At 43.2% G+C, this 112,327-nt stretch overlaps 24 protein-coding genes across 24 annotated transcripts; 12 read left to right on the top strand and 12 right to left on the bottom strand.

Annotated features, from left to right (window-relative positions):
• Positions 1 to 14: 14 nt before the first annotated feature.
• On the top strand, positions 15 to 1,597 carry CORC01_12006 (uncharacterized protein; the record flags this gene model as incomplete). The annotated part of the gene is made up of 3 exons (XM_022623628.1): positions 15 to 162; positions 382 to 1,130; positions 1,361 to 1,597. Coding segments are annotated over 3 exons (1,134 nt in total), but the record flags the coding sequence as incomplete, so codon positions are not given.
• Positions 1,598 to 4,333: 2,736 nt separating this feature from the next.
• Positions 4,334 to 5,167, top strand: CORC01_12007 (uncharacterized protein; the record flags this gene model as incomplete). The annotated part of the gene is made up of 3 exons (XM_022623629.1): positions 4,334 to 4,434; positions 4,606 to 4,827; positions 4,981 to 5,167. The coding sequence occupies 3 exons, from the start codon at positions 4,334 to 4,336 to the stop codon at positions 5,165 to 5,167; spliced, it is 510 nt and encodes a 169-aa protein (XP_022469841.1).
• Positions 5,168 to 6,937: 1,770 nt separating this feature from the next.
• Positions 6,938 to 8,573, bottom strand: CORC01_12008 (fluconazole resistance protein 1; the record flags this gene model as incomplete). Its single annotated transcript, XM_022623630.1, has 4 exons — positions 6,938 to 8,144; positions 8,199 to 8,272; positions 8,329 to 8,350; positions 8,401 to 8,573. The coding sequence occupies 4 exons, from the start codon at positions 8,571 to 8,573 to the stop codon at positions 6,938 to 6,940; spliced, it is 1,476 nt and encodes a 491-aa protein (XP_022469842.1).
• A 3,505-nt stretch (positions 8,574 to 12,078) lies between these two features.
• Positions 12,079 to 13,083, top strand: CORC01_12009 (uncharacterized protein; the record flags this gene model as incomplete). Its single annotated transcript, XM_022623631.1, has 2 exons — positions 12,079 to 12,175; positions 12,269 to 13,083. The coding sequence occupies 2 exons, from the start codon at positions 12,079 to 12,081 to the stop codon at positions 13,081 to 13,083; spliced, it is 912 nt and encodes a 303-aa protein (XP_022469843.1).
• A 477-nt stretch (positions 13,084 to 13,560) lies between these two features.
• CORC01_12010 (uncharacterized protein) lies at positions 13,561 to 15,316 on the bottom strand (the record flags this gene model as incomplete). Its single annotated transcript, XM_022623632.1, has 3 exons — positions 13,561 to 14,174; positions 14,465 to 14,846; positions 15,308 to 15,316. 3 exons carry the CDS (start codon positions 15,314 to 15,316, stop codon positions 13,561 to 13,563), a joined length of 1,005 nt encoding a protein of 334 aa, XP_022469844.1.
• Positions 15,317 to 17,383: 2,067 nt separating this feature from the next.
• CORC01_12011 (uncharacterized protein) lies at positions 17,384 to 35,511 on the top strand (the record flags this gene model as incomplete). The annotated part of the gene is made up of 3 exons (XM_022623633.1): positions 17,384 to 18,381; positions 26,555 to 26,569; positions 35,496 to 35,511. The coding sequence occupies 3 exons, from the start codon at positions 17,384 to 17,386 to the stop codon at positions 35,509 to 35,511; spliced, it is 1,029 nt and encodes a 342-aa protein (XP_022469845.1).
• A 4,369-nt stretch (positions 35,512 to 39,880) lies between these two features.
• CORC01_12012 (uncharacterized protein) lies at positions 39,881 to 40,000 on the bottom strand (the record flags this gene model as incomplete). The annotated part of the gene is made up of 1 exon (XM_022623634.1): positions 39,881 to 40,000. A coding segment is annotated over one exon (120 nt), but the record flags the coding sequence as incomplete, so codon positions are not given.
• Positions 40,001 to 45,462: 5,462 nt separating this feature from the next.
• On the top strand, positions 45,463 to 46,296 carry CORC01_12013 (uncharacterized protein; the record flags this gene model as incomplete). The annotated part of the gene is made up of 1 exon (XM_022623635.1): positions 45,463 to 46,296. The coding sequence occupies one exon, from the start codon at positions 45,463 to 45,465 to the stop codon at positions 46,294 to 46,296; it is 834 nt and encodes a 277-aa protein (XP_022469847.1).
• A 1,614-nt stretch (positions 46,297 to 47,910) lies between these two features.
• Positions 47,911 to 48,828, bottom strand: CORC01_12014 (uncharacterized protein; the record flags this gene model as incomplete). The annotated part of the gene is made up of 1 exon (XM_022623636.1): positions 47,911 to 48,828. The coding sequence occupies one exon, from the start codon at positions 48,826 to 48,828 to the stop codon at positions 47,911 to 47,913; it is 918 nt and encodes a 305-aa protein (XP_022469848.1).
• A 5,482-nt stretch (positions 48,829 to 54,310) lies between these two features.
• CORC01_12015 (NADH:flavin oxidoreductase/NADH oxidase) lies at positions 54,311 to 55,492 on the top strand (the record flags this gene model as incomplete). Its single annotated transcript, XM_022623637.1, has 1 exon — positions 54,311 to 55,492. The coding sequence occupies one exon, from the start codon at positions 54,311 to 54,313 to the stop codon at positions 55,490 to 55,492; it is 1,182 nt and encodes a 393-aa protein (XP_022469849.1).
• A 1,811-nt stretch (positions 55,493 to 57,303) lies between these two features.
• CORC01_12016 (ABC-2 type transporter) lies at positions 57,304 to 62,100 on the top strand (the record flags this gene model as incomplete). Its single annotated transcript, XM_022623638.1, has 2 exons — positions 57,304 to 60,223; positions 60,287 to 62,100. The coding sequence occupies 2 exons, from the start codon at positions 57,304 to 57,306 to the stop codon at positions 62,098 to 62,100; spliced, it is 4,734 nt and encodes a 1,577-aa protein (XP_022469850.1).
• A 330-nt stretch (positions 62,101 to 62,430) lies between these two features.
• CORC01_12017 (class II Aldolase and Adducin domain-containing protein) lies at positions 62,431 to 63,351 on the bottom strand (the record flags this gene model as incomplete). Its single annotated transcript, XM_022623639.1, has 1 exon — positions 62,431 to 63,351. One exon carries the CDS (start codon positions 63,349 to 63,351, stop codon positions 62,431 to 62,433), a length of 921 nt encoding a protein of 306 aa, XP_022469851.1.
• Positions 63,352 to 64,248: 897 nt separating this feature from the next.
• CORC01_12018 (cytidylyltransferase) lies at positions 64,249 to 65,921 on the bottom strand (the record flags this gene model as incomplete). The annotated part of the gene is made up of 5 exons (XM_022623640.1): positions 64,249 to 64,290; positions 64,345 to 64,809; positions 64,868 to 65,214; positions 65,277 to 65,658; positions 65,775 to 65,921. The coding sequence occupies 5 exons, from the start codon at positions 65,919 to 65,921 to the stop codon at positions 64,249 to 64,251; spliced, it is 1,383 nt and encodes a 460-aa protein (XP_022469852.1).
• A 2,043-nt stretch (positions 65,922 to 67,964) lies between these two features.
• Positions 67,965 to 70,473, top strand: CORC01_12019 (DNA repair protein Rad26; the record flags this gene model as incomplete). Its single annotated transcript, XM_022623641.1, has 2 exons — positions 67,965 to 69,131; positions 69,184 to 70,473. 2 exons carry the CDS (start codon positions 67,965 to 67,967, stop codon positions 70,471 to 70,473), a joined length of 2,457 nt encoding a protein of 818 aa, XP_022469853.1.
• A 1,249-nt stretch (positions 70,474 to 71,722) lies between these two features.
• Positions 71,723 to 73,939, top strand: CORC01_12020 (formyl transferase; the record flags this gene model as incomplete). The annotated part of the gene is made up of 1 exon (XM_022623642.1): positions 71,723 to 73,939. The coding sequence occupies one exon, from the start codon at positions 71,723 to 71,725 to the stop codon at positions 73,937 to 73,939; it is 2,217 nt and encodes a 738-aa protein (XP_022469854.1).
• A 6,245-nt stretch (positions 73,940 to 80,184) lies between these two features.
• On the top strand, positions 80,185 to 81,329 carry CORC01_12021 (uncharacterized protein; the record flags this gene model as incomplete). The annotated part of the gene is made up of 2 exons (XM_022623643.1): positions 80,185 to 80,833; positions 80,890 to 81,329. The coding sequence occupies 2 exons, from the start codon at positions 80,185 to 80,187 to the stop codon at positions 81,327 to 81,329; spliced, it is 1,089 nt and encodes a 362-aa protein (XP_022469855.1).
• A 255-nt stretch (positions 81,330 to 81,584) lies between these two features.
• Positions 81,585 to 82,181, bottom strand: CORC01_12022 (uncharacterized protein; the record flags this gene model as incomplete). Its single annotated transcript, XM_022623644.1, has 1 exon — positions 81,585 to 82,181. The coding sequence occupies one exon, from the start codon at positions 82,179 to 82,181 to the stop codon at positions 81,585 to 81,587; it is 597 nt and encodes a 198-aa protein (XP_022469856.1).
• A 1,289-nt stretch (positions 82,182 to 83,470) lies between these two features.
• Positions 83,471 to 85,787, bottom strand: CORC01_12023 (uncharacterized protein; the record flags this gene model as incomplete). Its single annotated transcript, XM_022623645.1, has 4 exons — positions 83,471 to 83,961; positions 84,746 to 84,823; positions 84,937 to 85,396; positions 85,713 to 85,787. 4 exons carry the CDS (start codon positions 85,785 to 85,787, stop codon positions 83,471 to 83,473), a joined length of 1,104 nt encoding a protein of 367 aa, XP_022469857.1.
• A 132-nt stretch (positions 85,788 to 85,919) lies between these two features.
• Positions 85,920 to 88,342, top strand: CORC01_12024 (sulfate permease; the record flags this gene model as incomplete). Its single annotated transcript, XM_022623646.1, has 3 exons — positions 85,920 to 86,374; positions 86,439 to 87,582; positions 87,629 to 88,342. The coding sequence occupies 3 exons, from the start codon at positions 85,920 to 85,922 to the stop codon at positions 88,340 to 88,342; spliced, it is 2,313 nt and encodes a 770-aa protein (XP_022469858.1).
• A 468-nt stretch (positions 88,343 to 88,810) lies between these two features.
• Positions 88,811 to 90,304, bottom strand: CORC01_12025 (acetyl-CoA acetyltransferase; the record flags this gene model as incomplete). Its single annotated transcript, XM_022623647.1, has 4 exons — positions 88,811 to 89,238; positions 89,302 to 89,878; positions 89,954 to 90,134; positions 90,240 to 90,304. 4 exons carry the CDS (start codon positions 90,302 to 90,304, stop codon positions 88,811 to 88,813), a joined length of 1,251 nt encoding a protein of 416 aa, XP_022469859.1.
• Positions 90,305 to 91,316: 1,012 nt separating this feature from the next.
• On the bottom strand, positions 91,317 to 92,325 carry CORC01_12026 (uncharacterized protein; the record flags this gene model as incomplete). The annotated part of the gene is made up of 2 exons (XM_022623648.1): positions 91,317 to 91,656; positions 91,715 to 92,325. 2 exons carry the CDS (start codon positions 92,323 to 92,325, stop codon positions 91,317 to 91,319), a joined length of 951 nt encoding a protein of 316 aa, XP_022469860.1.
• A 2,432-nt stretch (positions 92,326 to 94,757) lies between these two features.
• CORC01_12027 (uncharacterized protein) lies at positions 94,758 to 97,928 on the top strand (the record flags this gene model as incomplete). Its single annotated transcript, XM_022623649.1, has 1 exon — positions 94,758 to 97,928. One exon carries the CDS (start codon positions 94,758 to 94,760, stop codon positions 97,926 to 97,928), a length of 3,171 nt encoding a protein of 1,056 aa, XP_022469861.1.
• Positions 97,929 to 98,272: 344 nt separating this feature from the next.
• Positions 98,273 to 98,593, bottom strand: CORC01_12028 (uncharacterized protein; the record flags this gene model as incomplete). The annotated part of the gene is made up of 1 exon (XM_022623650.1): positions 98,273 to 98,593. One exon carries the CDS (start codon positions 98,591 to 98,593, stop codon positions 98,273 to 98,275), a length of 321 nt encoding a protein of 106 aa, XP_022469862.1.
• A 2,978-nt stretch (positions 98,594 to 101,571) lies between these two features.
• Positions 101,572 to 104,008, bottom strand: CORC01_12029 (uncharacterized protein; the record flags this gene model as incomplete). The annotated part of the gene is made up of 3 exons (XM_022623651.1): positions 101,572 to 103,529; positions 103,647 to 103,830; positions 103,964 to 104,008. The coding sequence occupies 3 exons, from the start codon at positions 104,006 to 104,008 to the stop codon at positions 101,572 to 101,574; spliced, it is 2,187 nt and encodes a 728-aa protein (XP_022469863.1).
• Positions 104,009 to 112,327: the final 8,319 nt, after the last annotated feature.

Consider the following 112,327-nt stretch of genomic DNA (forward strand, 5'->3'; position numbering starts at 1 on the left):
CTAACCCTAACCCTAACCCTAACCCTAACCCTAACCCTAACCCTAACCCTAACCCTAACCCTAACCCTAACCCTAACCCTAACCCTAACCCTAACCCTAACCCTAACCCTAAGTCGTATAAGCACATGCTGGATGTGAATAGGCTGTACAATGGCGCTGGCGGTAGGGTACCCATACCCCGTCATCCTCCTCATCATGTCTTTTTTCCGCCCACAACGGAACGTTGCAGCTCCCCACCCCCCCCCCCTAAGCCGTAGAAGGACATGCTGGATGTGAATAGGCTGTACAATGGCGCTGGCGGTAGGGTACACATACCCCGTCATCATCATCATCATGTCTTTTTTCCGCCCACAACGGAACGTTGCAGCTCCCCCGCTCCAGCCACGCCTGCGTCGTGCGGTAGTACCCTTCCCTTTGAGACAGTTCCGCGTCTTCAGCAAGAGTTACCGCCGCCATATGACGAAAGTCTGAGTGAGGGACAGTCGCCAAGGATTAGACCAGATGCCAAAAGTTCCGGCGGCGACCTTCCCCCGCCGGGGTACGGGGATACCGAACGGCGGCACAATGTCCTAGATCTCTCCCTGGGCGCCCTCCCCTGTGGAAAACAAGACACATATAGGCATCCAACTTCCAAAAGAAAACGTTCATTTGCCGCTATCTGCTCGCCAAGGACTGGAAAAGGCGCCTCTCGCCCGGGAAAAATACCGCCATCTCCATTCTTGGACCCAGACGACGAGAACAAGACAGCGCATTTCCTGCATTTGCTTGAACTGCAACGCCAACAAATTGAACTGCAACGCGAGCAGATAGAGCTGCAACGCGAACATATTGAACATTTACAAAAGAACATTGGGGAATTGCAGAGACGACATGGTGAGCTAGAGGCCGACTGTTTAAAGCTGGAAACCCGTCAAGACCAAGCTGATGACGCCATCGACAATCTATCTATTGATGTGAGCGAGCTGGAGGACAAGTACGCCGAGGTTGTACATCAAATACCAGACGCTTGTGACGAGTTCAAGGACTTGAAGGAAAACATTGGCGACACGTTTAAAGAAGACATGTGCAAGTTGATTGAGGATAGCATGGCGAAACAAATAGAGGAGTGTGTCGAGGCTCAAGCAGATGAGGTAAAGAGGAGGATTCGCCAAGCTCTGCAATAGGTATGAGCCAACGATAAATCAAATCAATGCGAAGCAAAGCTACTAGGAAATACCTACTTTTACTCCTCATTTCAACAGATACATAACGAGACGTCAGTTATTGCTATGTTCCCCCCCCCCCCAATAACCGTCCAGACCGTCATTTTGATCAATGCCGCGATGTCTTCTAGCGATTCTGATGCTTCTAATGCTTCCAGTGGCTCCAGTACGTCGTACGTAGCTGTATAGTGGTTGCGACCCACCCGGGAGACCTGGCTTCCGCCTATACTCCCGACCGTACGCCGGAGCGAAGCGACAAGAGTACCGTACGGCCCCGCGAACCTACGGCTGAGCCCGTACGTCTAGGCTCCTTTACCCCTGTGCCGAACCGGGCCCGGGAAATACGGCGGTTATCGGAAACCCCTTTGGACCTCTTCTTCCGATTCGTCCCCTAGGATCTTGTTAATTAAAAGTAACAGCTAAGGCTGGCGCATACAACTATTTACATTTAGCTGCCAAAGGCGTTGCCGAGTTATGCATTGAATATAGAACATGTCGTAATTGTCTTGTATGTAAGAGTTGTCTTGCATTGATCTCCTGCGTCAATCCAGAAACATGCTGTCGTACTATCCTCGTCAACGCAGATAATCCGACGATAACCCGAGATGTTTTGTATAAACAGATCGCCAGTGTTAGAGCCTTTGCTGGGGGTTGTGTACTGGAAGTCGTTGTTGTGATAATACGTATTTTGGCCGAACTCGGGCTGAGTTCTAACTAAATTGACTGCAGTAGGAGGGAGAACCAAATTTTGGGCACACGGTTTTATAGCAAAGACTTCGGATGCAGCCGCTAAAAGAATATTAATAAGAGAGATCTGCATGTTCGTTCGTGACGTGAGATCTAGTAGACAATTGAAGACCAACGAATACAATTTATGGCGGAAGGAGGCTGGCAAATAAAGATTTTACAGAGAGCGGGATCGAGCTTTCTTAATAGCCGTATGAAAAGCAATAAAATAAACCAGTACACGGACACCTTAACTAAATCTACGATTATAAATAGCCTAAAATAAGTTTTGAGCGGTTTTTTATTTTAATTAGCATAATACGTAAATAAATATAAGGTTTAAGAGCTGTTCCTTTTAATTTGACACGATATGTAGCTTAATATATGAAGGTTTGAAGGATTCTTCTATCAAACTTATTTTAAGAAGTAGCATATCCGTATAATTATTTGATAAACTTTACCCGCGCTGTTATATATGGGTTCTGTACCAATTTATTCATATTAAAATTTCTTCTCTATCAAATCATTAGCCCATCCAAAGCTAGTGAAAGTAATTAGGCATTGATGATGTACCCCAAGCTGACAAGGGTGTCCTTGAGAAGCTTGGAGTGATGGGCTCTACATTACGCTCTCGTCGTGGACCTTGTGGGATGGGTGTTGCACTGATAACAGCTGCCTGGAGCAAGAGGAGGGATAGCAAGAAGCGGAGTCCCTTAGGGCTAAGGAAAGGAACGGTGTTAGCCATAATAATTCGACCTCGTTAACTGCGAGGAAAGTAGTAACCAGGAGAAGATAGTATGTGCTTATAGATGAACATAGCGGGTTAGGACTTCATGTAGGCGAAGGAATTGAAGATGGATTCAGCTCCGTTGGTGGAGGTGAGTGACAGAAAACTCTGAAAGGAATGTGGAATTAAAAGTTATGGTTAAAGACGCTTTTTTCTGCTCCAGTCCAACGATGAAGGCATCGGGTTTTTCTGGCAAACTGATTATGGCTTCATTCATCGTTCCCTAGCGACGCCGCGGGAACCGCCTAAAGACAGAGGTGTCTAATGTCTAGTGTCAAGGTACTCAGTGTTAAGCTTAATTTTAGTAGCTTTATCTTTATTTATCAAGTAGGAGATATACACAGCTCCTCATTCAAAAAGTAATAAAACTGTCAGGCTGCGCCGTATCAAGTGAAGGGGTCAACCGTGCAGGTAGGGCACACTAGTGTTTGTCATTCGAATCTGCCCTTCTTAAGTTCACGGCGCCTAGTATCCACTTACAATTCTCTTAATGTGGGGATAATATCAATCAACCACCGTAGGGCACTCCGGCACCACGCCGGTGGCTGTGCACCTGACAAAAAGCCGATCTAATGACTCGTCGCGCACATGATGCAATGGAGCAGTCTTTGCTCTCCCGGACAATCGAATGCAGACGCCGTTGAAATTACAGCAGGCAGACAGCCAAGTAAACAGCCAAAGGTTCATAAAGGTCTTGTCTTATTTTCGTATAATGTGCGCTGCGACTAAAAATTCCGGTGTGGCCATCGCACTATCCCAGCGATGTCCTCTAAGTAAACTTGAAGAAATGAAAAAGAACAACACTCTAATGACGAACTGAGCGAATTTCTTGTAGTCCGCCGGTGTATCCTGGCTAAAGGCATGCATGCTGATTATTTGAAAAAAAAAAATACTTACCTGGAGACACCTTACTAACCTTGCAGCCTCGGTTCCTGCCTTACTTCGCTTTCTCGTCCATAATCATCATGTTTATGAGGACTCAGTATATTCTCACGGTGTGTCTCTTCTTTGGCTGTGGTGTCAGCTATCCTGTCTTGTGGCAGTGATAATTGTACCGGCCATCCGCAGGTCAACCATGACCTAGTAGCAATATTCAAATAAGACTCGTCCCCAGAAACAGACAGACGCCTCGAACTCAGATTCAATCCCCTTATTATCGTCACAGGAGGTAATGGCCCGTACCCTGCAGTCGACACCAACAGATGTATTATGTAAGCAATCTTAAATCACCGCACTATCAGAGGGTAGTGACTGACGATATCTTGTGAAAGAGGTCTAAGACCGACAGGCGGCGGAAGGTTAGGCTACGGTAATGGCGGTACTGTTTAGGTATATACCCGCCGCGGCAGTAGTCATAGCCACGATGCTATTATAAACAGCTACTACCTCCTAAACGTTCGATAGGGAAGGGCAACAACGAGGGACATCGTCATTAATGGGCCAGTATCATCGTTTAGGTTAATCGATGGAGCTGTAATGCCGAGAAGCCCTCGTCGTACAAACGGGTTAGAATCTCCTACATAGCCGACCACGTAACATAGGGTTCTCGCCTCACAGCGAACTGACGTTTAGGGCGTCCTCAATAGGTCCGATTATCCAGATCCACAACGACGCTATAATGCCGTTCAAGGACGCCGATGTTGCCGCGGCTTCTAAGCGTACCCTGATCTCTTGGATGTCATTATCCTTGCAGGCGCTTCAGGCTTCTACTGACGTCAAGTACGAAAAGACCCAAGTGCCATTCACGAATGGCAATTTCTAGGCCGCTCTAGATGCCGCTTATCGAGAGAGCTTTTACAACAGGTTAAAGGATGGACAGGACTGCGATAAGATCATCCCGGATCCTAATGCTGCTGACTTGGATCTGGTCAATTAACCTAGCTAGCGCAGGTTCTTCGCCTCGGCGTACCATAACACGCCTGTCGAGATGAAACGCCCAGATCCTACCCAGCTATTTGACAACTATCGATCACAACTTCAGCAGCTGCGCAAGGGAAACTTGAGCGCTTTCACTCAACACTTGACGAAATCATCCCCCAACTCCTGGACCTCTTTACCGAGGACTGGCCGCTCGTGCCCTACCACACCGACCTCCTCGAGGATAATGTCCACGTGAGTAAAGCCACAGGCAGGATTGTAGGCATCTGCGACTGGGGAGGTGCCGAGGTTGGTCCGTTCGGGATGTCGCTAGGGGGGCTCAAGACTATGCTTGGGACCTCAATCACGACTGGAGACTTTTGGCTTTGCCAGGTGAATCACCGAGAGCTCCGAGATCATTTTGGGACCCGATTCTACTACTATTTGGGAGGGCGCATCTGACGCGCAGAAGCGACGCATGGAGGCTGCAAGACTGATTGGCCTCTTCTTGGCCAATGGCTTCCAGCATGGCATGCCGTCTACGGAGGAAAGTGAGGACTTGCGCTTTCTCGGTGCAGTCATTTTCAAACACTGATAGCACGTGTTTACCATACATACCTAGATATTAAGTTCGTAGTTCCTTTTGTTCCGACATATCGTAGTTGATGACTGTATCCTTGTGTGTATGTGGAACATGAGAGTGTTAGGTTTGATGTAAGAGTTTTTTGGGTTTGTAGGCTGCTAACATTAATGGGTGATCCCCGTGACTCACAGCGTTCATCTGCTCATCCCTTTACCTTTTATCCCTACATTTTTGGAAATCCCGGCCAGCTAAGTATGCCTTAACCTAGGATTAGGAGATATTAGACGGCGTTCTTGTTCATATTTCCTGCTGGAAAGATGATAATTTTCATCTCCAATTATCCGTGGTTTCCCTTGAGACGGAAATGATCTCAAGAAGACTCTTAGTTATCGCTTGGACAGTCGATCCTACCAAGAGCGCCACGGAAACAATCCCAGAACCTTCCTAGACTTGACCAGACTGATGAGAGAGCCTATAGCAAGGAGGAGGAATCTGTGATGAATTGGAACTTAAGAAAGTAAAGAAGTTCTCGTCGTAGGATCAAATGGGAAGAGGAAGGCTGTCTTCCGGAAGTGTTACCGCTGTAGTGCGCCCGGCCACTTGAAAAGAGAGGGCCCACAAGAGGAGGAAAACGCAAGAGAGGAATTTCAAACGTTAGAGAAGAAGGATCATGAGCTCTTTTATGTCAACATAGGGGTCAACGGTTTGCATTGTACCTAAACACTGATAAACAAATGCAGCACCAGCTGCGCTATGATTAGTAATTCTCACGCTTAGAAACTCCATTCGCCGCGTATTACGATTATCCCCCAGGATAAAACACAGGCGAATAGTATGGTTATCAACCTTATTACTGCCGTCACCTAAGGTAGGCAGACGTGGCAATTGACGGTTACAAGAGGAAGCGTTTTGTTCTTTTACATCGTCCCTGATGAGAATGAAAACATTATGATGGGAATAGTTTGGATAACTCACGACCGTGTTGTATCGCACCTGGAGGAACGCGCCATGCATATTCGCCGTACAGTCTCTAGAGCTCCCTGCCCCAGATTCTCAGCAGAGGGTGAGCGAGCGCTACAGAACATAGTTTTCGATGGCCATGTCTTAAGATGTTTTGACCAATCGGAATGAATTGCCATTTGGAAGACCCTTTGTTCCTCTAATTTTATGAATCCACCACTATCAACATTTTGCAATAATGCTAAGTATCTCGGGCTGTGTACTGCAGGGCATAGACTGCAGAGTTGATGGTGGACCGTTTACATTAGCCCAGGTGGAAGGAATTTAAAAAGAGTTTAGGCGGGGGTGAAGCCTGTCTGGGCACATTTTGGCTAAGAGGCGGTATCGCAACATTACCATGTTGGTTGGGGGAGTGGGGGAGTGGAAGGTAAGGTACGGTACCTTATCAATGGTTTCCAGTATCCGCCTGCCCCCTTAATCCACACGATGCTCATATGTGTTATACGGATACCAACAGCTTATTTAAATAAGAGTAAATTGTTCATATAGAACGTTCTATAGAAAAGGGGAAGACTGTCGCCGGTAAATAACGTTGCAATTACCCTGCAGCAGGTATCTAAGACCTTGATAATCGAACTACACGATGCAGGTTAGAGGAAAAGGTATTTAGGGGTTGACGCTTCGTACAGCAGTCTCTTTTCTCTATATCGATGAGACATGGTCACTAAAATCACGTGGTCTCTTAATAAAACTTCATCTCCTAAAACAATAAACTTTTGATTTTCCTCTTGCTAAGTAGGCGATAAGTTCCGTTACACTATGTCACTTGTTTACAAACTTACTTTTTTCCCTCAACCATGCGCCATGACGTACCAACATCGGTGGTACGATGCAAAGACCCGTGGCCAACGCGGCGAATAAAGATGATGCTCTGTTGAAATCTAGTGCATCGAACAAGATCCGTCCAAAGAGCGGAAAGGTTGCGCAGAATAGCGAGCGAGTGAGCGCTAACGCTGCAAAGCTACTGGCTGTGTAAGTCTCGTAGCAGTCAGATAGGTATCCGGCCAAGACGTGATCAAGCTCGTTGACCGCATACCCAACCGGCACAAGGGCCAAGGTCGGAATCATCCAGTGGACTGAGACGCGCGGAGGGATCGTCCATGCGAACCACCAAAGACCTATAGCCAGTGCGGGGGCCCCGATGAGATACCCGGTAAACTTCGACTCTGGCGAGACTGGCTTGTCAGCGTTGGCCAGAACGCGGCGATCGTAGAACCTGGTAAGCACGCTGAGAAGCATTCCGATTACTAGAGCAAGGAATGGTGCGTTCTGCCAGCCGTCGGTGAAACCCAATGCTTGGTAGACCATCGGTAATACCTCCGTGAAAAGATAGATGAGCCCGAACGCAATCGCGCTTATGAAAGCTACCAAGAATACGATGGGCTCGGTGAATAGTAGGCGAAGTGGCCGGACAATATCAAACTTCTCGTAGCTCAGTGGAATATGCCACTTGCTGCCTTTGCCTTCAAGATCATCGAGAGCCTTGGCATGACCCAGTACAACAGACGGTCGCGACTCTTTGATGGTGAAGAATAGAATTGCAACGCAGGCCGTCACAATTGCTGCGGCATAGAACACCCATTCCCTAGTCGAAAAGATCAGCCTGGGCACCAGAAGCCCGGAGAGGTCAACGACATACCATGTGGCCTTCGCTGTTACCAATTCTCCAAAGACAGGTCCCGCTAGGATACCAAGGTTGGCTAACAACGCCCAGCAGAACATGCACCATACTCGCGCGTTTGTATCCCAGAGGTCCTCGATACTGCCAGTCGCAATAACGGTCGGGATTGCAGAAAGGAATCCGCTACCAAAACGGCCCACAACGATCCCAGCAATGGTAGGGACTTTCCCGATCAGGATGCAGAACAAGCTGTAGAAGGCGGTGCTGATGATGTAGAGCTTCTTACGGCCGAAAGACTCGGAGAAAGGAGGAAAGACGACTCCACCGATTGTTTGGCCAATTAAATATCTTTGCTTCTATGTTAGTGAAACTGCACTGGTTACTGCGAGAGTCGACACTTACATTGACACAAATATGCAAGTTGCTACAACAGGACTGACACCAAGGTCATGATGCAGATGCGCGGCGACAGGCGTCTTTTAAGCAGGTCAGCATACAATCTTCTACGCACTCCCGAATCACAAAAACCTACTCCTGCGGTACTAATCATTGTCCTAATGAAGTTAGCTTCAGCAAATTGAAAGAAGAGAAAAGGGTTCTTTACGTGAAGAATTCCAAAAACACAACCAGGCTTGTATCCCATATTTTTCGAGCAAGTCCCCACTGTCGAGGATGAATACCTTTGAGTGCAAGCGTCTCTTCCGAGCTAGAGTGCGCCCCATGGCCCAGCTCGACACCATACTGATGTTCGTGAATTGTCGAAGATGAACACAACATGTTGACAATGGTCGACCTGCAGATCAGATCCGACGCGACTAGTCATACGTAGACGAAGCTGATTTGGATTGTTGCTATGGTGGCCCTGGTCTGCGAGGACTGAGAAGTTTTATACAAACAAACACATTGATACTTCAAACTCGCGGGGAACTGCTGAAAGTCCGTTTCCATACAACGCTCTCAATGGCACCATCGAGAACCTTAGTTTGCATCAGTCTTGGCGCGCAAAGGTGTTAAAGTCAATCCTGATTAAATGCAAAAGTCTACTCTGCACCGGGGAATCCGCACAAGGGTTAGTAACCATTCATTAGCTAAGGTTGTGATCGCAATCAAAAAGCTTGAGAAATTGTATTTATTTAGATGTATTCGTGTTGCCTGGTGTGTTTGGCCTCCGTGGAAGGATGGACAATGCGCATAGAATGTCACGGCGCGCGGGGTGTGGTGAATTGAGTCAGGCTATCGGCAATAACGAGCTGTCATGATCCTTGTCCGGTGCTATAAAGCTGTGCTTCGCTTCGAACAATTGTGCAAGCTGTAGTTGAAGCTGAAGCATGATTTTAACCACCTGCCGACTGACGCTGCCGACTGACGCTGCTCAAAGATATGAATGACATCTGCTAATGAGAAAGAAGTATATACCGGCAGCTGCTCTACCACATGCCTTGTAGAAGTCGAGGTTTCGTCACTCAGGATAGAAAAGTGCCGTGAGACACCAAGTTGCCTGTTTCAAAGCAGTGCTGAAAGTGCTGATCGCTAACGTGATGTACATCATCCCAAAACAGGGTCAGTCTTAGACACAAAATTGCGGTGCGCTGATTGGCTAAAATAGGACCCGTAATTTCCACAGTCGCTATGGAAGGAAAATTTGAAGTTCACTCCCGATCCGGGGATCCCGCGCGGGGTTCGGCGACGCCGGGCCCCACCCCCCGGAGGGGCGTCACAACTATAATAAAGTCTGCGAGCTTCTCGCCGTAATAGTCGCAGGAAATATTGAAATAGAATCGGGTGCCCAACCACCGCTTTTCAAAATGTTAAAAGCGCAGGACTAACCGCATGGTTCTGATATAGCAACCTCTTGCGGCCCAGTGGGGGAACTCCCACTCCACGGCTTCGGGATGGATCTCTCCGTGAAGTGATTTAACCCAATCGTCACACTCAATCAGACACGCACTTCTGACTTCTCGACAACCGTGTACTCCAGGATAGCTGTATCTTCTATACAACATCGATTATCTGTGTTGCGGCATTTCTGCGGCCATAGTATGGTAATTCTAATTTATAATTTCTGTATGCTAGGGTGAATTTCTGTTGCGTCTGAGAATATGCAAGTCGCCCTTTTCCATCAGGCACCCGTATCAGTCCTATTGTGAAGGCAACATCGTCGTAGCAATCCTACGTCACATGCTTTCAGATGAAGTGGGGAAAGGAGTCTCAAGGCCTGAGGCAGTCTATCCAAGATTCCGTCATCCACTGAGCAGGAAATAATTCAATTACATCAAGCTCTAAAATACCTCGTCCATCTTTGAAAACCAATCCCGCCAAGCCTCTCCCTATACCATCGCTAATTTTACGCCCCTTCCACAGCATATCCTATGTCGAACTCTATGTCGAACTAGCATCATTCCTCTCCGCCTCCACATTACCACGGAAGATCCCAAAGAGTGAATCAATATGAGCTTCCCCAAACAAATCCAGCCAGGTCGCCCCTCGTTCAAGAAACAAATTCTACCTTGAGCCTATGTCGCACCAAGAATGGACCAATCATTTGACAACATATCTATTGACGTCTTCTTCCTCAAATCCGCTCGTGATTGACGCAGAACACATACGGCAGGTCTCGACCTCGAAAGGATGTGGACATATTCATCTCCTCCAACGGCACAGTGTTCAGAATTCCAGACGCCACTACCTGGATCCAGCGGAAGTCCCGTCGGCGGCGAGTATCACATCGAATAGGTAAACGTCGCTCTCCTCCTCCTCTCAGCGGCCAGCGCGAGTCCTTCGTCGACGGCCCGGCCCTTGACATCGTTAAAACCTGCACATCCATTAGTGTGTATATCAAAGGGCTCCGTAGCTCAAGGGATGAGACATATATAACGAGGGTGGTATTTTCCCAGGTCGTTGAAGCCGCTGCACCTGGTAACTTCGTCGGAGAGCTGCATTTGAATAGGACAAACCACGATCAACGTTGATAAATAGCATAAGGGGTCATTGGCTAAGAAACGTAGCCTTCCTTGATCTACGGAGACTCTTTATAGCTTAGGAAGGTCATCTATATAAATGACTTTGGCCTGCGTCTAAAATTTAACAACTCTAATATTTCGCTAAGTGTACTTTTACTAATCAAGTATTTTAAATAAAAAAAAACCTTTAAACTATTTATTTTATTATTAACTTTCTTAATTAATATTTTGTTTTTTTAAAAAAATATTATTAAATAATAACTAAAATATTATTAGAATTACTAAATAGTAAAATAATAAGTATATAATAAGTAAATAATATTAAACTCTTATTATATATACAGTTTCTAAAAAAAATAAAAATTAAATAGTGTTAAAGTAAATTGATATTTAAATAAAGAATTGAATAAAGACTTGTTTTTAAAAAAAAGTATTAGAGTATGAATATATACTTAGCAGTATTCGAATTTAGTAAGTGCCCTAAAGTGGCTCTAAAGGGAGGTTTTATATCCCTTATATAATTAATAGGGGCCCACCATTGGACTCTTCTCAAGCACCTGATAAGGATCGACCCTGGGAAGCACAGCGTATCTCGAAAGAACTTTTGTGACGATTGACGAGAAAATCAGCATCTTTTCTACACTGCTGATAGCTACCACCTTATCGTTCAAATCCTGGCCATAGCGGGTTTTTTAAATGCTTATAATGTGGTGAGGAGAACGCGGGCAAATTTTGAAAATGTGCTCACTCTACCTGTCGTACACCGCCACAGGAGGCAAACAACGCCGCCGGCATCTGTTGGTCAATGAGGCTGCTTATTAATCTGGGCATCCTACGGTGTGGCAGAACGTTGTTTTAACAGAGTCTTAACAAGCGCTTAGCGATCTACCTGTGTGATGGTGCGAGGGCACTGAGGGTTGCCTCCTGTACTGCCTAGCTGTGTACAATGTCGCGCCGCTAGCGTCGTTATCGATGTCTATATTAATATGATTTCCTATTTATCTCATATTGGCCATGTTACACACTATGTGAGAAACTTATCTCGTTGGTGAGCGTGTGAGGTGTCTAAAACCTTTCATTGTCTTTGTAGAAGGTACTTGTTATGGAAGATCCTTGCTTACATGACGTTCAAGGATGGAGCGGCGATTTGCCTTAGATTACATAAGCTCCCTCCTTTTCCCAGCACATGCTAGAATCTGCAAGGGTGCTTGGCCCGCGCGTCACGTCGCGTTTGTTCGCGACCTACCTTAGAGTGCATCTCGCCTATTCAGTGACCATATTGGATCCGTCCTGCTCTACCTGGCATTCTCTACAACAGTACAATGGAGGCGTACGACTACTCTATATACCTCGAAGCTGGAGGTGATGGACAGATCAAGCCTCTCGATGCCAACAATTTTACACTAGCAATAATCCAAGGTGAAGCCAGCCCGCTAAAATATCGATGTGCTCTGTACCGTCCCCATTGAAGTCTCCGAGCCATACTGACCAGGGCTCACTGCCTTTGACTAGAACTGAAGACTAGCCGAATCCTCGATCACTTCAGGTCCCCCGACGACCTTCGCGTTATCCTCCTCTCCCAGCCCCGGGACAAGAACGAAGTCGGGGGGTTCTCTACCAAAGACGAAACAATCCGAGCCGTTCATGAGGAACACTGGCAAGAGATTGACGAGCCGAAGGTCCTTCAATATTGGGCGAGTGGTCTCCGTCTAGACGGCAAGAACAGGGAGGCGCAGCTTGATGGAATCGCCGAATTCTACATATTTCGCGTCCTCGACCACGACGCCAAGAAGCGAGAGCTGCTAGTTCAATGGGTCGGATATGGCAAAGATGAGGCCACTTGGATGCCTCTCTGGAGGGCTCTCGAATCTGCTAGGGCCATCGTTAAGGATTACCTCGAAGAGCATAACCTCACGCAGGACCTCAGGACCAAGAAGTCGTACAAGGGGCCAAAAACCCAACTGAAGCGGGCTGGCAACGGGCCTAGATCACCACAGAAGTCTCTAGACACGGCACAGAAGCCTAGTACTAAACGATCACGGCCCTCAGCCAGGACGAGTCAAGCCCGACAGGACATTGAGCAGCGAGTTGCGCTCGCCAAGTCGGTAGAGGATGCTGCTCTTGCGTCAATGGCTGCGATGCGCATGGCCACCGCGATGGACCAAAAGTTGCAACGCACCCGTGATGAGATATTCAGAACATTGAGGGAAGAAGCAGCTGAGCAGGAGACGCGGAATGAACACCGCTTTGAGCGACTTGAGCAGGATGTTGCTCGGCTACATAACATGATGTCCCAGCAGGTTCCCCTGAAAAGATTGAAGAGATAGCGCAGCTTGTTTTTCAGCACTTCCTATACGTTGTGAGGCCTGTTCGCCAAGTCCTATGCTTCTGAATGTGCCAGACTTCTACCGCTTCTTATGATGGAATAGTTTCGGCCACAAGCTGTCCCTCTAATCTGCGCCAACTTGCCGCGATACACGGCCGATTTATAGTATGTCAAATCCTCTTGGGTGATGGTAAGGAAATTACCGACGTAATGATGAAAGAATATTCCGTGACGTCACAGAGCCATGCACCGTACGAGCATAAGCGGTCGCATCTCCTGTATCATGACCTGTTTAGGCTTGAAATCTTATAACATCGAGGCATAAATGACGAGGCATAAATGAGAAAAAGACAGTACGAGTCCGCGGAGAACCAGTCTGTACACCAAGTTCTATTACATGCTTTAGATGCGCACGATAGGTAGTCCAAAAGATGTCCAACAGTCCGAGTGTTAGGTGTAGGGTTTTTAACTGATCCTACTATGTAGGCCACGGTTTGGAATGTCCGGGATTCGTGATATTGACACCAATGATCGGGCTCAGCCAGCTGTCATAATCGCTTGAGCTGTTCAAGTTGCCTCCCCGTGTGAGTGCTCGAAACAGAATACGGTAATCGGTATTTGGCAATTGGTAGATGGTCCCGTTGGCTAATTCAACAACGCCCCAAGTCCGTTCAGTACTGTAGACACCGTAGCCTCGGAAGTTGGTAGCAACATTTCCATGAGAAACGTCGCCGCCCCACAACAGACCAACCAGGCCATAAATCTTCAATCCCGCCACATTATCGAATGAGTTCAGATCCAGAGGCGGGGTAGTGACGGTGAAAAATGATGTTGTGTTTGGTTGGATGCATGGGATAGACCCGAAAATTGATGGTGCGAAGTTGTAAGCGGCGTTGGATGCGAAGTGGGCAGGGATGGCGACAAAGCCGACATATGTCGATGGCTGATCGATGAGAATCGTGAGAACCGGGTCATTATCTGGAGTTTTTGTCTGCTTCTCGGTGACCTGCTTGGCGGGGAATGTGAAAACTATTTTGTCGTTGTTGCGAACACCGGCAGCAGAAGAACTGATGAACGGCAGCGCAGGTACGCCTGAAGGAGTGTTTGGAGTCACATCGAGGTTCTTCGAGGTTCTTCAAGTCCCTCGTGTACTGTTGGAAAGTTTGCCGCGAGCATACGCAACTCCAGATTAGGGAATTGAAAGTTCTTTTACCCTTCGGTGACTCTGGTGAGACCACTAGGTTGGCAGCAGAGAAGGATCAACAAAGGGAGTATTAACAGTAAACTCCACGGTCGCCTTGCCACCAGCTGGGATAGTAATGGAGCTGGTTGGGGGGAAAACTTCAGCGTAGACATGATTGAAGTTCAGTGACCAGTAGAACATATCTTCATGTCACCGCTGTTGCCGTTGGGTAGTCCGTTGACATCCTCTGCGGGCCTGTGACCCAACTTGTAGGTCTTGGAAGCAGATGACAGGTTCTCATTGGTGAAAACATGTTCAATTGGGCCGGCTGAGTCGCGTAGGTTGAGCTCGGTAGCGGAGAAATCAGTTTCTGATGTGATTGCTCTCAGGACATTGAATAATCCAGAACCTTGTTGTGCTATAGTCGTGAGGATGCCAATTCCGTTGTATTGCTTCAAAAAAGTTGCGGACGATTGCAGATGTGTGGCGATGTCTCCCGGGCTCAGACTGGGAAGCTTTTGCTCAACGAGAACGTAGCAATCCGCAAGACTATTCAGTACTAGTTCAGAATCTTGCCCCTTCTGTTCCAGTTAGGGTTCAGTCCGTCCAACAAAGGGCTGCCGCGTAGATTGTCACCATCAATAGCACTAGGGATCTTCCTCCCAGTCTGAAAATGCCTGGTGCTGATTAAGCTTGTGCCCAAGGATTGCCTGGAAGAGGCTTCAAGATTGGATTCCTAGATACTGGTGTTGGCTGGCGTCGCCCAGCTCTGGGTAGGGGCTATGGTGAGGGCTTCATGGAGGTTGCGGGAGGCTATGACGACTTTGTGGGCTGGGATGAGTCAGCCCCGGGCAATGAACCATTGACTACATGTCACGAGGGCGGTCACGGCACACATGTTGCTAGTACGTCATGTTAAGCAAAGCTGCTCACCACAAACCTATGCTAACTTGTTATTAAATGAATCCTCGGTGCTAAGGACCCTTAGAGCGTCGGCTTTGGCATCTCTAATGTTGAACCTGATGCATCTTTATATGCCTACCGTGTTCATGGTTGCACTGGAGGCGTTACCGACGAGATTCTGATGCAAGGTTTCAAAAGAGCTGCCAGCAACGAAGTTGATCTCATCAGCATGTCAATCGGCGAGACGACTGTCTGGGAGGCTGGTTGACCCTACATCCCATTCCGATCCAAGATCCACTCTCAGGGCATTGGTATCGTCATTGCGGCGGGTAACCAGGGCGATACTGGTCTCTAAGTCTCCTTGAAACCAGCACAGGATCGGAATTAAATCTCACTTGGTTCTGTGAATGACTTCCACTTTGCCACGGTGTACGATGCCGCCGGGTCGGAAGGTTCGGCCATCGAGTACGGCCGCGTGGTTCCCCTCAATGCTTCGGCACATTTCAACGTATTCGTCGCGGATGACGAGACGTGAGAGTGTGTGGACCAAGCATGGAATGATGCAATTGCCATTTTTCTGGACAAGGAGAGTATTATTGCATTGATCACCGCGAACAGCGAATGTCACTGCGACATCCTTGACGAGCGGGGCAATTCTTCTGGCTTCACAAATGTCTGGGCTTGGTTTTCTGATTCAAGCGTCACGTCAACCAAACGAGCTAGGTGCAAATGGCGACATCGAAACCGTCAAGGTGAATAAATCTGAGGCAGACAACATCTTGGCAGAGATTGCTATGCAGGGCAAGAACTATATGTTGACTTTCGAGGACCAAACGGTTCACCAGATTGACCAGCCAACAGGACGCACTACATCTTCGTATTCATCTTTTGGGCCGACCGAAATGTCCCTCAAGCTTCAGGTATTTGCATCTGGAGGAACTATTCTACATACTTGGGTAACATCGAACGGATGGAGATAGGCAGTTATTTCTGGCACATCGATGGCGGCCCCTCTGTAAGTCGTGTTTCCAGAATTGTTGGCAACCTTTGATTCCCGGCCAGAGCTCACTGGTTCAGGACGGTCGTAGCATCTGTTGGCCCTGACTTTCTTGAGGAAGAGCAAGCAAGGTGTCGACGTCCGCATCATCCTGCGCCTTGACCGACAAGCCGTACAAAGTAGTCGAGTTTTTGCTCTCGGGACGGACAGAATAGTCCAAGACATGTTCGGCTCGGCGGTAGAAGGCAGAGTAGAGTGTGCATCTTCGCCGACACCACGACCATTGATGGATGCATCCGGCTCCAGTTTTGACAAACGGTTACGGGATTATCCAGTGCTGTGCGAACCAGCTGGTGCCACATGGGGTGCCACACTAGGTACCCTGCACGTGCCATCACTATTACTGAAATTCTAAACACCGCTGCCGCCTGCCTGCCTGCCTCCTTCTGTCAGCTTGCCATCCGACTCTTGGACTGACTGTCGTACCGGTAGCCTCGGTCCACTTGCATCGTCAACGCCGACTCCACATCCCATCATCTCAACTTGTTCAACCTACCTGAATCATAGAATACAGGCCTCGTTTCCTGCAAGGCCTATTTCATCATAGCTGTGACTTCTTGTCTGAGCGCACCTGTCAATCACCCTGGCCGACGCTGACGACTCATGGCTGATTCTGCCCCTCCTCCACACCCCCCAGAGACCCGGCCAAGGACCGGAATCAAGCCAAAAAGGAGGCAAGTCGGCAGGGCGTGTGACGCGTGCCGGTTGCGTCGCATCAAATGCGATGATGCCTCCCCATGTAGGAACTGCAGGGGCCGGGGCCAGCAGTGTAGCAATACTGATGCGACAAGAACATCCACCCTTTCCCAGGCTCACCAAGAGATAGATCGACTGAAGCTAAAGGTAAGGGACCTTGAACGAGAGCTTCAACGACAGCGAGACAACCATAGTAGTCCCGAAACTCTTTTTTCAATACATTCACAACCAATCGCAGACTCAGAGTCAACGCCATTCATAGATTTGGAAGGCGAGTTCGCCTCACCACAAAGTAAGCCGTGGGATGGGGCTCTGCTTCGACCTGCACGGTCACCTCATGTCGCGTGGTTCGGACCTTCGTCTCTCTACTTCTTTATCCACCGCCTTGGTGTATTTCTCAGCACCGATGTTGAGTACGCTCAGCCAGATCACCTGTTTCTCCGATCAACCGGCAGTGACAGCATGCTTGACCAGTCAAATGCTACGTCAAAAGACGCATCCCGTCTGCTTAGGCCACTCATTAATGGGAACAAGGAGGGTGTTTATCTAAATCCTATTCAAGAGGAATACTTCGTCAATTTGTTTTGGCAAACATACCACACTTCTGTATACGCCATTATCGATGAGGCCGACTTCAAAAGAGACTACCAAACACTCTATGTGGACGTGCCATCGGGTCATACTCGCAAATCATCAGCGCTGGTCGACATTGTTGTTGCCATGTGCATGCAATATGGGGCCTCGACTCTGCCCTGCAACCGTCAAGGAAACATTGTGGAAGAAAACGATGCCACAACTGCCGGCCGGTGGCATTACCGAAGAGCGCAGACTTTGCTAGCAGGGGAAATGGAAAGCCCTACTACTTCTACCCTGCAGTGCCATCTCCTGTCAGCCATTTATGTTTGTGGTGCATCGTTCCATAACATGGCAGATAGCATCTGCGGTCTGGCTGTACGCACAGCTTACATGCTGGGTCTTCACATTGATCCCCCTCTTGACATGGCAGAAAAAGAGCGCCAAGCAAGACGTCGTCTCTGGTGGGCCGTCTATGTTTTGGACAGCAAAGTCGGGATGAAGCTGGGTCGCCCGTTTTTACTGCATGGTTCATTTTCCATGCCGCTGCTTCCCGACGACCAGCTTGGAGCTTCAGTCTTATCAGGATCTAGATTCGCTCCGATCTCAGGGGATGCTACCTGGTTAAGTTTCAGCCTCCATCATCTCAAGCTGTTCAAAACGGTTAGAGATGCCCACACTACATTGTACGGCCACGACTTTGGACTGGGCCGAGACAAGACAATCTGGGATGACATCGCATGTTTAGAAAAGGTGGCCGAAAGCCTGAAACCCCATATTCGAGCGATTGAGAAATGGGTGCAGAATCTGCCGGGCGCGCTCAAAACTAGTCGGGAAAACGATGGCTGCCTTCTCTCGACTGATGGCTCCGCTCTCGTCATTGAGCAGTATGCCCCACTCTGGCTCCAAAGACAACGCCTTCTTCTGGAAATGGAATATCACCACATGTCTGTCAATCTCTACCGACCCTTCATTTCATTCAACAGAGTTCCGGCGGCTGGGAGTCTTGTTGAAACGCTCGCAGTGAAAAGTATCGATCACGCGATAGAGCTGTCAAAGATTACCCAGCAAACACTTTCGTCCACAGCTATTCTTGATGGATGGCATGAGGCATTTCAGTGGCAATGGAATGCGGTCATCACTTTGGCAGGGTTCATATTGGCCACTCCACGTCACGCTGCAGTAGAGGCGGCAAGAAATGCCATCGGACTCGGCTTGTCAGTTTTTTTAACATTTGGGCAAAGTTTTGGGATTGCTGCGAATGCTGCAACTGTTGTCCGAATGCTCTGTACAAAGATCGATGCCTTGATATCTGCATCCTCCCAGGACTTTCCTCACATCGGATCAACCGGATCGTCCAGATTGAGTGCCGAGCACGACGCGGCGATGACAAATGACTTTTCTTCGGAGCTGGTCAATTACCCAATATATCCTCAGCCCATGGGTCAGCCTCTGGGGTTTGACTTCATGGAAATGGCTGTTGGCGTGGATTCCTGGGCCGACATTGACATGTTGGGATTTGGTGATATCAGCACACTCGGCGAGGCCTCCGTATATTAGCGATAATTATAGGAGTGTAGGATTTCTATCCTTTTTCATATTACCGAAGTGCTTGCTAGTATATATTTATTATTATTTAAAAGTTTATTAGTATATTAATAAATCTAAAAGATATAATAAAGTATTTAAAAAGTCCTTTATGTATTTAAAATACAGTTTTCTATTTTTTTATTTTTTTATTTAAATCTAATTAAATACTTCCTTAAGGTTTATTATAATAAACTAATTAAGTCCGTATAATAAATCTCTACGCTCAATAATAAAAAATAAAAGGTAATAATTCTTTTTTATAATTTTATTAAGTTTTCTATAGTTAATAATAAGTCTTCTTTTTTTTACTCTTTTTTTAATATAAAAAATAAAAGTAATTTTATAAAAGAATTAGATAGTTAAACATATCTCTTTTTAAGTCTTTTATTAATATATTTATTAAAGTATTCTTATTTCTTCTAAATCTATTGAGTATATTAAATAAAACTTAAATTATATTTCTTATTTAAGTTCGATTTCTATATCTTAGATATTATATTTTAATAATCCTGTTTTTTTAGGTTTCATAAATAGTTTTATATATATTTAATACTTTTCGAGGATAATTTAAAGTCGTTATGATCCTCGATTGTTAATACTAAGTATAAATATCTTATTGTTTTTTATTATCTTAATAAAAACTATATACTATATTTATTTTTATTTTTTAAATATTATTATAAATCTGTTTAAACTCTTTTTTTTAAATCGTTTAATAATTAGATCTTCTTATTAAACTTAGCTAGTTATTTAATTTATTTATAAGTTATATTTTTATAATTATAAAATTCTTAGGATAACGTTAATATTTTTAATTTTTATAATATTGTATTATTGTTTTTCTTATTAATTATTAATATATATTAGAAAATGTACCGTCTCTTAATTAATATATCTATTATCATAATTAACTCTTTTTTTACTATTTATAATTAATATAATTTATCCTTTTATATCTATAATAAGTTAAGTTTATTTATTATTTTTAATAATATAAAGCTTTTTTATACACTGCTATTAATTATAGTATATAATCTTTATTTATATATATATAATCGGATTAATAAATATATATCGTTATATTATCTAATATTACGACCTAACACGCATTACTAAACCAAGGCCCTGCCCCATAAGACCTACGGCGGCTATTATATTATATATATAATAATAAAAACTTAAATAGCTCCTTTTAAAATAAAAGAATTATAAATAAATTATATAATTATAATTATAAAATAAAATAAAAAACGGACGTTTATAAATAAATAAGATAAATAATTATAAAAATATAAAACGGACGACTATTTAATAAATAATTAAATAATAATAAATAAAATATTATAAAAAATATATTTATAATTAAGATTTATATATAAAATACCCCGAGCTAGGTTTAAAAATAGATTTTTATAACTTTTTTAATAATTAATTTTTATATTAAATTTAATAATTATTTTTAATTATTTTTATTAAAAGTTTTATTAATAAAATTACGATTAATTATTAAAGCCTTTTTATTTAACGATTTATAAATAATAGGTTTTTTAAAACTATTTTAATAATAATTATTATTTATAAATATTATAGCCCCGACTTTTATTAATATAAACCTTATTACGACTAATTAATTACAATATTTTAATTATTTTTATTTAATAAATCGATTTTATAAAAACTTATTAAATAATACGAACGATATTTATTAAAAAATTTTTTAATAAAAGTAAAAAGCCCTAGGCTTTAAACGCCGAGCTAGCTTAAGCCGAAAGAAATATTAAAATATTTAATATTAAATATAATTTTAATAAAAACGCGGTTTTTAATAAAATAATATATATTTAAATACGCTACGTTATTAATTAAAATATTTAATATAATAAAAAATTAATAGACCTTTTTAATATTATTATTACCCGATTAATAAAAGCTTAAGTTAAAAATAACCGTAATATTATTAAAATATAAAGAATATTTAACGCTACGTTTAAAAGATTTAAAAACGAATACTAAAAAGTTTTAAACCTTATTAATTAAATAAATACGTTTTAAAAATACTATTAATATCGTTATTACCCTTTTTAATAAAAAATAATAAAAGTTTAAATTTAATATATTTATTATTTTTAATAAGACTTTTAGAATTTTAAAAAGATTTTTAATTTAAATTAAAAACTTTTAAAACTTTTATGAAAAAGATTTTAATAATAAAATTAAAAAGATTATATACGACGTTAGCTTTTTTAAAAAATAAGCTTTTAAATAAAGAAATTAATATAAAAGTATATAGAATTAATATAAAAATATATACCTTATAGCGGCATATATATTTACTATCCTAATTAATTTAAAATTTTACTATTAATATATTTAAATTCTACTAATCCACTCTTATATTTTCTCTTTATTTAAATTTCTTTTATTATTATAATTTTTATATTTAATATTAACGTATATTATTTTTAATAATTAAACCCTAGCGTAATTTACGCCGCTAAGTTATAAAATATAGCCTTAATAACGTAATATATTTTTTAAATATTAACATATAAATATATTATTGTCTCCTTTTTTAATTAATAGCTATTTTAATATTAGTTAATTTTATAAAATTAACGATTTTTAATTATATAATAACTTAATTAATAACTTATTAACGGAGCTATTATAAAAAACACGATTAGTATCTTATTATTAACCTTATTATTTTAAAATCGAATTAAAATTCTATTTTAAACGCCGTTTTTTTTAATAAAACCGACTCTTTTTAACTTATTATATTATTTTAATTTTTATTTATTTATAACGCCCCCTTTTTTAAAAAATTAATATACCGGCGTCATAAATTAATATACCGGCGTCGCTTTTATATCGGCGTCGCTATTTAACTTTTTAATTAATTAAAAAAAAATACCTTTTTATAAAAGTAGTAAAAGTAATTATATTAATATAGCTATTTTTACCTTTTTTTTTAATTTAAGTTTTTATTTAAGATTTTTAAAAATATATATTATAGCTTATTTTTATTAAAATCTTATAAATTTTAAATAAGGACTATATAATTTTTAAAAAAGCTTATTATCTAATTACTTTTTACGACGTATTTATAAAAATTTATTGTTATTATAAACTATTTTTTATTAATTCTATTTTCTTTTAAATATTAAGTTATATTAGCCATTTATTTATATAATTTTTTATTATCTTTCTTTTATTAAAAACGTTAAATTAATTTTTAATTTATCGTTAAGATAAATTTAATATTTAATTTTAACTTAGCTAACTTATTTTTTATATAAACTTAGCTAACATTAATTTATTTTTATTTTTAAATAAACGACCTCGTTATTTACTATTTACGTTTTAATTATTATAAATAGTACGGGCTTAATTAGCTAACTAACTTTTTTTAAATAAAGTTAATTATAATAAAATAAGTTATATTATATTTTTTAACTTATTATAGAAGGATATAATAATTTTAAAATTAAGGATCTGCCGGTATAAATTTAAAAAAAACGTTTTTTAAAAACGCTACCGAGGGTAAATTTTTTATTTATTAAAAATAATTAAATTTATTATTTTAAAATAGATTTTATAATAATATAGGATATTTAATTTAATTAAAATAATATAATTTAAATTATAGTTTTTAAAAAAGGTTAAAAATAGCCTTTTATTAAATAGTATTATTTTTTTTATTAACCGGTATTATTTTTTAATTAATATAAAATATTTTAAAAAAAATATTGTTAAAAGTTCGCTTAGGTATTTAAAACGAGTATTTATATACTCTCGGCTTATAAGTATTTTATTTTTAATATAAGCTTATTTAAAACGTATTTTTTAGTTATTAATTATATCCTATATAATATTAATAAATTAATATAAATAATTAAGACCGTTTAAAAAATAATTTTTAATATTATTATTACTTAACTTAATATTAAAAATAACGTAAATATTAAAGTTTTAATATTTTTAGATAAAGTAACGGGCTTATTATATTTTTAAAAATAAATATATTATATAAAAATATTAAAAAATTAAGCGTTAGTTATTAAACTTTTTATAAAGCTTAGTTTAAACTTTTTTAAAAACGTGCTTAGTTTTAATAAAAATAATAAGCTTTTATATTATAAAGACTTTATAATACGTATAAAAGGGGGGCTTATTAATAAGTATATTAATATAGGCCTTATTTTTATTATTTAATATAGCTATTATTTATATTAATAGTTAATATCCTTTATTATTAAATTTATTATTATTATTATTATAGCTACGTTTTTTAACTTATTTATTACGACTTAATACGCATTGCTAGACCAAGGCCCTGCCCTATAAAACCTACGACGGCTATTATACTATATATATAATAATAAGAACTTAAATAGCTCCCCTTAAGATAAAAGAACTATAAATAAGTTATATAATTATAATTTTATAATAAGATAAGGAACGGACGTTTATAAATAAATAAAATAAATAATTATAAAAATATAAAACGGACGATTATTTAATAAACCGTTAGATAATAATAAATAAGATATTATAAAAGATATATTTATAATTAAGATTTATATATAAGATAGCCTAAGCTAAGCTTAAGGATAGACTTTTATAACTTTTTTAATAATTAATTCTTATATTAAATCTAATGATTACTTTTGACTATTTTTATTAAGAATTTATTTAATAAAATTACGATTAATTACCAAAACTTTATTTATTTTACGATTTATAAATAATAGCTTTATTAAAATTATTTTTATAACGATTACTATTTATAAATATCGTAACCCCGACTTTTATTAATATAAATTTTATTATAACTAGCTAGCCGTAATATTTTAATTACTTTTATTTAATAAATCGACTTTATAAAAACTTATTAAATAATATAAACGATATTTATTTAATTTTTTTTTAATAAAAATAAGCAGCCTTAAATTTTAAATACTAAACTTTTTTAAACTAAAAAAGATTTAAAAATACCCGATATTAAATTCGATTTTAATAGAAACGTAATTCTTAACTAAATAATATATACTTAAATACGTAAAGCCGTTAAAAAAAGCGTTAAATATAATAAAAAACTAAATAAATTTTTTAATATTAATACCGCTTAATTAATAAAAGCTTAAATTAAAAACGACTACGATATTATTAAAATATAAAAAATATTTAATATTATGTTTAAAAAACTTAAAAATAAATATTAAAAAGTTTTAAACTTTACTAATTAAATAAATATATTTTAAAATACCGTTAATATCGTTATTATTTTTTTTAATAAAAGACGATAAAAACTTAAATTTAATATATTTATTACTTTTGACGAGACCTTTAGAATTTTAAAAAGACTTTTAATTTAAATTAAAAACTTTTAAAATTTTTATTAAAAAGATTTTAATAATGAAATTAAGAAAATTATATACGCCGTTAGCTTTTTTAAAAAACGAGCTTTTAAATAATTTAAACCTTTTTAGAAAAAAGTATTTTAAAAAAAAAACTTTTATTAAATATTTTATTAAAATATAAAATATTTATTATAATTTTAATAAGTTTAAAAAAGTTTTTAAATTACTTTTTTAAAATCTAAATAAAAAACGATAAACTAAGCGCAATATATTATAATTTCGATAAATTAAATTAATAAAAAACTATTTAGTTAAGTTTAGACGTTTTAATATTTAATTTAATTTTACTAACGATATTAAGATTTTTATATTTTATTAAAAACTAAAAAATAAAATTAAAAACGAACTTATTAAAATTAACGAATTAAACGATTTTTTTTAATATATTAAATTTATAATTAAAATCGATAACCGTTTTTATAAAAAAAAAAAAAAATAATAATAAAAACTTAACTTAAGACGTAACTATTAATAATAACCTTAACATAACTTTAATTAAAAATACCGTTATAACGAAAATAATAACCTTTAATAAACTATTATTTATAAATAATATAGCGGATTTATAAACTTTAATATAGCGAAATAAAACTAATCCCATTAAAAAAAAGAATTTAAATATTATAACTATAATAAACTAAAATATATAACTAAAGATTATAAATAGCTTAAATAAATTTAATAACGACCTATTTTTAAAAAATAGATTAATATTATTTTTAAAAAAGTATTTTATAAATTACTTTTTTAAATTATATATTACGATAATAACTATTTTATTTACCGAGATAATAAAAAATAATTAAGATAGTATTTTAAAAAACCCTTTAATAAAACCCTTATTATAATAAATAAATAAAAAATAGTTTAACGTTTTAAAATTATTAAAGATTATAATAAAGAGTATATTTAAATATTATTAATAATATACGAAGTAATTAAAATATAACCTATTAATTTTCTTAAATAAGCATAAACTTTTATGATAATAAGAAATAAATTAAAAAAACAAATAATAATTAAAAATAAAAACGACTTATTTTAATTAAAAAACGAGATCTTAATTTATAAAATATAGATTTTAAATAAATTTATTTATATAATATAATAAATACTTAATAAAATAATTTAATATTATAAATAATACTTTTTAATAATAAAAAATTATAATAAAAACTATATTTATATCTTAATTAATTATTATAAAACCGGCCGATTATTAAAAAAAAAGCGATTAAATATAAAAATAATACTCGTTTTATTTTAATAATAATTTTAAAAACAATTAAAAATTAAAATAAAAAAAGACCTCTTTTAATTAAAATACGAAATTAATAAAAAAATAAATATTATATATTTAATATACGGACTTTAGACGTTAAAAAAACATTATTATTAACGTATTAAAAAACTAAACAAGGCTTATTATATAATAAACGTTTATATTTTTTAATATTTAATTATAAAAATAGTCCTTATTATTTTATAATAGCGATTATATAAATAATTTAAAATAATAATAAAGGATAATATTTTATTTAAAATAAAACTTTCTTATATTTAAAAAAAATACTAAGTTAGAAAGCTTAAGTAAAGGAATTATTAATAATATATTTACGAAATCTAATATTAAAAAATTAAATTACGACCCTTTTTTAAATAATATTAATATAGTAAACTATGAATAGCTAATAAGCTAATAATTACCTTATAATTTAAATAAACTTTATAACGTCGCTTGACGACGTACTTAATTAAAAATTAATTATAAAATATTATTTAATATTAACGATTTTATTATTAAAAAAGAAGCCGATTTAAATAAATAATTAAAATAATAAAAATTTATAAATTTCTAAAGAGAACTAGATTAGCTTATTAAGGACTTAAAAAACTACCTATATAACCGATATATTTTAAATATATAATCTAATATTAAAATATTTAGAAATTATAAATTATTTCTTAAAAAAAGAAAACTTATTAATAAAAAAATAAACGATATTTACGATATTATTAACGTATTATATTTACTTATTAAAAATAGAAGCGCCCCGATTTAGTAATTAATTATAAATAACTCGTAAAAAAAGAATAAGCATTAGCTTTTAAAATATTAAAAAATTAAATATATTAATTATAAAAAAACGACAAAAAGCGGTTAAAATAAATAAGTTTTTATATTTTATAATATTTTTTAATATAAAATATTTACGATTTAAATTTTAAATAAACGGATACGATATAAACGTTATTATTAATAATAACGTTTAAAGAATTTTTATTTTATTAAAAACGGTAAATAAATATAAACTATTATAAGTATGAAAAACAAATTTATATATTTTATAAATAGTAAAAAAAAGAAAATTAGTTATAATAATAAATATATTAACTAAGAGACTATATACCTTACGATATATATTAATAATTAATTAAAATAATTAAAATACGATATTATAAAAATCGGAAATATTAATATTATTTTAAAAATTTTATAGTTATAAAAATATAATTTATAAATAAATTAAAAAACCGGTTAATTTTATTAAATAAACTTAGTTATTAAATGATTTAAAAAAAAAGGTTTAAATAAATTTTATATAATACTTAACAAACGAAAATAAATTAAATATATCGTTTTTATTAAAATAATAAAACTTATTAAGATATTTAAATTTAATACGGACGATCAAAAATTAAACCTATTTTAAACTATATTTAAAAAATACCGGATTTATATAAAATTATTCGTTTTAAAAAAGAAAATAAAACTATTAAAATATAATAGCTAAAATATAAAAATCGAATTAAAAAAGAAATATAATTTAAGTTTTATTTATTATATTTTATAAATTAATTCGAACGTAACGAACTTAATATGTATATTAATAATAAATTTAAAAAGGGTTATATTAAATTATTATCCTTTTTAATAAGAATATTAATTTTATTTATATTTAAAAAAAATAAAAAAAAGCTTAAATTTATAATTAATTATAAAAGACTTAACGAAATTATTAAAAAAAATTATTATTTATTATTTTTTATTATAGAACTTAAGGAAATATTATATAGAGTTTAATGGTTTATTATAATAGATTTTAAAAAAGTATTTAATTAAATTAGAATTAAAAAAAAAGATAAATAAAAGATAATATTCCGAATTTATAAAAGACTTTATAAATATTTAATTATACCTTTCGGACTTATTAACATACCTATTATATTTTAAATAATAGTTAATTATATATTTAAAAAATATATTAATATTTTTATAATTATTTGTTTTAACGATATTTTTTTTTTTTTTAATTTTAAAATATATAAAAAATACGTTTATATAATATTTTAGAAATTTTAAAATATAAAGCTTTTTATAAAGCTTAATAAATACGAATTTTATATATAAAAAATAAATTTCCTTAACTATACGATTATATTAAAATAAATTTATATATAAGTATTTAAAATAATAGTAATTAAGGATTAGCTTATATTTATTAATATTAAAAACGTATAATTATTTTTAAAATTCGTTAACTTTTACTAACGATTCCTTAAGAACTATATTAATATTATTAAACCTTTTAATAACTTAATAAAAAAAAATATAACCTTTATTTAAAATAAAAAATATAAAAAGACTTTTAATAAAATTAAAGACTTAGTCATTTTAAAACTAATAATTATAATTCTAGATTTAAAAAAACTATTTAAAATTAAAATTAATACTTCGGACTTTATTATAAAAGTTATTTTAAAATAACGAGATTAATAAAAAGTATTTTATTTTTATATATTCTATTTTAAAACGTTTTATAAAATAAAACTAAATTAATAAATTTATAATAAAAAATTAATAATTATAATCAAAGCTTTTAAAAAATAAAAACTTTAATTCTTAAAAACTAAATACGAAGTTATTATTTATATAAATTATAAAAACCTAACGAACTTTATAATAAATAAGAATTTAAATAAATAATAAATTAAATAAAACAAATTCTTATTAAAATTTAATTTCCGAATTATTTATTAAAAAAATTTAAAAAACGATAGAATAAACGTTTTTAATAAACAATTTAATTACAAAGTTACGATCCTTAAAAAAATATAAATAATCCTTAAATATAATAATAATAGTAATCTTATATTTATTATAAAACTTTTTATAATAATTAAAAAAGCTAATATTAGCCTATTTAAAAAAATAACTCTTAAACTTATTATAAAAGTTTATAATATTTAAGTATACGGTTACTAAAATATTATAAAAATATAAAAATAAATTCATTAATATTATAATAAAACCGTTATAAAAATAGAAATTGTTAAAGCTATTAAAAATTATAATATTTATAAGAAAAGTAAAAATAGCCTTTATAAGCTTTATAAAGAGCTATAACCTTTATCGATACTACTAAAAATATAGTATTTAATTTCTTAAGATTTTATTATTAACTTATTAAAGTCTAAAAAACTACTTATAAATATATAATACGATAGTATTTTAATTATTATCGACCGACTTATTAAATTTACTTATTTTATATTATATAGAAAAAGTAAATAATACTAAAGAATTAATATATACCTTTTTTAAAATAGTTATTATTAACTATAGTTTATTTAAAAAAATAATTTCCAATAAAAATAAGTTATTTACCGTTAAGTTTTAAAGATTTTTAATCTTATAACTTAATATAAATTATAAATTATCGACCTCTTTCTATTCGTAAACCGATAGATAAATAAAAAGAATTAATTAAAATTTTAAAATATACCTCCGTTATTATATAAATTACGATTAAAATAATTAAGTAATATTATTATTAATAGCCTAGTTTATATATAATAACATAGTTAACGAAAGTATAAAAAAATCCCTTTTTTATTTTAATTATAGATTTTAATTAACTATATATAAAGAAGTACGTAAAAGATTATAAATTATAAAAGCTATAATAAACGTAAATAAATTTAAAAAAATTTAAAAAGAAGCCTTTTTAAATTTTAAATTTATATAATAGCGAATAAAGAAATACGTTAATAAATTAAAAATTAATAAATTAATTTAAAAAAAAAGAAATAATAAATATTTCCTTTACCGCAATATTAAAATAAAACAATTAAATAATAAATTAAATTATAAAAAACTTAAACCTTTTAAAATTATTAAAAAAGTTTTATTAGTTAATTTTAAATTAAAACTTTTAAAAACGATACGATATTACTTAATTTTTTATATCTCACTTTTAAAACCAGTATTTAAAAGTTTATATACTAAAAATCGTATTATTATTAAACTTAATAAATTAAAATACGAGGTCGAACGAGTTATCGACTACCGAATTAAAAAAAGACATAAAAAGTATTTTATTAAATAAAAAGATTACGAATATAAAAATAATATATAAAAACCCGTTACGAACCTTTAAAATTCTTAATAGCTTTTTAAGGAGTATTAAAATTAAATTTAAACCTAAAATTCTTAATTATTATAACGTCCTAATCGATAATATTAAAAATATTATTAACTTACACTTCCTAAGCCGTTAAAAAAATACTCTTAATATTTTTAAGAAGTTTTTTTAATAGGGAATTAATATACCGGCGTCGTAAATTAATACACCGGCGTCGCTTTTACACCAACGTCGCTATTTAACCTTCTAATTAACTTAAAAAAAAAATACCTCCTTATAAAAGCGATAAAAATAACTATATTAATATAGTTATTCTTACCCTCTTTTTTAACTTAAATTCTTATTTAAAATTTTTAAAAATACGTATTATAATTTACTTTTATTATAGTTTTATAAATTTTAAATAGGGACTATATAACCCTTAAAAAGGCTTATTATTTAATTACCTCTTATGACGTACTTATAAAGATTTATCGTTATTATAAACTATTTCTTATTAACTCCGTTTCTTTTAAATACTAAACTATATTAGCCGTTTATTTATATAATTCCTTATTATCCTCCCTTTATTAAAAACGCTAGACTAGCTCTTTATTTATTACTAAAATAAACTTAAAATTTAATTTTAATTTAACTAACTTATTTTTTATATAAGCCTAGTTAACGTCGACTTATTTTTATTCTTAAATAAGCGACCTTGTTATTTATTATTTACGCCTTAGTTATTATAAATAATACGGGCTTAATTAACTAACTAACCTTTTTTAAATAAAGCTAGTTATAATAAGATAAGCTACGTTATATTTTTTAATTTATTATAAAGAGATATAGTAATTTTAAAGTTAAAAATCCGCCGATATAAATCTAAAGAAAACGTTTTTTAAAAACGCTACCGAGGGTATACTTCCTATTTATTAAAAATAATTAAATTTACTATTTTAAAATAAATCTTATAATAATATAGGATACCCAGCTTAATTAAAATAATATAATCTAGACTATAGTTTTTAAAAAAAGTTAAAAATAGCCTCTTATTAAACGGTATTACTTTTTTTATTAACCGGTATTACTTCTTAATTAATATAAAATATTTTAAAAAAAGTATCGTTAAAAATTTATTTAAATATTTAAAGCGAATATTTATATACTCCTAGCCTATAAATACTTTATCTTTAATATAAACTTATTTAAAACGTATCTCTTAATTATTAATTATATCTTATATAATATTGATAAATCGATATAAATAACTAAAACCGTTTAAAAAATAACTTTTAATATTATTATTACTTAATTTAATACTAAAAGTAACGCAAACACTAAAGTTTTAATATTTTTAAATAAAATAGTAAGCCTATTATATTTTTAAAAATAAATATATTATATAAAAATACTAAAAAATTAAGCGTTAGTCGTTAAATTCTTTATAAAACTTAATCTAAGTTTTCTTAAAAACGTACTTAGTCTTAACAAAAATAATAAGCTTTTATATTATAAAGACCCTATGATATGTATAAGGGGGGGGCTTATTAATAAATATATTAATATAGGCCTTATCCTTATTACTTAACGTAGCTATTATTTATATTAATAGCTAATATCCCTCGTTATTAGACCTATTACTATTACTATTATAGCTACGTTCCTTAACCTATTTCTACTTAACCCTAAGTATAATATTAAAATTAATATAGTAAATATAAAGTTATTACTAAACGTCTAAGAACTACTTATTTAATATAGTTTTTATTTATTTATCGTAATCTATAATAATAATAATAAGGTAACGAATTAAATATTAATTTATAAGTTAGCGGATGCTTATTAAGAAAAACTAAAAACTTTTTAATTTCTCGTTATTAATAAGGCTAAACGTAGCGTTATAAATAGATCCAAAACAAATCTACTTAATAATTTAAAAAAAAAAAGCTTAAAACGATTAATATTATAAATATTATTAAAATTAATTATTTTAAAGAATCGCTTTTATATTTAAAAATAATAAAAAAAAGTCTAAATAAAGTTAATAAAACGGTTTAGCTCGTCGTTTACTTATTTTACTACGTATAAAATATTTCGCTTATTAAATAGCTTAATTAACGTTATAATTAGCAAATATCTAACTAATTTTTTTTAATTTATATAAGTTTTAGCGTTATAAATATCTCGCTAAGTAAATAAAGATTTTAAAAACTATTCTTAGATAATAATACGCATATCGTAAGCCTGAATCTTAATTTATCGGCTTATAATTTTAATAGTATCCTAAACTACCTAAATAAACTTATAATATAAAAGGTATACAAAAGCTTTAAAACTAGGGCTATAATTATATTAACTATATTAAAAATCTAAATAATAATATAAAAGCCATTTACCCTCCTCTTAAGCTTCGGTAATAATTTACTATTTATAACCGCATTTATAAAACTTACGCTATTAAATACTAATACTTTATATAGGCCTAGGCTTATTAAACCGATTATATTAAAAAATATATTAAATAATTCGGCCTTAAGCTTTATATTTATTCCGCTTTATAATACTAAATCTATTAATTTGTATAAAAATATTAACTTAATTGAAAAAAGTATTATAAATTTATTTTAGATCGTTAGGAATTAATAGATTTAGGATTTCGGTTAGGGTAACCCTAATCCTTTTATAACCCCCTTTTATACGTCGTAAAATACGGACGTAATACTTTATCTTTAATATTATATATTAATACCTTTAAAAAAATTACGATTTTAAAAATTTTTTTTATATATCTTATAAAAACGGCCGCTACTTAAGAGACTTTAAATTTTATAATTATTTTTATATATTATATATTTATAATAAAAAAAAAGGTTTTATTAAAAGTATTAAATTAAATAAATATATAAATAAATACTTTTATAAAAATAAAGTTTTTACTTACTATTTATAAAATTAAGTAATTAAACGTAGGTATACGTAACTAAATATTTTTATTATAAAATATATTATTTTTTAAAATAGATTAAATTTTAATATTAATACGGACGAGGAGTATGCTTAACGAGTTTTTTTAAAAAAACCTTTAGTTATTTTACGTTATTAAGCTCGGCCGAGATAATATTTTTATATATAAAGGTTAAATATTATTAAATCGTATTTAAAAACTAGTAATCTTTATAAATCTCGACCCTTTTTTATAAAAACTTAACGACGATAAAGAATTATTTAATATACTCGATATAAATACCGACGCCGAAGTTATTTTATAAACTTTTATTCTTTTTATTATCCTTATTAAAATATCGGTTATAATTATAATTAATTAAAACTATAACGTTAATAATATATATATTACCCCTTTTTAATATATTAATAAAAATAATTTTATTATTAAACTAACGGTGGAAATATACGAATCCTTTTACTTCTTTAAAATAATATAAAAATTAATTAAAACCCTAGCTATTAATAATATAATTAAAAAGGACTTCGTAGCCGTAATACTTAGCTTTTAAAACGATAATTTAAAAATAAGAAATATATTACGAAATTTCTTTAATAAAGCTATCGTAACTAAACTTTTAAAACCGAAGCTCGCTTACTAATTATTTAATAACTCTTACTAAACTTCCCATAAGTATATTACTATTAACCTTATTAATAAATCTATAAACGATACTTTATTTTAAAACGCTTAATAATAACTTTTCGTTAATATTCCTATCTTTTATTTTTTAAAAACGAAAATTATATTTATAAATATAAGTATTATTATAGCCGTAAAAAAAACTCGTTTCTTAACTATTAATAAAAACTTTTATAAGTTCTTATTTAAAGAAATAGCTTATAAATTCGAGCCTAAGCCGGATTTAATCGACTAAAATAATAATAAATATATGCTAATCCTATATAGTAAAGGTATCATTAATATTAATATTATATACCGTTTAATTTATATAATTCTTATAAACTTTATTATAAACGAATCCGTTCTCTTATACTTTTATTTAATAAAAGTCCTTATTATACTTAGATTTATTATAAACATAGCCCGATTTACTTACTTTATAAATAAAACCATTTAAAAAGGATATTACTATAACTAAAAACTTATTTTAATTTCTTATGTTAAGAAATATAAAACTATTATTATAATAATCATTATAATTAAAAGTTACCTTTATGATACTAAATTTAGTTAGGCTAATTTTTATTATATTATTACGGTTGAGTTAAATATTTAAATTATAAATAACGTATTTTTTAACGACGTTATTATTTTACTTTCTTATATTATTAATAAAATAACCGAGGTTTTAAAAAATATTATAATAAAAAAAGTAATAAATAAAGATTTAAATTAAGTTTTCTAACGCTATTTAAAACTTATATGTAGTAAATATTAATATAAAATAAAATAAAAATTATTTTTATGTTTAAAAGCGATACTTTTATAAAAAATAGATTAATATACGTATATTTATTTTTCTCTACGTCTTTTTATAAAGCTATGTACTTATTATTATATTATTATATTAATTTTTTTATATATTTATTTACTTTATATATTAAACCCTACTTTAAAATAAAGCTCTTTAATATATAGTTTTTATAATAATATAAATTATTATACTTATAAAGATTTTATAATCGAAATTAATTTTTATATAATAATAATTATTATAATTTATAATTAAATTTTTTATTTTTTATATATAACTATTTAAAAAAAAAAGGCTACGAAATTCTTAAGATTTCTTAAAGATTTTTTTTAAATAAAATATTTAAAAAAAACTTAAGATTTCTTTAAAATTTCTTTAAGATTTTTTTAAAAGTTTTTTAAAAAAGATCATAAAAAATCCCTAAAGATTTCTTTTATTTTTTTTAAAAGAAATTATAAAATTTTTTTTAAGATTTTTTAAAAGTTTTTTTTAAAATTTTTATAATATATTTAAAAGATTTTATTAAGAAATCTATAAGAAATTTTTAGAAAAAAGTATTAATATATTATTTCATTTTTATTATATAAAAACGTATAATACCTCTTTTTTTATAAAAGCGACCCTTTTTATAAAAGCGATTATTAATTAATTACGGCCTTTTATTATTATTTAATTAACCGCTATTATCTCCCTTTTTAAAAAGCAACCGCCTAAGCGTTAATTAATTTTATAAAATTAATAATTTTTAAAAATAATATAATCTTATTACTAAGCTTTTAGTCGGTATATTATAAAATACGCGACTTTTTATAAATAATTATTTTAATATAAAACTTATATTATATTTTACTTATTATTTCTTAAAAAAAATAATAAAAACTTAGCGGATTACTTTTTTATAATTTTTTTTAAAATATAGCCCTTCTTTTTTTAATAAATAGTTTTAATAACTTTTTTATTTTATAATAAAATAGTTTATTAATATTTTTTAATTTATTTTATAAATTATTAAAACTAATTAATAATTAATAATAATACTCTTTTAATAATAAAAATATATCCGTTAATAATAAAAAATATAAGGTTTTTAAATTAATTTATTACTTTATTTACCCTTATATTAATCCTTTTTTTAAAGCGAAGCGTTTTTCTAAATTAAAGTTTTTTATTATATTTTAAATAACCGATCTTTATTTTTTTTTATAACTAAAATCCTAAACTTATTAATTTTTAATAATTTAAAATAAATTTATAATACCTTTTTCGATTAAGTTAATATTTTTATAAAAACTAATAAATTTAATATTATAAAACGGAATAAATATAAAGCTTAAGGCCGAATTATTCGATATATTTTTTAATATAATCGGTTTAGTAAGCCTAGGCTTATATAAAATATTAATATTTAATAATGTAAATTTTATAAATATAATTATAAATAATAAATTATTATCGAAGTTTAAAAGGAAAGTAAATAATTTTTACGTTATTATTTAAACCCTTAATATAATTAATATAATTATAACCTTAGTCTTAAAGCCTTTATATATCTTTTATATTATAAGCTTATTTAAATAGTTTAAAATATTATTAAAATTATAAGCTGACGAATTAGGATTCGGGCTTACGATATACGTATTATTATTTAGGAGTAGTTTTTAAAATCCTTATTTACTTAATAAAATATTTATAATATTAAAGCTTATATAAATTAAAAAAAATTAACTAGATATTCGCTAATTATAGCGTTAATTAAGTTATTTAATAAGCGAAATATCTTATACGTAATAAAATAAATAAACGATAAGCTAAACCGTTTTATTAACTTTATTTAGACCTTTCCTTATTATTTTTAAATATAGAAGCGATTCCTTAAAGTAATTAATTTTAATAATATTTATAATATTAATTATTTTAAGCTCCTTTTCTTTTAAATTAGTAAATAAATTTACTTTAAATTTATTTATAACGCTACGTTTAGCTTTATTAATAATAAAAAATCAAAAAGTTTTTAGTTTTTTTTAATAAATATCCGTTAACTTATAAACTAATATTTAATCCGTTACCTTATTATTATTATTATAAATTATAATAAATAAATAAAGGCTATACTAAATAAATAGTTCCTAAATATTTAATAATAATTTTATATCTATTATATTAATTCTAATATTATATTTAGGGCTAAATAGAAGTAAGTTAAAAAACGTAGCTATAATAATAATAGTAATAGGTTTAATAACAAGGGATATTAATTATTAATATAAATAATAACTACGCTAAGTAATAAAAATAAGGCTTATATTAATATATTTATTAATAAGCCCCCCCCTTATATATATCGTAAGGTTTTTATAATATAAAAACTTATTATTTTTATTAAGACTAAGTACGCTTTTAAAAAAGCTTAGATTAAGCTTTATAAAAAGTTTAACAATTAACGCTTAATTTTTTAATACCTCTATATAATATATTTATTTTTAAAAATATAAAAGGCCTACTATTTTATTTAAAAATATTAAAACTTTAATATTCGCGTTACTTTTAATATTAAATTAAATAATAATAATATTAAGAGTTATTTTTTAAACAGTTTTAATTATTTATATTGATTTATCGATATTATATAAAATATAATTAATAACTAAAAAATAGGCTTTAAATAAGCTTATATTAAAAATAAAATATTTATAAACTAAGAGTATATAAATACTTATTTTAAATACTTAAGGGAACTTTTAATAATACTTTTTTTAAAATATTTTATATTAATTAAAAAATAATACCGGTTAATAAAGAAAATAATACTATTTAATAAAAGGCTATTCTTAACCTTTTTTAAAAATTATAATTTAAATTATACTATTTTAATTAAATTAAGTATTTTATATTATTATAAAATCTATTTTAAAATAATAGATTTAATTATTTTTAATAAATAAAAAGTATACCCTCGGTAACGTTTTTAAAAAACGTTTTTTTTAAATTTATATTAACGGATTTTTAATTTTAAAATTATTATATCCCTTTACAATAACTTAAAAAATATAATATAGTTTATTTTATTATAATTAACTTTATTTAAAAAGGGCTAATTAATTAATTAAGCCCGTACTATTTATAATAATTAAAACGTAAATAGTAAATAATAAGGTCGCTTATTTAAAAATAAAAATAAGTCGACGTTAATTAAGTTTATATAAAAAATAAATTAATTAAGTTAAAATTAAATATTAAGTTTATTTTAATAATAAATAAAAAGCTAGTTTAGCGTTTTTAATAAAAAGAAAATAATAAGGAATTATATAAATAAATAGCTAATATAGTTTAATATTCAAAAAAAACGGAGTTAATAAAAAATAGTTTATAATAATAATAAATCTTTATAAATACGTTATAAAAAATAATTAAATAATAAGCCTTTTTAAAAATTATATAATCTTTATTTAAAATTTATAAAATTATAATAAAAATAAGTTATAATACGTATTTTTAAAAATCTTAAATAAAAGTTTAAGTTAAAAAAAAGGGTAAAAATAGCTATATTAATATAATTATTTTTACCGTTTTTATAAAGAAGTATTTTTTTTTAAATTAATTAAAAGGTTAAATAGTGACGCCGGTATAAAAGCGACGTTGGTATATTAATTTACGACGCCGGTATATTAATTCCCTTTTTATATATAATTAATTAAAATTCGTAATTAAAATAGAAAAGGGATTCTTTTATACTTTTATTAACTATATTATTATATATAAACTAGGCTATTAATAGTAATATTATTTAATTATCTTAGTCGTAATTTATATAACAACGGAAATATATTTCGAAAATCTAATTAATCTTTTTTATTTATTTATCGGTTTATAAATAAAAAAAGGTTAATAATTTATAATCTATACCGAGCTACGAAATTAAAAAATTTTAAAACTTAACGGTAAATAACTTATTTTTATTAGAAACTATTTCCTTAAATAAACTATAGTTAATAATAACTATTTTAAAAAAGGTATATATTAATTCTTTAATATTATTTACTTCTTAATATAATATAAAATAAATAAACTTAGTAAGTCGATTAACGATAATTAAGATATTGTCGTACGATATATTTATTAATAGTTTTTTAAACTTTAATAATTTAATAATAAAGTTTAAAAAAATTAAATACTATATTTTTAAGGGTATTAATAATAGTTATAGTTTTTTATAAAGTTTATAAAAGCTATTTTTATTTTTCTTATAAATATTATAGTTTTTAATAGCCTTAACGACTTTTATTTTTATAACGGTTTTATTATAATATTAACGAATTCGTTTTTATATTTTTATAACATTTTAATAACTATATACTTAAATATTATAAATTTTTATAATAAACTTAAAAGTTATTTTTCTAAATAAGCTAATATTAACTTTTTTAATTATTATAAAAAGTTTTATAATAAATATAAAATTACCGTTATTATCGTATTTAAAAATTACTTATATTTCTTTAAAGACCGTAATTTTATAATTAAATCGTTTATTAAAAGCGTTTATTTTACTGTTTTTTAAACTTTTTTAATAAATAATTTAAAAATTAAATTTTAATAAGAATTCGTTTTATTTAATTTATCGTTTATTTAAATTCTTATTTACTCTAAAATTTATAAAGTTTTTATAATTTATATAAATAATAACTTCGTATTTAATATTTAAAAACTATAGTTTTTATTTTTTAAAAACTTTAATTATAATTATTAATTTTTTATTATAAATTTATTAATTTAATTTTATTTTATAAAACGTTTTAAAATAAAATATATAAAAATAAAATACTCTTTATTAATCTTATTATTTTAAAATAATTTTTATAATAAAATTTAAAACGTCGGTCTCGATTTTAAATAATTTTTTTAAGTCCGGGATTATAATTATTAATTTTAATATAATTAAGTCCTTAACTTTATTAAAAAAAAATTTATATTTTTTATTTTAAATAAAAATTATATTTTTTTTTATTAAATTATTAAAAAGTTTAATAATATTAATATAGTTTTTAAAGAATCGTTAATAAAAGTTAACGAATTTTAAAATAATTATACGTTTTTAATATTAATAAATATAAACTAATCCTTAACTATTTTTTTTTAAAATATTTATATATAAATTTATTTTAATATAATTATATAACTAAAGAAATCTATTTTTTATATATAAAATTTATATTTATTAAGCTTAATAAAAAGCTTTATATTTTAAAGTTTTTAAAATATTATATAAACGTATTTTTTATACGTTTTAAAATTAAAAAAAAAGTTAAGGATATCGTTAAAATAAATAATTATAAAAATATTAACGTACTTTTTAAATACGTAATTAATTATTATTTAAAATATAACGGGTATATTAATAAATCCGAAAAATATAACTAAGTATTTATAAAGTTTTTTATATATTTAAAATACTATTTTTTATTCGTCTCTTTTTTTAATTTTAATTTAATTAAATATTTTTTTAAAGTCTATTATAATAAATTATTAAGCTCTATATAATATTTCCTTAAGTTTTATAATAAAAAATAATAAGTAATAATTCTTTTTAATAATCTCGTTAAGTCTTTTATAATCGATTATAAATCTAAGCTTTTTTTTACTTTTTTAAAAATAAAAAAAATTAATACTTTTATTAAAAAAATTAATAATTTAATATAACTTTTTTTAAATCTATCGTTAATATACTTATTAAGTTTATTATATTTAAATTAATTTATAAAACATAATAAATAAAACTTAAATTTTATTCTTTTTTTTAATTCGATTTTTATATTTTAATTACTATATTTTAATAATCTTATTTTTTTTTTAAAACAAATAGTTTTATATAAATCTAATATTTTTTAAATATAATTTAAAATAGGTTTAATTTTTAATTATTTATACCGAATACGAATATTTTAATAAGTTTTATCGTTTTAATAAAAGCGATATATTTAATTTATTTTCGTTTATTAAATATTATATAAAATTTATTTAAACCTTTTTTTTAAATTATTTAATAATTAAATTTATTTAATAAAATTAACCGGTTTTTTAATCTATTAATAAATTATATTTTTATAATTATAAAATTTTTAAAATAATAACGGTATTTCCGATTTTTATAATATCGTATTTTAATTATTTTAATTAATTATTAATATATATTATAAAATAAATAGTCTTTTAATTAATATATTTATTATTATAATTAACTTATTTTTTTTTTATTATTCGTAAAATATATAAATTCGTTTTTTATATTTATAATAATTTATATTTATTTACCGTTCTTAATAAAATAAAAATTCTTTAAGCGCCGTTATTAATAATAATATTTATATTATATTTATTTATTTAAAATTTAAATTATAAATATTTTTTATTAAAGAGTATTATAAAATATAAAAACTTATTTATTTTAACCGCCTTTTATCGTTTTTTTATAATTAATATATTTAGTTTTTTAATATTTTAAAAGCTAATATTCGTTTTTTTTATAAGCTATTTATAATTAATTATTAAATTAAAACGCTTTTGTTTTTTAATAAATAAATATAATACGTTAATAATATTATAAATATTGTTTATTTTTTTATTAATAAGTTCTTTTTTTTTAAGAAATAATTTATAGTTTTTAAATATTTTAATATTAAATTATATATTTAAAATATATCGGTTATATAAATAGTTTTTTAAGTCTTTAATAAGCTAATTTAGTTCTTTTTAAAAGCTTATAAATTCTTATTATCTCAATTATTTATTTAAATCGGCTTTTTTTTAATAATAAAATCGTTAATATCGAATAGTATTTTATAATCGATTTTTAACTAAATATATCGTTAAACAATATCGTAAAGTTCGTTTAAATTATAAAACGATTATTAGTTTATTAACTATTTATAATTTAATATATTAATATTATTCAAAAAAAGGTCGTAATTTAATCCCTCGGTATTAAATTTTATAAATATATTATCAATAGTTTCTTTATTTAAATTATTTAATTTAGCGTTTTTTTTAAATATAAAAAATTTTTATTTTAATCGAAGTATATCGTTTTTTATTATTATTTTATATTATTTTTTTATTTATTATTATAAAATAGTAAGGACCATTTTTATAATTAAATATTAAGGAATATAAACGTTTATTATATAATAAGCTTTACTTAATACTTTAATATATTATTAATACCGTTTTTTTAACGTTTTAAATCCGTAAATTAAATATATAATATCTATTTCTTTATTAATTTCGTATTTTAATTAAAAAAAGTCTTTTTTTATTTTAATTCTTAATTATTTTTAAAATCGTTATTAAAATAAAGCGAGTATTATTTTTATATTTAATTATTTTTTTTTTAATAATCGGTTAGCTTTATAATAATTAATTAAAATATAAATATAATCTTTATTATAATCTTTTATTATTAAAAAGCGTTATTTATAATATTAAATTATTTTATTAAATACTTATCGTATTATATAAATAAATTTATTTAAAATCCGTATTTTATAAACTAAAATTTTATTTTTTAATTAAAATAAATCGTTTTTATTTTTAATTATTATCCTTTTTTTTAGTTTATTTTTTATTATTATAAAAGTTTACGCTTAGTTAAGAAAACTAATAAGTTATACTTTAATTATTTTATATATTATTAATAATATTTAAATATATTCTTTATTATAGTTTTCGATAGTTTTAAAACGTTAAACTATTTTTTGTTTATTTATTATAATAAGGGTTTTATTAAAAGGTTTTTTAAAATATTATCTTAATTATTCTTTATTATCTTAATAACTAAAATAGTTATTGTTATAATATATAATTTATAAAAATAATTTATAAAGTATTTCTTTAGAAGTAATATTAATTTATTTTTTAAAAATAGGTCGTTATTAAATTCGTTTAAGCTATTTATAATCTTTAATTATATATCTTAACTTATTGTAATTATAATATTTAAATTCTTTTTTTTAATAAGATTAATCTCGTTTTATTATATTAAAGTTTATAAATCCGTTATATTATCTATAAGTAATAGTTTATTAAGATTTATTATTCTTATTATAATAATATTTTTAATTAAAGTTATATTAAGGTTATTATTAATATTTACGTCTTAAATTAAGTTTTTATTATCGTTTTTTTTTTTATAAAAACGGTTATCGATTTTAATTATAAATTTAATATATTAAAAAAAAGATTTTAATTTATTAAATTTAATAATTTCGTTTTTAATTTTGTTTTTTAGTTTTTAATAAAATATAAAAATCTTAATATTATTAATAAGGTTAAATTAAATATTAAATCGCTTAAATTTAATTAAATAATCCTTTATTAATTTAATTTATTAAAATTATAATATATTACGCTTAATTTATCGTTTTTTATTTAAATTTTAAAAAAAATAATTTAAAAGCTTTTTTAAATTTTTTAAAATTATAATAAATATTTTATATTTTAATAAAATATTTATTAAAAAGATTTTTTTAAAATACTTTTTTTAAAAAAATTCAAATTATTTAAAAGCTTATTTTTTAAAAATATTAATAGTATATATAATTTTTTTAATTTTATTATTAAAATCTTTTTAATAAAAATTTTAAAAACTTTTAATTTAAATTAAAAATCTTTTTAAAAATTTTAAAATATTATTAAAAATAATAAGTATATTAAATTTAAGTTTTTATTATTTTTTATTAAAAAGAGTAATAATAATATTAATAGCTTTTTAAAATATATTAATTTATTTAATTAAATTTTTAATTTTTTTGGTTTTTTTTTAAATTATTTATAATTTTATTAATTATTATTTATATTTAAATAATATTTTCGTCGTTTTTTTTAAAACGATTTTTTATTTTAAAATAGATTTTTAAAATAAAATCGATTTTTTTATTAAAATCTTTAGTATTTTTTATTTTTTAATTTAAATATTAAAAAAAAATAGGTTTTTTTTTTAAAATAAAAAAGTTAATAAAATTAATTTAAAAAATATCGTTTATATTATTTAATTAACTTTATAAAATCGATTTATTAAATAAAAATAATTAAAATATTATAATTAACTAATTATAATAAGGTTTATATTAATAAAAATTAAAGCTACGATATTTATAAATAATAATCGTTATTAAAATAGTTTTAAAAAGCTATTATTTATAAATCGTTGAATAAAAAGGTTTTTAATAATTAATTATAATTTTATTAATAAAATTCTTAATAAAAATAATTAAAAATAATTATAAAATTTAATATAAAATTAATTATTAAAAAAGTTATAAAAGTCTATTTTTAAACTTAACTTAAGCTATTTTATATATAAATTTTAATTATAAATATATCTTTTATAATATTTTATTTATTATTATCCGACCGTTTATTAAACGATCATTTATTTTATATTTTTATAATCGTCCGTTTTATTTATTTATAAACGTTTATTTTTTATTTTATTATATAATTATAATTATATAACTTATTTATAATTCTTTTAATTTAAAAAGAGCCGTTTAAGTTTTTATTATTATATATATAATATAGTAGCCGCCGTAGGTCTTGTGGGGCAGGGCCCTAGTCTAGCAATGCGTATTAGGTCGTAATATTATATATTACGATTACGTAATCACTTATAAATACGCTTATTAATTTAATATTTATTAATAAGCTATAGAATATTCTAATAGGAGGTTTTTATATCTATATAAAGGCGTGACATTACCTACTTAGACCTTTCTTTAAACAAGTAACTTTTTATATAGTAATTTAATTATATTTCTCTCTTTACTCCTAAAGACTTTAGTTATTTACGTATTATTACCCCTTTATTTATATATTTTTATTTTTATATGAATATTATATATTTTTATCTCTTTATAAAGATATATTTATCTTCCACCTCTTAAAGCTATCGTGTAAGAATTTATAATATAAAACCTATATATTTAGGAAATAAACGCTATTAAGTAAATATATAGATAAAAATTATATTTAAAAATAAGATTTATATATAGTATAAACTTAAGCTAGGTTTGAGGATAGACTTTTATAATTTCTTTAATCATTAATTTAATATTAGATTTTACGCTTATTTTCAATTATTTTTATTAAAAAACCCTTTTAATAAGATTATAACTAAATATTAAAATAAATAAGACTATTTAGATTCCGCGGGATTAATAAGCGGCTAAGGATTTCGCTACGTATCGAGCTAATATTAATAAATAGTTACTTATATAGGAGATGGCGGGGAGGAGGCCGATCCCGAACGAGGTTAGGAGGCGTGCTTCTAGAGCAGACGGGAAAAGGCCGGCCAACGACGAGTTGTGAATGAGTGAAAGGCGCACATGCAGATTAAGGTCATCGTAGCCCATGATGGCACTGTCGTACAAGTAATCGCTGTCATGAGATCCCAGTCATGGCAGTATCGAGAATTGATGGCATCATTTGTTAGAAGCCCAGTTGTAAAAACAACCGGCACCTAAGACTCTATCTTCACAATATGACCCATGCAAACGGAACAGCAAGCCCGGCGTCTTTTAGGCTGCTTGTGACACCATGCTATGATATGCTTTCACTGAATCCGCCACCGAGGAATTCGATTCTCAGCAGGATAGGTCTCCCCGTCGCCATGGCTAGTACCCAGTGGTGTTAAGTCGAGTTGTGCCATCACTACCAACGTCAGCGTTCGCCATGCCGCCAAGTCATCACGTGAGGGGCCAACGCTCACCTTGGGCGGCACGTAGGGTAAGTTGATTGGCTACAACTCCTGGGAGATGCAAGCCCCGCCATCAGAAACCAACTTCCACAGCGCGTATACTCACACTTCTCCTTTTTAAAGTCTATTCCGCCAGCCGGAGCACGGCGTCGCTGAGCCTCTTAGCCAATTTCATTGTCTCGTGCTCCAGGCCCTCCCAGGCTCTGATCTTTCAGCTCGACGCACCATCCAGTTCTCAACAGCTCCTGTCCGATCACGCCTTCTCAAGTAGTCATGCTACGCAGCCGCCATTTGCATCCAGAGCACCTCTTTACTGATCCGCAGCCATCTCCTATCGCCTCAACACCGCTTCTCCGCAATGATTGTCCCTCAAGAAAGGAATACCAACGTCCGGCTTCTCGCATGTCTCATCGACGACGACGACACGAACGATAGCGATTATCGCTTCCTCGTCGACGGGCAACATGTGAAGTACATATCCACAGCGCCAGGCACGTTTCGCGGGGCCGAGGACGACCGTACTTTCGAGCCAATCCTGCTTGGCGAGCTCCTCCCACCATTTCCGACTGGAGATTGGAACCACGGCTACGTAGCTAGGGACTCCGAGACGGGGAAGGCTACCTTCGTCGGGACCGAGACAGTACAACTCGCCGGGGTTAAGAACTGTTGGCATCCCATGAAGCTCAACGAGCTGGAATTCACGCGACAAGAGCGAGTGAGGCAACGAGTCCACGTCTCAACGCATCCCGAAGTTAAAGGCGGCAAACCCGTGCTCATCAAACTCGCGGTCTGGCCCTGGGAAATCCCCTCCATTGAGGTTGAGACGGCCGCCTATCAATGGATTAGTGACAGCGGGGTCGGTCCTAATTTTCTGGGCCATCTCACCGAGGGCCAAGATGGGCGCGTGGTTGGCTTTGTCGCTGAGTGGGTGGAAGGCGCGAGAGCCGCTGGGCCAGCGGACATCAACGACTGCAAGAAGGCTTTGGGCCGGTTGCATGAGCTCGGTATCAAGCTTGGCGATATCAACAAACATAACTTTCTTATGCGGGATGGGCATGACGTGGTTCTGGTAGACTTTGAGACGGCGAAGCGAGACTGTTTGCCTTTGGAACTCGAGGACGAGATGAGCACCCTCAAGAGCAGCCTTGAAGGCACGAGTTTCCGGGGTGGGGTGGAACCTGCTGATGAATGACAGAGCCAGGACATGCAAGCCCACATCGGCTTGGTGGTTAGCGGGAGGTTAGCTGCACATACAACCAAACTAGACCATCAAATCCACCAGCATCGTCAGAATAAATCACCAATAGAAATATCGCTGGTCCGACAAGTCTCTTCCAACGTCTACCAGCCTTTTTGCGCTCTCTTGGACGATTTTTGAGGCGGACATCAGTCGAATCAGTCCCATGGCCTTGAGGAAGAAGTCCACGGCGAAGCTTGCATTTTTGCGACGTGTCTGGCGCGGAATGGAGCCTTCTTGTTTTTGTATTACCACTTTGTTCTAGCGATGTTAAAAAAAAAATCGACAAATTGTACAGAAGCAAATCTTGAAAGCAATTTTGCGTTGCCCATATCCTCGATCACGTTCTCTAGAGTGACCACATCGTTCGTGCGTGCTTGATCGGGTACTATGAGAAAAGTAGACGACAAAAGGCGATGTTATAACAAAAAGAAAAGAAAAAAAAAATCGTTCACAAATATAAAAGTCAGTCATTAACGCCCAAAACGACACGCCACTGCTCAACCAATCACGGAGTTGCAGCAAATCATGCTCTCTGAAAACAGAAAGCCCCCAAATAAAGGGGTCCATTGTCTACGATGCAGATCGTCCATGCATCGTGACAGGGTATTCGTACTTGTTAAAGGTCGCTTGTCCGCAATTGCGTGATGTGTCTTGACGTCGGAAATCAAACTTAACACTGCACGGGCGGGGTACAAGCAAGTATGCCGATTGAACGTGTAACTTTCTTTCTTTTAACACCTCTACAACATGACTCTCGAAGCTTTTCAGTGCGATGTCTGCTTCGAATCCATTACGAGAAATGACGTGAAAGTACATCTGCAGAAGCATCAGGCAAGCACATGATGTTACTATCTCTACTATCTCTAATGCGATCTTAGGCCCAGATGCTCAGCCTAATGAGCAGATTGCCTGATATCGCGTCGCCCGACAGCCCTCAAACCGATGAAGAGCGAGTCAATGGTTCTCAATCACCATATAGTAGTGGATGTAGCTGTTGCTCGCCGCCGCGGCTGGACACGAGGCGGTGGTCAGACTCCTCCTTAGTGTAGATGGCCTCAATTCAAACTTCATGGATGGGTATTACGAGACGCCACTTTCCCAGGCTGTGAGATACGGGCATAAGACCGTAATCAAGCTTTTTTTGGATAATAGCAACGGGATTTTACAAGATGAAGCGTGTAAGCGAACCTAGACCATGGGATATATACAAAGATATCTTGAGCACGATATTGATTGAAACACTTCTTTACCTCACTATACTATACAATGATACAGATAAGAGGCGAATAATTGTGGACGTGGGGCCCCAGATAACGATGACCTCGCATCGACGACTGGCAACTGCCCATGTTACTGGTAGAAGATACTTACGATTTCCCTACACGGTTATGAAATAACGCTGGGACTTAATTACATATCGATACAAGGCACTCAGACTTCACCATACATGCACCGTTGAAATAGTCGAGAACCTGACATTTCTCTAGGCTAACTGAGAGAAGTTTTACACGAACGAATGCAAGAAAAGCCTCACTCTACCAGCCGGCCTGCCATTTCCCTTTGTCATCAATCTTGATTCTTTACTTTTGTTCTTCCGCCAGATGATTTTGCAGCCGAACGCAAAGTCTTGGGCAACCTTCTGCGCTTTTTCGGATGCGACACGGATTTATCAACATGGAGCTGACACGAATCGTGGTCCCATTCAAACTGTAATTGGAATGTTGTCTTGCCGCCTTCAGTAATGCGCTTGAGCAAGACATCTTTGAGAGACCATTCCTCGAACTGAGCAAGCAACACGCTAGCTTCAGACGGGGCTGGCGTTGTCTCTGGTGCTCGGATATCGTTAGGTGACTGCGCGGTATGTGTTGCCGATTGTCTTTTGCGAGAGCCCCGAAAACTGGCGGCGGTACGGCGGACCGAACAGGAAGTAGATGTCGAGATTTTGCGGCGCTTGCGACCCTGGTGGACGTCATCTGAATCATCGCCTTTCGAGCCAGAATCCTCAACATCTGGAGGAGAAGAAGAGTTCTCTTCATTATGTCGAGATCCTAGCCTGTCAAGACCGTCCTCGTTTCCTGGATCTTCACTGCCTGCGTCACCGTCCTCATACCGCATGGTTTCATGCATCTGCGAGGATTTGTGGCGAAAACGACGAAGTGACGGCGACGTGGAAGATACTTCGGCATCGGAACTGAACACAGCCTTCGTGGCCTCGGACCCGACATGGGTGGATGCGCTGCTTGTATCATCCAAGGCTTGCCCTTGACACGGTTCATCAGAGGGTGTTGCAGGAGATGGGGCGCGGGCTTTAGGGATGGTACCATCGTATGGCTTGCAGGCGGGTATTTCGCTTTCCTGGAATGATGCCTGGACCACCTCGATGGGGCTCGCAGTCTGGCGAGAGTGTGCGCCAATTGAAGGGGAATCCTGATGACCCTGGGAGCTATGACAAACGTCATAGTCAAAGACAGCACCGACCACCATGTTGCTCTCTTGACTGGCTGGTTCGGGTCGGAGCTGTTTCCCATCTGCCGTAACTGGGTATGGTTGGCTTTCAGGGCTGGTAGGAGGGGTTGCAAAATTGATATCTTGACACTCAGTGAGTACAAATCTCTATTTCCAGTAACGAAGATGACTACGTCGTTCTTGATGCTTGAACATTAGGTAGCTGATATCATTGGAGCTTGGCTCGGATTTCGAAGCTTCCCGTGATGATAGACTCTGGTATTGCTCGTGCAAGAGAGTGTTCCTTGCCGTTCTGGTAATTTCAATACATTCGAGCTGAGACGGTGGATGAACAAGGCATCTGTGACACGGATGCGAGGCGGCTGCTGCCTTTGCGAGCGGTCGCGTTGTGATTCTAACGTGCTGCTTTCAGAATAATGGGCGTGTCTGAATGCTGACTAAATATTTCCCCACCTTAGACAACCGTTGGTGCCTGCCCCCCTCTCCCCCTTCTTCTTCCTCTTCCTTCTCTACGTTCAAGCAGAGAGTGAAGATGGGTACCCCAGCATCCTTTGAACCTCACTAAGGTAGGTAGATGTGATAACTCACCTTTCCTACGTGAAGTAGCCTGCCACCATCACGTTGACGCGAGCAATATGAAGCTATAGAGTCCTACGGCTTCACCACTCGTAAGGGCTTAGCATACCAAGTATCGGATGCCTACGTAGTCAGGATTATGTTTTCCAGGTTGTCTGGCGATGTCCTGTTTCTATTCTCATTCGTTGCTTGGCGTGGTCAAGCAGGAGGGGTTGGTCAAGTTTCTAATAAGAAGTTTCGACCTTTCCCGCTTGCCTCTAGCTTGAGAAAGGAATCTTGCGCAACTTGACAAATTTGTTTTCCGAGCCACCCTTCTCTACATGTCTGTTCGCACCCGAATTTCATCTAACAGGCTGCGTGGCTGATCTCGAAGTCCTCCGACTCATATTACAGTCTCTGCGCTATCCTCAGCCCAACTCAAAACACTCATCGCCATGTAGTTCAATAAGAAATGCCACGCTTTGACAAACCACTGATCTACAGAAAGCTTTGACTGCTAAAGTGACAGAGTTTCCATTACCGCCACTTCTTTCGCATTGTACAAAGCTCGAGGCGGGTAAAGATCGTTGGCTTTCGTTGCCGTTCCGTTCTGTTTGATGATCTATCAAAAACGGCTTGTATGTCTGTATGAAGGTTGTTTCGTACGTTGTCAAACATCTCACGTCGCCCGCGTTCATCTAGAGATTATTAGTACCAGTCATGCGTCATCAGCAGGACTTTGCCTACTTTGAATTCTAAGTCGCGACATTGCACGTAACTCATCAACGGTGAAGTCCATTTTGATACCATTGAAGGCTGCATTGAAGGGTGCAAAAGTGGTTGGATCAGGCCCTGCGCGCGCAATTTATCAGAACCAGAGATCAATCCTGGCTCGCCTGGGTGACTTAGAAAGGGGCCTAACCCCGCTTTGTCACTGATGTTGGCGTTACGAGAATCTCACCCAGTCTCAGTTCAATGCTCAAGACTAACAAGCCCGCGCGGGTGATCCATCTGGACGTCTCCTATATTGCTGTAACTTCGATCCTACCAGACGTATCCCTCGAACCCGCTGTGGGCAGTATCAGAACCTGGGTCACGTTGTGGAAGAACAGCAGTTTAAGCAGAGAAGTCGGAGCGAGAGAGGCGAGGAATATTGAAGGTAACAACCTGTAGAGCTATTTCCACATATGCTGACGCAACCACTTAATTACTCATTATCGTCTCTTATTTTCGCCTTTTGAGGCAACGAGCATTTATCAGGCATTTGTCGGTCAACAGGATCACAACGGTACTTTGGAGTAATCATCTCCTGCGTAGTTTCCTTCCTCGTGTTCGGTTTGAGTCTGCTTCCTCTATTACTGGGATCTTACGAGTACATTATCAAATCAACCTGGCACCTCGATGCTTACGCACTTTTGATCATCGTTTTATGCCCAGTGGGGCGTCTGCAAAAAGTTGCCAACAAATAACTGTCTGTGCTACTTAATTCTACTATTTCGAGGCCATGAGTCAGCAAGACGAAGGTGTACCTGATCTGGTTATTGCGCGGATTGAGAGAAAGTCGGATTCGATTGTGGTTTGCATTTTCATCTTTGATTGAGGGGATTCTACCAGTCTTGCCAAGCGATAATCTATGGGATACGCAAACACCTTAAGCGCACCTGAGTCTCGCAAGAGTTTCCGGGGGGTAGCCCGACATAAACCCCTCCCTTACACAGTCGTAAGAAACAGAATAACATTATTTCAAATGAAACATATAGTGATCAGCTGCATCAACTGCAGGTGGATTCGCGTACGACTGCTCTGGGTTTGCAGTACTACTGTACTTGTCAGGTTTTCTATATGTCTGGTTGCACAAACGCAGTCCCGTCGTTCTCTCCATCCTGTGATTGCCTGCTGAGCTACTGTCTTTTCGACTGTGTACAATCAGGCGTTGTCAAAGAGACGATCAAATTTGCAATGAGTACGGAGATGCTGGATGCACAGATCAGCCAGCGGCAAAAGGACCATAACTAATTTGTTGCCCCGTCATACCAACTCACACACTAGTCGACGACACCCCCCGCACCCTCGTGCCATCAACAGCAGGACTAGCTTAGGAGGCCGACGACAGAACGCCGAATCTGATGATATGCGTATGGTCTTCTAGGAGGTGGGGATATGAACGAAGACGGAGACCATGTAGTTAAGCATACGAGCCCTGAATCGCCGAGCCGGGGCGTAGCAAACTATGTATATATGTATGTGTATAATTAGTAAATGAACCCTTTGGAGGAGGAGGTGGTAAGTATGATATGTGACAGCAGTCTTTGGTCCAAAGTTACCACCTTCATCCAGCCGGTCATTTGTCATGGGGGTGGCGTCTTATGATTATGCGACTACTGTTGCCGAAGCACTTCGAACGGTCTGGCCAAGGATCTTGGCATGGGAAGTCACAAGATGATGCGATGACGAATCATTGACACAATTGTCTTTCCGATGGGAATGAGAGAAGGCTTGGAGTCGTGCTCGTATCCTGCTCACTCGACAGCTTGGCCCCCAAAACTGTGCCGTTCCCAACAGCTGAGATTAACTATTTGTTTGGCATGACAACCTGTCAACAATGAGGACGCAACAGCCACAAAGGCTTGCCTGACGAGACACGCTCTGACGATGCGGCCCAGGAGTGAACCATCATGTCCCTCTGGGCCGAGGTAGGAGAGACTAGATGACGCGTGATAGGCCTTACACCTGAGTTAGCAGCCTCGAATTACTCAATCCATGCGGAAGCTTCTACTAGTGAGGATTTGCCGTCCCATGTCAGATGCAATCCCACACCACCACAAAAGGCACCACATCTGGCGAAGCTTTCGCGAGTTGCTGCAGGCGAAGTCGCGGTTCCATTCTGCGAAAGACGTGCCATTATTGCGCTTTCTGGAGACGGAGAACCTGCAACGCCTACGCCAAAGGGACTTGAGTTGGTTTCAAGATCTTCGCGCGTCGACAAGAGAAGAGGAAGAACATAAGGAGCACAACAACAACGGCGGCACGTGGCCAAAGTTTACAGGATAGATCACAGTGCACAGCAAAGTTCACAGTCTAGGCAATGGTGATGTTCTCTTCACAAGGCGATTGTTAGGTTATTTGATGAGAGGCCATTCATTGGCTGGCCCTCTCTACCGACGCCTCTGCAATCTTCGTCCGAGTTTAGCTCCACCGCTTCCGCCGCCATTGTCCCTTAGTTGAATGGCCTTTTGAAGTCCTAACCAGTGAGGTCCGCCTGTTTGGTCTTGAGCACATTGCTGTCGTCTTGGAACGCAAAATTTGTTGGGAGATGTCAGGCTCAAGAGCTTTCCAAGCGTCTCGACGTGCCGCAATACGAGCGCTGCGGCGGAGACCTCGCGACACCGCATAGACATCAATCGTTCTTCTGTTGCAGATCCGTGGCAATCTGGTTGTCAAATTGTGCATCCCAAGCCGCGTCTTCATTCGTCACCATGCCGAGACTAGGCTGCGTTTCTGTCATTTCTGTCGCTTCTGTAATTTTTGTCGTTTCTGTCCCATCTGAGGCAACTCTTGCTTTCGCCAGCCCTCATTTGCAGGCGAATTTTGCCTTCTTCGGGCATTGCCTTTCCAGCGCTTCATCATCGGTGTCGAAACTTCTTTTTGTTCCTCTCTTTCGCCGGACTCGAGTCGATTCGTTGTGGACGAGTGTGCCTCCGCTTCAATCGCAGAAACCTGGTCCAAGACCGATTACACGAGATTGTGGTGACGAGCAGCGTCTCTCTTCGCATCATCATAATCGAAGGTGGCCCGGACGAAATCCCCGATTCGATTATTCCGGCCTCGGACCTGCTCAATTCGTTGCTTAGCAGCAAGTATTTTCTTTGTACCAACTTTCAATATCGATATCTACTTCGCCTTAGGAATACTCATGCAATTCAGATCTTCCTACGCTAACATAAAAATCCTTTTCGCTTCTGACTCTACCCCCGGAACGACCTTCCCGGCTTGATCCTCTTCTGATTAACGCTCCATCAGCGACGCCATCGTCCGCACAAACTCTTTGATCTCGTGGGTTGCGACTCGATGCTGTATTGCCCAGGGATCTCGATCTGTTTTATGAATCGGATTGCCTTGGCGGCTGCGTTGCGGTTGTTAAGTATGACCCGAAAATTGTGTCGTCCTGCAAAGCTTCCCCAAGAAGAGTAGCACCCCACAAATGCAAAGATGGGCTGACGGCGTACTGGAGGAACAAAGCGCCGACCCGCATAGATGACGGAACAGTCCTCTCCGATCAATCAAATCTCCGATGAAATTACGTTACAAACTCATCAAATTCGGATTTGCGTAAAGCCCTTCTCAGTACCAAAAACAAGCTGATCTTCGCCACAATTTGAGGTTAACAGCCTGAGGGAAGGCTCATATTGGTCAAATTTCTGGTAAGACAACTGGAGTACGCGCTAACGCAAATTGGAATGTGACGAGTTTCTGCAGTAGAAACCCCAATTCCCGATGACTAATGACTGGGTGACCAATCCAACAAAAGTCATCCAACATGACTCATGCCACCTCTACTTGAGGGAGGCACGGAGTGATGCGATTGTGCCGGAATCACGGAGCTGCCAGTGCTCGCTTTGTCAGGCGCCAAGCCGGAGTTGCGGAGTTGCTCACATCACCGCGAATCAGTACTCCGGCCGACTCGCCGATTCATGGTAGGACTTCTTAAAACACGAGGTAACAAGCTGGTGGAAGGATAGTATATAATGACGAAAGACACCTCTTGGTTTCTCTCTTGAAGATCTTCAATAACAAGACACCTTACCCGGACTAAGGCAACTCGACCGTCCTCAATTGCATAGAGACATTTTTGCATCAATATTCCTTTGTGAACTCCTGCATCTACGACCTTGTCGCTTCTATTCAAGATCTCAATACTACACGTTAACCAGCCGCCTCAATCATCATGGCATCTTCCCAAATTTCGGAAAGCAAACTTTTCAAGCCGTTGAAGCTCGGCAGCACGCAGCTCGACCATCGCATTGCCATGGCACCGTTGACCCGATACCGCAGCGACGCAACCCACGTGGCCAAACCTTTTGTCCCTCGTTATTATAGCGACAGAGCCTCGACTCCGGGCACCCTGATTATCTCAGAGGCTACCGGCACGTCAATGCCTGAAACCGGAGTACCACACGGCCCAGCCTTCGTGACAGACGAACAAGTCGCTGCCTGGGAAAAGGTTATCGCTGCAGTTCACGAGAAGAAGGGTGTGTGGTTTCAGCAGATCTGGGCTCAAGGCCGAGCTGCGGATCCCGAGTATCAGAAGCAGCGCGGCTTCAGGTTTCGGTCCTCGAGCGCTGTGGCCATGGAACCTGGCGCACCTGTCCCCGAAGAAATGACTGAGGAAGAGATTTTGCAAGTCATTCAAGATTTTGCGGACACAGCCAAGAGAGTTGTTGCTGCGGGCGGTGACGGTGTCGAAATTCATGGAGCCCATGGTTACCTTCTTGACCAATTCCTCTCAGACTCCGTCAACAAGCGTACTGATAAATGGGGAGGCTCGATTGAAAACCGAGCTCGGCTTCTTCTCGAAGTCGTCAAGGCGGTCGTCGAAGTTGTCGGTGCTGAGAAAGTGGCACTTCGACTTTCTCCATATGCATCTTTCCAGGGCGCCGAGTCATCTGATATCCATGGACAGTATACCTACATTGTCAAGGAGCTGCAGAAGATGAACGCTCCTTTCGCTTATCTGTCATTGGTTGAGGCCCGAGGCGACCCTGCCAAGCTTTTGAACGCTACGCACGATCCCAAGATTGCTCAACAAACCCTCAATTTCATCCTGGACATCTGGGACAACTTGTCCCCTGTTGTTGTGGCCGGCGGCTATAGCCCTGAGAGCGCGGCCCAGGTATTGGAAGAGCACTATTCAAAGTGGGATGTTATTGTTGCATTTGGAAGAAGCTTTATTGCAAACCCAGATCTTGTCTGGCGCATTAAGCACGGCGTTTCACTCACAGAGTATCACCGCTTTTCATTCTACATTCGGGGTTCCGAGATTGGGTACAACGATTATACATTTAGTCAGGAGTACATTGACGCGCAACGAGAATGGGCTTTGGCGAACCTGGCCTCGAACTCAAAATAGCGTCATGATTGTGTAGGGTTTGTATGCCATGGGAACGAAGGTCATAGAATGTAGAATTGCCGAATTTCCATAGCTCTCAATGATAGAATTGTCTTAGCAATGCGACACCAAGTCATGATTTCAATCTTCACCTTTCTTCCCAGACATGGTGCTTATTCGAACCGTTCCATATGACCCAATCGCAGTATCCCCTGAATATAGTTGCAATCCAATAATCTTCTTAGAACAAGGAGACGTTGAATCCTCAACGTTTTCAAACTAAGGTAGGAACAATGAGGTATGCTTGAAAGTCTTGGCTTACTATTCAGGTTGGGTTAGCTCTACTTAGCGAGGAAAGGGTTTTTAATAGGTAAGGTAGACTGGAGGGAAAATATTGAGCTGAGCTTGGTCGCTGTTTATAAGTTGCCATCGACCGGACCCATCCAGATCCTAACTCTGTCAAGCATACGAAATACAGCCTTGCTCTTAGTATCTCATTTTCGTACATAGAAACCACGTGCATGGGATGCTTATTGACCTCGGGATGCTACGAAGACGTTGGCCTCAATAATGAGCCTTTGGATTGATTGGATCAGACGATCTGCCTGTGGCCAGCAAGCCCCTCGTAAGTTGCCCACTCGTGAAAGGAGTGAAGATCCTACAGCATTGTAAAGTAGAGCCATGTAAGAGTTAATCTAGATTCTCTCTGAAAATTCTCAGGCTGAACTGATACTTAACTTGACATCTCACCACCGGTCTGTCAATCTCCTCGAAGTGCGCTGCTGAGAGACATGCGACCTCGGTTCACTTTTTTGAAACCGAGCTGCAGCTATTCAGTGCATTTCACAGGCTCAACTATATGAACACCGTCGGGGAAGAAATTTGTAGTACATTTAGTGATTATATGTAATGTCTTGAGGGCCGTGGACATCCTGGCAGTTCGCGGAGTCTCTTCAGCCAGATGCAGGTCATCAAGCAACGGACTCAACTGGGAGCCAATCAGGGCCCAAGTTATGCACGGTCGAACCCGGCATTATTGAACTTAGGACCGAGCACCCTAGTCGTATTTTAGCACTGGCGCCAAGATTGACTTGTCTCAATGATTCCGGCACCAACAAACACAAGCGCAAGACACTGCAATCAATGGTGCCCTCTCGCACAATTCGGAGTTGAAAAATGTCCGTTCGAGACACATTCTGGCCGTTGGGATTGATTCCCCGGCCGTGAAAATGCCTAATCGCCGATGTTGGGTGTAGGTCGCTGCAGGGCATGTCAGCGCCATCGCGTGGCTCGGTGAGTCTATGACGAAAGCATAGCTTGAACTTGCCAGATGAGGCTCCTTGCTTGAAGAAGAAAAGATCTAGTGGTCTCCACTTCGCTCCGACTTCTTACACCAGAGTCGCGCTGACGCGACCGACGTGGTCTGCTAGCACCTTGGCTCTACGTCGTCATAGATCTCAGCCGGGCTAACGGCCGGCGGAAACAGAGGACCGACGCCATTAGTTTACTGCAATTTGAATCGAATTTTTGGTCGCTCGCGTCACCCTGAGGACATGCCCAATGTTATGGAACCGGCCTAGTAATTTGCATCTCATTGGCATGTGGTTTCAGCGGGCAGCAAGCATTTATCAACCAGATGCTCTTCTAATACAATATCTACCTACGGTTTCCCATCGACACCCAGGATACTACATCTTCTGTGTGCCATGTTTTCTACACTAGCAACTTGCGCTGTCCTTACATGATCGCCATCCCCATCTCCACGTCAAGGCAGACGACCGTCACATCGCAACGAAGCTTATACATCCTGTTGGAAAACCAGCATACTCATCATGGATGAGAGGCCCACGCCTCGGGACACCGATGTCCCTGGCGGGTTCCCCGAGACACCTAGTCTTGCTCCGGCCAGCGGTCACCCTACACCGATGGCATTGTCTAGTCATGGCCAGCACAATTCTCACAGCATCTCGGGCACAGAATCGGGCCATATTGCCCAGACTAACGCAAGTTACTTTACCACAACTTCGCGCGTCCGCGATGACACCTCGTCTTCTACTCTCACACTCCCTGGCAATGGTGCTGCAGTTTCAGGCAGTCGCAAAGCTTCGCAAGTAGAAGATTTATCGGAGAAGAATGCCCCCATTGACGATGAATCAACGCCATCCTCTCCCTCCGCCAATGCTTCATCGCCTACCGACAGCGCTCACTTTGCGCCCCTCAAAACCCATACTAGCAATGCCAAACGGCCACAGGCGCGCAGACAAGGGAGCAATTTAACTGAAGACGATCTTTTCCGAGTACTGTCTCGTCGCCGTACCAATGCTACACATCAGTCAGATGCTGAGCAAGAGGAACAGCAAGAGATTGAGCGTCTCATGTCTCGGATATTTGGCCGAGCTCGACAAGAACAGAGCGAAGAGGAGAAAACGCGGCATAGCGGCGTTGTTTTCCGCGATCTCACAGTCAAAGGCGTCGGTCTCGGGGCTAGCTTGCAGCCCACCATTGGGGACATCTTTCTCGGGTTCCCGCGAAAGATCAAAATGCTCTTCACTCGAGGGCCGAAGGCTGCATTCGCAAAGTCCCCAGTCCGAGAGCTCATTAGCCATTTCGATGGCTGTGTACGCCCAGGAGAGCTTCTCCTTGTCCTCGGCCGTCCAGGTTCAGGCTGCAGCACTTTTCTCAAGACTTTCTGCAATCAGAGGGCAGGATTCGAGGCCGTTCAAGGGGAGGTCACTTATGGAGGCGCCCCTGCTGAGGAGATGAGCAAAAGGTTCCGCGGGGAAATAATCTACAACCCTGAAGACGACCTACACTACCCAACCCTGACCGTCAAGAGAACCCTCAATTTCGCTTTGGAAACACGAACCCCTGGGAAAGAATCGAGACTCGAAGGCGAGAGTAGGACGGACTACATCGAAGAGTTCATGAGAGTTGCCACGAAGCTCTTCTGGATCGAACACACCCTGGGCACGAAGGTTGGCAACGAATTTGTCCGAGGTGTTTCTGGTGGCGAGAGAAAGCGCGTCAGCATTGCAGAAGCTATGATTACCCGTGCATCCGTCCAGGGATGGGACAACTCAAGCAAAGGTCTCGATGCCAGTACTGCTGTAGAGTATGTCCGATCTATTAGGGCTATGACAAACATGGCAGAGACTTCGACCGCCGTCTCGCTGTATCAAGCTGGCGAGTCTCTCTATGATCTCGTCGACAAAGTCCTACTCATCGACGAGGGAAAATGTCTTTACTATGGACCTTCCGAGGCTGCGAAGCAGTATTTTATTGAACTCGGTTTCGAGTGCCCAGACCGGTGGACGACTGCAGACTTCCTGACTTCAGTGACCGACGAGCATGAGCGCCATATTCGAGACGGCCATGAGTCTCGTATTCCAAGGACCCCGGAGGAGTTTGACTTGGCATACAGAAACAGCGAAGCCTACCGGAAAAACATTCAAGACGTCGAAGAGTTCGAATCTCAACTTGCGCAACAGATGGAAACCCGGCGCCAGAACGAATCGAAGAAAACGGAGACCAAGAATTACGAGATTCCTTTTCACAAGCAGGTAATCTATTGCACTAAGCGCCAGTTCATGGTCATGGCTGGGGATCGGGCGTCTCTTTTTGGCAAATGGGGTGGGCTGGTATTCCAAGGTCTCATCGTGGGCAGTCTGTTCTACAACCTTCCCAATACCGCTTCTGGAGCATTTCCCCGTGGAGGAACCCTGTTCTTCCTACTTCTCTTCAATGCCTTGCTTGCACTTGCGGAACAGACGGCAGCCTTCGAATCGAAACCCATCCTGCTAAAACACAAGTCCTTTTCTTTCTACCGCCCAGCAGCCTTTGCTATTGCCCAAACAGTCGTCGATGTACCGCTCGTCTTCATACAGGTTATCCTTTTCAACATCATCATATACTGGATGTCCAACCTTGCAAGGACTGCTTCACAGTTCTTCATCGCCACACTCATCCTTTGGTTAGTCACCATGGTGACCTACGCATTCTTCCGCGCCATTTCAGCTTGGTGCAAGACCTTGGATGATGCAACCAGATTCACGGGTGTGTCTGTCCAAATTGTCATCGTTTACACTGGTTACCTTATTCCCCCAACTTCGATGCGCCCTTGGTTTGGGTGGCTACGATGGATCAACTGGATCCAGTACGGGTTTGAGTGTCTCATGTCCAATGAGTTTTACGATCGGCAGCTCCAATGCGTTCCCCCTTATCTCGTTCCTCAAGGACCCAACGCGTCGCCGGCCTATCAAGGTTGTGCGCTCGCCGGAAGCTCACCAGGTCAGACGATTGTACCCGGTTCCAGCTACATCGAAGCCTCTTTCACATATTCCCGTTCTCATCTCTGGCGGAATTTCGGCTTCCTCTGGGCTTTCTTCATTTGTTTTGTGATACTCACAGCTTTGGGTATGGAGCATATGAAGCCGAATACGGGTGGCGGCGCCATCACGGTCTTTAAACGCGGGCAAGTCCCCAAGAAGGTGGAGAATAGCATCGCTGCCGGCGGGAGTGGCAAGAAAGGTGATGAGGAATCAGGCGAAGCCAACAACGGCGCACAAACAATGACGGCCGACACTCTGAAGAAAGAACAGAGCGACGAGGACATCATGAAGCAAGTGGCTCGGAACGAGACGGTCTTTACTTTCCGCAACGTCAACTACGTGATTCCTTTTGAGAAGGGAGAGCGCACGCTACTGGATGATGTACAAGGATATGTACGGCCCGGAAAACTTACTGCCCTTATGGGTGCCTCCGGCAAGCATCACCTTGTGCCAGGACTTGTTGTCTACAGTTGCTAACGTCTCACAGGTGCCGGTAAGACAACTTTGCTCAATGCCTTGGCTCAACGCCTCAATTTTGGAAAAGTCACTGGCGAGTTCCTGGTTGATGGCCGTCCGCTGCCCAAGTCATTCCAGAGAGCGACGGGTTTCGCCGAGCAGATGGATATTCACGAACCAACAGCAACGGTACGGGAGGCTCTTCAGTTCTCAGCGCTGTTGCGCCAACCTCGAGAAGTATCCAAGAAGGAGAAGTTTGATTACTGTGAGACCATCATTGATCTTCTTGAGATGCGCGACATCGCTGGGGCAACGATTGGCAAAGTAGGCGAGGGTCTCAATGCGGAACAGCGAAAGAGACTAACCATTGGTGTCGAGTTGGCGTCGAAGCCTGAGCTACTCATGTTCTTGGACGAGCCTACTTCCGGTTTGGATTCTGGCGCTGCCTTCAACATCGTTCGGTTTCTCCGCAAGCTGGCAGATGCTGGTCAGGCCGTGTTGTGCACCATTCATCAGCCGTCGGCCGTGTTATTCGAAGACTTTGACGAGCTTTTGCTTCTCAAAGCAGGTGGCCGAGTTGCGTACCATGGACCCCTTGGGCACGACAGCCAAGACCTCATTCAATACTTCGAGTCGAACGGTGCTCACAAATGCCCTTCGAGCAGCAATCCAGCCGAGTACATGCTGGAGGCAATTGGTGCCGGCGACCCGAACTACAAAGGCAAGGACTGGGGCGACGTCTGGGCGCAGTCGAAGCACAAGGAGGAGAGATCCCGGGAAATTGACGAGATGCTGGCCAAGAGGAAGAACGTCGAGCCATCGAAAAGCCTCAAGGACGACCGCGAATATGCCATGCCCTTGTCGACTCAGACCGTGGCAGTGGTTAAGCGTTCGTTCACTGCCTACTGGCGCACACCGAACTACATTGTCGGGAAGTTCATGCTACACATCCTGACGGGCCTGTTCAATTGCTTCACATTCTACAAAATTGGATATGCATCTGTCGACTTCCAGAACCGGCTTTTCTCCATCTTCATGACTTTGACGATTAGTCCCCCGCTTATCCAACAACTACAGCCAGTGTTTCTGCAATCACGCCAAATTTTCCAGTGGCGCGAGAACAACGCAAAGATCTACAGCTGGTTTGCTTGGACAACAGCTGCCGTCCTTGTTGAGATCCCGTATGCCATTGTCGCCGGAGGCATCTACTTCAACTGTTGGTGGTGGGGTGTGTTCGGGTGGCGTCTGCCCAGCTTCAATTCTGGCTTTGCATTCCTCTTGGTCATCCTCTTCGAGTTGTACTACGTCAGCTTTGGACAGGGCATCGCAGCGTTCGCCCCCAACGAGCTTCTAGCATCTCTGTTGGTCCCCATATTCTTCCTCTTTGTCGTCAGTTTCTGTGGTGTGGTTGTTCCAGCCAACCAACTTCCCACATTCTGGAGGGCTTGGATGTACTGGCTTACACCTTTCCACTACCTGTTGGAGGCTTTCCTCGGAGTAGCCATCCACGAACAGCCTGTTCAGTGCGAGGCTGGTGAGTTTGCGAGATATCAGCCACCTCCAAACCAGTCTTGCGAAGATTACACTGCGCCGTATATTCAGCAGGCAGGTGGATATGTCCGAACTGGAGATGGGGGCATTTGCGAGTTTTGCCAATATGCGACTGGTGACGAGTTTGGTGCAGGTTTCAGTGTCTACTACAGTAACATCTGGCGTGACTTTGGTATTTTCTGTGGGTTTATTGTCTTCAACTACACTGTTGTTTACTTTGGGACTTGGCTCAAGTTCAAGGGGAAGAATCCCTTCAAGAATGTCATGATGAAGAAGAAGGGCGGCAGTGGTTGATTTTTTTCTTGATTCAGGATGGAATCATCACTAGAAGAAGGTACGGAGTTCAATGAATTGTAAAAGACGAATAGACCAGATCGATTAATGCAAAGTATTGCTCTTAGTGGGACTCATGAATCCCTCGGGCTTGAAGGCGTTATAGCAACAAATGTTGCATTGGCTTCATTTATTGCTCGCCGCATCTTGAATTTTCGATAAAATTTAGGTAGTGGACAAAGGTTCTGACATTGGTTGAACTGGGACACTGGTATATGATGAGAGAATCTATCGAGGGAGGAAGCAACTATTTGATTAAGAGTTAAATTGGCAGATGGCAGACCCAGTGCCTTAGTTCTTAAAATCGCCCTTGGTCAGCTCATCCTCCAGGTCGTAGTAAACTTGGAATTCGCAGTAGCAAATCTCTGGGTCGCTCTCAACATCAAAGTTGAACTGCGCCTCTTCATCCGTAATGGGGACCTTTGCCAAACCGTTGGCCGCCGCCGCTTCAGCCAGAAGCTGCACGCGACAACTGCGCTCCATGGAAGTGTACAAAAACGCAGCTTCGTCGACGGTGTGCCCCACCGTCAACAGGCCGTGATTTCGCAGGATGCAGCCCTTGCCCTTGGGGCCCAGCGCCTGAGCGATCAGTTCACCCTCCTCAGGACCCAAGACAACACCTCCGTAACTGTTATAAACGCTGTGAGCATCGCCACGGAACTTGCAGGCGTCCTGGGTCAGCATCTCCAGCCGGCGCCCAAAGACTGACCAAGCCTTGCCGTGAATGCTGTGGTTGTGGCACACGGCATGGACATCCGGACGAGCCTTGTGCACGGCAGCGTGGATCAAGAAGCCAGCAGTGTTGGGGGGCTTGGAGCGGTTGCCGCCAATTACCTCACCGTCGAGGTTGACGAGGATCATGTCGCTGGCCTTTAGCAGACCAAAGTGCTTGCCGAGAGGGTTCGTCCAGAAGGCGTCATGGTGCTCGGGGTCCCTGACGGAAATGTGGCCGCTCATGCCTTCGATGTAGTCCTCACGGTACCAGTGGCGGAAAGCAGCGGCCATGTGTTCGAGTTGCCATTGACGTTGGGAGGCGAAGTCGGGGAACTTGGGGATACCAGCAAGGGCGACATCACCGTGAGACATGGCCTGCAAAGGCGTCTTGTTGACGAGCTCATGACCATGCTTGGTGTGCGATGCCCCCTTGGACACGATGGCGGCGGTGCGGGCCTCGATGGAATCGGTGTCGCTTACAACGGCAGACGGAGCCATGGTGGGTCTTGGAATCGGTGCGCCGCTTTACGGAGTCTAAAAGAAACGGTCTTCGTTGCGTAGGACGAGCACGCGTGTCTCGGGCCGTGGCTCTTTGAGTGTACGTGTATCGAGGAATAAGAAGCACAGGCTGAAATGAACAAGTAGTTGGTCTGGTTGACTTCAAGTGAGTATGCAGATAACGTTCACTTGGGGAAATCACATATGCGTGGAGATGGCCGATTGATAGGTAAGACACCACCAAGGCACGAAGGGCGCAAATGTCATTCGGAAGATGTTACCCAGAGTTTGGCCGGAGCGGGGTTGCGGGTCATGATAAGACACGACCGGGATCGCTCTCCCAAGTCAGGACCGGTTACCGGAAACCGGAAACCCGACCGGCCCGGTCCAAACATCGGACGGCCGGACAAGGGATTCGCCGCATTATCCTGGGATTTTTGGGGCCCCGCCTCCGCAATGAGCGGCTCACTCGCCGATAAGAGGCACCGCCACTCCAAGTAAGCTGTCCCGCAATCGTAGTGTCGCTGTTTCGAGATTCACGCCGCGTCTAATTTGGCTTCAACGCTCAAGAGGGAGACGTGGTATGTTGAAAGAAAACGTCGCGACAGGGTATGTTACAGCTAGTCCATGCAAATTCCATCCGCCCTCCATAACCCAAGGAAATCTCTCTTGTACAGCGACCGTCGTCGTCGTCGTCTTTACGCAAATGCTTTTATTTACCCGTGCGCAGCTCCCGACCGTCCGGCTCCGAACCCGTCTCCTTTGCTTTTCTGGAGAATGGAGAGGGGGGTGTTCCTGGCTCTGCTCGGTACATGTACCGGATGTCACATTAGTTCGTCATTAAATAGCAGTATTTTGCTCGTGTTCAGCAGTCCTCGGTATGACCCGTCGGTACATCTACCGCTTGGCCTGTGATGCCTTATCCAGACACCGAATAATCTGAAAAGAGTCAGCATGCGATGTGCAAAATTAGATGGGGTCAGAACGACAAACCTCATCCCCCCAAACGCCTTGGTTGCTAAGATAGCGACCCATACCCCTGACCAACTCGAGCTGCTCCTCAACCGTCAAGCCCGTGACAGCCATCTCCATGACACTGCCCAGGTTGACTTTGTGCAGGGCGATGAACGAATGGTAGTACATGTATGTGAAGAAACCCATGATGAACTGGCAATCCATGCGGTCCGTCATGCCGCCATGTCCCGGAATCGAGTCGCCAAAGTCCTTGATTTTGAAAGTGCGCTTGAGCCCAGAAGCAAAGAAACCGCCGAAGGGAGCGATGAGAGAGGCAAAGGTAGCCAATACCAAGGTGTGCAGCTGCATCGGGGCCACGGTGAACGAGAAGGTCTGGTGCATGTTCGGGGGCAGGAAGAATAGAGGAGGCAGGCTGTACGTCTTGGGTATGAAGACGGGATTACGGGTACACTCAAGACCAGTGAAGATGTTTGCGCCGAGATCCTAGACTGAATTAGGGCTTTTGCTGCATTCATCTCGGAGAGAGGGGTAGACCACTCACATTGACAGGGCATAGAAAGAAGTCGGAGCGCATCAAAATGTTGGTCAAAATCATGCCAAACAAGATGGTGAAGGCCCAGGCGCCAACGAAACCCTCGACGGTCTTCTTGGGAGAGAGCGCAATGAGCTGGGTGCGGCCAAAAGTGATGCCGCATAGGTAGGCCCAGATATCGTTGGTGATGACCATGGCGGCCGGGAGGAAGAACCAGATCATGCCCTCGAAAACATTGTTCATGATGAAGTGGGCCTGGACGACGATGAGGTACAAGGCCATGTGCGTCCATGCGAACTGGGTGAACTGGAACTTGTAGTGACCGTTCTGGAGCGAGGTAACGAAGAAGACAAATCCTGAGGGGGTTTATAGTCAGTATATACTCGAAAGACGGTTTCGTATGCTTCGAATGACATACCGAAGATGTATAAGATGAAGCTGATGAAGCGGTGGTGGGTTGCCAAGGGTAGCAGAACCTTGTCAACCAAGACAATGTGCTTGAAGTAGTAAATGACACTCTCGCCGTAGAGAAAATACATGGTAGTGGCCAACCAGTACCAGTTGAGGCTCTTGGCGGAACGCAGCTGGCGGGCACGGCTGGGTACACTAGCGATTGCAATAACCTCCTTGAAGGAGATGATCTGGATAGCAGTCATGATGCAGATGATATAGATGTGGCCCATGAAGAGAGCAGTGAAGAAGCCGGCAAACATGACAAAGGTCCAGAAGGTACGGGTCAGGAAGTTGGCCTTCTTCTTCTCGTAGGCGGCTCGCTTTTCCTCCTCGGGAGAGTGAGATTGCTATCTCAGGCGTGGGTGGTTAGCTTTTGCCTTGTTGGGTCGGGTCGAGGTCGCTGTCGCGGTCGCGGTCGCGGTCGCATCAGGGTGGGCAGGGCGGGAAAGGGACCAAAGCTTACCTCTACAATGTTGTCCAGGGCAGCAGCAGACCTAAGCTTGGTAGGTGACCCATCTTCGCTGACGTCGCTGAAGCTGGAGCGGCGTCCCTCGCCGTGACCGTTGGTCTTGTGGGGGAACTTGACGCCCCTCCGTGTGCGTGCCATCATGTCTCTTGTTGCGGTTCCACGAGAGTCAGAAAGGCAAGTGGTCGATGACTTGGCGTCGCAGGTAGCTGAGAATCTGGGTTGGGGTAGCTGGAGTCTGGCTGATTAGAGATCAACGGTCGAGGGTGAAGGCCGTGATAAAGCGTCGCGGAGCAAGCGGGTGGTTCGGATGCGGCGAAGAGAGGAAGCGGAGGGTCGGCGCAAATTAGGCCGTTGTGTCGCAGGGACAAGCGATGAGATGGCTTGTCGCAAAGCTGTCGAAGAAGACCGGGGAGTGGGTTCTAGTGACTCCCAGGACGAGATTGCAAGGGGTCGAGTTCGGAATCGTAGGCGGTCGTGGGTGACGTTTTGGCCAAGCGGATGGGATATGTCGGCGAGGATGGTTTTTTTTGTTGAACCCGAGAGGGAACTGAGCAGAGGGCGGAAAGCGGGAAGGCCCAGCTGGCGCAGAATCAGGAGCGGACCCACCGTCCAGTGCCGGGCTGCGGGCTACAGCTGTGTCCACGTCGACGGGAGTCTGGTCAGGGTGTGTTGCTGCAGCCCGCTGAGTGCTCCAGTGTCCGTCCTTAGGGTCGGTTGGATTCCTTACTATCTAGCACCCAAAATACAAAGCTTCTTTTTCTTTTTCTTTTTTTTCTCCTTGTTTCTTTACTTTTTTTTTTCTCCCCTTTTTGATCCTCTCCCGTTACCTATTTTCCTTCCTCCACATCGTTGCGCCAGAGGCCTAGTAATCCCCTCCGATCCTCAGGTAGCCAGTCCACTAAATCATCTGAAGAAGCTTGCGGTGCCAGGGCAGCTGGTCTGGGCGAATGATGACGGTGCAAATTAGCGTACAATGTAAAAGAGCTACGTCAGGCCTGCATTCTTGGCGGGGGAGGCCCCCGAGCAGAGATTATGTCATCCAGTTGTCCAGCAGCGCCGCAAAGCTGACGTCTCATTGGGCAACACGCTGCCTGCACCGTCGGCTCGGTCTCCGGACTGCTGGACATCCCCGTTGCGCTGCAGCTATCTGCGCTTGTCTTCCTCAATAAGGATCTTTGTAATTAAGGTAATCCAAAGATGCCACTTTCGAACTTCGTGTAAGGGTCGGTAACCTTTCTTACGAACGACGTTGTAAGGTACCTTGCCTGAGAGAGCCTTCAGCCTTGAAAAGCACAAGCTTCAAGGAGCCCCATGCACCAGACGCAGGCAGCCCGCAGCGGGTACGAAAGATTCCTTGCGAAGTTACGCGTATGTTTTGCAGGGTTCTGCTGGAGGGACGGAGCATCATCCACTCAGGTTCCTTGCCAGTAGGTAGTCCGTACCAGCCCACCAAAACTGTTGAGTTGGTCAGCCTCGTTAACCCCGTCTCCCGGAAGAATGCCGTGGATACCTTATGATGTCTAAATAAGATAGGTATCCGTACGGACACTATCAACGATACACGTCCCCCTGTGGTTCTTTCGTGCTCGTGGCCGACGAGGTGCGTGAGATTGGGCAAGGAAGCCCGCCACGCGCGCCTACATTGACCGCTTGAATCCATCTCCGGCCAAGCCGAAATATCAATGTGGGCGCAATTTGACATCATCACATGCCATCATATGGCTGGTCTCTGTGTTGAACTAATCAGCTAAGCACTTCTGGCCAGTAGCTCTTTGATCGGGTGAGGCGCGAGCTTTCTACACTAGGCAATTCGTTTTTTGTATTGGCTCCGCGCTACCGTACAATCGTCCGAGCTCGTCAGCCACAATCACATGATGTCCGCAAGGCACTGTGGCTTAGGTAGTTGCAGCAGCCTGGAAGTCAATGTGGCTGACGGCGTTCTTTTTTCAACGTCGCGTCTCCCAGCGCGTTGAATCCTACCTTATTCTTCTCCTGCGACTGATAAGATAAGAAAACTGGTCTGTAAGGTACCTACCTACCTTGGTTCCCGGGCGACGGCCTCACCATGCCGCTGCCTCAGGTGGGCTGCCACTATTCCCACGCAAATCGAAACACTCCCTCTACCTCAAAGGTTTACAGCCGTCAATGGGTCCATGACACACGGCTTGACGCTCCAAGGCGATCATGGACGAATTCAATGACGACGATTTTGACGAATTGAATGACACTACCCTCCAGGAGCTCGAGAACAACGCTATCCAATTCACCCAAGCACAGCGGAAGCCCGACTCACAGTCTCAGCCTCAATTCCACAACCCTTCACAGATCGAGAACTACGATGACCTTGAATTCGAAGATGACGACCTCGACGATGCTGAAGTCACCAATGAGCTTCTGCCTTCCGTTACTCGCCCTCCTGTAGACAAAACTGTTTCCCAGCAACACCAGCAGCAGCACCGCCACCTCCAGCATTCGCAACAGCCTCATGCAGTCAGCCGCCCGTCTCTTCCTACCCAGCAAAGACGGATTCCACCAGCAACACACACGAATCCTTCCGCGCTCTCCCCCCGACCGCGATACCCTCCACCGGCGCCATCCTACGTTGCCCCTGCCGCGTCGCAGCGCTTTCAGTCGGCCCACACTGCAACTCCCTACCGCCCTCCGCCAAGCCAATTTGTTCGACCTCCTCCCCCTTCGTCTACCCGCTTCAATCCTCCAATAGCTCAGCCGCAAGTACATGTGCCTCCTGGCAATGATGTCGTTGCCGCTCTGCAGCAACGACTCAGGACGCTCGAGTCTGAGCTCAACTCTGCTCGTGGCGAGGTATCCATCATACGGACCAAATCAACAAAGGCAGAGCAGGACCATGTAGCTGAGGTTTCCCGCCTCAAGAAGCAGAATGCCGAACAAGCTGCCAAGCAAGAGAGGGCTGTCGAAGCCGCCATTGCTGCTGAAAGGCAGGCTACCACCGAGTTGCAATTCCTGCAAAGAGACTTGAAGGACGCTTCAACCCGTCCTCGCCGGAGAGAAGCTGCACCAATGTCCGCCGCACCAGGGACTACCACACCTAAGAAGACAGCCAAAACCTGGGGTGTCGCAGATGGATTCGATGATATGGATATCGCCCCAAGTCCGACTAAGAACAGAGGCAAATCCCGAGACACCGGCCCTGTCGCGATGCCATTGTCTGAGAGAACGCCTACCAAAGGCAAACGGAAACGGCCGACTGTTGATAGTCCCGTCATGGCTTTGGAGATAGACGCCCAGGATGTGATAATGGTTGACGACGTGGGTGCCACCGCCATCGAAGTTCAACACCCCGGCCCGGCGCCCAACATTCTTCCCTTTGAGGTAGCCCTAACAACACGTATCGTGGCCAGGCTTGTGGCTAACAATGTCGCAGTTTCTGCAAGTCATACTAGATCATGGCTCCCTGCATGGGGAACCACCGACTTTTGACATCTTGTCACGGTACTCATACCCGTCTGATCAAACCACGTCCTTTGCCTCCTTCATCTTCCAGCAACTACCTCTCATGGGCAATCCGCTGAATCCAGTCCAGCTCCTGGTAGACTTTGCCCGTCTTCTCATCCAGATGTGGAGCCAGTGTTTGGAAGAGAGTTTCTTGCGACCAATTTGGGATCTGGCTTCGCTTCTTTCTTTTACTCTCCAGCTTCAGACCATATCTGTGGTGCCACCCATCATCAACGAATTGGTTCCAACTCTGCAGCAGTCTATTTTAATGGTTGGGGAGGCTCGTTTCAAGAGCCAGGATGGCGATGTCTCAGTTGATGCCGGCACAGAAGCCGTGCAGCAGCATATCGATACATCGTACATCCTGTCGCTGCTTTCAGCCTCTGCCGCAGCCTGCGCCACGACATTTTCCGAGACAGACAGCGGCGCAAAAACGAAACAAGCCGAATTTTGGCAACTGATCAACCTCGACCTGGTGATTATCTTTCTTACACCAAGACAACGGCTGGACGACATCATCAGCATGCTTGATATGCTGTGCACTTCGAGTCTCGCAGATTCCATTGGCCCCATCATCCCAGGCAAAGACGCCGACCTGGCTGCGAAAATGGTCATCGACAAAGTTTCTCTCAACCTAGTCGAATTACCCATAGCAGTTTCGTCTGCAAGCCAGAAGTACGCAGTGAGATTCGCAGTCTTGCGGACACTCATGGCCTTTGCCCGCTCCCGGTACGGAGCGCGACAGGTGGCGGGCCACGTCAGTGTCATACCCCGGTTAGTTACAGCTCTGGGCGAGCTTGTCGATATTCTGTACGACCTTTCCGACCCTGTAGTGGATATATCCAGTGGCGGTTTCTCCCCTTCGCGCAAGGACTTAGCCGTGGGTACAACCCCGGACGGTCGCCGCGACGGTGTCGATGACTGGAACGGCGGCCGGAGTGACGCCTCCTTGTTGATATCCCAGATTATTCTTCTTCTCCATACCTTGGTCACAGATCCGCACACGGTCAACGTCGCCAACATCCTCTCGAAACTCTCCATTTCCCACGGTGGCTCTCAACGGTATATCCTATCCCTGTCGCGACTCAACTTCGCGGAAGAAGATTTGGTCTATGAAGGCGCAATTGACGCGGATACCGTTGATCGGGCTCATGAGTTGTTGGAGATTGCTGTAACTCCCGACGAGGGCGACAGTATCGCAGTGTCGTTCGGGGTTTGAACAGCCAACAGCTCTCTACCCAAAGTTGCAATTGCCCGACTGGACGGCGTGCTGTTAATGGATAGTCCACCTACTCCAAGTGGCATTAGTCTATTCAGAACTCACTGCACATGCTTTGCTGAAACAGGTGCCAGGACCGTGGACTTCTGAGAAGAACGAATGCGGGTGTGCCAAGAGCGCCCTGGTATCGTGTACGCCTTCGCGTATTGCGAGGGTCATCAGCAAATGTATCATCACATTCGTCGTCACTATCACTTCAAGCTAGTGCGGTTCTCCAGCAGCTAGTCGAGGCTGAAGTGGCAAACACCTAATCAAGAACTGTGAAGAGTCATGCAGCATGTCATTGCGTCCTGCTCCGTGGGACAAGTCTTGGGACCGTCGGTCTGAATTTAAATTGGTTCGAACCTTTCTTCGATTCTGGAAACTCGATCGAGAAACGTGAACCACAAGATTCATGTTACTCTCTAAAAGGCCGTGCCCGGTCGTAGGGAGAAGAAAGATTGTATCCCTTATCAACTGGATGCCACGAAAGCCACACCACGAGAGCTGCTCAGACCCCAGACACCAAGGATTACTCCATTCGGATTTGCTGATCCCTAAGCTCTGAAATGGCGTCGAATCGCGTCGTCCAGCTTTGTTCATACGGGCAGCGCAGGCTAGAGATGGTGACTGGACGCGCTAGTCAGGCAAAGCCTTTGCCCTTTGGCTTAGCGCCCACCTGTGATCGCCCAGTTCAGCACGCGCCCCTGAGTCAAGAAGAAGCTTCTCGTCCGATAAAGCAGCCACCTGGGGTCGTTCGTCCCAACTATGACTGGGCCCGAGTCCGGTTCGTGCGGTCTGGAGTGAAGGCGTGCGTCCAAGGCGAAGCTAGGACGACAACAACAATAACAACAACATTACCGCGCCCACTCATGTGGATTTCGAGGCGAATCGGAGTCAAGGACCACCGCTCGGCAAGGCAAGCGGGGTGCATTGAACATGGCATGGTTTTTATGGCAAGCGCCAGGAGTCGACCGTTAAACTCTCATGTCGCACATGGCCGGTCAGGAACGGGTGGGCACAAGCCACTCGTGCATCCTACAAGCTGAAGTCTCCGATGGAGGAACCCCTCCACCCTCGTACCCCTTCATGAACTGCATATATGACGCGACTTTATCGCACGTCCTCTCAAGAAAATGTTGAAACCAGACTCTCCGTTCCTTCTCTTCTCCCAGTTGATGTGCTGCTGATTCAGTCCAACGCTGCCACGATGCATATTCTTTTCTTGTGTACCGCGCACAATTCGCTTTCGCAGCGTCTACAGTTGGCACTCGCCAAGTCACACACCATCACCATCGAATATGCCCTCTCAGACGATGTCATGATCGAGGCGGCCAAGCTCGCCAAGCCTCACCTCATCATCTGCCCTTTCCTTACGGTTCGCGTACCCCGAGAGATTTACGACAACTATCTCACCCTTGTCGTTCACCCTGGTCCCCCGGGAGATGCCGGTCCAAGTGCCTTGGACTGGGTGCTCATGGGCGATGATGGTATGGAGACCGACCCCAACACCCTCCTCCAGAAAGGCTCTTGGAGCGAGTCCGGCCGGCCATACTGGGGCGTCACTGTCCTCCAAGCTGTTGAGGAACTCGATGCAGGGCCAGTCTGGGCTTTTGAGCAGTTCCCCTTGCAAATTGATTCGCCAGTCATTACAAAGTCGAGCCTCTATCGTGGCCCTGTCACGCGGGCCGCACTTACAGCCACCCTCGCAGCCATTGAAAGAATCCAAACCGCCTCTGTTCAAGCCGCTTCACCCTACACTCCTCCTCCATCACCAGGGTTTGAAAAATTCGCCCCGCACCATGTCACTCCGCTACTCCGAGCAAACCCTGCCTACCGCGACGCCTCTGTCACACTGCAGAAAGCTTTCCTCGGCGGAGTAACACGTCATCGGCCGCTTCTCAAGGCGGCCCAACGCGACTTCGACATTCAGTCACACACGGCTCGGGAAATATCGCGGAGGATTCGATCCTCGGACTCTCAGCCAGGCTGTCTGACCAAGATGTTTGGCCCGGGCCTGTACGTATATGGTGGCACCATCGAGGAAGGTGGTGATATCACTAGTCACGCCCATCCCGGTCAAGTTGTTGCTTGCCGGGACGACGCCGTTTGCCTTGCGACCTGCGACCAGAAGGCCATCTGGATCACTCACATTCGCCGTGTTAAGAAGAAGACCGACGCGATGCTGTGGCCCAAAGTTCCTGCTGTCTCCGGCCTGAGAGAGTTGGGCATCCTCGACAGCCACTCCATTACGGAAAGTCGCATATCCAGGGCGACCATCGACTGGTCCCGAGCCCCACGCGGTACCCAGCAGGACATATCAGTCGATTTCCAGACATTCGCCAATGCTAGGCGGGTCGCGTTCCTCTACTTCGACTTCTACAACGGTGCCATGAGCACGGATCAGTGCTCCCGCATGATTGACGCCCTTGACTTCATCGCATCCACTCATGTTGTGGAACGACCACTCAACGCCCTTGTGCTCATGGGGGGTGACGGGTACTTCAGCAACGGTGTTGCATTAAACGTTATCGAGGCTGCTGCGGACCCGGCGCTTGAGTCTTGGCTAAATATCAACCGCATTGATGACGTTGTGCACTACCTCCTCCACGAATTCCCATCACGCAACATTCTCACAGTCGCCGGTATAAGGGGCAACTGCGCGGCGGGCGGTGTCGCTATGGCTGCTGCATGCGACATTGTCCTTGCTGGCTCCGAGGTCGTCCTCAACCCAGCTTACCGTGCCATCGGCCTGCATGGTTCGGAATACCATTCCCTGTCCTACCCCGGACGTTGTGGCTCATCCGGAGCTACCAAGCTGCTGCGTGACATGACACCACTATCAACAGCTGAGGCCCGGAGAATGGGCTTGGTCGATCACACTATCCCCGGCAACGGGGCGCTTCTCGAAACCCGCATGCGGAACCTCGTCAAGTCGATGGTCTCTTCCGATAAGAAGCTGGCGCCGGGGTCTTGGAAATGTAACGTGAACGTCACGCCTGCGGGCCTGGCGTCTGCTCGTGCTGAGGAGCTCGGCCAGATGTCCAAAGATTTCTGGGGTGCAAGGTCGACGAGGTATCACCTCCGCCGCCGAGACTTTGTTCGTAAGGTGAAAGCGACTAAGACGCCATTACGGTTTGCGACACATCGGCGAGGCACAGGGGAGCTCGACGAGGAAGAGACTGATGATTTTGACGATGACACCATCTATGAGCGGAAGGCGAGGGCAGCCCTGTTGGCTGACCAGCTCAAGGAATACACGGAGAGCATGGCGGCGACAACTCCACACACGGATGTGAGTGTTGAGAAGGCCTCGCGTCGCTCTAAAGCTCCGATTGAAGTCGTGAGCGAGCAGGATGTGGAGCAGGATTTGAAGCCCATGTATTCGTGCTACTACGAGGTGACGGGAACATTGGGATTTTCCTAAAGGTCTATCTCGTTTAGCCAGGGCGCCGGCATTTCTATCTTACTTGTCTTTATTCAATTTGTAATACACTTGTGACGAATTACATGGTTTCGTCCGTACAAATAATGCTTTGCATGAAGCTTGTTCAATTACGAATGTTGTGTGAGGTAAAATCAGGTATGGCGTACTCATTCAGGTGAATGGCTAACTTCGAGTCAAGCCCCTATCACATTTGAGACGCTAACGGCACCAAAGTTCCCGACCGGCCCACGGTGCCATTTTTCGAGGCCCATTAGAGGCCGAACTAGTAACCAGGCCGATCTAGTGAAGGTTCCTGTGCAGAGTTCTATTGAGAATCGCCCAATTGTCAGTCAATGTCTTTCGTGCAAGGTGACAACTTCATTTTCAGCCAAACACTTGCAATCGTCCGATTTTCTTGTGGAACGGCCCAGGCCTTTGGTCCCGGAACACTACACCCTACCGAGTCCACGGCTTGAAGGTCATGCGATAGGCTACCTTCCACACCGGTCAGGTCATCGAACCGACATGGTGGGGTCAGCTTCCGAAAGATGGCAGCACACGGATGCCGGATCCGGATGTAAGTGGGGCGACACGCCGAATGGGGGCCGTTTTGTTATCAATGTCGCAAGTCACAAAATGGAGTCTCCCAGCGCTTGAATAAGGGCTGGCTGCCACTCGTTCGGCTTCGCAAACCGTTTGAATCTTTTGGCGTCTTTTCTCGGAAGAACGTCTCCGAAGCTACTTCTCGCGTGCTTGACCTTTAGCTGTTGGTGTATTATCCTAGGATGGTCTCGGCCCTGTCACAATGGCGTCCCGCCGAATAGACTAACTGGCAGTCTCACATTCTTACAATTTGTTTATTCCCTTGCACGAGCATTCGAGAAACTTGTTGCTAAGCCCAATCATCCATCATCGGATGTCGATTCAACATACCTAGAACCTGACATTGGCGCAGGTGAACCGCTTGCTGCATGTAGGCGGCACACAGTGCGCCCCACGGGGCCCAGAAATTCCATGCCGCAAATCATCAGAGGTTTGATCTATCACGCATCATTCCAACAAACCAATCAAGTAGTGGGCACATCCACCACCTCGTATTGCGGCCATTGAGAAAGAAAGATACTACTGCTACCTTCCTCGGAGAAACATACTTATCCGAACCGTATCTGCGTCGCTACGTGGAGTAAAGGCCCACCGTGAGCTAATCGTGGGCCGATCTTTCTGTCGATGTAGCGTCCACTGAACCCAGCTGCAAGAGTTCCAATGGCTCAATCAACTAGAAAGCTGATCAGAGCCATTCAGAAAGAACTAGGTTCTGCACTCTGAGGTGGTGCATAAGAGACAGCTACAATACAGTCTGTCGAGTCTCACGCCGGGTCGCTTCCGAGAAACACTTGCGGACTGCATTCTCTCAAGAATTGGCAGCAACTTGCCAGGCCTCTTCAGGCATTCAACGCGAGGGAAACGCGAGAGATACAGTGAGAAAATTGACCACTACATCTCACAGTAACAATTCTACGGTACTGCGATTGCGGACTCTTGTAGCGTTCTTTCAGTGAAGTTGGGGAACAGGGCCTCTTCAATTTCGACGTTGTCTGCGTAGGGGTCCTCGATGTGCCGGCTCCAACTAAACAACCTACCCGAGCGGCGTTCTCCAAGCTAGCCCAACGCAAAGTTTGTGGTAAATATGGTATCCAGTTTCGCGTGGTGTCCCAACGGCCACTACAGATTGCGTTGAAGGTACTCAAAAGCAAGTTTTATGACCGGTATTATGGGAAGGCACCCTATTACACCTACATCCATCTTTGTCACGTAACGTCCCAGGATAACGCGCACAGAGGACATCCTCTCGGAAGCATGGGACTTGGCCAGGCTTCGATGCCCTAGGCCAAGACTATCGGGATTATCGGCTAAGATACGATGACTATTCCTCTAAGGTGGCAGCTCAAGAGGGCTCCAGGTATCGGAAAGCCTCGCTTTGCGTTGAAGAGTCGCTGCCGGTAGGGCCGATCTACGCTTCCTTCATATTCTTACTTTTTGCCAAGTAGAATAGGGCGGACCGGGCATTCAAAAGCAGAACTCCGCAACCACGCGATATGGGAAGACTGGGGACATTGCCAGCAGCATGAACGTACAAACCCCACACCCCACACCCCGTCAAGCCCGTTAATAATCCCGTGCTAAGGAGCAGCCACGAAAGCCTGGACAGAGCCACAGATGAAACGCCGAACAAGCTAGCCCGGCGACGACAAGACCAACACGTTCTGCTGTTCTACGAATTGGCCATGCATGACATCATCAAGAGGAATCGTGAGACCATCTTTCAGTCCCTGGTTCAGTGGAGCCGCCCGGCGCCAGTAATGTCGCGATTCACTATCCTGAAGGTGTAGATCATGACGCTACGGGACTAAGCTTTGCGGAGATCCCACACGACCCGCATCACATAATGCGGCATTCAGATCCGAATGTGGGGACTGGGGAATGGAGAAGCCAATTGGGGCTTCGTTGCTTATCTGGATAAATCGCCGGAATGGCTTCAATGAGGATGATCTGGGGGATTTTCATGGGGCTTAAGTATTGACGTGCCCCGCAAGTTGTATATGCAGAAGTGAATTCAAAAAAGCCTCCATATACGCCTGCTATCAGAGTCTCCTAAAATGAATGAATCGAACATCAAGAGTGGTCGGCGCGTCTCGTTTGGAATAGGCGGGGCTGGCAACATACGTGAGCTTGTTTCTGATCAATCATGAGTACGTTAGTAACTTAATCATCGCTGACATATATCTGCCCAGGTCACTATGCTAGAGTTGTTGTGGATGAGCCGTCTTTTGAAGTGCGACGACGGAGCAGTGTTTGGAGTACTGCTTCATTAGACTCTTCGAAAAGAGGGTTAAGTCTCGTCCACAGCATGCGAGATGTATTCAGGAGGAAATCACTAGACGACACGCCTGAGCAACCTCTGACAGATGGAATGAGGAGGAAAGACTCAAATTCAGCGGCTACAAACGGTGAATCGAGCTGTTAATTGTAAGATACCATTGGAATTTCAAAGCCTCATAAAAGCAGGCTGGGAGTTTGTTTTTGATGAGGGCAGCGTGGTGTTGGTTTTCACTGGTAGCCAGAACTAGGTCTCTAGCAGCCGATTTGGCAAAGAGCGCTATAAGATTGTATCATCCATGACCATGGAATCAGCCTTCATTTCAGATGATTCTCCGTACAGCTTGATACAACGTTGTCGAGAAGCACCCTAATGGTACGATGCGAGATGACGAGGCAAGCGGTCCGCTTTCATCATCCCGGCAGTCCGACCACACCATCGTCCAAAGTCCATTTGCTTGAACAGCTAGGCGTGTTTCCCTTGCCTACATTCGGATTGGTATTTTGAAAAATAATGTCATTACAATAGAAACTTTGATTGCAGGTCGGGCTGATTTGGTTCCTTGCGCCGGACAGCGTCCCCGTGAAGTTAGCGAAGACGACGTTTGATACTTCGATGTTGCTGGTCCCAGCAAATGACCCGTTATTACCGTTGGTTTGTCAAATGGACGGTGCGTTATTGACCCTCTCGTAATGAACGTGTGAGAAAAGAGTGTCGCAAATTCGGCCCCCAGCGCCGCCACGCAGCTGTCCTGCGCTTTCGTAGTTATTTTAAGGGGCAAGTTCGCCGATCCACGTCTTCAGATAGATTTCATGGCACAATTCGAAGGATCCTTGTTCGAGCTGAGAAATGAAGTTTGAGCCTGGTGCTCTCGAGCACTCTCTGGCTGGGGTTGGTATCATCAGTAAGTTGTCCATGATAATAACATCCTCTACGTTTGGGTCCTTTAGATAATGACCTAAGCTTCCAATCGCAATGCCATTTCCGCGGTCACAGGTGACACCCTCCAGGTGAAGGTTTTATGATTGGGTCTTGATGGAAACGCAGGTATCTCCACCAGTGTGAATGAAACCCCTGACGCGAACATCGTGTGCATCCATCATGTTTGAATGACCCACGTTAGTTGGCAGTTCATCTCAGGAAATCTTGCTAACCACAACCCCAGTCTGGTTTTAAAGCCACTTACATCAAGATGGTGCAGGTAACATTCTCGAAAAGCATTTTATTTTCGTTCATGATGTTATGGGCCCAGAATTGGGTCTATCTGATGTAGAAGTTCTCGACCATCATATCGCAGACATTTTTAAAATATAAACGGCTATACCAAAGCATGTCATTTGCAGAACCTTGGGCAAAAGACAGAGAATTATACCATTGGACGACCTTCGACCGTGGCCCCTTTTTCGGCGGTGTGCCAAGCATCGACATTTCTGTGGATACTGCCAGTTCCTTGACCATTAACATGGATGCCATCGCCGGTCAGCAAAAAGTCAGCGCGGCATTTCTGAAAGAAGATAAAACATTTATCGGATCTCCAGAGAGTTATATTGTCCGAGAACCCTGACTCTTTTCACCACGCCATTGAATGATCACATCATGGACCAGGGGGTTGTTGGGCTTTCGATTGACCCAATAGTTGTCGCCCTCAGAAAATGTCATGTTTCCAGATATGCCGCAAAAATTGAAGGCTTCCAAAATATTATCCGTGTCGCTCGTGTTGTCGCTATTAGCAGTCACTATACGTTGCGGTCGTCTCCGAAAACAGGTAACTGCAATTCCGGCGGCTTTTGCAGGATTTTCAAATCTAAAGAGGGGAATGAGAAGTACAGCGGCCTTCAGAGCGAATAAATTCATAATCCTGAGTGTGAAGTACTTATGGTTTATCTACGATATCATGCCCTAGATTAATCATCAAGTAGTTTCTGTAGGTTCTTTAATTGCTTAGCTACAGAATAGGATAACTGCCTTCATTCCAACTATTTTCAGACACAACGAATCCCTTCTCGCTATCGACTTCTCACCATCGATAATACACTAACCCTAGACTATTACACCAATGTTACAGAGGCGGTAATCTATTCCACTGAGAGCTCGTCAATCGCTCTGGCGAATTACCACCATAGTACGAATAAGACTATGGCCATCTTTGTTAAATGTCACACGCCTCGGCCGTTTCCCCCCCCCCCCCCCCCAATGGCCCCCATCCCTCCCACTCCCTTCTAACCCTCTCCATTTCTCCTCCCCGCCCTCCCCCCTTTCTCCTTCAACCCTCCAGGGCTGCGCGCCCCCCCCCTCCTCCCCCCCCCCTCCCCCCCCCCCCCCCAAATATGCGCCAATTCTATCTCATACATATTAAGACTTCAGATTTCCCTCTGCCCGGAATCTCCATTTGCCTATTAAACAGTCAGTGGCTGGCCAGCACCGCTGCTAATCACTCCCTCGCAACCCCGCATATGAGCATACTTATTTCTCAAGAACCCCGGGCTCCGGGATAGGTGTTCGCTAGATAGAGCTTATGAAGACAGCGCAATCCATTAAGGGTCTGACTGTCTACTTTGATTTTCTGACTTTCAGGACAGCTGACTCTGATAGCCCAACGAAGCCCAACGGCGCAAGGTAACGATGAATGTGGGTGTATTTGGCAACTTCATGGCTATTGTACAACTAGTCTGCGGTTTCCTCCAATTCAATCCAATTCGAAGGCGAAATCTGTACTAAGTAATAAGTATCCTTGGCATTCGGGTGAAGATCTTAGCTTGGTAAACTTAGACGGTGGCACTGATTTAAAGGAAGTAGAAATTGATCTTCTCTATAAATTACAATGCTGACCTCTGTCTAAATCTGCATGTACGTTACATTAATAGATGACATGTGTTATCTTATGTTCACCATGGCTAGCCTCTCGAGCGCTCAATTTTGGCTGTGAATAACTCGGGTCTCATATTAAAACTTCTAAGCCCATCTTCTTGACTCGGCTTGCGAGATTTGATCTGAAAAGAACGCCCCACTCAATCTAATAGTCCATGGAAACCGTCAAGTACGATTGGAATGCTTTCATAGAGTGAATTTGGCCTCTTCGAATCCCCGTGAGGACCCTACGTGCGTGGCTCTACATAGAGTTTGTGGAAATGGCCGGGCCCCAAACTATGCGCAGTTTCTCGTTTGAGACCGTTCACAAACAGTGCTCCTCGCCACGCACGTGGGGTATGTATGCTGACACAGCAAGGTTAGAAAATCAGACCTGAAACCTTCCAGGAGATCACATTGACGCAAAACATTGCGAAAAGGAGCAATCAGCGTAACAATACCTAGGTGGCCTGTAACATAATCTTCTATCCTACTCGCGACCTACATCTGAAAAAAAACCATGTCTATTCGCCGCGAAATCGATCAAGATGGAGATCTCATTCTCGTCCTCAGCCGGCTGGGCCTAGATGATGCCGATGTTGCCGAAGATGGTGAAGACGGTGTAGATGCCGACGCGAAGCTACTAGAATACGAGCAACTGCAAAACAAAGAAGTCAGGGTATCTTCGAAGGTCCTGATGCTGAACTCTCCAGTCTTCAAAGCCATGTTGGGCGGAAAATTCAAAGAAGGCACAGAACTTGCCAAGAACACCGGACTTTCACTTCCGTACAGCCTTGATCTCCCAGATGACGATGCTGGGGCCATGTTTATATTGAGCCAAATTCTTCACAACGCCTTCGTTGCCGAGAGACCAAAACCGATTGGCCTTGCGAGGCTAGCTTTCGTCAGCGACAAGTATGAATGCACCAGCGCCCTAAAGTACTGCGGGATGGTTTGGATTCGGGATTGGCTGCAAGATTTTGACGAGATTGTGCCGCCAATGAGCGACTTTTGTCACCTCTTGGTCTTTTCATATGTGATAGATCTCCCTCTCGAGTTTTCCGAAATATCGTGGAGAATATTCCTCTATCACCAAGGACCCTTTTTGCGGACCTCGGAACAAGTCAGGGTATTAGCAGATCATCCTCTGTTAAGACATGACATCATTGGTAAGTTAAGTCATTGACAGCGTGCGTGTCATCTCAAATTGACGCTGATCCTTTAGGATGTTTGGAACTGAAACGACATGAATGCTGCAACGCATTTTACAAGGGCCTCGTCAGCCCAATGACTTGGACCTGGGACATTTCCCAAAATCCATGCGTGAGATCTGCCAAAGCACTAGGAGCATATATTGAGACTCTCAGAAAGTCCAACATACTGCCAAAAGACATCGATTTCGCGACTCACAAATTCTGTTACCTGCTTGACATGGCAGTTGATCTACCCAAGATCACCATGATGGATTTCCCTTGCATTAGGGAGGTTGGAGTCTGTGGGTGTCGTTCAAACAAGTACGGCAATCGCAACTTGTCTTATGAAGTCGAGAAGGAGGCAAGGAAGGTCATTCAGCAAAGACGGGCATTCAACTGCCTAGACTGTCTGAAAAGCGAGGGTGCAATTGGAAACCAGGAGCCATGCCGCATTCCTCATTCGTCAACATAGCGAGTTTGTTTCAAGCCCGTGAGAACTCTCATGAGAAGCGGCATAAAGTCGTAGGTGTGGTTCTTATCATACAATGTTTGGGAAGGTACTTCTTGAAAATTGCCAAACACACTATGATCATGGCCATTTTCCACCAACCTGCCGCCTGAAGGAGTGAAATCATCTCTTCGCGTTATAAATACTTATTTCAACCTGTCTAAATCACGGTTAAGCGGCCCCCCCCAGTGAGGGTAATGCCGTCCTTCCACACCAAGCTTAGCTGTGAATCAAACCCCATGTTACAAACAACATCTTCTGGCTGTTGTAACACTGCACAGTCCCTTGCAATCCCAGCTTTCCATCCTGTGTCAAAACACCATACCTTGTCGTGTAGAAGCGGATGTCGTTCGTACCAACGTTCATAGGGTTGGCTGCGCTGCCAGAGTCGGCATATCTGACGGCAAAGCTGCATGTTCCCGAGCTCACTACAGTGGCCCATCCATTGGAAGAGAAGTCCCCTGGTTGCAAAGTCCAAAATCCATTCTGACTGCTGAGAGAAGTGGCAAGTGCCTGGCAGTCTGCTGCCAAAGGTGCGGAAGCCGAAAAGTCCGTCGCAGGGTCCTCGGCTAGCTCCCCGCACCATTCATCTCTGCCTGAAGAGAAGGGAAACCTTTTTGATAGGCGGACCGGTCGTGTGCCTTCTGATGCCTGGGTGAATTTGATGTTGCGGTTCATACGGATTTTTGAAGTAATCCCGTCGGCGTTGGCGAATGTACGAGGAACCATGGTGTCCAAAGCTTGTCCCGATGCATTTGCTACTGAGAGCAAGCCCAAGGTGATGAAGCACAATACGGATTTGGCTGAGATGCGCATGGTGATGTAGTTGGTTGGATCGAATTTCGCTGTCGCGATGTGTCTGCGCTAGACGTGCTTTAAGAGTCAACAATTGAGTCTTATTTCTGATTGGGAGTTTGTCTGAAAAGGTTGTTGAAACAGTAGTGAAGACTGATTGGCGATACTCCAAAGACCAAAGGAAGGGAAAGCAATATGGGAAGGGTTTGGTTTAAATAAATATCATGACTAGCAAACAACTGTCCCAATTGATGAACACAAACGAGGTGAAGGGATGCTTTGCGCCGAATCACTGCGCGTGATCTCCCGCAACTTGATATTTGCTGCCAATGGCTGTGCCGTAGGCACTGTTGCACTGGAACTTACGAGAGGTCAGCTCCGTAACGAGCGCGGGGTCCAAAATGCCAAGTGGTTCGCTATGAGGTATTGGGAAGCCATGGCCCCCGAAATCTATGAAAGGCCCCGCATAGCAAACCCGTTATGTGAAGTTGATCGGGGCGGCTCTCACGATATTGTTGGGCGAACGAGTTTACGTGATGGTCCTGAATGTGATAGTGACAGGAAACGGCCCCCGGAAGAACGGGGATTGGCACCGGAAGCGCCCAGCGCGGACGTGACATCAATGCGGCACATAGTGGCTCGTGGAGACCAGCCAATGACAAGACCGCACCATCATGTTGGTTTGGTCTAGGGTCTGAAAGCGTCCCCGGCTGGAGTGATGAGGGTCAGTCTCGTGCATAAAATTAAAGTGATGGTATGGGGTCGGTGTAATGGCACTGCCCCCTGAATTAAGAGGACAAGGTCGAACTCCACGTGAATGCTCGCAGTTGGGGGTGCATGTTATGAACCGGCATAGCCAGAATCTCACAATGTCTTACAGGAACGTCTGTCTTGCCATTGACTCAACGCGGGCCTCTTCCGTTGCGAGGTGAAAGTAGCCATGATCCGACAGGGAAAACTTCGCGCCTCATCATTAGGAAGGTATACGGTGAAGTGGCATCAGGCAAGGAGATAGTCAGGGAGTAATGTTGGCGTTGATGGCCATGTGCCTATTCGACCGTTCGAGTTGGAACAATTACGCCTCACCGATGCATTCTAGTTGGATCAGCCTCGCCCGACTTCAGTAAAACAGCGTGGATTAGGCAGGTGCTCGAGCAACATCGGCTTCCAAATTCGAGACTGCTTGTCTAACAGCATCCATTCCATTCACTTGATCTTCAATGAATCTCATCGCCCCATGACGGTGTGGCTGGCCCTCCGCAAGGAAGAGCTTGAACTTGCTTTCCCAAGAGAATGAACGACCTGTGTGCTCACATAGAGGTGAAGGTCATCGTCAGCATCACCTTATATGACGGTTGTGGGCGGCCAGCCACGCAGCAGCGCAGTGGTCCACCTTTTCCTAACTTAGTTTCGGCCCACTGGTAGCCTGTGTCGATATCACCAACTAGATTAGGAAACTCGTTTTGGTCAAGGTAGTAGTCATAGAGATATTCTCGAGGAAACTCGTTGTCGTTGGCATTATCTGAGATGGGAAATGAGGGCAAGGCAAAGGTGGTGTTCTCGGCGCCATCTTGGAGGATTTTGTCAACATGGAAGACCTGTGCGTTGTTTGCCGCTGTTGTTCTGGTGGAAACCGGTGCGGACAGGTGGTGAATCACTTGTGCTTCGGTGATGGGCTCCGGTGCAAGTAAGGCTGACGAGTTAAAGAAACGACGACGGAAGGTGTTGATGCCGACGAATGGCAGCAATGCAGTGGGAGGCGGGGTGAGGTGATGAGCCGTCAGGGACGCCATGAAGAAATCTGGAACCATAGTCAGCGCGTTAGGCGTTGGTTAATTTTGAGAAGATGTATTCACCTGCACTTCCTCCGCCTGCAACGACTTTTCGTTCTGGGCCAAGTTCGTTTGTCACATCCCAACGTTCTGCAAGGGAGTAAGCCGCCGTGGCATGTTGGAGCTGACATGAAGCTTCGGGTTGGAGGAGCATCGGATAACTCGCACTGGCGACGGCCATTGGTTCTTGACGCCGACCTGGTGCGATAAGATTAGCCTGTTTGACGGATAAAGAATTAGGGACCGGGGTTCATAAAGGGTTCACCTGTGCAAGCCGAGGTGGAACATATTCTCTGGAGCCTTTTATGATGCCACCAAAGTGAGAGCACAGGAAGACGGTAGTGACGGCTGGATAATCATTAGATGAGTATACAACGCACTCCAGGGCGATTGTGTGTCGCAAATATACAGGTGACCTAGGTCTTGCAATGGAAGTTCCATGCCGCTGGTGCCGACATGTTGTCTCGGTATATCGATGGATGAATAATCCTTGGATGGGGGAGTAAGAAGCTCAGCTCGGATCGTAGTGAATGAGAGAGTCGCAGCTGTGGCTGAAAGGCTGTAGTAAGTCATTCATTGTGGCACTCATGACGAAAATCATGAAATTCGACGACGTGAGGTATAATCGGACGACTACATTCAATGGATATGCCCTTTTGGCGGGATCTGCTGAAGTCAACTCATCTTTAGACGGAGCAATTGAGGGAAGCATTCAGCCACACAAGCCATCCTAGCCACAATAAAATAACGCACGAGCCACAGCTTGTGTTTTGCCGATCGGCTGGAGACACTGGGCGGGAAGCACCGCATTGGCGCTGAAGATTTGCAGGTCTACGGGCAGGAGCGAGCCATGGAGAATTTTGGGAAGGAAGGTGCCCGTGCAGTGGGAGTGGGCAGGAGGGGCCGCGGGCAATGAGCGGGGTAAAAGAACTGGACTCACTCACAGAATCGCGGTGACCATCCAAGGCGGTGAGCCAGCAGATGCCGAATCAGGACTAGCTCTAATGTTGGCCGCGGGACGGTTTTGCCGATATCCACGTCGCGGCGTCGGCTCGACCTCGTATCTCTCTGAGTGACTGAGTCTCTGACCGCTGGCGTTCCTTGGCCGGAAAGGAACATGGCAATCAGGTAACAGTACGTAACCGCAGACAAAGCATCCCGGTCGGCTCTGCCCGTGGACGACCCGTGGACGACGTCGTATCGTCGAATCGAGTTCTGCTGACACATAATTTCGAGCCCCGACGCATTGATGTCACTCCGATCCTTGGGGCGATTGCGGAATGCTAATCCTTGCAGAAAACATTCGCCGACCGCTTCCTCGAAGCGGCCTCGGGCCTTTGTTGCTAGTTCCCAGTTCCTCGTCTCCTCGCGCTCCTCGCGAACCACAATACATTCAGTCCGTCTCTGTCGCAGTCGTTTGACCACCGAGTCAGCCTTGCTGTGACAAATTTTCCTACCATGGTTCAGCCTGGCACTGCTCCAACATACTGACACCCAGCATTTCTATCCCCATCACCATCCTTCCCGTCCCGACTCTCACCCCTCCTTTCTCTATCCGTCGCCAACATCTGCGACCTGGACTCGAGACGACTGCAGTCTCCCGTGACATCAAAACAACAACATCAACACCAATATCAACAAGGCCACTGTTGCGCCGAGCAAAGTACACGTAAATCTCCGAAGCGATCTAGATCTAGAGATTCAGTCTCGCTTAACTCACCCCGCCAAACTCATCCGAGCCTCTCCCCATCTGTCTTTCTCTGCTGCCCCTCGCCGCATGAACCTGTAACGTCATCTTGTTTGGGGGTACGAAAAAATGTCAGGTAGCCGACCACATCCGAGTCGCAGTCCTTCCTCGCAAAATACGCAGACAACGCAGACAACTCATCGCCCAGCGAATCCCAGCGGTTTGCGCCAAAGCTACACTATGGGGTCTCCCATCCAATCTCCTAGCTCGCTCGGCGGCGAGTCCGAATACTTGAGCACGCGCGAGGATGCCACTCCGTTAGCAACCCCTCTTCCTCATGAAAACGAAACTCGCGATCCTCCGCGCGCCGGCTCCAGCCTCAACCGACCGAACACATTTCCGCCGAGCGAGTCGACGAGCCTCTTGCAGAATGTCCTCATCGACAACCCATCTGCTAACAGCTACCCCCATGGAACCTTCTCACCGCGACCCGCCAGCCCTGCTGGTAGCCAAGACCCCGACTTTGATAGAGCATCGTCCTCGGCGTCTGAGATCCCAATCTTGGACCCCATGCTGACCGCGATCACGGGCGACGATCACTGGAGGAAGCGATTCGTGAGGAAGATAAAGAGCAAGAAGATGCACACCTCTAGAACTTTGGCAGAGCAGGCTGGCTTCAAGGATACCATTTGGATGTGGGTTATCCCAGCTTGTTGACACTCGGCTCTGACTTGCTTGCTAACCTCATTTGCTTTACAGGTACCTCTCGTACTATATCCCTCTCTTGACCTGGCTGCCGCAGTACCAATGGTCGTATCTGAAAGGAGACCTCGTTGCCGCCTTGACGCTCGCATCCCTCTATTTGCCGATGGCTTTGTCACTTGCCGACAATCTCGCACATGTTCCTCCCATCAATGGCCTGTATGCCTTCGTCTTCAACCCATTCGTATACGCCGTGTTTGGCAGTGCGCCTCAAATGGTAGTTGGCCCGGAAGCCGCCGGTTCCCTGTTGGTCGGATCTGTGGTCAGAGGCAGCATCGACCATGACAAGAGTGACGAATACAACGCTGAGGTGCAGGCTAAGATCTGTGGTGTCGTGGCTGGCATGGCTGGTGCTACCGTCTTCCTTGCGGGTCTGGCCCGCCTGGGTTTCCTCGATAGCGTTCTCAGCAAGCCGTTCCTGCGCGGCTTCATCTCTGCCATTGGTTTTGTCATTGCGGTTGACCAGTCTATTCCCGAGCTCGGTCTTGCCAAGTATGCGGCAGAAATGGGCGTGGGTCATGGCAGCAGCATGGACAAGCTGGAGTTCATCTTCAGCTCATTCGATCATGTTCACAAGCTCACGTTTATCGTTGCCGGAGTCAGCTTCCTAATCATGATGACTATGAGAGAGCTCAAAAAACACCTTGTGCCAAAGTACCCTGGGGTTGCGTACATTCCCGATCGATTCTTCGTCGTGGTTATAGCCGCAATCCTCTCCTGGCAATTTGATTGGCAGAGCAAGGGAGTCGAGATTCTTGGACCAGTCAAGGCAGCTTCAGGTCACCTTTTCCAATTCCGATGGCCTTTCCAGACCTCTCACATGAAACATATCCGTGAGGCGATGGGTACATCCTTCCTGATCGCTCTTCTGGGATTTTTCGAGTCGTCTGTTGCAGCGAAAAGCTTGAGCAGCTCTGACAGCCCGCACGGTATCCAGCTGAGCCCCAACAGAGAGCTTGTCGCTCTTGGCGCCGCCAACATTGTTGGAGCTTGCTTCATGAGCTTGCCCGCCTTTGGAGGATATGGCAGAAGCAAACTGAACAAGCAGACCGGCGGCAAGACGCCAATGAGCTCCATCTTTCTTAGTCTGATTACGCTTCTCGCCGTGTTCTTCCTGTTGCCGTACTTTTATTATCTTCCCGTAAGTAATCACCCCCAGGAGTATCTACGTGACCTAACATTCTCAGAAACCGGTCTTGTCGTCGATGATCACCGTCGTGGCCTGGTCCTTACTCGAAGAGGCCCCTCACGACATCGCCTTCTTCTTCAAGATCCGAGGCTGGACCGAGTTGGGCTTGATGCTAATCATCTTCGTATCGACAATCTTTTACTCGCTCACCCTCGGCATGGCCATTGGCGTCGGCTTGTCTTTGCTTCAGGTCATCAAGCACTCGACCCGACCCCGGATTCAGATTCTGGGTCGCATTCCCGGCACGCATCGCTTCGAGAATGCTGAGCTCAACCCCGACAGGCTAGAGTTTGTCGAAGGCTGCCTCATTGTCAAGATTCCCGAGCCCTTGACCTTTGCCAACACGGGCGAGCTGAAGGCTCGTCTTCGGAGACTGGAGCTCTACGGGACGAGCATGGCACACCCTGCGCTGCCGAGATTGCGCGCTGAACAACACAACAAAAATGTCATTTTCGATATCCACGGCGTCACTTCACTGGATGGATCTGGCACACAGGTGCTGTTGGAGATTGTGAGCGGCTATAGAGAGCGTGGTGTTCAAGTTTTCTTCAGTCGCGGTCCCACTAACCCGCGCCATCACATCTGGAGACTCATGAGACAGGCAGGCATCATGGACCTAGTTGGCGGAGAGTCACACTTCGTTTCGGATGTCCAGGAGGCTTTGAAGTTGACCGAGTACGAGAATAGCATCAGCGAAGTCGCGAATGCTTGAAAGAGAAGCGCCAGTCAGTCAGTCTTTTGTCTTTAGGCACTGTGGTTGATGTGTTCGTAGAATGGGCGTTGTTTGGTCATCAGCATTTGGAGCGAGAAAAAAGGCGTTCCGATCATCATTTCTTGCAAGCTATCTGTTCGACTCTCGAAGAGTACACATGATGGTTCGTGACGAGAACATTCTGGATACGTATATAGACAGTATATATAAAAAGCGGTGCGATTGGTTCACAGATCATCCTACAGCAAGCGATTGAAACGTCGTGATCACCTTTAGACACGGGTTGCGGGGTCTACTTGGCCTGTCGCCGTTTTTCCATGCAAACTCACAGCCCTCATCACCTAGGCAAGGCCCGCTCGAAATTGGAGCGAATTAAAAATTTGGCAGACACGATGATCATACACTCATTCACATTTCCTAATGCTTGTTTCCAATAACTATCCACAGGCTCCTCCTCCCTGCATTGCCTTACAAAGCCTCATTGACAAACAAACCCGCCATACCCTGTCCTGTACCGATACACATGCTCGTCAACAGAATCTTCTTCTTCGTCCTGCGCAGCTCGCTAAGACCAGTAACAATCTGTCGCGCGCCGGTGGCGCCAAGTGGGTGACCCAAGGCGACGGCGCCACCGCGGGGGTTCATCTTGGCCCAGTCGAGGGCGAGCTTGTCGCGGCAGTAGACGGCCATGCTGGAGAAAGCCTCGTTGATCTCGACGACATCAATGTCGGCAAGGGAGAGGTTGTGCTGGGCGAGCAGCTTGGGGATGGCAATGGACGGACCGATGCCCATGATGCGCGGGGCCAGGCCGGCGACGGTGGAGCCGACGTACTTTGCGATGATGGGCTGACCGATCTTGATGGCAGTGGAGCGCTTCATCAGGAGGACGGCGGCAGCTAGACAGAAAGGTTAGTAACCTTGACAAATCAACCGGTTTAAGGGTATGCGTCGAGACTCACCTCCATCAGTAACCTGACTGGCGTTGCCTCCAGTGGTGGTGGGACCCCACTGCGGGAACGCAGAACGAATCTTGCCCAGGCTCTCCGCCGTTGTTCCCGGCCGGATGCCCTCGTCGCGGGTGATTGTAACCTCCTTGACGTCACCATCGGGGCCGACAAGCTTCGTCTTGATGGGCACAATCTCATCGTCGAACCAGCCCGCGTTCTGCGCCCTCTCGGCCCTCTGGAAACTCTCGGCCGCGTACTTGTCGAGCTCCTCGCGGCTGAGGTTGAAGTCGCGCGAGACGTTCTCCGAGGTCCAGCCCATGGGCTGCATGCAGTCGGCCGATTCCTGGGACTCCGCGACGACGGCCTCGTCAAAGGGCTGGTCAAGGGCGTCGCCGCCAACCGTCATTTGTTCGGCGCCCAGGCCGATACCGACCTCGATGGAGCCGTTGCTGATGGCGTGAGCGATGTCGGCGGTGGCCTTGAGGCCCGAGGAGCAGAAGCGGTTCACAGATGAGGCGCCGGCGGTATTGGGAAACCCTGCTGCCAGAGCGGCGGCGCGGAGCTTGTAGGCGGCCTTGCCATCGGAGACCTGTCGGAGAGATCAAGAGTCAGCAATTGCTCTTCATGAGGCGGAGGGGAAATGTTTAGGTCGGCGGCTACACACATTTCCCATGCAAATATCCTCGACAAGGGCGGGGTCGATGTTTGATCGTTCGCGGACCTCCTTGAGGAGGGCATAAACCAAGTACTCGAGGGTCGTGTCCTTGAAGCCGCCCTTCTTGGCCTTGGCCAGAGGCGTGCGGATGGCTAACGTGATGACGATGTCATCGGGGTTCTTGGAGGTGCTGTTCGGAGAGGCAAGTCAGCTGTTTGATCGGCTTTCCGTGGGTTGGTGGTGGTGCTCCGTATCGGAGACACAGAATCACATGCGCGCAGAGGACCGTACGTACATCTGGTTGAGAGCGCTACCTGGTGCCAGGTGCTTCACAATGGATCCGATTCTCTCGAGAGCCATAATGTCTGTCTGATAGTGCGGAAATTACAACGGCTGTTTGCTTTTCCAGGGACGATTGAGCAACGGGGAAAGAGAAGAAGCGGAGTACGAGGAGATAAGCTCGAGAAGTTAGTTAACTGTTCGTGAAAGGAGGGGGCACCGTCAAGTAGACATGGTTGATGACGGCTCAGTTGCCGGCAATCGTGTCGGGCTCGGGTCCTGTCCCCAGGTGTGTTCCAGCCCAGACCAGTGGCTGTGGGTAAGTCAATTGGACCGAGGCATCTCGGCCACAGAGCCGGCCAGTTAGAATCCAGAACCTGAGTAATGGGGGTCCCGCGGAGTCTGGGGTGCAGTAGCGCAAACGATAGTATCTGATAGGTTATTATTGTATCAAGCCTATGAATACTAACAACCATTAACACTTTTCCGCCGAGGTCGTGTTCTCTGGGAAATGCCGTCCGCCGGCTACGTCTTCCTGCCACCGCATCGCAGCGATTCCCCCGGTCTTACCGACCTCCACCGATAACTACTGCCGTTTGATTGCTGACCAACAGTGCCTTTTAGCAGATGACACTTGGTTCGACTTTGAGTTCGTGACAACCGCATCAAGGTCAAACCCCACGGCTCGCCCTGCCAATGCCGACTTTAGACCGAGGATGCCATATTGCAAACAGTAATCGCCAACCCCACATTGACTTCAGGTCTTTTCAGTCCAAAGCCTTTACGTATTCTTTTTAATATCTGTCATTTCTATTCGTTTCCGAGGCGTGTCCAAGATGTCTACTAATTCCAACGCGACAACTAGTCGTCGCTCTTTATACCTCTGATCCGCGTTCTATAACCCAAGTTGATAAGAAGAAACATTATAAATATGTGAAAAAAAATCACCAGGCGTATCCTCCTGGCTCCGTCTGTATGGTGGTTATATTACCAGGGGCGACTTATACCCCGCCCTACACTGTGATAAGATCGTGATGAGCAGTCTCACGTCTTGTGTCGGTGAGGGCCAAATCTACAACGTTCGTGGTTTTGATCATGAAGTGAAGGTGAAGACGGCGGCCAGAACAGTAGCCGTCATTGCAGCAAGCGATGGTGCGCTTCCGCGAACGGCAATGCTCGTTGGCTTCACCCCTGTGGCGTCCTTGCCGAGGTACCATGAGCCAATGTCTGTCAATTTGCCGTCGTTGTTAAGGAACGAGGCGTTGGGACCAACATTGCTCGTCTTGGAGCGGAAAGCACCAAAGTAGGTGTATCGCTCAATGTAGTCGATACGGTCAAAGTAGTCGGCGCTCATGTTGTAGAAGTCCTGGGTCGTGGCGAGATCCTGGTTGGCGTAGGCATATTCGGTAACCCAGATCTTGGTGTTCGGGAAACTAGTCAAATATTAGAACCACGAACAGCGTTTAGTTTTGGAGATGGGTGAGAGCATACGCCGCAACACGCTCACCAATGTGGCTCGCCAGACCTCCAAAGTTGTCGTACCAATGCACTGGGAGGAAGTCGTAGGTGCAGTTCTTGGTCTTTCCGTCGGTGCTGATGAGCTGGGAGCAGTTACCCAGGAACTGTTCCAGCCAGGGCAGCCCAGTCGGAGCGCCTGTGCAGGCGGGAAGGCCGACCTTGACACCCAGTTCTTGCAGAGGAATAAAGTTGGCAACCCAGGCCTTGGCGGCGATGGAGGGGGCTACGTCGCTGCCGCCGTACTGGGACGGACCATCGGGTTCGTTGAAGCCCAAAGCATGGGTGATGTTGATGCCCTTGTCTTTGATCAAGCTCGTCACGCTCGTAAGGAATGCCGTGTCTTGGGGGTTTGATGAGACACCCCACATCATGGGCACGAATTCGAATTCGGCCTGCGATTTCCCCGCGTAGGCCGGGCTTGGGATTTCCTGGTAGTTGTAGTACCACGTCAGATCGTAGCCTGGCTGAACCCATAGTTGATTGTCCTGAGGCCACTTGGAATTCGGGGTGAAGACGAGGCCGCGTTTCGAGGAGGACGTCGCTGCCACGAGGGGCACGAAGGCGAGGAGGAATGTGGAGAGCATGGTGAGCGGGCTCAAGCGGGTGAGACCCAGTTGAAAAGCGAATGGGGGCCGGGCGGCTCGGATCGAATCGATATGGGTGGCCCTTGGGGGCAAAAGCGACGACGGGTGCCGCAGGGGCCGTTGTTTGCTAAACTGAGTGTGTCCGGTTCAAGACTTGCGAGTAATTGAGGTTGTGTCGCAAAACGATGGATAATGAAGACAATCTTGACCCCTGCGTTTTCGTCTTTGGGAATGGCAGGCCTCGTTCACGCAACCGTCAATTGTGAATGAGTGTGGTGAGGAGAGTGTCAGAAGCAAGGTAGGGATGCTCTGATTGTGATGGAGGCAGGGCAATCAGCAAGATAGATCAAGGGAACGAGTGGCAATGGATGGTTTAAACATCCATTGAAAGCCCTCCTCAAAGAAACGACGTCGTAAGCACAACAAATGCAGAAGGCGAAGCTGAAGAGTGCAAAAGAGAGAGGGGGGAGGGGGAAGAGGTAGAGAAAACAGGAATGAAAAATCCCATGCTGACGGTGCCGGCGTTGGCGTTTACTGGTTTGGCGTTCCGCTGGTGTTTGGCGTTGGGACTGGCGCAGGCACTGGTGCGTTCTGTACGTCAGTAGCGCGTCTTGGGTGTCTTTGCGACAAGGGCCCGGTGTGGACGCTCTTCAGCTGCTCTGTATCTGTACGGATAGTCGGATGCGGATACAGATACAGATGGGTGGTGCTCCGTAGAATCAATAATACCACCCACCTGCCGCCGCCAAGCTGAGCTGCTTGAGCTACTGCGGCGCCCGGGCTGGGCTGGCCCGATTCCTGATAGTAGGTATTGAGGTGATGCGGCATGCCTTTCTCCATTGGTCTTGGCTGACCGGCCGCCCAATGCAATGGCGCGTCCTGCGCTGACCTTGGGTGGGCAAAGACGTGCGTATTGCCCCTGGATTCTGGGCATCATCCATGGCTGTGTAACTGTGTACTTGTAGCCGAATCCGAACGGGCCGGTCATTCATCAAGTCGGCATCTCAGCGACAGGCTCTTTCCAGGTAGAAAAATTATCGGGCTTCTTGCTTTTTCCCGGAATTGCCCATCACGATCGACTCTGACGAAGCAACGAACAAAGAAAGTCAGACCAAGCGAGGAAGGGAACAAAAAGGGAAAAAGAGATTAAATAAAGGACCCTGAGGTAAGGTCCCCTGGCGTTCCTGGCCCTCGTGGAAATACGACGTGGGACGGTGGGCCCGGCAAGATGGCTCCTGCGCGCCGAGCGCCAGTGCGCCAGTGCGCCACTCATTGGACAGGACACTAGCCGTATTGGGGTCCGAATATATGGGTATCGTCTATTCCCAGACCCGCGGCTTTAACTCGATTAAGCCTGGTGTTCCCTTGCCTTCCCGGATCCGGCACCCGTCGGCCTGCAAAATGCCAAAATCTCCTTGCAGTCACACTGGGCGTTATCAGAACTTGCTGCCCACCAGCATACGCGCTATTGACGGCTGTGCCAGGAACCATGCACACTTGAGAAACACACCTAGGTCTATGGTAGAGTATGTCTACTATGTACTCCTTGGGCTGAGTCCTGACAGTACAGAGTGCCCCTCCACAACCACATCGTTACCACGCTCTCACCGTCGGTTCACCCCATCTCCTAGTAGCTGTTTCGACGTTGAAAACGTTCACGTTGACACTTCTGCCTTATTAAGCACACCCTCATAGCTCATCAAGTATGGCACCCCGGGGAAGCTCCATGTGTCTCCATCTGTCTCCATCTGCCCTTCAACCTCCGCTCCTCTTCAATCCCCTCCGATTCTACCGCGGCATAAACTTATCTCTGGCTTCCGTGGGGAAAGCTGTCTTCCCAGATACAATTCTCCCGACCCTACAAGACTCGACAGCATCTTTCTCATCACTCTATCAAGCTGACAGGAATAACCACATCGGCATTAACCAATGTGTCCTTCTATCCCCTTTCATTGCTTTGTTGGGTCATCAGATTGTTGTCCTCGACACAAAGATGCTTCTTTCAATATGCCTTCCCGAAGAATGTCATAGGAACTGAATGCCTTGGCTTTCCCTTGTGATCCCCGTAACTACCCTGAGGCTTGAGTTGACAATATCTCATCCATTTCAATCCTTCATCAGATTACTTGACCCATACCTCTCTTTCCTTCTCTTCTGTCGTCTCTTGTGCCAGTGCATCCTAGCATAAAGCTGTCTCTCGTTGCTGTTCCATCAAGTTGTCGGCAGCTGCCATCGTCATTCTCAATATTCACCGTTGGTCCCTCTATTCGACATCGGCAGCCTCGGCGTTTCTTTGCGCGACTTCAAGCACATCGTCAATTTGCCCCATTTGCTTGGCTTCCTCGTAATTCAATATGCAACATTTGCCCCTGTCAACACCGGAAGATCGCAATGATGAACTAGAGTGGAAGCATCCTCTCAACCCACAATACATGGACAAGCTCTACCTGTCTCCCAACTGGCTCCGAGGCGGTCCATGGAACACACCCTATGAACGTCAGCCCTACCACCACAAGAATCCCTCGCAATTCTTAAAAGATATCGGATTTCGACAGCCAATCGGGGAGCGACATTCAGTCGAGGAGCGACAGTCAAACAGGAAATTCACATTCACGGATGTATTGGTAAACCCGGCATCTGCCAACGATTTTACAAAACGAATCACTGCAGCGCTTTTCACAGCCCGCCAAAAATTCATGAGGCTCCGTGGGCAGGTCAATGTGAAAGTCATCCTTGACCTTCTCCAGGACCAACCGTCCTTGACTAGCGCCGACCTGAGACCAATTGTCAATGAGGCGTATCGAGTTGCGTTAGTCGGTGATTCCAACCTGCGCACTGCCTTTGGAATCAACAGCAAGCCCCCTCGCCATCGTAGTGCCGACTTGGAGGAGTATTATAGGCTCTTCCAAGAGTTCATGACCTGTGTATACCAGCGCGGAGGCGCTAAAGTGGTATTTGAGAACGCTACGTATAAAACGGATCCCTTCCATGACAGTGGTCGAAATGACAGGGAACAAAATGACGAGGAACGAATCGACGAGGAGCGAAAGTACAAGGAACGAAACTGTAGAACGTTCCTACTGCCTTTTCTGAACCAGCACGATCTCAGCAATCCCAGACTTTTGGGACATCTCATCCTTAACCGAAGCAAGTACCACCCCAGTGCGTTCGCACTGGCTGATTGGGAAGCACTTCACCTTGGTCGAGCCAGCAAGCTCTTTCATCCGAAATTTGCTGACTCCAGCTTCATTGGGATCCTCACTCCATCAGAAGCCCATGAGTATCGACTCATGCAAACAGATCCAGATCCAGATTTCTACATCGAGCACAAGCACATACTGGTTGGCGCAAATGCCGAACTAGACTATGTCCAACACCCGCTGTTCATAACTTTGCGCGAACAAGGCCGCCTGTTTGGCTGGGGGGAGGGTATCCACTTCCTCCTTACCCAAGTCATGCTTTACCGACTCCTGTACGGTATTACGAAAGCAATAGCGATTCGAAGCGGCCAAGCAGGAGAAGAAGTATCCAGTGGCATTTCCGTGGCTGGAGATACCCGTCTGATTAAAGCCTGGGTATCAGCAGCTTGTCCAAACAAAATCTTTGACCTCGAAAAAGAGGGGATAGTCGAATATGGAGTATACATTCCACCAGCCTTCCTCACTTCGGACTGGTGTGACGATTTCAAGGCAAAATTCACACAGCAACTAGAGGTGTCAAAACACCATCTAAAGAGCCTTTGGCATGATCCATTCTACTTCCAGAATTGCATCACTGAGCAATTCCATCAGCACTACGGACATGTACCCGAGGAGCGCCAAACCTCCGTTCCGTCTTCCCCAAGGACGGCGGCATTGACGGCGGCAAATGACGGCCGATTCCCGCATTTCGACGCACGCGACATTGACGCAAAGAAGAACCTGTTGAACGATCTCATTAGGCGCGTCGCCCGGTGGGCTCTGTTTGAGGTTGAAATGTGGCAATGCCTGCTCGACAAACTCGATGTCCTGTGTGACCTTGCCCGTACGAAGGGAGTTCCTCTTCGGTTTTCAAATTACTCCACGCGTATTCAAATACCAGACGAAGAGGTGAGGGAGGCCTGGGTCGACTTGGGCTTCCACGCTCGTTGGTTTGTGGAGCGCAGAATCAACCATGTCGTTGACCATGGCGGATTGGTTGCGGCCGAAGAGGTCCGGCCGTACTTTCGTCGAGATACGACTTGGTCGAGTTTACAAGCAGGCAAAGAGAAGTGGAAACTACCCAAGGCGTATGCCGGTACCAAGATCAACTTTACTCAGACTATGGATGTCAAATGGGACACTCAGAACGTCGAAATGGACACTGAAAACGCCAGACTGAACACTGAGAACGACAAGATGGACATTGGTAACGAAGAAATGGACGAGGTTGATCCCGAAAATCTTACTGAGCATCTCTGGTGGTCGATCAAGAATCTCCAAGTTGGTCTTGCGAGTAACTTCAGCATTGGAACTATCGGCTTGCCGAAGCTGATCCAGGCTCTGCATACCAAGCTTGACGAGCGACACGAGGCACTCGGGGTTCAGTCGACAGTCACAAAAGACTACAAAGGCATATACCTGACAGGTCTACTTTGTCATCAAATGCAACTCATGCACCCATTCGGAAAGGATCTCCTGGTGCCCGAAGGTCGCAATGAACGGCGCCGCGAAAGTCCGATCGGCCCGTTTCTCATCAACTATGACGACGTCCCTTTTGAGGAGCTTGTCGGAGAAAAGACTCTGAGGTATGTACAGTGGTTACTGGGGATCGTATACAAACCTTATGGAGACAAACACTACAGCCGCACTTCAAGACTCGCACAGAAGTGGGTGAGGGACTTTTGGCGAGAACTTTGCAACGGGCTTGCCAACTCGGACAAGGAGTTCAAGGCGAAGAAGTATCAGAATACTGCGGGTGGCGGCGGCGGTAACGGGACGCAAAGGCAGAGAATCAGCAAGCCGGTGAAGCCAAGGTCCTGTCGGCCTCCGGCTCTTCAACGATACCTCGGAGCCTACGCCAAAGAAAAGAGGAAGATGGAGGAAAATATGTTCAGGTGCAGGAAGATTTGCGGAGAGATTATGAACCCGGCGCCCCCGGGCCATCTGGAACCTCCAGAGTCGGACCCTTCTGTACCTTTCTGGATGGAGCCGCCTGAAGCAGTCAAGCGGATTATTTTGCAGATGGAGGGGACCAGCGTCACAGGGAACAGAAAGGTCGACGAGATGAGCCGAGAAGGCGGAAGCTCTAGAGTGGCAGGCAGGCTCAAGAGGACGGTTTGGGAGACCATGGAGAAGATTTACCGCAGAAGGATCGGGCCCGTCGGAAGGAAGGACGTGTACGATCTGGTGAGCGCCTTCGGCTTCGGGGTCGACAGCAGAAAGGCGGGATCTCGCGAGAGCTTCATGTGGACTGATCGGTCGCAATTCCCGGAGCCTTCGAAGAAAAGTATCACAATTCATATGCCACATGATACCGCAGACTTGAAGGACAACCAGCGCCGCTCGATACGAGATGCATTCGAAGAGCTGGGCATCACGGAGGACGCTATACGCAAGTACTACCATTGCCAAGGTAGCCGTTGAGCAGTGCGGCCTGGAGTTTGAGCACAGGATGAGCAGGGCAGAAGCAAAGATGTGGGCCGTCGAGGACCTTGTTTGATGTGAATTTCCGGAGTTTTCTCCTTGGTTTCCAGGAGTCAACCGGTTTGTGAGTAGCTGCATCGACGTTGGAACTGGTGTGTTGATTCAAATTTCTCTTGTTAGACTCCTCCTCTTTCTTCTTTGCTTTGCTTTGCTCATCTCTGATGCTATCATGTTGGTAACCATGATCTCTCTTCCAAAGCTCAACTTGCGAGCCTCCCACCCATCACCAAGCGACCTCTCATGCCGTTGAAGCGAAGTTTGGTCGTTCCAGGGCTGGCCCAACTTCAACTTCGGACAGGCGGCTCTGCTGAGCACCTCAGATTGTCCGGGCCGGTCCCCCCATCATTCACAGCGCCACCAGTCCGGCCCAACTCGTTACCTACGTCTCTGTTGTTTCTCATTTCCTCTGCGTGGTCCTCGCTCCCTCCGGTGCCATCGCCGTTGACAGTGCCGCCGCGTCTCCTCCGTGGTTCTAGTGAAACAACGACAAGTCTGTGCCGCTTGACGTAGTGCATGTGAAGAAGGAAGCAGCATGATGAGAATGTCACTACGAAGATAAAGGCCAAGAGGCCGACCATGATGTTGACTCCCGTGTCGCTCGCCATGTTTTGCTCGTTTCTGATGATGGCAGTGCTGATGTTGTTACAGAGCTTGCAATGCTGATGAAGACGCGGGTAGAGCTTGTTAGCTGGAGAATCTCTGGTCTCTAGATACTTTACGACGAATACTTTGATGTTGAAAGTAGTGTGCCAGTTGAACCTCATTTTCTTTTAAACAACTCAACGCAGTCTCACAGAATCACCCTCATTATGATTAACGCGCTTCAATGAATCACTAGAAGTAGGGAGCCAACCAACTAACTTTCACAATCTCCTGGCGCGGATTCACTACACCCAAGGCGGTTCCGGAAGGATGCGAGATATCTCTACCGATGCGTCAGGGACATTCGAAGAGCACGCTTCTCAAGAATCATCAATCAGTCTACACCATGCGGTGGGGACCAAATTCTTAAAGATGTCAAGCGATTATGATTATCAGGAGACTATCCCATATGTGACATACCGAAAACCCAGATCCCGAATCCATCAAAAGCAAAGCGAAGGGTATAATGCTATGTGCAGCCCACCAGATGTTGTATCCCCGTTACCTAATCCCCGTGAACCGACCTGCCGCGGTCCATGCCATACCAAGACACCTGTGAAACCGTGTATTCTCCCCCGTCTGTCCGCCCGTTGCCCGTTCCAACCCCGCCTCGACTGTCTTGTAAAAACCTTGCGTGATTTGACCAGTGCAAGTCCAAGTTCTCCCCGGTTCTATCCCAGCCCCCGTTCCCTGACGCGCCAGTTAAGATAAATGCAAGGTAATGTGAGATTTATGCAAGGGGGAGAGAGAGTGGAAGAGAGAATAAGAGATAACGAAATCGCTGTATAGGTTATGTTGGGTGTTGTGTTCTGTGGGATGAATCTAGAGCAAGGAGTGTCGTTGTAGCGCAAGTGATGCGATGTAGTGATGTGAAGGTGGAGGTGGTTCTCGAACATCGTTGAGATTGCCGAGACGTAGTCCAGATAAGCGACGTCAAGTGCCACGACGGGCCATGGAGGTATTGTTAGCAATACACCGAGGGGGTTCGGAGAGGCGGAAAAAAGTCGTAATGGTAGTGCCGAGTCTTCGGTGGGGTAGTAGTGGTCAGTCCTCTGAGGGGGGAAATGATGAGCAAAATGCGACCCAGTCTATCACCAAACAAGCCGAGAACAAACGCCGTTGTATCCCTCTATACGGGTAGTGTGCAGCCCGAACTGCAGTCATTTCTGAAACAAGTATGAAAGTGTCTCGGGCAAGGAAGCAGCTGGTGTAGGAAATCGACGCCAAGATAGTGAGTCGGCCCAGGCCTTGGGAATACGCGTCGCTAGCAGCGTCGCGGTCGGAGTTGCGTCAGTCCGCCGCCCGTCTTTGCCGATCTTGGGTTCAAGAACGAAAGTGTCTAGTGGAAGGTCGGGCTGCCTGTGTGAGAATGGACGCAGCCGCGCCACCCGCGTTTGTGAGACGACTCAAGAGCCAAGGCAGGGTTTGATTGCTGGGGTGGTGGGGGCTGCCACTGATCTTGGCACGGGAAATCGATTTCCTGGCCAGAACATCTTTCCCTCTCTTTTTCGTGACAGGTGAGCCGGGTCGTCCTGGGTCGTTGATATAGGGCGCTTGTCTAGACTGAGAGGCCATGTGAATGGCTCGGGTGAGCCCTTGAAACCCTTGTGTGGAACACGGGAACGCCAATGCACGACCGAAGAAGCCCGGCGGGAAGGCAAGCGAGTGGTCGAAGACAAGCCGATTAAGAGACGGGTCTGGAGAAGACAGAGTAGCGTCTGGCATTTGGAGCAGGCGGATAGGGCGCGGTGTCCTTCAGTAGCTCCGTGAAGCAGATGATATACGTCATGCAGGCCGGACGGATGCAGGCGACCCCTCCAAAAGACGATCACCAGATACACCCCCAACCCATCATGCACAGAGGAACCAGCCAATGGTCGGCGTTTTTGATGGTCGAGGCTCGAATCCGTTATCGAAGTGCAGGCGGGCAGACTCGGTGTTGATAGGCCGTCTCAAATGGTCCTGTCATGGATGAAAGACGAAGGGTGGCCAGAAGGGTAAGTTGGGCGCCGCCCGCCCCAGCTGTTTGCCCGTCATGGCAATACGGTGCAGGTTAAAGGAGGGGTTCATCCATACTGAGGTTGTTGAAAAGAGGGCAGCATCGAAGGCTCCCCCCCGCCTCTAGATGATGGAGAGACGGGCTCCCAGTTGAGACGGCAGACAGGGGGGTGGACGGGGGGGGGGGGGGTGAAGGTCCGTGGGGTGGGGGGTGGGGGGAAGGGGGCGCGTAAGCCCGAGGGGCGTGCGGAAGGTGTAGCGGGAGGTGCCGGCGCGAGCGCGGGGGGGGCGAGAGCGCGCGCCCCCCCCCGGGGGGGGGGGGGGTTAAGGTCCTTGAGGATGGTGCGTCGGAGAAAGTGGCTCGTAAACCCAAGTGGATGCCGGAAGGTGGAGCAGACAGTGCCGGTCGCTGAGCGGGGCAGAGGTGATTCGCCGGCTCCATCTAAATCGGGAAGAGTGGATTCGACTTCGGAAGCGTCCATTGGTCTGCGCCACAGCAGCTGACAGCACCTCGGGTTCTCCACCCATCCACACCAATGGTTAAGACGAGGGAGTGTGACCGGGGAGAATAAGCCCGTGGACCCCTACACCACCCTTCCTTGTCCCTCTTGCAGCCCGTCCAAAGTTGCATTCTGGCCCTCCCCAATCAAGTCAACGACGTACGACTTCCTCCCCGGCACCTGTTGTTGATGTTGCCCTTTTCTTTGTCCAGCCCTGCTCTTGTCCCCGTGTTTCCTTCACGGGGCGGCCCTGTGTCTCCGATCCCAGCCGTACCCCTGGCGAAAGTAGTGACTCACTCCATCACTTGCTGGCAAGCCTTGCTTCCGGGATATCACGCTTGCGCCTCACCAGACGCGAAGCACATTGCCTCTTTGGCCTTGTTGTCGTCGCTCACCTGGCCCACAGCCATGCACCCTCACTCCCACCTAGGGGCCTCACGGCTTCATGCCCGTTGCGCCCCGTCCCCGTATCCGCCACCACCGTATACTTGGTGACTGGGAGTATGGTGCGCAGTCATAGACTGATACTGCTCAGCATAGGTAGTCGGTGCATGCATGGCTGGTATCGTAGGATCCCAGCGTCCAGGGGCTGATGGCGGCGTATGCTGGTTTCCTAGCGGTGTCTGAAGTCCCCCGCCATATGAGTGCGTCGTCATCGAGCGACTATCATAGCTGGTAACAGCTGGTAGAGGTGCGGCGAGACGCAGCCCAGATTGGCGCGGAGACACTGCGGTGAGGGCGGGAGAGAGGTTGCGTGGTGGTCCCGTCGAATACGCCGGCCAGCTGTGGGTGCTGCCAGTGATCGACCTCGGTGAGGTCAACCCCTCGTGGTGGTGGACCTGTGATGGAACACCATAGGCACTGACATGGTCTGATGCGACAGTCGGGGCCGGCGGCGTCGGGAGCGGCGGAGGATACGCGTTGACCGGTGTGGGTGTCAAGAGGTGCGAGGCTGGAAGAGTCGACGAGGGGCTGGCGCTGTATTTGCCAATAATCTTCTTCAGGGCTGACTCCAAGATCTTCCATGGGAAAACCTTGACGTCCTTTTCAATGTTTCTCGGCTTCGGGTTCGGGAATCCCATGATGATTTTGAAAAACTCTTCCGAGTCGGCTTTGGCTTTGCTGACTGTCAGAGGCCGAAAGCCCTCGAGGTTGCGACGGATGCGGTTCTTCTCCTCGACAGTGAATCTGGCGGGAGCAACGACCAACTGCTCCAATAGATAGATGGTGTCCACAGATGTAACATAGCACTCGTTCTTCTCCGCCCACCAGATGCAGCTTATGCAGATGCTGTTGGGTGGTCTCTCGTTGACGTTGACGGGTCGAAAGGTCGCCGTGAGAGTCGATCCGGTCTGCTTCTTACTGAACATGACGATGCGTCTTCGGTTCGACCATTCCTCGGGAGACCAGTCCACAGCCATGGTATCGAGCTTGCCAACGATCTTCAGCTGAGCCTTGTTTGAGTAGGAACCCCAATGGTTGTACCCAGATTGCTGTCCTCCTCCAGGAGAGCTTGGGATGGAGCTTGTCCGAACGAGCTGAGGCGTTGTGGCAGACGGCATGGGCAGCGGGGTCAAGCTGGGACGGGAGATCTGCGTGTGCGTAATGGGAGGTCCGGGCGTTCGCCCGTATGCTTGCCATCCAGCCATCGGCGGCCGCAACGACGGCGGCACCGCCCGGGTGTAATGCTGCTCCGCGAAGGAGTTGGTCCGGTAAGCACTGAGCATGTTGTTGTTGTTGTCTTGCGAGAATGAGTTTCCATAAGGAGACTGGGCAGGTTGTTGCGGAGCTGTTGCAAAGTCGTACGTATTTGTATTGGCTTCGTTGCCCAGCTGAGTGCTTGCTGACCTGGGGGACTGATGTTGCTGCTCAGGTGACTTGGACACCTTCCTCGTGATGTCGTCTGAGCTAGCACCTGGGCCTGCTTCGTGATATACAAACTGGCCCGCTGTCGTTCTGATTTCCTCGCCGTTCTCAAGTTCGATCAGGAGCAAAATTGGCACGTTTTCGTTGGCACAGCCGGTGACCACAAATGGCGGTGCCTCAGCCGAGACAGTAAGCATGTAACCGTTGCTATCCTGGGGGTCTTTGATGGTATGTGCGGACACCTTGTTCGCGCCGAAAATGAGGGAGAAGAACGGCGCTACGCTGAGGAGATCGTATGGGGACGAAATCTTGACTTGAACTTTGGCCCCGGCCATGCCAGAATTTGGTTGGCATGATACCACCGATGGACCTACGCCGACGGGCATGTACGAGCCCACCGCGCTGTTAGCCGCGAAGGCCTCCTGATTCATCTGGGCTGCAGTGAGCTGTCCTGCACCGCCGTGCTGCGCAGAATAGGTCTGCGCTCCATATTGCTGATATCCGGCATCCTGATACCCACGGGATGAATCGTACCCTGCCCAAATCATGTTCTGTCAGCTACTCCACTCCAAATGCATCGCCTAAAGCCTCTCATCGTAACTAGATAGATCACAAAAAGTCTCCCAAGCTCGACGAAACCAAGCAAACGTACCGTGGATCGGGCCTGGCTGCTGTTTCCCGTAATGGGACATGGGGAGGAGACCGCCCGGCGGGGAATCGCCCCGAAGGTCTCCGTTGGCCCTTGCGACTGCCTCTTCGTACTTGAGAGTCACCGTTTCTGGCGAGTCAAGGCCTTCCTCGCCGATGATTATTGGCCTTTGCGGATGGAAGTCGGGCTGTTCTCGGTGAGGCATACCTCGTCAGCCTTAATGCACTCCGCAAAATGACCTGGGGCGCTGTCCAGTGATGCTACCAACAGCGTCACGGGGATGGCTCAGTTCCACGGTGAGATGGAAAGTTTTGACTCACCTCGAAATGCTTGTAGGAAGCACACTCAAACTTCGCAGCAGACATTCAAGCTGTAGAAGAGGGTGCACTTGGGAAAGGATGCGTGGTCTGGTGTCGGGGAAATGCAAACCACTGTTTCGGGAGCAGCGTTGCAACGACAGGAAGAGACTATGGCCTTGTGGGACCGTCGAGCGACAAAGGGAGAAAGCGAGAGATATGTCTTGAGATTGCTGTGATTAGAGTCCGGGCGAGTGTTATTGAACAGGCCAAGGATAAGTGCGAGGAAAGGGAGGATTCCTAGTAGAGGACCGTCAAGTCTCAGGAGATTCTCCCGGCAGGATTGGTTTGAGACACCGTACTCAGATATGTGGATGGCGTTTCCGAGCTGGCTGGTGGCGCTAGGAATTTGAGAAGATCGGCCTGCTCTGATTATTGTGGAGGTTTGACGCGACTGGAATCGAGGAGCTGTGGAGGTCGGGCCGGGTGATGATACCAGGTTAAGAAGAGCGAAGCAAGTTGGAGAAACGAAGAAAGTAAGAAGGCTGAGAAGATACCCAGGAGCGGCAATCTTAAACCAAGCCCAACTCTTTGAGAGCAGATTTCGCGTGAAATGGACTCAGACCGATGCACCTGTCATTGGTCGCCGAGGCGCCGGCAAACCGAAATCTGAGATCAAGTTTCGGGATGACCCAAGAATTCCAACGCGTTGGTTGCCGACTAAAAGATGCCGTGCTGGTTCTGTACATTGGCACGCAAGTCAGCCAGAATGCTCTCAAGGTGGATCGCTGATGCATCTTCGCAAGAACCGCTGGCTGGACGGCAAGGTGCAGCAAGTAACATGTCGGCTTCTTGCTGGAGTTCGTGCCTATGCACCAGCTTGCAGGCAGAGGAAGGGATCACGTACTCAACCGTCTAGGCCGGGGTGTTCGCCGGTGTCGTGTCCAATCAGGGCTAGAAATTGTCGACAAACGGACTCAAATTGTTGACGATGCTGAAGAGGTGGAGCTGAACCGTGCCTCCTTCGTTGGTCCTGTAGGCCGATGGCGAACCTGTTCGCGAGAACAAGAGAATTAGACACAGGCTTGCTTTCAGAGAAACAAGTTCCAAGGTCCCGCAGCACTCGTGCGCTTCTTCAGCGTGAGATGCAGCAGGTTGGCAAGGTCTAACAAGCCAGAAGCGCCCGAATATCGAGTGTGAAGATGCTCAACGGGGCATGAACTGGTTAGGGGAGCTCAGAAATGGGGAAACTAGAGCGAGAGGAAGAGAGTGGGAGTGAGAGGGAGAGACGAGACTGGGACTCAGAAAGTCAGACTCTGTCGCTGATTTTGTTGCGGGGGTGAAGGAGGTAGATGAGGAATGTTGACGAGGTACGGGGCAGTGGTGTTGCATTTCTCGCATAGGTTTGATGAAGAGATAGCAAGGCCCTCCGTCTCCCTGCAGGCCAAGTGCGTGTGTTATGAGTGTCGAAGGGAAGACGACGAGTCTGTGGCGACACAGAGGTTCGGCCGGGCAGATCCACACGGGAGGGAACAGGGACCTTGGGAAGATGGATATTGCTTTTCGTCTGCTTGCCGCACTAACAGAAAGCTCACACACCAATAGCTCCGTCTTGGGGATCCCGACAACCCTCCCTTACAGTAGCACCCCTCGTCGTTTCTTTTGGAAGAGGGCTCTGTGTTCTTCCCTGGCCAGTGCAAGTAATCTGGCCTACGGGTAGCTTTTGGCGGAGGAAGAAGCGGGCAAGGAGGGAGTCAAGGCCGGGTGGCATTTGTGGGGATGAGGGGAGGGGGGAGGGGGGTGTATGGGTACAGGAAGCAGTCCGAAGGTGGGTAGGTAGTGATGTAGAGGACGGGCAAGGCTGGGCAGGGATATGGCCCGCCGTTGGGATGGGAGGTTCCAGTTGTCTTATGAGCTGCAAGGTTTCATTCATCTGAAGAGAAAGGGTGGGGGAGCGGGTAGTCAGTCGTTCATTGAGGATGGTTGTTGCGCGTGTTTTTAGTGGCTGTGGTCGTGGGTGGTGATGATGTATAGGAACCGCTTCAGCTGGCGAGAGTTGGTATGCAGTTGGGGGAGACACTTGCTTGGTAGAAGATTCGGGGGTGTGGCAAGGAAATAAGGCTGTCACCCATGTTCATGAGTTCCTCTGGCACTCTGGGTTGTTACTCGGACACCGCGGATAGCTTAGCCAGTCTGTATCCCAAAGGCAAGACACGGGGCTGCGGTGTCAAATGCGAGAAGCAAAGGAGAGGTCTCTTATGCAGGGAGACTGAAGGGGAGAGACCGTTCGTAATAGGCAAAGAAAGAAACGGCCGTTGCAGGAAGAAGAAGGGGAATGACAAATGTCAGGAAACATGAGGAAGCTCAGGACGAGGGGCCTGGATCCTTGATGGATAAGAAGAGGGCAGAAAAAGAGAGAAAGACTGAGATTGAGGAGAGGAAAAAGGAATTATGGGGGTACTCACTCGTCAAGATCGGCCGTGATGAGCGACCGCGCAGGAGAGGCGGTACCGGGGTATTGCCAGGTACCTTACGTACAACAGAAGATGTATAGAAGTAGATATAGACACAACCACAGACACGCAGGCACATCTATTTCTGGTGCAGTTCTTCCGTATTAGTAGGTCTTGTAGGAAATCAATGCGAGAGATGCGGCCACTGCTCGTCGTCGTCGCTTGCCACTTTGAGGATGCGCGCTTATTACGGGAGGAGAGCTTAAGCTCGATTCTGCGTTCAGGCGGAGGGACTGAAAAGAAAAAGCGAGAGAGTAAGGGAGAGAGACAGACACACACACAGAGAGAGAGAGAGAGTGTGTGTGTGTGTGTGCGTGTACGAGTGAGTGAGAGAGTGAGAGAGACTGAGGAAGGGGGGTATCGTCAACGAGCCTCGAAGAGGCGTGTGTCGATAAACCGAAGCTGGAGCTTGTATGTAGATGCTCGACGTCTGCGAACCATGGGTTAGCGTGATTTGATTGGCCATAGCTCCTTTGCACAGCTGTAGCAAACCCAATGAGCGCGAGGGTTGGGATGAACGAGAGGAATGGCCGTAGACCGACTGTGGCATGTGGCCAGGATTAGGATGGACCGGGGCTCATCTAACGGCATGGAGGGGTGCGGTGGTAGTCTGTGCAATCGGGATACAAGCGGCACGCTCCAGTGTCACTGGATCTGGCTTGGATACTGCCGACCGGCTGAACCCTTGCATGCGTCCGTCCGCCCCCCCAAGAACCTTGCACAAGACCTGTCAGGCAATGTACAAGTATGAAAGTACAGGAAGGACACCCTAGGCTAAATCGTCCCGTCGTCCAATACAAACCCTGTGTGCTCGTGCCTTTTGAGAATGGGGGATGGGATGGAGGACGTGAGGGGGCAGGCGACAGACGAGGGGAGGATATGAGTGAGAGAGAGAGAGAGAGAGAGAGAGAGAGAGAGAGAGAGAGAGAGAGAGTGTGTGTGTGTGTGAAGGGCATGAAAGCAAGGTTGGCGAGCCCATGCCAGAGATAGCGTAGCTGAAAGAGGGCACATTTTGCAAACATGGATACCAGGAAGCACGGGAGCCGGTGGAAGACCAGGTCTGAGAAAATGGAGGAGATCGGGAGATCCGCACGAAGGGGTGCAACAGCCTGGATATGGAAGATGAGACTTACATCTGATCCAAAACTGCGAGTGAGATCCAGGTACCGGCTTGGACCTAATGTCTCTCGCGATCGTCTTTGAGTATCTGGCCTGCCGCCTCTATGGGTAGCGTGCGATCAGCGTGGTCTCTGGAGGCTGAAATCCAATGTGAGCCGGTCGAGCGTACGATGACCAACAGCAGGGTGTGGGAGCGTTGGGTTGGGCCGGTGTCGTCCGCGGCCGAGATGAAAGCCGACGGAGATCTACGGATACTACAGTATGGAGATCTCGAGCCCAGCAAGGTACAGCTTCGCCTCGACTTGAAAAAAGTCGCTGGGGGTCAAATTACTCGTCGGTGTGCTTCGGCTGCTCGGGCTTCCGGGGCGCATCTGCCAAATGACGATCTCTGATGCCGCTGTGGAGTGGGCGCAAATTGTCCCGAATGGAAGTCTTGTTAAAGTCGTGACGAAGGGCGAGGTACTCGGCAAGTGAAGAAACCCAGCCAGGGCCGCTTTACCCCCCCCGAATATGCTTATTCCTTTCTTCCTCTTGGTTTCGGAGGGTCGATCAATAACGCGTGATGGTGCTCTCTGTCTGCCGACGACGGAGAGCAGATATGGTGGTGAAGAAAGGAGGTCAAGTGAGGCAGGCGCCGTTTCTGTTACACACACACACACACACAGTCTCTCTCTTTCTCTCTCTGTCTCTCGCTGTCTCTCTCTTCTTCCTTTGCTTGTTGCCTGCACGCGAGCGTCAACAAGACGCAGTGGGATTTCTGCGCTCCTCACCGGCCGGGGGGCTGATCTCGGAGCTTTCCTGCCCTGCCCCTGGCATTTGCTGCGTCCTTCTCGATGTTTCCTGTCACCACTAATTGGTCAGCCCAATTGCTAATAGTGCAGGTGAAGCACTCGGCCCCGGGGGCGATCAGTGGATTCATCCTCCCGCTGGAGAATAGCGTGACTGCAACCTCAGCGGTGGCAGATAGCACTGTCGGGTCAGGTCATTGAGGGGAACATATGTTGAAAACTCGTGGACACTGAAGAAGTCTACGGGAAGGTTTCCAATCGATAGACACTTGGGCAGAGTGTCAAGAGAGGTTGCAGCCGGGGTTGCTGCCATCTCAATCACTGCTTCGACCCTTTGCTTCTCGATCTTCTTCGACCATGGCCCAGCCAAGCGTGCTCGCAGAGCCAAGTCGGGGTTTCGCTGCCTTCAGTGGTGCGTAGACACTCGGGCTCCCCTCCTTGCCCGCTGCACTACACCCCCTTGCAGCCAGCAGGAGGCAGCAAGTTGCTACGCTAGAGGCTAGAGACGGGATGATCGACGGCGGGAAGCAAGCCAGGCGGCGACGCCTGTCGGGTGGTCCAATAAAGCTTGGCGGCTTTGCAGACCCGAGCAGTTGATTGAGATCGTATCCCCGTCATTTCTGCCCGAGCAGGGCCCCCCAGCGCAGCTGAACGCCCTGGTCGATATGCCTCCACAAGGGCCAAGTGTGTTTGTGTGTGTGTGCGCGCGCGCGTGTGGGCGTGCGAGGGAAATGTTGGGGGTTCCGGACCTGAGCGCCGTCACCGAGGAAATCATGTAGAATGCTCCAATGCCGAGGCCAATCTGCCGGTGGACGCCAATGAGGTTCAAAGCTGGTGACCGAATCCCAATCTGCAACTGTCTTGTTGCAAACCGTCTCGGACTGCGAGCCACCATTGTGGTTATTTCCAGGACTCCCTCCAGCAGGCATTGTGGCAGTCTCCCGAGGGGGCCTCGACGCCAGACACCGGGACGGGTTGGCGCCGTGGCCGATCATTTTATTGCTTGGGCAGGGCAGAGGAAGCAAAGATGCCTGGCTCAGCCGGGGGAACGTGGAGGGGTCCTAAAAAGAGAGTTCAAGACTCACGGATTTGGCAAGGCCTGGCGTGGCCTCCGAATTGGCGGCGTCTTGTACGGGAATAGGCGGATCTGTGTCTGTCCGCCTCCGCACGTCAACTCAACTTCTTTCCGTAGCGCCCGTGTCTCGCTGTCATGTCAGGCACAGACTTACTGTTCGCAAGTCTCCTCCCCGTTGGACGAGCCTTCTTCACGGGATGCGTAGTGGATTGGCTTGGTGGACTTGCCGCCGTCGGTTCGTTTCTAGTGGTTGTCGGAGAGGCAACAAGCGTGAGACTCGTGTCTGAGACGACTGCACCTAATTCCAATTGATGGGCCGTAGCTCGAGGGGAGATGGGATAGGTGGGCGATGCCACAAAGTGAAATGCGATGGGTCAGTGGCAGCAAGCAGGGGGGGTGGGCGTTCTCGGACGACCGATATCAGCCGGTGATGGAATCAGAACGGGTTGGGTTCCAACGAATGGAGATTTCAGTAGCCGTCATTAGTGTCGGATGGTATGCTCGCAGTGGGCAGGCAGTGGGATGGCTGCTCAACGTTGACGATAGCCGGGGAACGGTTGCGGTCTTATATTCAACAACGTGGGTGGTTTTGGAAAGGCTGGTGGCTTCCCGCCGCGGCGTCTTTGCTAGACCCGGTCCAACATGGCCATGATGTAAATGTTGTCTTCTCAAAAACGTTGGTGTACGAGCAAGTACCGGTTTCCATTCGGAAGCGACGCGAGTGAATGCCATACTGCCGGTGTAGGTATGTACGCTCCGAAGCAACAAGAGCCCCGCAGCAGTTGCAATACATTTGGTTGTCGCAGGTGCTTGGGTCTATAGGGGTTTGTGTTCCCAGCCGGCCAGACGAGATCTCTAGAGCGACATTCCGGAAGTGGAGCGAGCAGCGTGCAGCCATGTCCCCCATCATCCATGCCATATCACTGACGGCAAGTAGCACAAAGGTGGAAGACATCCCAGTCCTGGGGTTCAGGGAGCGATGTGTGTACGAATACCGGTACACTGCACACGCATCTGGCGACCGGCGGTTGGTGTGACAGGAACGGACCTGGCGAGTTGCTCCTACAGATGACATGGTGCGTAGCTCCCAACTGTTCAAGTTGAGTTGAACGGATAGACGGTAGGCGGCGACGAACGAACTGGATGGCTAAGATCACACCCTCACAAGACTTGGTGCCTTGCCCCCCCCCCCGCCCCTGGCCCTGGGTTGACTGCCATGGCCAGGGTGACTGAGGACTTGAGTGACAGTAAGGCGACAAGTGACACCGGTAGTGGGTAGAGTAGCGCAAGTGAGGCGGATAGGGCTCCGTGACCGTCCGAGTTGCCAAGCACCCAAGGTCGAGGATGACGCCTCCGATGGTTGGGGGAGGTTTCGTTGGACGAGGACGAGGAGCTGCGGATACGCCATCTCTGATAACGAGCCACCGAGCATAGGTTCAGCCCTCGTGGGTTTGCGTGGTTGCCCCTTTGGAACCCTCGAGGGTTTGGGGAAGGCTGGATCGACGGCTAAAGGAGGATTACAAGGAAAACCCTTGCCGCAGATCTCGCAGACAGACGGCGAAGTGCACCGGTGAGCGGTAAGCACCCAATCGTGCCAATCTCTGGCTCTCGGCCGCTGTTGCTCTGAGATTCTGGGCGAGGTCGAGGGGCGCCCAGGCTGCTAGTGGCAGGCAAGGCGGCAGATGGTAGAAGTATGACAATTAAAGGGGGATACGGCCGTGATGGCGGGGGTTGGTAGGTAGTGAGGTGTTGGAGACTGACGAGATGCAATGGTAAAGTGGTGAGGTGCCTGGGTGCTAAGGATTGGATTGACGAGGTGAGTCGTCTCATGCGGTCCGTCGTCCATCTCGCTAGGTACCCACGTACCTTACCTGGCAAAGGTACCTACCTACCTACCTAAGGTAAGGTAGGTAGCGGATGCGGGAAATGCGGGAAAAGAAGGACGGCGGGTGTGAAGGAGAAGGATGGGGGAGGATGGGTGAGGATGGGTGAGCCTGAGGAACAAACATCTGTCCTCGGGCCTATATTACCTAAGGTAGGGTACTTTGAGGTATCCCAGTACCTTCCATTTTCTTGCAAGAGGGCGGGTCCGACAGGACGGGAGCCTTGCCCATGTATCTATACATTTGTGAGGCATCCAGGCACGCAAAGATCAGGTGCCTCGTCAGTACTGGTCAAGTAGCTACCTTACTTACCTACCTGACCTAGGTACCTTTCGCTCCGTTCTATTTACTTTATCTTACCAGAGGGAAGATGAATTAGGTTATAGGTGTCCGTGTCTTCCCTTCATGCCCAAAGGTAGGCAAAGTACCCGACCCCAAGGTAGATAGCGCAAGGCAAGGGCCGCTGTCGGTCTGTTTCCAGCGGATTCTTAGCAGACATCAGGCGAGTTTCAGCGACCATGTGCCCTAAGCGGCCGCCACAGGCGCTGCCTGTGCCGATAGTATCTCAACCCTAGCGTACCGTACCTTCCTTACTTAAGGTAAGGTAGGTAGGTAGGTACCTCGGTGATGTAGAATTGAACGTCAAGCAGGGCCAGGCACGATGGCTTTTTGCTCCTTCCTCCCTGCCTCGCTCCCTTCCTTTCTCAAATCTTGCCTTAATACCTAACTTAGCCTCAAAGGCAGGAACGTCCCAACTGTGTCGAGGTACCTGTCCAGATTGTCCAGATTGTCTAAATGACGGGAATCTTACACTTTCCCCATGTGCCTTAGGTTGATCTTCTTGCCTTGCCTCCTCCTCCTCCTCCTCCTCCAAGTTTCCCACCGCGACATCCGCCTCCCTCGCCTCAACCCTCGCCTCAACGACCACCAGTGCACCATTCCCTTAACCACCACCACGAGCAGCAACGCATCATCACCGCCACACCTTCAACATCTGATGATTCCGCCCT

Source organism: Colletotrichum orchidophilum, assembly GCF_001831195.1.
Source record: "Colletotrichum orchidophilum strain IMI 309357 chromosome Unknown Scaffold_140.1, whole genome shotgun sequence".
Lineage (NCBI taxonomy): Eukaryota > Fungi > Ascomycota > Sordariomycetes > Glomerellales > Glomerellaceae > Colletotrichum > Colletotrichum orchidophilum.